A 135249-nucleotide genomic window follows, 5' to 3' on the forward strand; every position below is an offset into this window, starting at 1 on the left:
GTAATCTCTCATGATCCCAAATTTGCTGTTATAATTCTATTACTGCGGGACTCAGTAGTACTTTAAAAACGTAAACTAATTTATTCGACTATAGGGAGGGCATACTAAGGAAAGAATAGTTAGCTGCCTTCCTTTTTCCGCCGACAAACGCATTCTAATACAAGAAATCAAAGAAGAAAATGAAAGTAAAAAGCCAAGAGTATTCTACCCACGAGGAACTCGCCAGCAAAGTAGAGAAGAAAGAGCACAAAAAAACCAAACAAAAGCGCGTGCATATCTAATTACGCAAAAAGTTTTAGAACCATGTCTCGATCGATCGTATATTATTACACATAGCGAGTGAGAGGTCGATAGGGATTCAGGTTTGGGATGTGATTTCAGAACAGAAATGGTACCAAGTTGGATATATTTTTTTTGTTTTTTGTTTAGAAATACTTCTTTTATCTTCATCGGTTTTTTCTTTTGGCCACAAGTTACGACATGCTGTTTTTGTTTTTCTTTTCGAATGATCAAGTTGTTTCTAATGGAGGAAAACGGATCGGGAGAGAGGGGAAAACACCGAAACCAATAACACAAAGACAAGGAAAGGTAGTGTTAGTTTTTAACTACCAACCCAACAATGTTTACAGTTGTTAACGAAGCCAGCAATTAGCACGTGTGGTAGATAGATCCTTCTATGTACGACATATACATCAACCCTCGAGATGAAGAAAAGGACTTGCTGAGGCCGAGGAGGAGCTGAGCGCTGGATACGGTCTAGCGCTCGAATTGAAAAGTACGCAACATCAGGTGTATGACAATATGTTGCCATGGTACATTTATATTTATACATAAACGGAAAAAGGAGGGATGGAGTTGGGGTAAGGATATTACAATTGCCAAGAAATATTTTTTATATAATAAGAATAGCAATAGATGGAAAGCCACCTAGAAGTCCAGTGTCGCATTCAAAGAACACGGAGGGGAAGGAGACATATAGGAGAGAGCTGCTGCTGGAATAGAGAAACGAATCGGGATCTCGAAGGATCGATTTTTGAATATTATACATGAGATGAAAAATCGTGTATGTCAGGTTTGTTTTGTTTTTTTTTTGTTTTATTTTGAAACCTTTTCTTTCGTCCTTGCCTCGTTGATTAAAAAAAAAAACGAAAGAAACCAAAGCCAAACTAAAGAGTAAAAAAAAAGGAATTTCTCTTTATTACTTGCTTTTTCTATATTTGATGGCCATCTAGTGGCAGTAGATCATGTGAAGAGCTCCGGTGCCGTATCGAACCGTCTCGGTCTTGCGGCCGTTGTTGTTGGCGTGGCCGACGCTAGAGGACGGACAAGTCCCGTCGTGAGCGCAGCGGCACTTTGGGTTGACCAGGAATGTGGTGGCCGTCTCCGTGATCACCTTGCACGCCTCGCTCCCGCCGCAAGTCTTGAGCTGGATTACATAAGAAGAACAGACCAATCAATGACAATCAAATAACAATGGCAAATCTGCTCATTCGCCGCTTCTTTTACCATCCTAATTGATGTTTACGTTTATACATTTCCGAAAATGTATAAACCGAAAAAGAAATACACTCGACTGCACTCCAAATCAGTGGCACAATAAATTGCTAGTTGGCCCTCTAATTCATCAAGAACTGACGCTATTGACACAATCGGAACGTAATTAAAATAAGAAGATTTCGTTCATTGTTCTGCCCTAGATTTTTTCCCCTTTCACTCTGTTTTTTTTTTTCGGTCGTTGCTATATATAGCTCTATTGGACTTTGGCCTGTTTGAGCATTTTGTGAAAACACAGTTGAATTGCCGCTCGAAGGCTAAGCAGGATATTCCGGCGCGGACCCTTGATTGTTGACTGTATACACATACGGAGAAGGGGGGGGGGGTGCAGAATGCGCAATATCCGCCAACTAATGCGACTATATACAAACGTTAGTTTAGCGAGACCTATTCATCTTCGTCTCCCCCTCATCCCTTGTACGACGTCGGGCATCGTCAAAACTCTTTACGTCTAAGTTTTGTGATTGAAAGAGATAAAAGAGATACTCTTTTGGAACATCTGGTTCAGAAGTGGGAGAAATAAAGGCTTTTGCGTTTTCGCTTGTCGCACATAATGTAATAACCCTATCGACGCAAAATGAAGCCAAAACTAACGAATCCCAGCTACAATTAGATTATATCAACAGCTTTCTTTTACACATGCAACTGCTCTACTATGATTGGCTTCGACGGAGGACGGACCGATCCGGACGAGCACATTTTCTTTGACATTGAAGCACAGACTGTGGCATGGTAGATTGCTTGTACATTCTATGCAATCTCGGTTACCCAGTAAGACTGTGGTGCCATTCCCTGTAGGAAGGCATCGCTTTATGCGATCCCAATCATCCTACGGGCGAAAAAGAATATAAGAAAAAAAACCAAAAGTCGAGTTTGGTAAATAATGACGTCAAATTCGCTTTTGCGAAATGTCGTAGATGCAATACATCCAGCAATCAATCAGCATTAGGCGATAGCAAAACCTTTGGGTCTATCACGAGAAAATAAAAGATGTAAAACATATAGGCTCCAAATCGCCATGGCGATTTACAGTCCCGAAGGACGTTGACTTTAAAACGGAACTGTCATCTCCGTCCCCGTAAAACGACAGAAACTGGGTTCAAATAAGACATGCCCACACAAAAGACTAAAATGCATATCTTTCTTTTCGTTTCTACTTTGCTATATAACAAGAAGATTGGCCTTGTTTCTTAAGGATCTCTTCTTTTGCTTGGGCATGCGGTGGCGAACATTTTCCTAGATGTAATGCGAGTGCTCATCGGTAATACTGATTCATCCTGCTGCTTTCTTATTATCATATCTATGGGCATTATTATACACAAGCGCATTATAATGCATTTTCGATCAACTGTTAATCGAACACTGGCATCCTCCGCCATTCCCTGGGCCAATGACTTTGTGATATGGAAGAATGTCATTAGGCATTCGAATCAACATCTGCAGACTATTGAATATCTTATAACCACCATACAAAAGCCCTGCACGCGTTATTATCAAGAACACTATTTCTTCGTTCGAACGTACGATAAAAGCTCTAGTGTTTGTGTGTCCGTAGGAGAATTAATTAATTCCGAGTGACGCGTCTTGAACGTTACACCGGGTGTTTATCGCACTTCCCTTTTATGGTATCCGATAACCATGGCAATGCGATTAACACGAGCAACACATATCAACACGGGATAAAATGCCGATACGAGCCAAGTGTTCGAAGTATGCTGTGCTTACGTTACAAAGCGTATGTGTTAAACGATCACTGATTGTGCGCATCTGCCTATCTGAAACCTAACTCTAATTAAGTTAAAGGGCTCTATTTAACTGAAATTTGTTTCCCGTTTTACCATATAATGTTGTTTCCCACATTCAAACCGAGGATTGCGCAGTTACCGGGGATGCGAAAAAAAAAAAAAATTGAATTGAAACCTTGATGATTAATGAGAGCCTTTTCATCGCGACAGGCTCATCAAGGAAACCATAGATGTTGAAGCAAAAGAGTAATAGAAGCGCCTGCTGTAAATAAACCAAATGGATGCCGTGGTGCGAACGACGGAAAGCACTAAAAAAAGCAGCGTGAATGACGACAATCAAAGGCTTCTAGTGCCACCGTTGTGATGCTGCCTATCTGAATGGTTTTCCAGCTTTTGTTTTTTTATGTGTATCCATGTACACTTTGCACGAATATTCTAGAGTGAGATATAATTCCAATTCATATTTACCGGGTTGCAGACGTAGGTGGTTGACATGGACTCGGTGTCGTCGTCGACGTCGTCGAACTGGCTGTCGACGAGGTCGTAGTTGGCACTTTGACCAGGACAAATGCAGTGATTGACGTCGTTGAGGGACAACATCCTTCCCGTCGATTTGGACATGAGGCTCACCGTCGTGTAGGCCGTCATTCCCCGTTGGCAGGTGCGCAGCGCCGGAGCCTTACGGCAATACTGCTCATTGATTTCCGAGGTCGATTTCAGACGAGACGAAATAGAAAGGAAAAAGACAAATCAGACAGAGAAACGAACGGTAAAATCAGTCGAGCGTTATATTTTAAGGACATCGTTGAATGGTGTACTCAGATAATAGGTTTTCCAACTAAAGACTCTTTTCCGTGATAGGTTACAAGTTGTCGTTGACGAATACGTGGGTTGTCAAGGTATATGCTACTGTCTACACAGATAGGTATACTTAAAGATAAACATCCTGTTAAAGCACCTCTTCAACGAGAGTGGCTCTCTTTTTTTTTTTTTATCTTGGCTTTTAGTTCTTGACAACGCCGTTTGTTTGTTTTCGTATGCAATCTGCGGTTCTCCTATCGGCCGAAAAGTGTTCCGAAGTCGAACAACTTATGATCTCATGTGGTTTGCTATTACAAAGCGCGACCACCTCATCCGCATCATTCAATTCTTCCGGCGGGCTAGATCAATCCTGTTTTCCACACGCAGTCATGCCATAAATTACCATACTGCCATCGTATCAAAATGCAACAGCTCGATACACTTGAATAAGGTGCCAACAGAATCGCCGACTACGCGCGATGAATATTTTGCTATACATTTTTCTTGATCCATTTACATAATAACGAAAACAGGCTTATTTCGCAAAATTCTACTGGCGTAAGGTAAGGTCTACATTACACAATTGCAGACAAGTTACATAATCATAATTGCTTAGTGGTTTTCAAGAAGCTTCTAGTTTGCCGAGGCTGGCGAGCGCTTAAAAAAAATGAGTGTATTTAGCTTGTGGGGATTGTTGATGCCCGTTCCAGCTAAAGACGACAATGAGTAGCCTTGGATAAAAACCTCTGAGCAACCTAACAAATTTTATGCGCAACTGACAACCTAGCCCAGCAGTACAACATATTTTTCTCGGAATATCACCCAACAAATGTGTGTGATTATTTACAAGGATGGAAGGGCGCCTGGATGAGTTGCTACGGCAACAAAAGAAATAACACATGTCGTATATCATAAAGGAAGAGCGTGGAAGAGGAAGAAACATGTGAATGCTGACGCATTTTGCCACGTCGAAGACAAGAAGAATGACGATACATGAAAAAAAAACATTACCTTATACTGGTCTGATCCTTGTGTGATTGAATGTCCGTCTTCGCTGTCCCAGAGCAGCGGACAGCGGTTGAGGCCCGGACAGGAGCACAGCGGTTGCGTGTTGATTCCTCTAGCGTTGGCTTGCAGGTAAGCGCATATCGTGTTGCCGGCACAGACGGGCAGCTTGCTTTCCTGTTGATCGCAACACGAAAACTGTATTATCGCCAAAGTTGGAAATAAAAATTTCTCATTTAAAAGGGTAAATTCGATGCAAATCACCTCTGGCAATGGCTGGAAAATATCGTTGATTTCATTGCCGTCGACGTTGCTGCCAGTCAATCTTCCCATAGCGGCTGATGACATGACGAGACCCGTCAAAACTAAGAAGGCGGCTCGTACCAATGAAACGTACATGTCGTGTGCTAGTTTGATTCTTCTTTTTCTTGGTGGTTCCAGCAGCTTACGTTGAGGATACAGGCTCTTCGCTAGGGCCAAATAGTTTCCGTTTATGGAGTGGAATAGAATAACAAGACATCACATATTGTGCTGCATGTTCTTACTACACAACAACCAGATTGGCGTAGTCATTTCAAGACGAAATGTGTCGATCCGTCTAGATAGTCATACAGCCAAAGCTATTTCGCTTGACATGCATTTCGCTGTGCGCTACATAAACGTTGTAACCGTTGCGCCTAACAAGATAATTCGATTGGCTCTGGGTATTTTACATTTTGAAGGAAAGTTCGTGAAAAAAGAGGACGGTCTGATATCCAGGCTAGACATATCGTACACTCTTTTATCTTTTGTCGTCAAAATTTCATCCGTGTGTGCCTCGTCAGTTTTATATATACATTGTTTGCCTTTGAAGAAGAAAGAAGACAATCGAGATGACTAATGAGATTCGAGTTGCCACGGCGATCAATTGCTTTTCGCCAGCCTGATGCTTCCCAGCACACACGTGATGTAAAGACAAATGAAACCTCGTACAATAGCGCATATATAAATAGAGCGGGAGCACCTGTACGAAACTCGGAAGGAAGCGCTACGTTAATGTCAAAGGAGTACCTCTAACAGTTGTGTATATCTATGCTGGTATATTCTTACATGGTGCTTGCGCGTGTTGCTGATCATTCAGCAATATCCTATGCCATCGCAATCGATGGGCAACTCACCCAACATTAGGTTTTAGTATAGGCGGCATCAGGAAATAGACAGCGTTCCGAAAGACTCTCCGAAGTTGAAGAGTGAGTTTCAAAAATCAAAGATCTAAACGAGCGACGGATAATCAATTTCTGAAAAGGAGATAGACGGCTCTCATGGCTGGAATGAGAAATGTGACAACGACATTCTGATGGATACTTCAAGTTGCCCGTATATCGAATTGAGTGTGTGTCATATCAAGATCAAAACCCCTCCGCCTTTTCTTTCCTTTTTTTCTATGACGTTTGGGTTGAACTGTAAGTCCTTTCTGTCTAACCGTGTATACCCAAAGAAAAATCATTCTGAGATGATGGGACGCCACTAAAAGGCCAAGATCGACGCTGTTCAGTGAAAAGAGAAAATGACGTTCGCCTGATGGTGAGAGAGTAAAAGCAATGCCAAAAGCTAGTGGCACCTATACGTTTCTGTATCCGATTGATCTCTTTTCATTGTCACCAAGCAGCTATAAAGAAGAGGGTTTTTTTCTTTTGTTGAAGAGCTAGCTTCAAAGAAATGACAGTTCACTTTCCTTGTCACCCACAGTAACTTTGCCATTTGAACATTTCTGCTGTAGACATCCTTAATGCGATTTCTCCGATAATTGAATCGACGACAACTGGCAGACGGTGATCGCAAAAAATCAATCTATTTTATTAGAGTAAATCTAACGCTTGAGAGGTGTCGCCTTCTGAGACATAGTGAAACTGCTAAGCTTAAGTCTAGGGACGTGATATAATCAAACAATTTCATTCCGTAAATACTGTATACACAACGTTCGTCATTGTTTTCTAAAGCCATGCGTTATACAAGATATAGTTACCTGCGCTCTTGAATAGTTTCCTGCTGACAAAGCGGATGTCAACAGCTGCCGACAGCTCGTTGATTTCTTTCCGACGTCGGGCGAACAGACAAAAGGATGAAAAGGCAAAAGGAAATAGTTGAACAAGTAAGCGGAAGAAGATAAGAACAGTTGGGTTCTGCGTTTAGATGCCTGGTAGTGATGGCACACGCTCAGCACCGGTCGAGATGAAGTAGGAAACAAGAGTTGCTTGTCCAGCGACAGACTGGGTTTTTATAGAGCAGACGTGCGCGTGGGAGGGCATAGAGAACTTGCTCGGCGGCGGCATCCAGCCCCTCGAAGCCGCGGTGTCAGCAAGACGTGGCAAAGGGGGCGCGACTTTGTTCTGCCTTCCTTCGCTAGTTGTTACAGTGCGGGACAACGGGCTCTCTGGCGCATGTTATCGTAGAATACATCGAAAAATAAAAACCGTATGATGTGCATTGAAACCATTCGACCAGCATCTGGGTATTATAATGAACTGATTCAACAAGGCCTATTAAAAAAAATAGCGAACATGAAAAAACAAAAGAAGGCGAAAGATTTCCGCTATAGTCGGAAAGAGTGTGTTAACCTTTATGCTCGTTGAATCCACGCAGGCTTACGTAAAGGCCCATAAACCCAAAAACGATGGAGTTCTGACAACGGATGACAGCTCTTGTGTATTTTTCTTTATTCAAGCTTGTGTCTCTTTGATTCCATGCCATTCGATGTCCGTCGTTCAACGTGTAACTAGAACACTCTTTCGTATCTTTTATTCATATGTCCTTTTTTATATATCCTTTAATCACCCAAGGTCCATATACTGGTCTTATCATGACGGGCCATATATAAACGTCATCGTTCGGACTGGGATCAACGCAAAGGTTAGACGTGATCGAGTAGGCACCTTTTATTTTCATCCAAACATTGTTTTCCGTGTAGTGTAGTGTAACTGTGTTACATGTGTTAGCATCAAATGAGAGTTGATGGAGGGGATAGTGAATGGTACGTAAACAAGTGCTCATCCAGATTTGCAACTGCTCATGAGCAACCAACTTCTGTTAAATGCGGATGTTTTCACAATTGTAAGAAGAATTCGGTTGAGTACCTTTCCAAGAAGAGGCCTAAATCGGACTGACGTCAGAGTTGGAAAACATGATTTTACGTGAAAGTAATGTTTACGTTACCTACCGACCCAATTACTGTTTGTATGTGTCCCTTTTCGTTTAAGTAACGAGTAGCAGTGTTAGGGATTAATAAATGGACCGTGCGTACACTTCTTGCCCCAATCGAGTCCTCGTTATCGCCTCGTTCCAAGCTCTTCTCTTTACCTTGGCCTTCGTTCTTTGCACTCGCATTTCTTGCACATCCTGTTCACTTCCTTTTCCTTCCTCTACAGCTGGATTAGAAAAAGTACTACTTCGCGATAAGAACCCATCCAAAAGCACTAGTTCCGGTAAGTTGAAAATAGCTTTTCTCACTATTCCATCCAATTGTTTGCAACACCTTTGTGCTTGTGATCGACTAAATTTTTCCGCCCGCTTCATTTTCAGTGCAGCAGGGGGGTAAAATATCAAGGAAGATAAATTGGAAATTTTGTATCAAGATTGAGTGGTGTGCGAATAACGTGAAAGGATATTGAAGAACATGCGATGCAAAGATTGAATCCATTTTGGTTTATGTGTGCGTGTATACGTCCTCTACGCCCATACCTTATGCCGATACACCTATGCCGATACTGAGAAGATCTTAGGATATAATAGGTCCATTGTATGCCGAAGAAAGTACAACGTATTGGGGATCCGCGTCTAGTCCACGTATCAGTAGTCTGCGCTACACACAGGCCATACAACCTTACACATCAAACCTGTATGTATTGATGGTGTACGTGCGTATAAGGGTTGTCTTTTTATGATTGTAACTATAGGCTGTCGCGACGTGTAAGATGAAATACTTGACAGATGTGTCGGACGCAGCAGGACGAGTTAGAAACTTTGGCCGAATCAGAGGGAACGTGCCCAAATTTTGTGAAGAATCATATAGAACTTAAGAAGGTTCATGTCTTGTCTAACAGTTGCGTTAAACCGTTTACTGATGCAGAAATGCATACTTGCCAAAACTTGCATGGCCATAACGTTTCAGCTTCGCAACGTTCTCGTCCAAGTGTAACATTCTGAAGTGTGTAGACAAAATGTGTAGATGAGTTTTTCGGTAACTTGAAATCCCGGTAGGAAGGTGAATGTAGTATCGAACAAGCTGACTTCACAGATATTTTACACATAGACAAGTGTGAAACACTCTTTCTTCACACGAAGATAAGTGCTTTACACGAACGAAAGGTTAAGTTATCGAAGAAGAGTAGCCTTTTCCGTCTTAAGTATACGTTTTTGTTTTAGCTTTTTTAAAGCCGTAAAGCTAGTTTTAACTTTTCCTTTTCAATCGCAAGCGCCTGTTGGAATTTCAGCAAAACGAAACAGAAATAAAGGAATAAAACAACAAAAAATTGTTTTGCTTTATGCCTTTTTCTGCCAGATAAAAATTTGGTCAAGGGGAAGATCCTTTTTGTTTTCTAATTACACCTCATAAATGGGGTGCGGGACGAGTTCCTATATGATGCGAAACAGTAAGAGCATTCCAAGTTTGCATACCATTGTATGTTTTGTACGTCAAGTTCTTCCCAGTTTCACGTCGGTTTAATTTGTTCTCCAGCTTATATATTAAGAATTCTTTAATCAGAATCCTCGCATATGACAGAATTCATATGTGCCCAATCGTTTTCGCATTAAGGCAACTAGTGACTGTTACATATATAGCTTTGTTGATATCTGTACTTTATATCCCTAGCGTCAATAATTGCGCAGTGCCAAAGAAAAAAATGTATCTTCTCCTTTGAATTGAATTTGTGCGTATCCAGCACACGGGTTATTTCTCCGCTTGAAATCCGAGCGATGCGTAGCCCAGTGTATATATGCAACAAATCAACAAGCTCATTCATGCGCTTGGAGACCTTCTGTCAATACGGAACCGTCTATAAGATCCCAAAGTAGTTGCATCCTTTAAAAAAAAAGGAGACACTGAGGACCAGGAATATCAATTTGGGAATTCAACAACGTTTAGGTAACACTGACAGATGCATACTACACGCCTACAACACACTTTCCGGCTTTTAAAGTAAAGTAGATCTACTCGAAATACTTAACGACCCGTTTGACAAGCTAAGAGACATAAAATGTTTTAACTGCTTACAAATACATGAAATTTTTATGGCTCTACTATTCTTTCCCTTGACATTTGGCAGGTGCTTTTGGCCTACGTTTATCCAAAAGTGCACTCTGGGGGGCTATTTACCAGCCAGAAGAAGTGACGAGAAACTTGTCACCGTGGGTATTTGGCCAAAAATGAGGGACGTCCTGAGACGTCCTTTCATCATTTCCTATCTGTCGTCGCTGTGGCCTATTGACATCCTTCTATTTCTATCCTCCCCCATGTACTAAGAGGAATGACCGAACGAAACTGAATGAATGAGGCTGAATGAATGGGCTCGTCCAGGGATCTCCTTTCCAATCGACTTTATACTCCCACGCAGTACGGCCTCGACTGTTCCAAAAACTGTGTACGTGTGTATTAGAGCTTAGGGTGTGCTGTCTCATCAGAAAACAACTATAAGATAAACAAACCCCAAACTGAATCGTCCACAGACTGCAAGCTAGGCCTATCGATCGAGTAAATAGCACAAGAGATAATGCACAAGCTGTTTGTGCTTTACTTCGAAAAGTGCTTAAATATTTATTGTATTCCTTTAGCCTCTTTGCTCGTAGACGTTTCCTCGTTTGTTCGTTAAGTTGCATTCAATAACCTCTGATTCGGAAATCCTAGTAATATTATTGTAATCGGAGATTCCGTTAACTATAGTGTATTCGAGCTTTTGATGGGCGTTACTCTAGTCCCCATTTTCTCGTGTAAGATATTTCAACGTACGGGAGCTGGGGGGGTGTTAAGAGGTAGCCGTAATCAATGGGTTCAGTTGACTGTATACGTAGTAGCGCCTCTTGACGTCAAATAGGCTTCAATAAATCTAAGGATATTGAAAATGGAACCTGAACGAAAATCAAGTTATCTATCGCATACACTCCTTGCAACAGAATGGCTCTAGACAAATAATTAAGGAGCAGTCTTTTCAAACTATTTTTGCCGACCTACGTCTATATTACAAACCCAAGTCTATTTCGACAATTTCTCGCTGTTTATTGCTTTCGGCGTTGCTAAACAATACGTTAAAATTAGTTTTACATGACTGATGTTTGTTATGGTTACCCTAAATGTACGAAAGAGCTTGAGGTTTTGTTTCTAACAACGCAAAAGTGCAAGTCAATTATCCGCACAGGCATACAGTTGACCTCACATTTGTTGGCTAGTACAATGAACTAGGGAAACAGCGATGAATCGGCACAGTGGAACTCATTTTTTATCGAAAAGCAGCACTTGATTGTTTTAGTCAAATGATTACGCCAAGCAAATTTAAGTTGCATAAAATCTTGTATTAAAAGGGAAGCATGCACCCTCGTTCAGCTGTTTAACTGCGCATTCGGGCCATTACCTTATCCAAGTTTGTCATATTTATGTATTATGGCAAAAGATAGATTCTAGGACGCGATGGTTCATCTGGCGTGCCATTTTTCGTTATCAGAACATAAGGCGTATAGGAATAGCGACCTTGAGTTCACGTCAAGGAAATGGTATCTTGATGAGTGATTCAGGTGTTCATTTATAGGCTATTGGCAGTTCATAATGATTCATTGTACTCTGCAAGAGTTGACGTTGCGGTTCCGAAAGCGCACAGAAAACACCCATTCATACAGCACAAACAAACAATTGGACGAACGGCAGACATGTTCGCTTGGGGAAATCCCGGTCTTGGATGTCTTTTAAAATAAACTCATGGTTCACAATCTCAATCATGAATAGAGCTCTGTCCCGCTTTGGTCAGGTTACTGCCTTTCGGCTGTGGGGCGGATTGACGGGTTACGTATTTTATTTGCCCCGTGAGGTTACAATCGGACTGCCCAACGGCGGTACACAATCCGATTATAAGCGACGAATTTTTTATGATATGGATATATTCTTCAAGGAACTAGTTCAATACACAATAAACAATTATTTTGTTTTACTGTTTATTTTGAAAGCAATTAGTGTTAGTAAACCTCCACCAACCAAATACCAATCGTGATACCGATCTAAGTACCCGGTGCAAAGTGAAACTATAAGCAATACTGCTTGGCGGGGAAATAAGGTAAGGAAAAAGGTATAAAGGCATACATTTGTGCAAGCACACAAATCACAATCGTCATCAAGGAGTGAAGTTAGCGAATGCCGATTAGGCAATACTCAACCGTACCATCTTTGTTTTGTTTGCTAATCCTCATGGGCGGGAATCTCGGGGTTGGGCGGCGATCCTCGGTGCCCAGTGGTCCTCTTCGGTGGTGCTGTGGGTCCTCCTAAATGCATTTTAAAAAAAAGGCACAATATGGTTAACTACTTAAGATATAAAGATATATTTGAAAACCCTTCGTGATGGTCTAGTGGCTCCGCCGGCGATCTTCGACGTCCAGTCATCCTCTTCGTTGGTGATCTGGACCCTCCTACACCCCTGAAAGAAAACATGGTTAGACGCTTAAAAAAGAAAAATTAATACCTGGCGAGCCTTGGCGATCCTTGGCGATGCTCTCGTTGCTCCTGTGGCGATCCTCGGAGCAGTGATCCTCCTCGGTGGTGCAGTGGGCCCTCCTAAATACATTTTAAAAAATACAAGAATTAATAAGAAATACATTGTTAAAAGAAATAATGAAGAACATGTTAAAATCAATACCTTAGAGTCCAGGGCGACGGTTCAGCGCTCCTCGAAGTCCAGTGGTCCTTTTCTATGGGGCTGTGGGCCCTCCTAAATACAAAAAAATAAATAAATAAATAAAGAAGTGCAAAAAAAATAATAATAATTAAAAATTGCATGGTTAGACAGTAACGTTACATTTGTAACAGTTATTATCAATTGTATTGTTAACATCAATACCTTATGGTACAGGGCGACGATCCAGAGATCCTTGGTGTCCGTGGTCCTCTTAGATGGTGCTGGGGGCTCTCCTAAATACAGTAAAAAAATATGGTTAGACAATTGAATTTTTATTAAATATACCTTAGACTCCGTAGCGACGATCTAGTGTCGCTGGCGGCGATTCTCGGTGTCCACTCGTCCTCCTCGCTAGTGCTGTGGGCCCTTCTAAATACATTTTTAAAAAAAACTTGGTTAGACACTTAAAATAAAAAACATGTACCTTAAAATCCTTGGCGATGATCTTGGTAGCTCCGACAGCGATCCTTCGGTGTCCACTGTCCTCTTCGGCCCTCGGAGATTGCCCTCCCCCTGATCGCACGAAAACGAGAAAGCAAAAAATAATAGCATTTGAGCAATTATGTATAGTTACAACTTTCAACTTAACTCTAACAGGCATCAAACACAGATATTAACACAAAGTATCAGTAAAAAAAAATTCAATAGTCAGGAGGCCATTTGGAATAATTGGGATTTGAAGTTATGGGTAGACGTATGGGTGGGGGGGGGGGGGGGCAAATTGCTTATTTTAAAAAGCAGATGTGAAAGCATAGAATCCATTGCATAAAAATGGTTAGCGAGTGGCGAATGCAGGCAAAATAACCCAATAATTTAGGAAAATGTCCGAGGCAGTGGTGTGCAAAAGAAATGGGTGAGATGGATTACGTCGTTACTTAAAGTAGATTTTGCCTTAATTTTAACTAGACTTACTTATTCTTAACCTTAATTTTAACTAGACTTACTTATTCATAACTTTAATTTTAACTTAGACTTACTTACCCTTAACTTAATCTACGTTTTTCTGTTCTATCTAGGCAAATATTAGGACCCAGCAGAATACGGCTTGGCATATGCAACTAAACTAAACACGGGCAGTGGCAAGGTCAGGTGCTGATGCATTTTTTGGTGCATGATTGGTGTATCCATAAGTAATGAAAGGTATCTAGCTTGTAAACGAAACTTTAATCCATGTGCGAAAGGATGAATCAGTTTAACGGCATCAAGACCGACAAATCTACAGTAGTGCATATTGTGCAGGTGAGTGAACTACTGAGCTGGACAGGGCAAAAATGGGTTTTGATTCTCCATGCTGAATTGCCCAAGGTTATTCATGTATTCTAGGTCACTGCACGAGATCGTGTCAATCGAGGGGGAATGGCAATATCCCCGAGCTTACGACGAAAACAAAAATGTATTTTGAAAATTACGTTCCTCTACCCTAAACTTTCCAGAACGTGGAACACGTCTGGGTGTATATAAGACAGTAGCCAACTACTATTCACAGTCAGGCAAGGAACTTCCATTGCAACTGAGCAGTTGTCACAACGCCCTAGCTGGACGCTTTGTTTGTCAGGTATGTCGATTTTCGCTTTCTTTTGCTTCGCTTGTATTGTTTTAGCAATAGGTATACGTATTTCTACTTCGTAGAGAAAAGGTCTAAGTCTATGTAAACAAAGTATCCTACATTCTAAACATTGACAGTCTATCCTTTTCTTTAGGGTTTTACCAACACCATAAGTGTGGCTGATTTCCCTCGGTCTCTTTATTTCATGCAGCTGAGGGAACGCATACACCATCAATTGTCGGTAAGACTGCATTAGGCTAATACTTGACGATTGATATGTAACACTGAATTTTAGGAACGCTTAAATTAAGGAGAACTAAAATTAGTCAGTCCTGCCAGTAAAACTGTGTAACTGTACCAAGGCACCTGCCAATTGCATTCACTAACATTTTACTTACGATGTTTTTGGTGTAAGATTACATAATGACAGTGGCAGCAGTTCAATCAGGTGAGCATCTGCTCAGTTGAATAAGTAAATCTGTCGTTTCAAAGTATTCCACCTAGAAATTGAATCGTTATCTGTTTGTCCTACAGTTTTCTTCGGTGCTGAAGTTTTCTAAGTGATTATCGTGGAGCTTTCCCCTCATCATTGACCGTGCCTTAGCGCATAGCCAATCGATTGAATGAAGCTCGGTTGTAGTGGTATAATTGGTTTTTATCAACTTTGTATTAATTAAAACGGTTTTCAAAGAAATCGTGATAATCATCCAAATTGGTTTCAGATCTCTAGGCTGAACCTAACCTTCTGGACCCGACCCAACGGCAAAATACAGCCCAGATGAAAACCCAATCACTCGTTCTTCCAGGCGGGGCGGACTCACAATGATGTGGCAGCGCTGTGGTATTTTCATCGTGATTTCCCGCGTCGTTTTGCTGTTTGCCTTCTACACCGTTTAAACTACGTTTTAAAGTCAGGCTGCAATGTGAACGTTGGGCGTCGTATTTATGGCTGGCCTAGAATTGCGCACAAGAGAAAAATGACGTTAGCAGCGCTCCAAGCGGCTGTTCATGTAAGCCAAGCAACAGAGCCTTGGGGGAACGCGCCGATGACGCTGTCAACCTCTATTTTTTATAACCCAGTAACACGCCTTGTAAACAGGTTGTGGAATACCATTGTACGGGCCCTGTTTGTCTAGGACGCTGTTGCATTTGTTTTCTAAAGTTTTTTTCCCACAGGGCGGAAAAATGGCGTCCATAGAGAGACTCGGATACGTCACTTTGGCTCCATAATAAACTCGGAACAAGCACAGATTCTTGGGCAGGCGGTTCTATTTGTTCTCAACTTAATCCCGAAGTGTTGAAGAATATCCAAGAATGCTTTGTCGAACTGCAAACGCAAGTCAAACTCAAATTTCTGCTATCCTTCTTCCAGTTCTCAAGGAGGAATTTAGAAGAGGTCAGTGTCCCTTCATTTAAGTTTGAATTTGTGCTTCAGGTTCTTGTTTTGGGATTTCATGCCTTATTAAAACTTCATACATTTATTCATGTTTTAGTGGAAAACAGAATTAGAAGAAATACTGGAGGTGGCTGTTGTTGATGGTGATCCTTGGGTGGCGATGGTGGCTGAAATCCTCAAAACATACCCGGCCACTGGAGCCCTCAACATGGAAATTGGTTCTGCCACAGATGAGTACACTAGAAAAATATTCAACGATCTGGCAAATGATCTTCGAAAACTTGGTAATTCGAGAAAACCTGTTCCTAAATTATCTTACTCATTTTAACCTTATTGTGTTTTCTTGAACATGATTTTTAGTGAAAAAACATGGAGAAACTGGAATGCTTCCTTTGGAATGCCCATACTTGAACAAAACAGCGCTGTTCACTGTGGTTGGTCAACAGGTAATATACATTGCGTTTCGCGCCAAAAATGAAAATTATTTTAACGTTTTTCCTGTGGTAAATTTTTTGTTTTAGTCTCATCCAATTAAACATTTTACGCTTAAGAGGAAACCAAAGTCAGCGGCGCTCCGTGCCGAACTGTTACAGAAATCCACAGATGCCCAAAATAACTTGAAAAAGAATCCTGCCCCTACAGTTCCACTACGTTCACGAGGAATTCCACGGAAAATGACTGACACAACTCCGTTGAAAGGAATTCCTAGCCGACATATAGGAGGATTCGCATCGCCACTTTCCCGGGCGGGATCTACGCCCACTAGCGTTGGTGCATTAGGCTCATCTCCATCCGCTGGCCCAAACCGTCCGTCCCCCCGAACTCTAGCTGGCAGGAAAGATGGTGGCATCAAACTGCTCGATATCACCGAGCAGCCAATCGGATTTGCCCAAGCCAAAAAGCGAAAGCGACAACAAGGTAACGTTCACGCTAACAGATTTTTTCTGATTTTATTGCGAATGCTTTATTTATATATATCTTTATTTTCGTCTTTGAAGAGTTGGAAGCTGCACAGAAAGCAGCCACTGAGTCACAGGCTACTCCCCCGAATCCATCACAGCCTTTATCAGGTGAAGAATCCGAGACAGGAAGTGTCACGGAAACTCCCGAGAAAGTTACCCCGACACCGGATTATGCGGCTGGCCTACTCCCAAGCAATCCGCCACCCACGCCGGCAACCCCTGTCACACCTTTGGCCTCCACGTCCATCCCTCCTCTTACACCTTTGAAAGAGCCGCCTCGAATGGCAGCCGTACGCCCTCCGGCTGCCCCGTCAATCAGCTCTTTACCTTCAGGTTCGCTTGCTTCACCTGCTCAAGTAGTCAGGCTTGTCACAAGCCAACCACCGGCTGCGACATCAGCTGCCGCGACCGTGCCCACCGTTTACCGATTAGTCCAACCTGCAGCTACTGCTGGACAACCTATTGCAACAACGACGTCGAGTAATCAACCGGCAGCTCCACCAAAGAAGAGCGTAGCATTAATGCTCACGGTTAGTTTGATTTTTATTTCTGTTTGTGTTGATTGAATGACAAACCCTTTTTTTTTTCAATAGCGTGAGCAAATGCAGGAAGCCCAAGAAATGTTCAAAAACGCCAACAAAGTCACGCGGCCAGAAAAAGCTCTGATTCTGGGTTTCATGGCAGGTTCTCGAGGTATGAATGTAGTAGGATGTGCAGTAGTTTAAACGATGTGGCTAATTGTTTTTATTCGTTTTTCTAGAAAATCCTTGTCCTCATCTCGGAAATATCGTCACCATCAAATTGAGCGAGGACGAAGAGATTGTAACGGCTAGTGATGGCATTACCACCACCAGAGTCGTCGAGACGCATTTCCAGATGAACTACGCCGCCGGTGAATGGAAGCGCATTAAAAAGATGAGGAAAATGGAAGACACACCTGCCTCAGTCGCTACGGTCTTAGCAACGGCGACGGGCTAGTTTGGAACGGTTTTCGTCTTAGTAGTCGAAGGGACTTGATCTTCTGTAAATAGCAGGATGAATGTTACAACGCAGACGCGAGTATTGAAGAGTGCGGAAGAAAAAGTAGGCCTATTATTTCCCCTTTTCCCACCTATGTTGTTGCGACTGTGGGGCGCGAAGTTTCCTTAATATGTCGGTGCCAAAGTCAATTCAACGTTTCCTCCTCCACCCCAATTCTATTTTGCACATTATTTTCTCTTCTGTATGAAATTAGTCCCATCCCAATCTTCCCTGTTTCACTTCTTCTTCCACTCTCTTCGTGTGCCCGTGGTCCGCATCTCACGAACCAAGCTGAAGCCTTAAAGGCGTTCGTACTATTCAGTATCTCAGCATTTGAAAATTGTTCATTTTTCAAAGTACAGTTTTTTGTAGTTCTCATACACACAGATTCATATGCATACATGTTCATATCACTCAAAGCGAATAAAAACCGCGATACTCTTTGTTAAGAAAACGTATGTGTATTAGAGTCAATTGAATCTTGTCGTTTAGCAGATCTACTACATACTATATATATTCGCCAGTAGTTAAAAAAAATTATAGGTGTCTTCATTAGAAAGCTTAACTGACGTATTTAACGGTAACAATTGTATCTAGGGTATCAGGGGCGTGCAAGAAGGGTCTTGTTCCATCAGATGCAACAAACTGATTCACTTGGCATTCAAACAGGACGGTATAGTCTAGTAGGTCGATGCAGATTTGCTAGTGAATGACAAACGGGTTAATTGGAAAGTTACATCTTCCACGAAATGTATGTAATAAATAATTGCCAGTTACCCTAGTGAGTTCGTTGGCATTGGTTGTGAAAACACCCGCGAAGCCTTTCCGTTTGGCCAGTGAAAGGATTTCTTCTTCCATCTTCTGGATGAGATAAACATTCTCTACTGGAGTGATTGTCTCTGCCGTTGCCATCATAAAGCTATGAATCAACAAGTTTTTTCGCTTTTCAAAGTGTTTCGCTATAACCGGACCCTCGATAGACTCGAGAAATTCAAGAATATATGCCAAACGGCTAGTTTTTAGTTCGACAACTGGTTCGTCAAAAAGATCGAAATTGAGTGTCACGGCTACGATGTTTCCACTATTATCTTTGATGGCAAAGCTAAAAAGAGAACCTTTCAGAAAGGAGTGTTATGGTGAAGTTTAATTTGGTTTAACCTCAACCCAGCTGCTACCAACGGCTCCCAGAGCTCTTCCATGAAGATTTCGTGGTCCTGGCGAGTGACGCCAATCAACAGATCAAGCTCTGATTTCTCCGAGAAGCAACGGCTGACAATCCTAACATGAAATCAATTTCTTTACGTTTCGTGCCACAAGCTTCATTATTTTAATGACGGTAAGTACCTGATAACTTCTTCCTTGACTGACGTATCGAGCGTTTCCACTATGTAACCAGAAAGTCGATGACATGTGTGTGTTTTTGTTATCAGATGTCGTTGCGAAAGTTCTGGAACTAGCTCTTTTAGCTGAGAGGCTGCTAGGAATTCGGTTAAATCTGCCATGATGTAATGGTATGAGGTCACATGAAACGATTACGTAATCATGTTCTCCGTAACTATTGGTTACCTATGTGAAAGCCTTGATCTTTTAGCTTGGTGACCACATTGACAGCATTGAGGGAATTGCCTCCAATTTCGAAAAAATTGTCCGAAAGTTGAACAAGTCTACCAAATGAACTGCCGACTATCGAATGGACTGTCTTCAAAAGGGCTCTCTCTTCGCGACTGAATTCATTTCCCTCCCATATTTTTAAATTATTAGTTCTGCCTGTGTTACACGCAAAGAGCCATTATCACAGTTTTTGCTATTAGATCAAGACTAAAAGTCTGTTTACCATTTTGTTTGTGGAGTTGATCAGCGTAGATGTGCATGAGTTTCTGACGATCGACTTTACCGTTGACGAGCAATGGTATCTCGTCGATTACCACAAGCTAAAAAATCGAACAGCAACAGTTGACTGAAATCGAAGAAAAATCTCATGAACGGGAAAATTACCTTTGGCATCATATAAGATAAAAGCTTGTCTTTCACTCGCTCTTTGATTGTTTCAACGGTGGTTCCTTTTTGGATGGGTATCACAAAAGCCACGATTTCCTTTTGAGGAAGACAACAAACATAATTAGCTTGGCAAAAACTGTTGATGCCGAAAGTCAAAAGATTCCACTATGACAGACCTGCTCAGGTTCTCCAGGTTTGTAACTAAGAACAACACACGTCGAGACCAGTTTGCTACCTTCAATGGCAGCATTAATTTCACTCAGATCAACACGGTGGCCTCGGATTTTGACTTGCGAATCAGCGCGCCCGAAATAGTAAAGTTGGCCATTGATGATCTTGCCGTAGTCACCCGTTCGAAACATTACGTCGTAACCTTTCAAAGAGTTAGTTATTTTAAAATGATTTTTTCAAGAAGTAACTATTTAAACCCAATGAAGACCTGGAGTGCTGTCAACTTGATTTTTCACGAAACGTTCCATTTCCCGGTTTCTGACGTAACCCGAACACAGGTGACTTCCAGCAACGTAGAGCTCTCCAATTTCGCCGTCATCTACAAGCTCTTTTGAGGCGTCCAACAGGTATATGGCACAGTTATCCATGGGTTTACCTATTGTCACCGGTTTCATACCGTTCAGTGTTAGTCAAATTGGGTCTTCTGTATTCGGACTATAACTATACTCGTACCAATAGGAATCTTTTCCTCAATCAAAGAGGCTAGCACATCTTCGCGGGATCTGAAAGTGGCATAGGTGACGTCACCCATTAATTCAGTGCTGCCGTAATAATTGGAAATAACTGTGCCGGCCGGAAAACAATCGTAGAATTCGAGAAGTAGCTCGCCAGTGAGAATTTCTCCTGAACAAACCCACGTCTTGAGATGTTGAAGAGGATAATATCCATTATCGGTAAGTGGCAAAGACAAGTCCGTCGTTCGGGTACGAGATTTCAAAAGGGTTAGCATCGCTTTGAGAAGCGATGGGACTAAGACGAGGCGCGTTATTTTGCATTGATCCAGGAGATCGATGAAACGCTGTGCGTCCTGAATGACGGGCTTGGACACGACCTCAACTGGTTGCCCGATCAATAAGGGAGCCCAAATTTCAGCGATGGAGTCAACGAACGTAAGAGCCGTTTTGAAACAGCCCACCTCTGTGGAATGGAAAGGAAAAGTGCGCCACTGCCAATTGAGTCGGTGGAGTATTGTTGCGTGCTCCAGACGGACGCCTTTGGGAACTCCCGTCGATCCCGAAGTGTAAAGCACAGCTGCCAAAACATTTCGTACTCGTGGAGCAGTTTCATTTCCTCTTGTCTCTGCGTTGAATACGATATATGCTTCACTGCTCTCCTTGTTTTCGAGATCAAAGACGGGCATGTTGAGCCCAACAACGACGGAAGCAAAAGCCGTTGCTCGCAGAATGGATCCGGCGGTGAGCAGTAAAATAGGTTGGGCATCTCGAAGGATATGGGAGACTCTATCAGCTGGGAATGTCGGGTCGAGCGGCAGGTAAGCGGCGCCAATTTTGAAAATGGCCAACAAACTAACAATTAGCTCGATATCAGGAAACAGGTTGACCGCCACGATCTTGTCACCATCCGGCTGCGGCAGTAATTCAATAATACGCGCCAATCGCTCTGCCAGTTCCGTTGCTTTAGTGTTCAGCTCGGCAAAGGTGATGGCCTGTCCGCTGTCACGCAATGCTTCGCGCATAGCTAGTTTTGGATTGTCTGACAGAGCTTTGTTCAGGACTGCGTCCAACGTCAAACACTCTCCACCTTCACAGCGGATTGCCTGGCTTTCTCCGCGAAGAAATGATCGTCCGTCCATCTCGCCAGTTTTGGTTAGAATGACTTCAATTTCACTGCGATCGCGTCTTGTTAAATACGGAAACCGGTTGAGCACATTCGCCTCTGGCAAATATACTGTAGCTGAAAGAAATAAAAATTGCAAGCCGAATGTTCCGACAGAGACAGTATCTAAACTTTTTCTGTGTTAAACGACCTCTACCTTGCCTTTCAGTGCGCAATATTCCGCGCTCTCTTTATTATTGATTTCATCATTAGTTTTTCCTTCACCAGGTTTTCCATTGGTAAACTCTTATTTACCTTGGCTCTCTTTTGTTGTTTTATTTTCTTCCTGTTTTAGATTTTTCAGCGTCAGTGCTATGGGGCTTTATTTCATACTCGACCTCGTCCAAAAGATAAGAGGCGTCATCAGAACAATGGTGTTGCATTTGTAGTAATCAAGAAAGATTATGATTTGTTATTTTGCTCCATTTGCTCTGTTACTTACAGGTTAGCTAGAGAGCCAACATTAAATCCCTTCAACTCCTTTCACAGTGTGAGACATTGCGCCATAAATCCAATGACAGAAAGCGATCAGAAATCGCCTTCCGGTGATGCGGTAAGCAAGGTCCGTGAAAAGCATAACAAAATTGCACACGCATAGTATGAAATTTGGGCTGCGCGCAGGTGAGAATTCGTCACGGTTTCTATACTTCCATCGGCTCACTCCCATGTCGATACCAGCATTGGTAGCCGCAATTATAGTATTATAAAAACCAGCTCGTAGCTAGCACACAAAGCTTTAGTATGTTTATTTACAGCAGTAAAAGAATACTGGAATAGGAAAAGAAATACATTAATTCCTAGTATCGTCAAGAGTCATAAGTGAAACTACCTTTATGATAATGACAAAACCGCAACCTGAATGTGTATATCAGTACAAAACTTCCCTCTGCACGCACGCTTTCACGCTACAATTGTTTTTAATTTTCCCTGATAATCAAAACAGCCATTTTGCACTGAAAACTAACCGTGGAGAACTGATGATTCATTTTGGAGGCTAAGTTTAGAAGGCAATTACCTTGTTTTGTCTAACCGCATAAGTCGTTGCTTTCAATGTTACTGCTGAATTTTTCGCAGACCCATAGGAAAACTACACATCAAATCGTTATTGGTTCATGTAGATTGCTTGTTAAATGGTTCTATTTTATTTATTCGTTTCTAAGGAAGAGGCAATTAAGGAAAAAAGAGTCTTAAGGAAGTTTGGGTTTCAGTTTCTTTATATAAAATCTATTTTTGAATTCCATGGTCGTTTGCATAATCGCAGAATAAAAAAGACGGGCACAGAACAGATTTGTTCAGCTCAATCTCATTTTCTACGACACCTGTGGGTTGGAGATCACTTCAGTTACAGTAGACTACACTTCCCTCTTTCAAATATAGCCCATGAATTACGTAACATGAATGCAGGATTTCACTGCTAGCAAAAGGTCAATCAACTCAACTCTCTCCCTTTTCTGCATATCTTTAGCTTGTTTTTTTTGCGAAGCAATCGGAGTACAATGAACGAAACCACTGCCGGAGAAAAGTTTTAGTGGGTGCTTTGTAACTTTTTTCCAAAACCTCACGAGGGGCGAAACTCGCTTATGGTAGCATTGCGAGAAGATCGACCACTACTACTTTTACCTGCCCGCTTTGTTTGTACATGTGGTACTACACATCGCAATCTTTGCCAAAGAAAAGGAAAAATCGAGCTGCACTTACACCTTTTTTGTGTACACATCGACCCACATTGATGGCGCTGAAGAACAAAACCAACCCACACCAAAACGAAAGCACGCGAGTGTTCCAGAAACGATATACATTCTAATTGGGAACCCTGACCTGTTGCTGATCACTGGAACAAGGTAAAGAAATTTTCTGAATACGAGACAGATGGTAAAAATAATATAGCTACAATAATGCGCAAACGCCAAGAATGGATGTGTTGGCTTACACAACAATTCGTGAATGGCATGAGGGAACCTTCCTTCTTTAGGTTTTTTATTTCATAATAGCCTACTCTTTTTCAGTCAAACGTGGCAATTATGTTTGCTGACAAACTGGTCATTCAGCACACGTCCTTCAAAAATTTTGAATGAGTCAAGGATTCGTTTATGGTGCCACATCAAGTAATTCTTTAAATCTTTTAGATTGGCACATCACGAGTCTTTCTCGCTGAAACAATGCAAAAATTGGCAGTGTTTTGCATTGTTTAGTCTACTTCTGCTGTATGTATTTTCATTTCCTTTCTTTTTATTAACACGCGAGTCACCTTGAATAGCAATTTTCAATGGCTGAATGCATTAAAAAGATTCAGCTTTTGTTTTGCTGCCAGTAAAGGTTGTTCCGCGAAAAGGCAATGAGTCTCTCTGTCATGTTGCTGGGCGTTTATTTTTCCTTTGAATGTTCTAGATTTGCATACCACGGGTTTTTCCCGTTCAAACAATCCAAAATAGGCAATATTTTGCACTTTTTTTTATTTCTGCTGTATTTCCTTTTTCGTCTTCTTCATTAGAAGGCGAACTTCACCTGAACAATAACCTGCGATGCTGAATCCGTTAAGAAGATTCAGCTTTTGTTTTTTTTGCCATCAAATCTTGTTCCACAAACAGACGATGCGTCTCTCGGTTATTTTTATGGGCGTCTATGTTTTCATTTCACATCACCAATTTGAGGTGATGCCAACGGTTAAAACTTGTTGAAGGTTGGGCTTCCATCCGCTTCTACTCATTCCACGTTCTAGTATAAAGAGGCGACCTTCATTTATTTATTTGCTATTTATTTTTTTACGACAGGAAAAACTAAAGCTGTGCTCAGTCATCCGACAACCATTTTTACTCATGAGCGGTCACCGTTTTTTTCTGTATTATTTTAGTTTATCCCGTATTAGACTTCACCCTGCTACAACAAGGTAACCAAACTGTATGGCAAGCCCGCAGCATTTTAAAATTTTTCTTTTTTCAAAGTACAGCTTCATGTGGTTCCCGTCATGACACACAGAATCAAATGAGTACATGTTCTTATTATTTAAAGCGAACGCAAACGGTAATACGCTTTGCTTTAAAAAACGTTTGCTGTATTAGAGTCAATTATGTTGTCGTTTGGCAGTTCTACTAGGCTCACCAGGAGTTTTCAAAATATTATAACTGGATTCACTGGAAAGTTTAATGGATGTATTTAACTGTAACAGTTGAATACTGGGTATCAGGAGCGTGCAAGAAGGGTCTTGTTCCATCAGATGCGACGAACTGATTCACTTGGCATTCGAACAGGACGGTATAGTCCAGGAGATCGTCGCAGATTTGCTGGTGAATGACAAGGCGAGTTAGTTTGGGCTGCAGCATTTTCGATCAAAGGTATAAAATGATCAGTTTTTGGCAGTTACCCTCGTGAGTTCGTTAGTGTTGGTTGTGAAAACACCCACGAAGCCTTTCCGTTTGGCCAGTGCCAGAATTTCTTCTTCCGTTTTCTGAATGAGTTTGACATTTTCTAGTGCACTGAATGTCTCTGCCGTTGCCATCATAAAACTATGGATCAATAAGTTGTTTCGCTTTTCAAAGTGTTTCTCTCTGACAGGAGCCTCAATCGACTCGAGAAATTCAAAGACGTATGCCAAACGGCGGGCTTTTGGTTCAACCACTGGCTCATCAAAAAGATCGAAATTTAGTGCCACGGCGCCGACGTTTCCACTCTCATCCTTGAGGACAAAGCTAATAACGAAACAATAGTCGGACAACAGTAGTGCACTGAAATTTAATCATGTTTTAACCTCAACTCAGCTGCCACCAACGGCTCCCAGAGCTCTTCCATGAAGATTTCGTAATCCTCGCGAGTGACGCCAGTCAACAGTTCAAGCTCTGCTTTCTCCGAGAAGCTATGGCTAATAATCCTAACATCAAATCGATTTCACTAAGCTATGCTCGACACGTTGAAAAGTTTGTAGATGTTTGTAGCTGGGGCTAGTACCTAATGACGTCTTCCTTTACTGATGCATCAAGCATTTCTACTACGTGATCGTAAAGTTGAGGACATGTGTGCGTCTTTGATCCCGGCTTTGCGGGCAAAAGTTCTGGAACTAGATCTCGTAGTTGGGAGGCTCCTAGGAATTCGGTTAAATCTGCCGTGATGTAATGGTATGAGGTTGCGTGAAACGTTTACGTAACCAAGTTCTCAGTAGCTATTGATTACCTATGTGAAAGCCTTGATCTTTTAGCTTGGTGACCACATTGACAGCATTGAGGGAATTGCCTCCAATTTCAAAAAAATTGTCCGAAAGTTGAACAAGTTTACCAGATGAAGTGCCGATTATCGAATGGATTGTCTTTAAAAGGGCTCGTTCTTCACGACTGAATTCATTGCTGTCCCATATCGTTGAATAATTTGTTGTGCCTATGTAACATGCAAAAATCCATAATCATTGTTTGTTTTAGATTGCAATCAGAAGTTCTGTGTACCCTTTTGTTGGTGGAGTTGATCAGCGTAGATTTGCATGAGTTTCTGACGATCAACTTTACCGTTGACGAGTAACGGTAGCTCGTCAATCACCACGAACTAAGGATTGAACGCCGATAGAAGACTGAAATTAAAGGAGAACTTCATGAACAAGAGAATTACCTTTGGCATCATGTAAGATAAGAGCTTATCCTTCATCCGCTCTTTGATTATTTCAACAGTGGTTTCTTTCTGCACAGGTATTATGAAAGCCACGATTTCCTTTTGCGGAGGACAATAAAGATGGTAAATTTCGCAAAAGCTGTTAGTGTTGAAAGTTAAATTGCTATATTATAACAAACCTGCTCAGGTTCACCGGCTTTGTAACTAAGGACGACGCATGCTGAGACTAATTTGTTCCATTCGATGGCAGCGTTGATTTCACTCAGATCAACGCGATGGCCTCGAATTTTGACTTGCGAATCAGCACGACCGAAATAGTAAAGTTGGCCGTTGATGATCCTACCGTAATCGCCCGTTCGAAACATGACGCCATAACCTTCCGCGAAGCATATTACCATTTAAGTTATTTTTCAAAGTCTCATTTAATCTTTTAAACCCAATGCATACCTGGTGTGTTGTCAACGTGATTTTTCAAGAAACGTTCCATTTCTCGGTTTCTCACGTAACCCGAACACAGGTGACTTCCAGCAACGTAGAGCTCTCCAATCTCACCTTCATTCACGAGCTCTTTTGACGAGTCTAACAGGTATATGGCACAGTTATCCATGGGTTTACCTGTTGTCATAATTTCATAGCGCTCAGCATAAATTTAACTGGAGCTTACATTCTGAAAATATTCTGCTATTACCAATAGGAATCTTATCATCAATGAAGGAAGCAAGCACATCTTCTCGCGATCTGAAAGTCGCGTAGGTAACGTCACCCATTAATTCAGTGCTGCCGTAATAGTTGGAAATAACTGTCCCGGAAGGAAAACAATCGTAGAATTCAAGAAGTAGCTCGCCAGTGAGGATCTCTCCTGAACAAACCCACATCTTGAGATGCTGAAGAGGATAATGTTCATCGTCGGCAAGTGGCAAAGATGCGTCCGTCATTTGGACACGAGATTTCAAAAGGGTTAGCATCGCTTTGAGAAGAGATGGGACTAAGACGAGGCGTGTTATTTTGGATCGATCCAAGAGATCGATGAAACGCTGTGCGTCCTGAATGACGGGCTTGGACACGACCTCAACGGGTTGCCCGATCAATAAGGGTGCCCAAATCTCAGCCATGGAGTCAACGAAAGTAAGAGCCGTTTTGAAACAGCCCACCTCTGTGGAATGGAAAGGAAAAGTGCGCCATTGCCAATTGAGTCGGTGGAGTATTGTTGAGTGCTCCAGACGGACGCCTTTGGGAACTCCCGTCGATCCCGAAGTGTAAAGCACAGCTGCCAAAACATTTCGTACACGTGGAGCAGTTTCATTTCCCTTTGTCTCTTCGTTGAAAGTGCTGGACGCTTCACTGCCCTTTTTGTTTTCGAGATCAAAGACTGTCACGTTGAGCTCAACAACGACGGATGCAAATGCCGTGGCTTGCAGGATGGATCCGGTGGTGAGTAGTAAAATAGGTTGGGCATCTTGAAGGATGTGTGAGACTCTATCAGCTGGGAATGTTGGATCGAGTGGCAAATAAGCGGCGCCAATTTTGAAAATGGCCAGCAAGCTAACAATTAGCTCGATATCAGGAAACAGGTTGACCGCCACGATCTTGTCACCTTCTGGTGGGGGTAGTGATTCAACAGCTCGCGCTAACCGCTCAGCCAACTGCGTTGCTTTTCTGTTCAACTCGGCAAAGGTGATGACCATCCCGTTGTGATGCAGTGCTTCACGCTCGCCTAGTTCTGGATTCTCTGACAGAGCTTTATTCAAGACTGCGTCCAACGTGAAACACTCGCCATCATCACTGAGGTTTGGATGGCTTTCACCGCGAAGAAAGGATCGTCCTTCCATGTCGCCGGTTCTCACTAGACTGACACGGAGTTCCATGCAATCGCGTCACGTTAAATAAGAAACCGGTTGAGCTCTTTCGCCGCTGGCAAACAGTGATGGAAGAGATAAAATAGCTCGACCGGAATAAATGAAGGAAGCGGTTGGCATTGTTGCTGTCGGCCGTGTAATTTGAGTTCCGTCTCCTCTTTTTGACAAGCTTTGGTAACTGGTTGCTTGTCACTTTAAATTGAAAAAGCGCTACCAGTATGCAAGCGTCCACCGCTTTCTGCATTATGAATGTAATCTCCACGCATAGGGAGGAAATAAATAATTACTCCTTCCCTGCAGACGTTCGGAGATTGAAACAGAATCATTGGGCGAGCATCCGCTGTTTCCGGACATCGGCCAATGACGTTTTCAATCTTTCACTTCCTTTTGCTGGTTGACGTTTATGATTCATGGGATGGAACAAAAATATAGCAAGCCAAACTTACCGACAGAACCATTTTACGATCTCAGTTATCTTCTATGTGTTTGTTTTTGCACTTTTCATCCTAGTCTGGGTTCAATCAGCGATGGTGGAAAATTGCTTAAATCTTTTATTATTAGGTTCTACGGTGAAGTCAGTTGCCCGTCAAAATCAGTTTAATCCAACCAGTGAATGGTATTCAGCTTCATTGATAATTTTTATGGTAGAAATTTCGTGGGTATTTACGACTTTTTGTGGCAACATTGCCTTAAAAATGATCACCTATCCTTCACATTTACCTGTGTCCTTGGGCATTACCTGTACGTGGAATTTTAGAGTAGTGGAAAGGAAAATGTGTAAAGAAAGGTCGTTCCTGTCGTTTTTCCTGGAAGCACAAAATAGTATTCTGCCCCATCCTTTTCTCATTATCTCAACATCAGTTTTTCTATGTATTTCAGTTCAGTCAGAAATTGCAATTGTGCAAAGAAGGTTACGGAAGTTATTTAGTCTGCCGTAGGTACAAGTATGATTATTGTGTTAGTTCAAACAGGTTTCAGTGAGACAATCCAACGTTATCTCAGGCATCTTGTGCTCTTTATTGAATTATTTTCATTTCCACGTTTTTCACCTTGCGCAAAAGATTGCTTTTGATTATCAAAGGCTATTCTGAGATTTGGCCGGCACAACTTTGATAATATTTCAGCGTCAATGATTCTGGATGTGTATATATGTGTGTGTGTGTGTGTCGGATTCAGCGTACACTCATTGAGTTGGTAATACTGTGGTATATTATAATTCTTTGTAGCATTCTAAATGAAATTAAGTACATAGTAATCAAATAGAATATGTTAATTGCGCCAGTTTGACGCGATTGATTGCGATCAGACATCAAATGATGCATTATCTCGTCTTTTGCATTATTCTGTCCCAATAAATGTCAGATGTTATTTGAAAACAATTAAGACTTTTTCGACTTTGTAGATGGATTTCCGCGATTGCGTTGGCAGGTACGATGGTGTTCCAGATATGTGGTTGTACGTATATAGTTGGTCTCTTCTTTTCAGAGTTCCATTTGTTGCTATAAATCAACTAATCATGTCAAAGATATTTGACCCCAATTGTGATTAATTGAGAATCCGGTGCGTGGGAGAAGGGCTTCGTCTCGTCCGACGCTACAAATTGGTTCACTTGGTACTCCCTAAAAGCAGCGGATTGGGCATTAGTAACAAAATCAAGTAAAAATCGTTTCATTGTAATTACCCAAGGATTTCATAGTCCAAAACGTCGTTACAAATTTGCTGGAATTTCAATTATGTCGATTAATTATGAAGTTTGGCGTACGAAGAATAATTTTTTTGGTTATACTTGCGTTAGGGGACTCGAATTGGAGGTAAAGATGCATTGGAAACCGTTGGACTTGGCGAGCGCCAAGGTTTCTCTTTCGACGCATTGAACCAGCGCCACATTCTCGGCCGGAGTGAGCAGGGCGCTGTCAGTGACGACCTTTTTTTTCGGTAGTTTAAGGCAAAACAAAATGAAACTGGCGTCTTTTAAAAGGTACCATCAAGCATTTCATGTTTTTTTTTCTATTCGTGTCTAAAATCGATGAATGCTGATTTCATTATGTACATGTAGCGAATTACCAGAAAATTTTGTAGAACGTGGCCCTTTTTTCCATTCACCAGAGCCTCCCTGTTTTTACAATTCGTAATATATAGGACATTACTAACTAAATTAAATAACTATTAATTTGATAAAAATGAAGCGCTATTTACAGGAACGCTATACACCGGTGGGCCAGAGCTGCAGTCATCACGCTCAACACCTGGTATGAGACATATAAATACGGATCCACCTCATGCACTTTGTACACACTATAGAACACCGTCCAAGGTCAAGAACGTCTTGCTCTACAACACGGGCGTTCAAGGGCGGTCTGATTTTGGCTACTGTACACATCGAGCATAAGCTGGCAACCGGCGGAACTTGTGGACGGAACTATGGAACGCGCGTGTCGGCCCGGTTGATTGGCGCATTGCCCACTTGGCAAAGCCGTTGATGTTGTTGGCCACATCGTGTTCGTTCTTGCAGTGCAGCAGCACTTTTTTGTTTATAAATATTCGGCTGGACAGGGGAACGTGGCCCAGAAAACTGTGACCACCAGCAGGAAAAAAGCCGAAGATCGTGTGTTGATTCTTACTACCAAGGATGCCTTATGACCTTACACACTTGCAACGTGATGTTATCGCTTGGTTATTGACAATGTTTTGATGGACTTACCTAGCGGGACCTTTGGCGTGCTCAAGCACTTCGAAAACATAGTCCAACGCCTTTGCCCTAGGATTGAGCTTGGGTACGTCGTACGCGTCACAATTCATTCCACAAGCAACTGTCTGTCCTTGGAGGTTTTTAACTGTAAAACTGTTGTCAATGTCAGAGTTAAGGATGATTCCTTATTTTATTTTATGAACTATTAAGGAAACATTTGGTAGTAAATTGCACCTTAGGTTTGCATCCAAAAAATGGTCCCAGACGTCGTCAAGGAGAGGCTCGTAGTCTTCGTATTTGACGCCGGTTAGTAATTCCAGATCCCCCTTTTGTGAAAAACATTCACACGTGATGCTAGAGATTGTGAAAACACGGTAAAATTCAAATTTCAGTAGTAAAATATCTATAGATATAATGACAATTTTGCAAACCGTTTGACTTCCTCTTTGACGAATGGATTTAACATTTCAATCTTGTAGTCGTTGACAGGCTGCTGCTGTGGCTGCTTCCCGCAAGTTGGCGAAAATTCCCGGCATTTGGATGAAGCTTCCATCTTTATGACAACCTGGTGGAGATTATCGGCCTCGAGGAAATCAACGAGGTCTGTAAAAGCATATAGCGTTAAGTGAGCTTATTTAAGAGCAGCTTTATCGTTAATAGCGATAACATTTCTATTCACACTTTATGCAGTTGCGCTTCGTTACCTAGATAGAATCCTTGATCTCTGAGTTTCGTAACGACTGTAACAGCGTTAAGAGAATTTCCACCGACGTAGAAGTAGTTGTCCGTTAAGGCCAATGGTTTGTGAAGCGATCCGCCCAGTACAGACAAAACTGTTTTTAAAAGGGCACTGGCTACGTTTCGTTCTCTTTCATCCAACCGGTTCAGCTCATTCTCATTCCACCTGCAAATGATAGGCTTACCTTTATTTGATTTTCAAAAAGAAATAGAAAAAGAAAAGAAATTCATTAATCTTCGATGTCACAGCATTGAATGTATTATTTCAGATTACTTTTGAAATTCTTGGCGTAGTCTCTGAGTAAGAGTTGTCGATCGATCTTGCCGTTGACTAGTAGAGGGATTTCACCAACGACGACAACCTTATCATCAACACACTCGATCAGTTAACAATAGACGTGATTGGTGTCAGTAGATAATTTAGCGTACCCTCGGCATGGCGTAGGAGACCAGTTTTTTCTTTAAACATTGATGAATCGACAAAGGATTCGTGTTTGTCACAACAAACGCGATGATTTCCTATTGAGAATGTTAAATCGTTAACTATCTTCGTTACTTTAAGATGCTCAGGAAACAAGGAAACCTGTTCTGGCTGTCCAGGTTTGTAGCACAGGACAACACCCTTGATCACTTGTTCCAACTGAAGGACGGCAGCATTGATCTCCGTGAGATCTACTCGATGTCCGCGGACCTTTATTTGCGAGTCTGCCCGACCCTCGTAATAAAGTTGACCGTTGACAATCCGACCATAGTCACCCGTCCGGTACATTATTTCATATCCTAATTTGTATTACGTGTTTTTTTAAATTATCAGGTATTTAGCGCAACTCTGCAGGTAATGGCTCAAATGAGACTAACCTTTCCTCTCTTCGGTGGAGTTGGCGATAAACGATGTTGTGTTGACCGTCTTGGTTCCATTGATGTAGCCATCAGCTACGTGCGCACCCGAAACAAATACTTCGCCAATCTGGCCGCTTTCCACTGGTTCTCCAAATGGATTGAGGATGTAAATAGCACAATTATCCAATGCTGATCCTGTGTTATTCATTAATAATATTAAGCTGTTGAAGGATTCTTTAATTTTTAATAATTGGTTGTTGCTAATAATAGTTGATGCTACCTAGTGGGATCCGATTGTCGACCGTTAAACTGTCCACATCTTCTTCGTTGCGAAACGTGACGCTGGTCACGTCCCCCATCACCTCTGTACTGCCGTAGAAGTTGCAAACTGGGCCGTTCAATAGTTGAAAGAATTGGCGAAGTAGCTGGGGTGGCAACACTTCCCCCGAACAGACCCAAAGCCGCAGCTGTTGCAGGGGAGGTTTTGCTGATTTATTGTCCCTCCCAAGGTAATCAAGAATAGCGGACAGAAGTGAAGGAACTAACACGAGCCGTGTTACACAATGGGATTCAAGGGTTGTGACAAAGACCTCAGGATTCTGAGTGATAATCTTTGGAACAATGACGACTGGCACACCTTTGAGCAACGGCGCCCATATCTCAGCGATCGAATCGACGAAAGTTAGGGCTGTTTTAAAACAGCAAACTTCTCTCGATAGGAAAGGAAAGTTACGCCACTGCCAATTCAAGCGATAATATATATTTCGATGGGTCAGTCGGACTCCTTTCGGCGTTCCAGTGCTACCGGATGTGTACAACACCACGGCCAAATCCTGGCGTCTTGCTGGTAAATCAAGTTGTTGACATTGCTGTTCGTTGTGTTCATCGCGATCGTAACGATAAACGGACAAATCTTGAAAGAGATTACTAAAATGAACCTCGTTTAGTACAGCAGTGGAAGAGATGAGCAACGCGGGCTTAGCGTCGTCGAGGATGTGTGCCACTCTGTTTGATGGAAAAGCAGGATCAAATGGAAGGTAAGCGGCACCGAGCTTGAAGATGGCCAGAAGTGAAACAATCAACTCGGTGCTTGGTGGTAAACAGACGGCGATAATCCAATCGTCTTGACAAGTTCTCCTGTCAACTGGGCTGATGGTCCACAATTTTTGAGCCAACGCCGTAGCTCTTTGTTCCAGCTGGCCGAATGTGATGGGCAGTTGGTTCCGACAGACTGAAAGTATGAGCGCTGGACGATCTTGGATAGTGTCAGTGGACAACTCGGTCGTCGTTAGCAAGCGCTGCCACACTTGAGCAATGCCAAAGGGCTGGCAAAGTTCGTATTCGCATCCGGCCAGCACCGATTTGTTGTTGCCATCCGCTTCCATACCTTCCATCATGACTTGGCGATGCTGTAGATTTTGAAAAACACCGCACCTGCAGAGAGATGCACGACGACTGCGGTCTTGCAAGGGCCCGGCCAGTTGAGCGAGAACTGCGGCAGTCTAGGACGCGGATACCTTCTTGGCCAGAAAACAAGATTGCTTGACATTCTGCCAAAAACACTGAATGCGTGATCCTTTTGCCCACCGATCTAATAGCTAGTAGTATAAATATAACGCACGAGGCAGTGTAAATACGATGCCACACGGCACAAAAGAGAACTGCCGCTACCAATGGTTGTCCATGATTCCAAATCACAAATTCAAAAGAACGCAATGATAAAAATACTAATTTTGGCAAGCAAAGTAAACATTTTTTTTCTCTTTTCTTTTCTAGACCTATACCTTATTTTAAGTTGTTTTTATGCTGAATAATTTGGTACCCTATTTATACCTTTGGCGCTCACGAAAACGGCGCATGTATAGCATTTGTTTATCCTCAGGTAACAAATATTGTTCTGACGTGTCAATTTCAAAAACGTGACTTAAACTCCTTTCTGAAAATCCATTGATAGAATTATTGGAACCAAACTACATGCTTTCGTGATTGAGACGCCAGTGACCCAGCGCAGATTTGGATGCATCATACGTGCAGTGTACATTCGACAACGGGCTTCTATCGTGAGTAAATTCAAATATTTTTATATTTTTTGTTGTGGAAATACTTCCTAAGAATTACTCAATGGTGCAGTTATTTAGAAATTATTTGCGCAAGTTTTCGTCGAGTTGCCAAATAGTTTGTCGCTATAAAAACAGTTCTGCCATAAGAAAATTCCGTAGTGAGTGGATACGTTTGTTTACTAACTGCCTACGTGTTTCTAACTATACATTGGCCATCCAACCTATTTTTGAATCAGTATAGTACAGATTTTTTCCAACCAAGTGGGAGAATGTATAGCGTGTAGAATCTAGAAAGAAAAAAAAAACGATCGCCAATTGTCTAGCTGCATGACTAACCCATTTTGCCACACTGTCCTTTCAAGCGTTGGAGTAAAAAACGTTACTGTACCGCTTACTTATTCAGCGCTAATCAAAAGGACAGGTACGGTGCGATAACGGTACATTTCCTCTCTAAAGCCCCAATAGGCTTTCATACTTTTCACTTTCCATACTGTTCCCTTTCCATACAGTTTGCTAGTTGATATCAGGTCGAGCGGGTGTAGGTCCCATGGTGTAATGGTTAGCACTTCAGACTCTGAATCTGGCAATCCGAGTTCAAATCTCGGTGGGACCTCATTTTCTCAGGTATATTAAACCTCCGCATAATTTGTAATGAAACATTTTTTTTTGGTTTAATTCATTGATGATACATTGAAGACCACATTGGGAGACCCGCATCAATGGGATTGACGGCCATAGCCTTGCCCAGATCCCCCCTTCAGATTGCAAGCTATGCACGTAATCATAACGGAGCGTAAATCTGCCCTCATGGCCAATACCATTTATTACAGTTGCTTTTTGACGTCCTTAGCCCAATTCAATGCGGGCCACTGTTGAATGGCCACAGTGGATTGTCTCATATCAAATCACACAGTAATTGCAAAAAATGTTTGAAAAGTTCTTTTATACAAATGCAGATTGACGTAAAGGACAAATTACGCACAGCTATATCAATGAGCCAGGAGTTTTAAGCTACTGCTGTTGAAGAGTTTTCCAGATAGGCAGTACCAGTAGCAGGTAATTACAGGCTGGAGTTTTTCTGCCACCCTTACGACAAGAAAACTAGACGATCAACATAAAGAAAGATAACCACAATTGCCAAAGATAATGTACGTGATAAAGTTCAAAGTGACGAAGAGACTGATGATTATGGGATGAAAACCAATAAGTACTTCCGGACTAGACAGTTTGTCCGGAACCCATAGACATGAGCCAATGTATACGAGAAAAACAGAAGTAACGTGCGGCCACCAAGCTCCGTGGACATGTTCGTAGTAATTCGATCGACGGGCTTGCTAAAAAGGAAATACTGGGCCCGATATATAATAGGAAATTAGTGCAGCCCTAAGCTATGTATTTATATTGAGAGTGAGGCGTGGGGCGAGGCTTGGTATATCACACTTGTTGCCCCCATGCCCAGGCTTCCCAATCCTCCCTTTGAGCTGTTGCTAACTTGCTACTGTATACTTGTCGATCCATTTGAGGCGATTAAGCCATAGCAACGTACTGCCCTCTCCCACTTTTCCCCTCTCCTCGTATTGGACATCGCTGATCTGGTCTTGTATATAAAAGGCCCCGGATGGATCCAGTGGAGCATAACAGTTTCGTCTTCTCTCCGCAGACGGACGCAGATGGGCCGCTTTCAGTCATTGCAACTCCATCGAAGAAGAAACAATTTAGTTTTCTATAGCGCTGGATATTCTTGTAAGGTAATTATTATTTATACGGATTTTAATTGAATTTTTGCTAACTCTAATTCAAATACTTCACTTTGTATGGTGCTGATAAGTTATCTCTTTTACGCAATAAGATGAATATATTTTGCACGCATCGATTAAGACGATATGTACTTTTGACAGGAAAAAAAGATTCCTACCCCGTTCCTAAGTACTCGTGCCGCAGGAGAGATTATCAGTCTGCAAGTTCCTCCTGCTGCTCAAGTTCTTAAACAATGGTTATGGAAAAACCGTCGCATTTAAACTTCAGTAAGTTAACCTTTTCAAACGATCTTTCCTTATTCATTGAGTATTGCGCAAGTTGACATCACCCAAGAAAAGGATATCCTCATTTACTTCTGTGATTCCATTGCTTGAAGCAATTTCCTTCTTCCTGCTTGGAACTAATTGGAAGAATGTGACCGGATAACTTGTTTCCGCAGAGCATTGCAACAGGCCATTTAGTTTATTACTGTATTAAACAATCCTCACCGCGTTCGCCCCTTCCAGAGTATTTTGCGTTCTATTATCTAGATCGGTACTGCACATGTGTTAGTTAATAATCATTGGACAGCAATCTGCGATCACGGTTTGAGGAACATACTTAGAACACCCCAGAGAACTAACATAACCATCATGGCATTGTTTGTGCTGATTGTCGTCGAAGCTGAAGACATCTTTTGATTCTTCAACCATGTGATGACTTCAGAGTAGTGCTGTTCGACCCATTGCACGTTGGATTGCGCCAATTCCAAACCCTGATTGACTGTCTTGGAAGACCCCAAAACATCGAGGTGATCATCACGTATTTTAGTTAGCTGTTCAAAAATGTAAATCGTTCTAATGAAATTGTTTCACGAATTCAAACTGTAAATACAATGGGTAATTTCATAATTTACCTCAGCTAATTGTTCGTTAGTGTTGACGCGGTCGCAGAGGGAACGAAACAATCCTGGCATGCTTGATCCACCAAATCCAACATAACCACTGAAACTGCATAAGGTATTTAAAAGGCTTTAACATCTATATTATTCATATCCACAATCTAGCACATGAAATGTTCTTGTGAAGCTACTTACTAAGCATTGACTTCATCCCAACGCGTGGCCAGGAAATCGAGAGCCACTCCATGGCCAACTGGGTTGGCTGCGATGCTGCTAAATAACGTATTGGCATCTTGTAAGCGGATTCCCGAATTTTCATTAATCATCATCTCCAACATATGGTAAATGATGTCAGTTTCTTTCGTGCAGGTCATAGCTTTGAGTAAATCAATTTTTTCATTGGCCAGAGTTGAAGCGAGGTATTTTTGGTAGCCGAAATTCCATTCGGGATCACTGCCATTGGCGATGGCAGAGCAAGATATCAGTCTCAGTAAATTCGGTGAAATATCACTAAAGATAATATGTTAATAGTAAAGGATTGTGGCTAGGAAATACTTCAGATAATTAATCCTTACTTTTCAGTGATAACACTTGTCATCCATGAAGCATAGACTTGGTTCGCATGTTGTACGCAATCGTTTATCTCGAGTTTGGTGCAAGCCCAATGAATTGCGTGCGTGCGTGTATAGATGAGTAAATGAGTGTCGCGGGCGTCCTCATCGAATCCTACGTATTGGTATAGAGGGATCACTAAATCACTCATGTAATCCTATATCACACACGAAACATTATTAGTATTTAATGTCATTTAACTTATCATAACAGTAACCCACGTCGGCTTACCTTCCATTCGTTGAAATCTGGATAACCATAAAGCATTATGTCAATAAAGTCAAGAGCGTTGGTAGCTGCTGTCCAAGGTGCATAATCACGTTCCAGCGCAAGGTATTTAGTTAAATCTAATGCTTTATCATACGGGACGATATTGGCCCGAGCAATAGTTAACGTGTCGTCCAATAACTGTGCTCGATTTTTAGCTGAAATCATCGTGTGGTCTGTGGCCAGTTGCTGGAGAATCAAACCGTAGTTAGTGTCGTCATAAGACACTCGATAGTATCCTGAAATTAAATGATACAAATGACATAAACGCTTGCGTTTAACGAGCTCAAGAAAACCGAAATCAGTTCATACCGACTTGGCCAACATTGAAAAGGACCCATTCATCGTCTGTGACAGAGAGATCGGGTAATATGATGCTATCCTCCTTGTCGGATATCCAAATTGATTTTTGGGGTTGGCTAAAGTCAGCGGTGAAGGTTAATGGAACCCACCAACGATAAACGATCGATTCGGTTGAATTAGTGCTTTTCCGCAACAGGAAACGACTCTGTCGTGGCCGTTAAAGGGTTCAAAAGAGACTTAATCAACTCTATAATTATACGTCAATGTCAACAGTTTGCTGCTACCTGAGAGATTGTACCGCCTGAAGTTCCACCGTAATTTCTCGTAACGGTAATTAAAGGATAGCCCATTTTATTAGTCCACGGGTCCATGATTGTTTTCACAGTTGCAGGTAGGACCAAACCATCAATTTCGATTTGTTCTTGAACAGCTCGCCAAAGGTCATCTTGTACGGCATTGGCATAAGCTCTTCAAGAAAGGAATATTGAAAAATCATTAGCGAAAGTACAAATCTTGAGATAAAACACAAGCGAAGTTTACCGACTATGAAGGTAGCGCGTCATTGAGCGTCGGAAGGTTTCCGGCCCCAAAAAATTGGCCATCATTCGAACAATAGAAGCGCCTGCAACCAATAAGGAAAGGTTTGTAATAATTTTTACATAATGCTAATTACAAACATGACGGGTTTCAGTCGTAACTCACCTTTGTCGTAGACTACGACATCAAACAGCGTATTCAACGAAGCTGAATTGTTCACATCAAAATCTAAAGGACGTGAAGATTCCAAACTGTCGACTCGGAAAACGGACTGCAAGGTCGCTACACCAAACTGTTCGTCCATTTGGAAACCAGGTTCAACCTTGGTAAGCAAAATAGTTATAACACGTAAAGGGAAGATATCAGAAGTATTTCCTACCGAATCCGTTCCAATATATTGCACGTAGCGAGCGAATCCTTCCTTGAGCCAGACTAAACTCCACCAGTCGTGTGTCACTAGATTGCCGAACCACATATGCCCCAATTCGTGACCAGTGACTTCAGCCACTCTTTGTTTCGCTACTTCAGATGATCTTTGTTCATCAATAAGAAGATCAGCTTCCCTAATAAGTCAGATTCAGTATTTCAAATAGTTACAAGTTCCCTATTAAGTTATGGAATATGACTTGAATCTCCTACCTGAAATTTATGTGCCCCCAGTTTTCCATTGCACCTATCGAAAACAAAAAAGACACATAACGCATACGGAATTTTTATCCAGTAGACGGTACATACCGGCAGCAAAGTCGGGAATGGCCGCTATGTCGACTTTCGGTAGTGGATAGTCAATTTGTGTGAAGTATTCAAAATATTTCAATATCCGAGGTGCAATGTTTCCAGCATATCTTTAAAAGAAAGTCAGACATAGCTGCGAAACAATTAATATAACTTACTATTACGTGGTTAAATTGGTGAGACTAGGTCGCGTCCAGATGGTAAATGGGACTCTGTTGAGCTCTGATTCAGAAGGAACGCCAGTGAATTCCGAAACCATCATTCCAACCAAGTACGAAGACATTTTCACTGTTGTTTGATAGTAATCCCAAACGTAGTCCGCCATTCCTTGTCTGTGTCAACATTAGACTAGTTTAGCACATGTCAGTTTATGATAAATGTGTTCTCTACCAACATGGGTTCGGTTTTGATCTTGGGCATGTTACTATTTGATGACATGGAGAGTTTGCGACCAAGTTTAATGGTGAACACAGCTTTCATGTTGGGTTCGTCAAAACACGGAAACGAACGTCGCGCATCGGGAGCGGAAAACTGCGTGACGGCCAGGTACCTTGGGCATCCGAATTGCATTGATTAGTGTTATTCATTTCCCATGAATTCTGCACAGCAGTTACTTAGTTTCTCCGTTTTCCTCGTAAGTTGATCGATAAAACCCACGTAGTTCGTCGTTGAGCACCGCCACAAAATTCATGGAGATCTTGTACTGTCTACCAGAAATCAATTGACTGTCTAGTTCGATGGTAATTATCTGTCGATCATTTTCAACAATTAAACTCGTCACTCCTATAGATTCTTGTGAGGCTAAATCACTAATCTAAGACAACAAGCCGTTATCATTAAAATTTCTATGTAAATTGCTATAACAGTTCCAGTACCGTTATTGAAGATTCATCGATGCTGATCTCGGCACTATTCATCGATATGGCCGACGTAGTTTCAATGCAGTCAACGACAATCTCTACAAATCCAGGAGTAGTAAAATTGCCTTCCTCGATGATGGGAAGAAGCTGGATGTTGTAAGAGACGGGAAGAACGTTCTTAGGTAGACGCATGCCATCCTCATCCGTTATAATTGTGCACCACGTTTGACAGACACTCAACATGGTGATAGCGACGAATACGAGTGAACCCATCCGGAAGGGAGACATTTTATTCTGTGACAGCATAAAGCTTCCGCCCAAGTAAAAGAAAAAGCGGAGAAACCTAAGTTAACAGTGATACAGGAAGACATACTCTTGTTCGGGTCTTACTTCGTAATCAGCAATATTCCAATTGTCTTTCCGTTGCAAATCCACAATAAGAGATTTTCAGGAATAGCGCCCTTACAGGTTAGTAAGTGAACACAAATAAAAGGTAATCATAAATTTAAAACATGTGTAAAAAGAATTATATACTTAAAGATTGGAGCCGTAGCCGTTGTAACACATCCGCCATAAGAAAGAGCTATTTCTTTTGTATGCGTATAATCTCACAGTAAACAGGCTAGCAAAGCTATTTGATAACATAATGTTTGCGCTCTGAGAGTAAAGTAAACTTATGAGAGATAAGATTACTGACAAAGAAAAGAAAACAAAAACGCCAGTAGGGATCAGTTTAGGATCGCGACGATTCTTTGATGTCTCTTTTCTACGTTTCTTTATCGCGTCCTCACCTGTCTGACGAGAAACTTAAGGGTAATGGTAAGAAAATGATTCAAACAAAAGCGGATCGAAGTGATCCGCCCCTTTCACATACGCAGACCCAGCTGTTTTTTTAGTGTCTCTTCCTTTCTTCTCAGAATCGCAGAGAAACGTCGTAACATTTAGTGTCGCTTGTTCTCTTGAACAAGCACGTCTCACTTGAAAAACTCTGTGCTGTGATTTCCATCTATATGAAATGTCACACTTTTCTCCAATCAACATGTCTACTCTTTTTCTGGTTAGTGTGTATTGATTTTTCCTTAATTGCAAGTGTAGAAATGTTCAGCATTTAACTACTAGAATAGAAAATTGCGTTTGCATTTTATCAGCGTATAGGGTAAGGCTACTTGGGGTCTTACGGCATGAATTGTTGTATTGCAGCCAAATGAAATCATTTCAACTGATATTTACACTTAAGATGTTGAATGAAGGAAACAGTTGATACAAAGCTCAGCCAATTATTGAATCCCAATAGAAAAGTTTCCAGTCCAGCAGCGTTGGTGGTATGAATGAAAACAAAACAATAATTGTTCACATGGGTATAGTTAGAAAAGGTAAAGACAATTTATTTGAAGATGAAGGTTCAATTTATGGAGGATGGCCAACAAGCAAATTAATCTCTATTTAGTAGGAAAAAGTGCCTATGTGTTATAACAAATTGATTATATTTTTATTTGAAAAAAAAAAAATTCAAAAATTAAACAATTAGAGGTGTCTACCAGGCCTACACTTCAAAAAGGAGAGGGGAAAAAAATTCAGGCAGTGATAAGGAGCTTAATAAATCTACCAGTGGTACAACGATTTCTTTATGTCTTCTCTCATACCCATCGTTGTCTTGGCATTGTATTTTTACCGAATAAAGTGTCATTCAATTCCCCGGTTTTCAACTGTAATTTTTAAAGGGAAATATATTTCTTTTTTTTTTAATTATTATTTCTTTCCGTCAGTTTGTATGTGTGTCAGTTGTCATCAAAGCCAAAAATTGCCTCACGGCGAAGAAGGCGACGACCTATTTACCGGGTCCCTTGTCGTTACCGGCAGGTCGGAACTGTTGTGGCGAACAGCCGGCACAAAATCCAGGAGCTCCTGGTGGGCCAGCAGGTCCAATCATTCCTCTTGGTCCTGTTAAAATTTTACAATTAGAGTTTAATGTTTGATAACTCATAAGTGTGGCATAATGAAACGTTTCAAACATCCAATGATTCGAATTCTTCTATGAGAAATTTACCTGGTTTGCCGGAATCACCACGTTCTCCAGCTCGGCCCGCAACGCCTACACCGGGAGGTCCAGGAGGTCCTTGGATGCCAGCTGGTCCCATAGGTCCTTCCATACCGATTCCTCCTGGTCCACGCTCACCCTTAGAGCCGACGTCTCCCTTAGGTCCTTCAGGTCCTGGTGGGCCTGGAATGCCCGGCAGACCGGTCAAGCCGCGTTCGCCTGGCGGACCAACCTTGCCCGTCTCGCCTGGTAAAGTTGATGAACAAATAATGTTACACACAACCTTAAGGTTTGTTTCAAGCCCCATGAAGCCCCCCAAAACTGAAGCAGAAGCATTGGAGAACACAAATTCGACAGAACAGACCAGCATTCCAAATAAAGCAAAACATTAAAGCAGGTACCTGTATGGCCAATTCTTCCTGGCGGACCAGGCCTTCCGGGTCTTCCACGACCAGGCAGACCGGGTGGACCTTGAAGTCCATTTACCAGTTCTTCCATGTGGTCTGTGAGAACAAGCATGAACAGGCAACAGTTGCAAAAATCATGCACGTGCAAACATTCCGTTACAAGATAGCATTTTCACTAAAATTCTGATCACATCGCCATTCGTTATAGGTATTTTTGCCCAAGAGATGGGGGAACAAAACAAACATGCTGCATCAGCGCGGATTCGCGTGCAGATTGAAATGTTCGTATCAAACCTGTGGCTCCTTGTAAACCAGGTTGTCCAGGACGTCCCGGTCTTCCACGACCGGGCAAGCCAGGTGGACCAACCAATCTGGCTGTTAACTCTGTAAGTTGATCTGAGGATCGACGTTTGAGGATGGAAAAGTTTAAAGTCGGCATAATTATTCGTAGAACAATCAACATTAACACTTTCAAATCACCCATTTACGTTATATAGTTTCTGGACGGAACGATTACGAATGGGCAAAATAGCATATAATAACTTACCGCGAAGAACCGATGCGCAGATATCTCTCAAATCGGATTCGGAGTAAGTTTTTCCCTGGGAAAATGACGAAACAAGTTAATTGGTCCTTAACAACAAAACATTAATCATTAAAACTTAGTAAGGTAAATGAAAAATCATTACAGGAGGTCCGGGGAGGCCAGGCAATCCTGCGAATCCGCGCGGTCCTACGGGCCCTTGTCTACCAGTAGGTCCTTCAGCTCCCGGTGTTCCAGGCAAACCAGTGGCACCTTCAGGTCCACGTTCACCATCCGCTCCTCTTTCTCCAGGCTTTACACGTTTTATATTTAACAGTTCAAAAATTAGAAATCAGTAGCTGAAAAATGTGGTAACCCTCTGCATCAATCCTACCAAACCAGGATTTCCAGGAAGACCAGGTTGGCCGGTAGCGCCAGTTGCACCAGCACCATCGTTTCTTATCAGATTAGTGGGAATGACACCAGCATCTCCAGGAGGTCCGGGAGGTCCTGGTGGACCTGGTGGGCCAGGTTTGCCGACAAAGCCAGGCAATCCAGCTACTCCAGGAGGTCCAATAGGACCAGGCAAACCGTTCGGGCCTGGTGGGCCGCGAATTCCTTCAGTACCAGGTAAACCATTCTCTCCGCGATCTCCCTTAGGTCCAGGACGTCCAATCAATCCTTGAGCACCGGGTCTGCCATCGAAGCCCTGTTCATCATTCCACAAAAGGTTAACGGCTATATTAATAAACAGCAAGAGCTTGTGATCTTACGCGAGGGCCATCAGGTCCTCGAGGTCCGCTTTCTCCTTTCTCTCCTCGTTGGCCCTACGGAGACAAACATTTCGTTCATGTTCACAAAAATTAACCAAAATGTTGAAGGGCTACGAACTGGCTCTCCATCGGTTCCTTGTTTGCCTTCATGACCCTTCGGTCCCAACAAGCCAGGGCTTCCGGTTGGTCCAGCTGGACCGATTTCGCCTCGTTCTCCTCGCGGTCCTGTTTCACCACGGCTACCAGGTCCTCCTGGCAATCCTTGAGGTCCAACTTCTCCGGGTGTGCCAGGAGGGCCCATAGGACCGGCAGGACCAGTATTGCCAGGCTCACCTCGTCTGCCAACTTCTCCAGTTGGGCCAGTCAGACCCATCGGTCCCTAATAGTACCGCAGAGTTATTATGTTATTGTTGTTCTATGGCATTGTTCTTAACATACCGGAGCTCCGGCTGAACCTGGAGGACCCTGTAGGCCAACAGCGCCAGGTTGTCCCGGCTCTCCTTTGCTACCGGGCAAGCCTGGTTTTCCTGCCGGTCCAGTTTCACCGCGAGTACCGTCATTACCGGGTAGACCAGCTGGTCCACGATCACCTTTTTCTCCAGCAACTCCGCGTTCTCCCAAGTCTCCTCTTTCACCTCGGTTACCCCTCTCACCCTGAGGTCCCGGCATGCCCGGCTCTCCGGGATTACCAGCAGGTCCTGGAGGACCAGGCACCGTTTGACCACCTGTACCGGATGTTGCCGGACCTGGTGGTCCTGGAACACCGGGTGCACCTGGAGGTCCTCTTACACCAGCCGTTCCTCTGTCACCGCGATCTCCTTTAGGACCTCGTTCTCCAGGAGTACCGTCCTTTCCTGACGTTCCTGGGGGTCCTATTTCTCCAGTGAAACCACGCTGTCCTTGCGCACCTTCGGGACCTGGAGGTCCAACGAAACCTCTCTCACCCGGCGCTCCTTGCAAACCTTGTGGTCCTGTTACTTTGGTAATATCTCCTGGAGGCCCTGGAGGTCCTCGAGGACCTGGTGAACCCATTTGACCTGTTGGTCCGGAATCTCCTCTATCGCCTTTCGGTCCAACTTGACCAGGGGGCCCCTGTTGTAAACAAACGCACGTCAGCCAATTGTCGATGCAAATTGAAATGAAATTCATCATTTACCGTGTCTCCTCGAGAGCCGGGAATTCCGGATTCTCCTCTTGGTCCAGCAATACCAGGATTACCCGGCAAACCTTCCTTTCCGGTTTCTCCTGGCACTCCTCGCAAACCCTTTTATTGAAAAACGTAAGATAATGCCCAAGTTTTCTTTAGTGGAGGGGAGTTACCATATCTCCTTTAGTGCCAGGCTCTCCACGAAGACCTTGAGGTCCTGGTAAACCTTGTATTCCACGCTCTCCGGATAGACCGCGGGGACCAGGTGGACCCTGAACAAAAAATCGGGACCTCTTAAAGAAATCTACGCTACGCAATGCAAAAAAGTATAAGTACATCTGTTCCGTTTCGTCCTGCTACTCCTGGCGGACATGTCTGTTCGCAAGCGGGCTGAATTTGCTCCCTGGGTGGAGGTGGTGGCTGTCAAAACAGATGGATTAAGTTAAGCGTAATGGCATTCAACGTATGCAAAATAGTGATTTGTATTACCGGCAATTCTTCACATGTTTCACGCTCAGGACGTGCGGGATCGCAGCTCATCACCATCCACTGAAGTTCGATCTGAAAGATGAAATAGTTCAACAGTGAACAACATCAAGTGAATGCAATAAGGAACCGCTTGGAATCTCAAATGTTGCTTTATACTGACGTACCGGAACAGTTCGTTTAGTGCCGGCCACTTTGGAAATGGCGATCTCTCCGTTGACGTCGATAGGTCCGCGGATGTCGAGCGGAAGTTCTTCGCTGAACTCGCAGTCGACGTAGAGGACGACGCGTTCTCGATGCACCCCAAAGTGAACTTTGTGCCATTCTTTATCAAAGACCTAGAATCATGATTGCAATCCACATTACTAACCGACAAGTATCAGGTAAATTTCATTCATTTATTACCTGGGCTTTGCGGAAGACGAGCGTTTGCAGCTTACCGCTAAAGTCGTTAATGCCGAACTCGATGGTATTCTTGCGCGGATTGAGGGTAACCTGGAACTGTGGGCGTTGACGCAGATCACTGATGCGAATAATGTTCCATGCTGTCTTCGGTGGTTTTCGCGTTCGGAAAGTGCAGATGAACGAGAACTGCTGCGGAAGGCCTTGAGGGAAAATGTTTCTGTGATTGGAAATCACCGCGATGAGTTATGCACACGATTGATCAAAAAATTTCATTAGATGGTAACAAGACCTCGTCGGAACGACCAAATCGGCTTCCTTCTCCAAGCGATAGGCAGTTTGCAAGCGACTGGAACCGCGCACCTTGGTGACGCCAGGGTACTTGGTCTCGAGAACGTCTAACCGGAACTGGCGGATGAAATCAAAGGCTTGAAGATCGTCCTCGCCCGGGCGATAGTCGGAGCAAGGCCCATTAAAGTCCACATCTCCTGCTCCAGGAGCTGATAACAATTCAAAAACGAATCATTTTTTTTTTCTTGTTTTCTGTAGAGCTTAAAAATTTAATCGATTACCTGGACGAGTGAAAACGGAAACATCGCCGCGGTTTGGCGACGAATCTATTGCAATGGCGATTGAAAAAAAAACAAAAAAACATTGATTTATTTTTTTTAAAGGCGCCTGCGATTTCCATCGAAACAAAATTCAGTAAGAAAATATTTAAATGTTTATAAGATGAGGCGACATTGTGGCCGTCAAACTAGGTCAGGGCGATTTGTGAGCCGGACTTAAAACAGTCGTTCGTTTCAGACGATATCTGGTATACATTTGGTTTTTCTTTTTTCTAAATTTCTCTTTTTTTTTTCTTTCTCTTCGTGGCAGCAGTCGCTGGCCGGATAGAAGGATACGGATAAAGAGATAGCAAAGGTCGCCAGCCACATGTTATTCCTTCGCCTCTGTGTGGATTCCAGCTCAAAGCAGACCAACTTCAAACCAGTGATTCAAATTCGAAACTCTGGTTTTCTCTTTGATCAACCATCTTTTTCTAGTTTTAGTGACATGTTTGAAACGAAATGATTGCCAGAAAAAAAAACACTTGGTAGAAGAAGAAAAGCAGAAAAGTGGAGACCAACTAGTAAAAAAAAAAGAAATCAAAGTGTAACAAACCCTCAGCGTCGATTTCGTCGTATTCAGAATTGCCAAGTGCGTCCAAGTCGTCAGTCAATTCTTCATCTTCGTCAAACTCACTTTCACCACTCTCTAGATTAGAACCATCACCGCTGTTAGTATTTCGGTAAATATTTTTCATAAAACATTCTTATTTCAAGAAAAAAAAAAATGAGTCTCTTTAAACACCGTTCCGTTTTTGGGTATTCAAGAAATGGATCATGAGAACGTCATCGACGCGTGTTTATAGTAACGGCCTTCACCCTCTTCAGAGTTCGCAGGTCAGTGGAAAAAAAACACACACACATACAAAACAGAAAAAAAAGTAGAAGCAAAAATATAACATAGAGCTCTTGTGAACATATGAACTAATGAGATCGCCAGACTTGATGGGTCTGCCTAACCCAAATAAGAAATCCACGCTCAATAACATACAGCACTCTTGTAGCCAACCAAAGTGCTGTGTATGCTCGTAAATCTCTGCCCGATGAGATTGTCAAGCAAACAGACTAGCTGGGCTAAAGTGCAGATGGTGAAAAAAAAAATCGCGTTCTTAATGGAAAATTTTGATCAACCAAAAAAAAAAAAAAAAAACAGTACAAAAGAACCGTGTCCTTTATAGCCCGGATGAAACGAAAATTCTGTGAGTAGATAAGGGTTAAGTGAAGTGGAAAGGATCCGTGATATCCGTCACAGAGGCAGATCTAAAGATATCAGGCATTTGCATAAATTCCTTTTACCTTGACGTTTAAGTCGCTGCTGACGGGCTTCAGTGGTTCCCCAAAGCTGGAGAGCCAGCAGCAATCCGAACAACAGAAGCTGACTGACTACCTTTCTCCTTTTCCTGCAGAAAAAAAAATGCAAAGGAATTTTTTTGATCTAATAGAATCAACATTTTGCCAAAAAATGTCCAAGCGAGACCTTGTCGAGGGAAAAAAAGTACCCGAGAAATAAATTAGATAGCCACCTTGCATTCGCCTGTCACGATAGCCATCTCCTTTAATACAAGTTATAGCATTCATCCTGTTTTACACAACACCACCCGTCACCTTTTTGACTTGTTGCAATGGAACAGAGAAAAGCAACAGACCAGTTTATTCACAACATTCCTCTTTTGCTGTAGCAGGCTATCGCACGTGACTAACCGAACCTGACTGCGAGAGAGATAATGTATGTATATGTAGCCGTCATGACTGGTAAAGTTTATTTCGGCCGGTTTCATCAGCATACGATCCCCTTCCTACACCCCACACCCTCCCCCATCTCGTCCAAATGACCGTACCCATTTTCATAAAATATCGCATTTATCTTCTTTCAAATTCCATGACAGAAGGAAAGGGCAACTATTGTTCGTGAGATAGTTTTAAATCAGATTATTGGTGAATATTCTTTTCTAAATGGAATGAAACATGATTGTTGATCATGATTTTAAATGCAGTTGACAGAAAGGTATGTTCAGCCATAAAGGAAGAGTGATCTGATCAACAGCTACCCCCTCTTCAAGCTGCGCATGTTAATGCTACGGGTACTCTTATGAATAATTAAATCACAGTAGATTTTTGTGTTTTTGTGGCCGTGGTGATATCCTCCGCCTTCATGTCACACGCGCCAGCAAATAAAAAAAGAGAAAATCAAATGGCTGTTACGATCTTTGGGCTCTCACTTTGGAACCCACCGCATCAAAGTCCTTCCTATACAGATTGATCGCAATCATCTCTTGACGTAAAGCCAATTGTTTACTCACGAAGCTGTCGCTATGTGTTGGTCGGAGACTGTCCGCTGATTATACGAAGATTCGCATTCCTACATTGCAGAAGAGTTAGTTTCGAATGATTACCTGGTGGATAGGACGGTAATAACCATCCTCACGACGATGTGTTTATTCCTTTCAGGCGAATGGAACGCAGCAGTTGGGCATGGAAATGTTGGCGAAATGAGTAAGTTGTGAGCGGCGTAGAGCTTAGGGCGCGCGCTCTCACTCACGACACTATCTCTAGTTCATCGATGTTGGCGGTGCGTGTTGGCTGTTCTTTCTTTCTCCCTCTGTATATTTTTTTCTTCAAGATGTTGAACTAAAGTCACGAACGAGAGCCTCGACGGGAAGAAACTGCTTGACGCGATCCACTGGCCCTGACTGCAGCTGGCCGATGTCTTGAAGTGAACTCCTTGGTTGAAAAACCCCCACTCTGTGCTGGTGTAACCCAACGGCCTGACACCAACTTGAGACTGCCCCTCTCTTCTCCATCGACTCCCCTATCATCCGCTCAGCTCGTCATTTTCCTCCCACCCTTCCTCTAGCTCCTTCTCGCCTCAATAACATTTTCGTTTTTTCGTCTTCTTCTTCTTCTTCTCTTCTTCATCATCTTCATCTTCATCTTCAAGTTAGCCCAGTTTCATCTGTTTTTATTCCCCTTGTATTTATTTACTGAAATAGAAGACTGTATAGTCGAGAACTGATGCTGTACTGTAGGCATCAGCAGCGTGCGTGTTTCCATCTTGTTGTGCATTCACATCCGATCCAGTTATACATAGCAGCTAGCGTCAATGAGTTGTTGCGTTAGACAGCTTCAAAAAGGAAAGAGAGAAAAGGGAAAGAAAGAGAAGAAAACGGTCAAATAGTGGATTAGATCTGGTGTAGACGGTGTCGGTTTTCACAAGTGGTTTAACATTCGCGTCTTAATGCGATGACCAACTCCGACCATGCTGGACGTTTCGTGTTTTTGCTATCGACAACTTGCACGGATGTTTTCTCGTCCTTCGCCCACCAGCCCTCGAGATTGATCATAATCAGTTTCCATCTTCATCAGGAAAATCAATTAGAGGGCTTGCTCTTTTATGATATCACGTCATCGTCCTCCACTTTCAGATAATAGGCTGGGTCTAGCGTTCAAAGCTGACGTTCATCTCAAGCTGTTGCTTTGCCTGCTCGGCATCGAAGCTTGTGCCCGGCTAGCAATATACACGCAGTCATACAAATAATCTATCTGCGTGGTTCGATTGAAATTTTTGAGCGTGATCGTTTGAATATCTCAACGAGCCATGTTCTCCCTTGTTTTCTCTCTTTTGTTTCCGCCGTCCTGATTCAGCACAATCGTGCGGCGTGGTTTCACAGAAAACATGTCGAAAACAAACTTTAACCATCCGGTCATGTTGTGACTGCTTGTGCCTTTAGAAAGAGTTAGTCTTATGTAAACTTTTGGATGAAAGATGTCGAGAGAATGAAAGAGAACAGAACGAAGGAGAGACATCGGGGAATCTTAGACGCTGCTATCGGCATCAACGGTCGCGCGGGAGTAGGCGGACAGAGCCGGCAGAGAGAGAGAGAGCGGGCGGGAAACATCACGGCATCCAGGCGCCAGTAACGAGTCCCTTATCATTTTAAAGTATCAATATGTCATACCATACATGGCCCCTCGAAAAGGTCATGTTAACCGGTTCCTTTCATGTTTTTTAATCATGAGAGAGACTTCTTCGATTTTCTTGCGTTGCTGGCAGCTTTCATTTCCACTCCGATGGCGCTCTTCCTTGTACTATTTGATATGTTTCTTTTTCTTGAGGCATTAGTTCAGACAAGACGATTGTCATCCGACAAGTGCCGCAAACACTTCCGAAAATCATGTTTTCTTAATTAAGTGTTTGATGCATAGTTGTTTTATTTGTCGATAGATGGCGAAAAAGTTGTTTACTTCAATTTGCGTTTCAAAGACGAATACCAGATGAATTCAAAAGCGTGGTGGAAAATACATTGAAAACCAATGGCTGGCGTTAAGCTAATGGGTCATAGTTCTGATGATGATTTTAAGGGTTGCTCACCTCCTTTAAGCCAAAAACTTGTAAAAAGAAATCAAAAAATTCCAAACGGTCACATTTTAGCATCATTGAAATGGAGAAATACTGCAGTTGTCCAGAAAATGACAGGTTGTAGACATGATACTAATTCTTAACATTTGTTTTCTCTTTTAAATAAAAATAGTATAATTCAATGCTTGTCATTCTGTATTAGAGAGTATCAAGGTTTTATTTTCTTCTGATCTTGGCATTGTTGATTTCCATCCATCTGGAGACTGTGCAGTGATTTACATTTCTGCAGCTGAAATGATTGAAGGTCTTTTATATAAGAAACGGCTAGCTGGACTTAAAGCAGTAAATTTTCTCGTGATTTTGGTTTTTTGATCACCATTTCTTAAGGACACCTGTATAATTTCGTTATTGTTAATAGGTCAAAGGAATCCGAAAGGTCATTGTGGCTGAAAGAACTTACCTGTCATTACAACAATTCTCCTCCCTTCAGCAGTTTGCAGTTCTAGAACTTGAATTAGATCTTATTCCAGTCACGGAAAATGGTCTTCATAGCCTCTTAGTACAAATGGTATAATGTAAAACATATAAACTGATATATGTTTTATTACAGCTTATTCTGCTTATGAACTTCAGGTATCTGCTGAAAATAAAATATCAAAAAATCCATTCCTGCAGCCTTTAAAAATTCCAGATGAAGAGCTGTCAGCCCATGTATCAATTGCTTTAAAAAATATTCCAAAAATTGGGGAAAAGAAAATTATGATGCTGGTGGAGAGATTTGGTTCATTGCATAACATTGCAATAGCTTCAGTTGAAGATTTGTCATCTTTGCTTGGTGCTTCACCTGCACAACTAGTATGGGACTATTTTAACAAATGAAGTGACATTGTCAGTCCTTCCAATCATCATCGTCGTCAAGTACTATTATTCCAATTGATTATTCCAGAGTGTGTATTTATTTTCATATGCATAATTTCCAATTCTTAAAATCTAGTATCCATAAAAGAACAATTATTTGGAATCACTTTTACGTCGTCGACAGAAATAAGTATGTATTTTGCTTATTGGAAAAATGTTTAAGAAACTAAAAAGTTTTTTTTTCTTTTTTTAAATTCATGAATAGCAAATTATCGGAGGTTCGACCGATCAATTTACAACAAATCAAGGTGCAGGTCATCTCCCAAAAACGTTAAACTTATTTTTTTTTTTGCACAGATACAGGTGTGGCTAGAATATACGTAGTTCAATATTGGGTTCAAAATTGGACGTGAAGATACAATTATGAGCTATCGGCATCTGAACATAGATAACCACGAAAAAGGTCTAAAAAAAATGCCGCACTGTTACACGAACAAAATCGCTTTGACGTCGCGTTGCAATTGGGTATGTACCGTATATATATAGAATAATATTGAATCTTCTACGACAGCCTGCGATTTGCGAGTCGAGTGTCGGGAAATATCAGTTTTCATCAACCGAGCCATTCTTCCCGTTGACGGGTGGCATTTCATTGGCCATGGATGAGACTACACGTGTAACAAAAAGATTCAAGTCATTTTGGCGTTTGTTAGCAGTTTCGATAACCTCTTCGTGATTGGCTTCGCCTTGTGCGTCATAATCTGTGATACATTCGTTTGTGATAAGACTGAACGCAAAAACAGTCATTCCGCAGTGTCGCGCCACCATCACCTCTGGAACCGTGCTCATCCCTAAAACAGAATGTGATAATACGTGACATTTTCTAAAGTGAACTTCGTGGGAACGAAAACATACCGACTGCATCGACGCCCAACATGCGCAGAAGTCTCAGTTCCGCAACTGTTTCATAAGCCGGTCCTCCCAACATGACGTAAACGCCTTCACGTATATATTGATCAATACCAATATCTTTGGCTACCTGTTTAGCCATTTGACGGAGGCGTTGGTCATAAGAATTATTCATGGCCGGGAAACGCGGTCCAAATCTGTCGAACCATATAAAGAAAAGTATTTATTTCCTGCTTTCATTCTCATGGTCTTTACCGATTGTGGCAACTACCAACCTTTCGTCGTTGCGACCTTTTAAAGGACTATCTCCGGCAAATCCTTGCATATTAATGTGGTCCTTGAGTAGCATGATATCGCCAACGTTATATGCTGGGTTAAGTCCACCAGCCGCATTCGTTACGATGATATGCGACACGCCCGTTAGTTTCATCACCCTGACTGGCATTGCACACTACAGAAACGGAAGAAACTTGTTGATTATGGGAAGAACCAAAACCTTGGCCTATAATTAAATGACCTTCCACAAGGCATATCCTTCGTAGCAGTGGAACCTTCCTTGCATGCAAATGACGGGCACATCTTCTAGTAACCCTATTACCATGCGACCAGCATGCCCCGGAACAGTCGACGCAGGAAAATTGGGAATCTCTTCATATGGGAAAACATCCTTTTCTTTTAGTAATTCCGCTAGACCACCTTGAGGATTCCATACATAGCAAGATTATAGTAGCTTGACTTGATGGAGCCAAGAAAAACTAAATGGATTACCAAGTCCAGAGCCGCAGATGATTCCAATTCGTGGACGATGTTTTGTCCGTTCCAGTAGAAAGCGGGAACTCTGTTCGATGACCTCGTATGTGTACCTGTTTTTGAACCAGTTTAACGGTTGGACGATGAGATCCCATCACTAAAGTACAGCTGTCAAATTTCATGCAAGTCAGTGGAATATTAGGATGTTAGTAGGTTTCAGGTTCCACTTACGGATGGGGATCGCCGGGAAAAACGAATTCGAGCACTTCGCGGCCGCCACCGGACGCATGAGCCGTGATAGGAGTCGGCGGCGGGACACTTCCCGTTTCGAAATTGCAGCCCGGAGAGGTAGGCAGATAGAAAAAGGACAAAGACGAGAAAGCGACCAAAAGCCAAAAAACAACATGCATGCGCTGGTTAGAACCTTTCTCCGAAACAAAATTCAAAACATTATACGGACAGAACCGGTTTTGCTCGCCATGAAGAACTTAACCGTTATAAGCTATGAAGTAGCCTTGAGAAACAATTTCGTAGTGCGTCGGAGGCTTGACTTGCGGGCATGTTTTGCTTTTACCTTCGTAAAAAAGTTAAATATAGCAAATTTTGCTTTGGGCTGCAACTCAAAAAGGAAATTGTAAGTTGTAAACCCACAACCTTAGTTAGTTGGCATTATTCTAAAATACATTCAGGGTGGTACAGCTAGTCCACGATAAGCTTATACGATATCCCTCAAGACCTGAACAAGATATCTACGATATCAAATTACGAGTTGATCGACGGAGCATCACGTGCTCGAGGTTGAGAAAAATGTAACCTTTTCTTTCCAGAATCCACCGATTTGCGACTACGACAGCAGATTGACAAAAATTTCATGGAAACCTGGCCCTGCATGGTATACTTCAGCATTAGCACAAGATAGCCTCTGGGCAGCGTTGTTTGTTTCCAGCTTTCACTCAAACTGCAAAAGAAGCTAAGCTCCCCTCCACCGAAGGCAAACCATATGGCTAAAAAAGATTGAAATTCGGCGAATTTTTGGCATGCATAAACCCCAACGAAAAAAAGAAACACGGTTGTCACCGTTTTTAAAAGGTAAATCGACCTTGAAGTTGTTAGTAGAAAACTGATGTTTAGATGTTAGCCAGCAGATGAATTAAAACGAAAAAAAAAAAGAACTTACGGTCTGTCGATATCGGGAAGAGGATGTTTCATCAACGGTTCAACGTAATGGCCATTAGTATTGATGCTACCGTTGGTAAGAGGGACCGTTTCTCGGCTTCTTTCTGGCGCCATAATTCACTTGATTTGTTTTTAATCAAAACTTTAGAAAAATTCAAAAAATATCGATGTTAGGATTCCGCAACTAATAGTGAAGTGACTAGAGAGTTTTGGTTGCCAAGCTTTATATAAGGCTGTTTGCGGGAGGCTCTGGGGTAACAAAACACGCTCGATGGCCCCCTTCTTCCCCAAGGCCAACGAACATTGCATGGTTCGACCAGAATTGGCTTCGGATTGGTGGGCACGAGTCGACACACCTCCTGTTTCTCTATTTCGCTTTCAACAATCGAAAAGACGCAAAACAAAACTTACGTGCTATTTATCACGAAACTGTGCCTTTGGCGGGAACAACTGTGAGGAATGTTTTTGCGGATGTCGTTTTTCACGAATTTAATCAGGGCGAAAAGCCCATGACATCATCGGGAAAGATCAATAACACGTGCTGAATTGTCATAGAGTTCATCAGCCATGAAAAGGAGCTGCTCATAGTATAGGATTTAAAGATCGCGCACTTCCTCGTCATCGGAGACCGATACCAATTATTAACAAAACGTATTTTGCACCAACGGTTGTGAAACAGAATTAGGACAAAATTTCAGAGGAAAAAAATAACATAGATCGAAGCAAGGCTCCACCCTTCATATGTGATTTCCGTGCAAACTGGAATATCTGTTGTAGGTACGCCCTTGAAAACCATCCATCAAGGTATTCATTATGAGGAACATTCAAGGTCAATACAGGAGATTATAATTTTTTCTGATTTAGAGGATTTTACCTTAAAGCGTCATCTTTTACTAGCTGACCTGCTATGACCTTTAAGGGATACAGTGAATCCTTAATGGCGAACAGGAATTACTGGGTAATACATTCGTCTCTCGAAAGCAGACATTACGGTCCTTATTTCGTTTCTTTTAAGTCATCCTTGTTACAAAATAATGCTTAATGCTTATTTTACGAAAGTAATATGAAAAACTACAGTGAAACATTCTGTTCACATGGGCGGCAGGTGTACCAAAACGTTGTTAAATGGTAAATATACTTGTAAAAATGAGCTACTTACCCCTCGGAACTGCAGAATGACATCTCGAAACTCGTCCTTCAAAGGGTAAAGATTTTTGTTTCGCTGTCTCTTAAGGAATGAGCAGGTAAAGGAATTAGATCCCTAAACTCTTTCCGACCTGTGTTCCTTCGTCTGCAAAAATGTACCAGAAAGAAAGATGGCCACCACCATGATCGTTATTTGAGGACCTGCGCACCGGTTTTTTTATCTGTTCTGTAAAAGATTGTGTAGTTTACTATTTAAGAAAGAATCCGATTAATTCATAATTTAATTGATCGATATAGCTGGATATAAATGGACAAATACCCCAAAACAAATTGATTTACAAGTAAACAAATACCAACATATGTTTAACGGGTTAAGTATCATTTCCTTCTGGCAAACTATATAAGTCGATATCAAATTCTGCATTCCCAGCTTTTTCCCTTGCAAATAGCTTCTAATACCTTAAAGTCGATATCAAATTCTGCATTCCCAGCTTTTTCCCTTGCAAATAGCTTCTAATACCACTTCAGTTCAATCCGAACTTCCGCTTTTTATATAATATAAGAATGGTTATTTTTCTTTACCATTGTTATATACCTGAGATTTGAACCACATCGTATGTTTTCATGGTGTAGTTGGTTATCACATCAGTCTAACACACTGAAGGTCTCCAGTTCGAACCTGGATGAAAACAGATATTTTTTTCTTAATTCAAATTCTTTTAGGAATGTTCATATGTCTTTTATTAGATATAAAATTTTAGTAACGTTGATAAATTCACTAGATGTGAATTGTGAATTTTCTGATTTTATATAAATATATGTATAAAACTCGTCGTATGTGGCATTACTGCATGATCCTTTGCGTCATTTGTGTTAGCAATTATTTTCTTCTGCTATCGCCACTAACCAGTGGCTTTAGGATTTGCTCTTGACTTTGTATGTTATTGCTGAATATTAATATTAATTTATTATAAATAACTTACAACATTTCACCAATAGTCTGTGCCAGGTATGAAAAGCTTCAAGCAGTTTTATGTATCTAGGATACATCGTTCAACCACGTTTACCATTCAGAGTATCTAGTCATGAGCTCCAATGTTTTTCGGAAAGTTACCTTGTTGTTAAATAAATGGCCACTGGATCTATCCAAAAAAGGACGGTAAATTGATTCACGATACAAAATATGGAAAATTTTCTTGTACCAACAATGTTTCTTTACAATTGTAGTGATATTGGAGAACACATAAGACAAAAAGTTGCCATCAGTTTTCCTCAAGGCGAGACTTCTAAGGTTGATGTACAAGAATGGACAAATTTTGTGGAGCACCTTGGCAATATTGCAAACAACAAATCTTTAACAAACCACCCAAGAATGCTGAAATCATCTGCAACTGGTTTGAGTGTTGAAGAATGCAAAGAAATTGTATCAACAGACTTCATATCATATGTTGGAAGACATGAACGCTTAAGGCCTGTCAATCCCAATAAGGTAGATTAAAATGTATTGTCGCAGAAGATGTGCATAATTTTCCATTTGTTCATAATTAGTCAACATATTAAAAATATATGGTAATAAAAGAATTCAATTAATGCAGAAAGAAATTCTTGAGATGGAACCAGAACACTACCGTCATGTGGCGACGATTGACCAACATTATAAGAATAACTAATGATTTGGGAGAATTATAGATACTGGTCACCGAATTGGTGCTACCTTTTTTCTGTGAACAAGTATAGGGAAGATTATTCCAGTTTTAGCATGTGCACCAATTAGGCTTTGCTAGCCTTCAGATAACCGTTAACACCTTCCGCCGTCAAGAATAATGTTCAAATCTATTTTTTCAAGTTAGTGGTTTGTCTTTTATAAAAAGATAGGTCAACCTTAGAAGACAATGTCAAAGGTAAAGAGATGGTGTTTCTTTTGCATGAGCTTTAGGTTGGGCAACCTATTGTGAGAGATAACTTGGATTAAGTTGAAGAGCTGCACATCCATTAAAAAAACATAGTTTTCATGCGAAGCGCTTTTAGTACCCTAGGAAATACAAATAGTCGACAGAGACAGGTTTGAAAGCAGCAACCGGGTGGCTTTTCTTTTACAGCCAAACCATCTGTAACTATGTAACTAATCGGGCTACTTACCCCGATAGAAACCTGACGGGGCACTGGGCTAAAAACAGGCAAGCCCTTACCTTACCTTATCTACAGCCCCGTAAATGATGAATTCAGGATGAATCACCAAGTTTTTTTCCTTCACACCCCGTCGGCTTTTAATCGGGGTGTGGAAACGCGGAGCCAACTCTGATTGCATAAAGCGATCGAGGGTAATCGATTACAGCCGTAAAATCGAAATGCATACCCCTATTGTAAACTTCAACTGTTCCTCTCTCTACTACGCTTACTCTGATTTCTATTCGAATTCCTAACCCGAAACTTGGTCATGGTTCAAACAAGGTTTTTTCCCGTCCCACTCCTCTAACGAAGTACACACCGATCGTCTATGATTGGGGTTTTTCCTAGTGGGGCAGGAACCCGATTATAGACATCGGGGCTTAGAAACCCGTTTTGGCCCGATTGGCTTTTCTTAGCTTTTCGACAAGAAGAGGCTTCGGTACGTTCTTCCAAGTGGAGAAAATCTGCCGACTAACGTCAACGAAATTTCTGCACTTGCGTAGCGTGCAGTAGTAGACTTGAGTTTTGTATAATTTCATACGATTTGGTTGATACTGCTGGTAATTGAAAATGCCGGTTGAAAATCTGGAACATGAAGGACTTGCGAAAAACCCCAACCTAGAACTGGCTCAGTACAAATTCTACCTGACTCTTGATCAACACAAGAATGATGCCTCCGTAAAACAAAAGCTTATGGATGCAATTCGTGCGGACGGTAAATATTTCTTATTTCTAAACATTCTGAATTTATTTTAAATCTACAATGATGAAACAGACATGGCACCATTTTATGAAGAAGTTTGCAAAGACCTAAACTGGACTGTTGATGCTCCCCTGCTTAGTGGGATGAAAGAAAGAAATGAGGCTAAACTCAAAGCTTTAGATGCTGCCATTGAAGATGCAGAGCAAAATCTTGGTGAAATGGAAGTTAGAGAATCAAATTTGAAGAAGGCTGAATTCCTTTGCCGAATAGGGAACAAGGATGCAGCACTCTCTGCATTTCGCAAAACCTATGACAAAACAGTCTCTCTTGGTCATAGACTTGATATCATTTTTCATAACATTAGAATCGGGTTATTTTATGTAGACCATGACTTAGTGACCAGGAATATTGATCGTGCAAAGTCGCTCATTGAAGAAGGAGGTGATTGGGACAGGCGTAATAGACTCAAAGTTTATCAAGGACTCTATTCAATGGTTATCCGGGACTTTAAAGCAGCTTCTGGTTTCTTTCTGGACACTGTTTCAACTTTCACTTCTTATGAACTAATGGAATATTCTACCTTTGTTCGTTACACGGTTTATATGGGGATGATTGCGCTACCCAGGAACCAGCTACGCGACAAGGTATGTTTAATAGGTGTTTCTTGTTTATCATTTTGCGTGGATTAATATTTCAGGAGCTTTCAGATCGTTCGAGGCTCTGAGATCTTGGAAGTGTTGCACAGCCTTCCCGATGTCAAAGACTACTTGTTTTCTTTGTACAACTGCCACTACGCCGACTTTTTCATCAATTTGGCCAAAGTGGAGCAGCTTATGAGAGAAGATCGCTACCTCGCTGCTCATTACCGATACTACGTCAGAGAGATGCGAATTCAAGGTTACACCCAACTCCTCGAATCATACCGAAGCCTCACTTTGACCTACATGGCTCAAGCCTTTGGAGTTACCGAAGAATATATCGACAAGTAGTTCTTCAATTTCTGAATCTATTTCATTGGTAATTACTAATAACATTATTTTATATAAAAAGGGAACTTGCTCGCTTTATAGCTGCGGGTCGACTGCACTGTCGTATCGACAAAGTTGGTGGCATCGTTGAAACCAACCGTCCCGATTCGAAAAACTATCAATACCAATCAACCATCAAACAAGGAGACGTTTTGTTAAATCGCGTTCAAAAACTTTCGCGTGTTATTAATATTTGAACCGTATTTCCTTTTTCAAAGTATTCTTTTTGTAATGAGTGGAAATGCAAAATCCAGCATCCAATCTTTTTCTCTCCGATTGTTAGTGAAGTAAACCCATATATCGATATCTAAACTGACGATGAAAGGACTAATTTTATTGAGGTACGCAATTAAAAGGACAGACAGTTGGACCTTTTTTTTTTTATTTTTCCAAAAATCAAAACCAATATGCTTTGAAATTTATTTAGCGAAAATATCAAAACTGTACATGGATAAATGTTGGTACGTGCTCAATTTAATTTTAGCATACATTACCATATCTGATTATGATACACATTAAAATACTTCAGTTAAGATACTCAAGACTGTTAGAAATAAATGTGTGCTTTGAATTGAGGAGACACATAGGTTAAGGCAAACAATTGTTAACATCCATATCAACCTAATGGTAGTTCACAAAGCAAAGATATTTACTTTTTGAAAAAGTATGTGAGAAGGAGACTAGCATCACTTTTCTAGTGATCCAATAGAAGTATGGCATAGGTAGTAGATTGAATGACATATCACCCACAGAAATTGCAAAGAACATGGAAATAAACAGATTCAGCGCTAAAATTTGTTACGGTCTGAGAGTACAAAATTAAAGTCAAACAGCACACCACTTAGAACTGATTTGTAAGCATTATTTGACAACCACAATTTATATGTTCCATCACCTGTTCTTTAAGACCACAAACCTGTTGCCTCAACTTGACAACAACAGTTCCTAGCTCACTATTATCATTCTTTAAGATTTTCACTTTGTCCTCCAACTTTGCAATTCTTTCTAGTTTCCTTCTGCGACACTTAGATGCAGCAATTCTGTTTCTTTGCCTTTTTCTTTCCAATTTGATCCTCTCCTGATCTTCCATATCGATGGGAGACATGGGTGGAGAGCTACTGAGGGATGTACCACACCGAGGTTCTTCCTTAACAGGAATCTAAGAAATCCAAAGAATAAGCAATTAAATAAAGTTTCACTGTAAGCAGCAGGAAGAAAAATTATTGGCAACGAAACAAAAAGGTTGTCTAGCAAATGAAATAAATCGACTCCGTTTCATAACACAAGGTTTCATTTTTCTACAACTCATTGGTTCAAATGGCAAGCCTGACCCAGAGGAGCCAAATACGGGAAAAACACTAAATATGTAGCCGTTAATAGAATGTGGGTATCTGCTTTTGTTACCGATGTTTTAAGAAAGAAACCAGAGTTTAAAAAAAGGGGCATTGCATGATAACGTTGGCATGGTTACCTGATGCATAGTGGTGGGATAGGGAGACAAAGAGGTGGGCGGCCGGGTTGCGGCTGCACCGAAGGGCGCAGCCGTCTGGGCGTTGTTGGCGGTGCTGGAACCGGTTTCCAAAATCGAATGGGGGTTTGGTTGTTGCTGGCCAGCAGACAAGATCTGGACTTGCTGCTGCTGTTGGGCTCCAGCTTGGTGCAGCTCGGCCAAGGCATCGTCGAATCCCCTCACGTACATCTCTTGGTCTCGCGTAACGGCGCGTGGGTTGTTATTATTACTACTGCTGCTGCTGGTTGTGTTGGTACCGGTGCTGGTTGGAGTTGGGTAGACAAAACCGCCGGGCGTTGGTGTGGCAGACAAGAGACCATTTTGCTGCATAATCAACTTTTCTAGCTCGGGCGATGGCAACTTGAGCATATTCAAATCGGGAGATGAAAGAAGAACGTCGAATCTAGGTTTCTTCAGACGTGGACTATTCAGATCCAGAGTCAAACGCTTGCGAACTTCTTCTTTATTGTTGCTAGACGGGACGTAAGAACGCCCGTCATCGAAGAACGCCGTATCCATGTTGTTGACAATGCCAAATGAAGCGATGGTGACCTTGGAAGCCAGCTTTTATTAAAAAACAATACACAGGCAAACGATAGAAGTCTATGATGAACTGGAAGTAACAGTTGTTTGGCTAACGTCTTGTTCAGTCACAAACTCCGCAGCGAATGAGTCATTCTCTGCTAGTGGAATCGGATAGTAGGGCTAGTAGGGCACTAACAAATACAAAGAAAGTATTCCTGGAGATGACGAAAGTTAGCTCTCTAGTGATTGGCTGATGTTGACGTCAGCGGGGCGTGGTGTTTTGCCCTCGCACACTACCTGGAACACGACTCGCTAGAAACTGCCGGCCCGGTAGCTATTTGTAGATTGAGATCCCCGGCTCTTTTCTCGTTTTGCTATACTATAAATTTGGTAAAACTCGCCGTCGCAAATTTGTAAAATTCTTTTCAGGTAAACCAGTGGACTCCGATTGGCTTACACAAAAATAGCTGTTAATTTTCTACTTTCACAACTGAAATTTTGACGTTAGGCTCCGCTAGCATACAGACAAGAAAGGGCCTTAAACTATGGGGGAAAAAACGGACACTGTGACTAGCGCCTGCAACGAGCTAGACAGCTACAATACGAGAACAGCGTTGATGTACAAATCGGGTTACGGCCACATTGTCCGCATCAAACTGAACTGAATGGAAAATTCTGCTTTTTCCTAGCTTATTTACTGGCGATTTCTTTTTTAGCTGAAGCTTGCCTACATTTTTATCTTTAAATATTATTTAAAAATATCGACCGTTTTGTCGATCATCAAACGATAACTAGGTCAATTTGCGTTGATCAACCGTTAGGGGAGCAGACGTCGCAATCTTTTTGCTAAGTTTCAACATGTGTACGGTTTTCGTTCGTACTTTAGCACTTTCTCTAATCGGGCAATATTTAGTAAATTTCTTGCGTATAGCAACGTGTCAATTTGGGTTGTAATAAAGCTTCTCGAAAAAGATCTTGCAAAAGTTTTCCATTACTTGAGAACCATGCCAAAAAAGAGCAGTAATTCCAAGAGAGGCAGCTCCGCACACGCAAGTGCAGGACCAACTTCATCGAAATCTGCAAATCATCAAGGTAAACGCAAAGTTATTTGGATCGTATTTCGTTTTGTTGATGTGTCTAATTTTCCTTGCATAGTGAAATCATCTGGAAGAGGTAAAGGTGAGCCACTGATTGTCTCTGATGAGGATTCGCAGCCTGACACAGTCAGTGTTGTAAGCTCAGTATCCGATAATCGGAGTGTTTTGGAGGAGGGTAAGTTCCTGATGGTTAAGAAGCCTATATGTTTTTTTTGTTGTTGTTTTTTTATGGTTTTGTTGTTTTTTGTTTTGTTTTTGTTTTGTGGTTTTTTGGTTTTTGGTTTTTTGGTTTTTTGGTTTTTTCTCTACTGATATATTTTTTATTAGTTAAATGCTGTGTTTTTAATTAGCTGCCTTTTTCCTATTTAGGTGGGGAAACTGATGAAAGAACGCAAGTGGAAATCCTTGAAGACAAATTGAAGGAGTTTATTGATTTAACTACACAAAAGTCTTCACAGGGTCGTGTAAATTCCTTTAATGCTCTTTGCCAAGCATTTAGTGCCAAATACATGCCTGATTTTGTGGCTGGTCGGCGCATGACTCTTTTGGATTGTGCGGAGAGGGGTATGAAAAAAGGAAAAGGAGCAGAGCAGGAATCAGCTGCCAAACTTATGGCACTTCTATGTCTTCAACTGGGTTCAGTTGCTGATAGTGAGTCAATCTACAGGGACCACAAAACTTACCTCCTCTCTCTCATGGCTGATAAAAGTGCCAGCCCTGCTGCCCGCGCTCAGGTAAAATCTTAAGAAATATATGACTTAAGTTGTTTAGTTGTTTAAAATATTATGTACGAATTGCATAGGTCTGTTCTACGTTTGGCCTTTGTGCATTCCTGGCGGATTGCGACCTATCTGAAATAGTTCAAGTAATGATATCCCTCGAGGGCATTTTTAGCGCCAGTCTTCGGGCTCCCGAAAATACGGTTACTTCACCCGATGTACTTCGTCTTCATTCAGCCGCACTCAGCGCTTGGTCTCTATTACTAACTCTATTGCCTCCGCGGCATATTTACGATCTGAGTCAAACGTAATTATAGAAGAGACATATTTTTTTTAAAGTTCTTCGTATTTTGATATTTTTCATTTTTTTAGTCATATTCGACGTCTAGTTCAGCTGCTCGATTCAACCGACGTTGATTTGCGTATTGGGGCCGGAGAAGCTATCGCCCTCATCTACGAGGGAGCTCGAGTATTTGATGAAGATTTTGGCTTTGACATATCTACAGAAGAAGAAACAGATGACCTTGATGGCATCCAGCAAACGGATTCAACTTCACGCCATACATCTGAAATGGATGAGTTGTGTACTAAGCTAAGACAGTTGGCAACAGATTCACATAAATATCGAGCAAAAAAAGATAGAAAGCAACAGCGCTCGAGTTTCAGAGATATTTTGCATGCTATTGAGGTAACCAGTACTGTTTAGCAAGCCGATATTGACAAATGTGAATTATATTAAACATTGAATAGGAAAATGAGGCACCTGATGTCCGCATCAAGTTTGGCAAGGAAACACTTGATATAGACTCATGGGGATGCAAACACCAATATGATAGCTTCTGCCAGGTATGGTGACCTTCAAAATACTGTTTCATAGCTTCCCAATTGATAACCAATATTTTGTGGTTACAGTTACTGGGGTCAGGAATGAATTTACATTTGGCGCAAAATGATTTACTGCGGGAAATCTTCAATTTAGGAAATCCACTGTTGGACAACGCCTCCAACGTCGTCAAGATAAAGAAATTGGAACGCCATCATATGAATATGGCAGCATTCAAAGCCCGTTCGCTTACCCGAGGGAAAAATCGGGACAAACGAACAGCCGTTTTTTAGAACCTAAATCGGTTACCGTCGTGGTTGTTGGGAGTATCAAACCGGTTTTGCCTGAGATATATGCCGTTTTTGTTCATTCTCATCATGACATTGACATTTACTTTCAGTTATTTCTTGTTTAGTAAAATATCGTGTTTTTTTTCTGCTATTTTTCCCGACGAAAATGTTCGTAATGTTTCGGTGAAACTGCGTCAGGAATGGTTTGTAAAGTCATGATGCGTATCTTTGCCCTTTGACCACATGATCTATGTAATCGTTAAGCGATTTTTTTTCTCGCTTGCAAAACCAAATCTAGATAAGAAAGCTTTTTTAAACAGAAACTTTTATGCGAGAACTGATACTTCAAATCGATAGGCAGAGATATATTCTCAAACGCAAAAGTGTAAAACTAGGCTGTACGCCGTGACAATTAACATACTGTTGACGTTTAACGAACCTACTCTTTAGTGGAAATACAAGAATTCTAAAAGCGCTAAACGAGTCGATTAAAACGATAAAAACCTACGATTTATTCAACACTATATTATTAAAGGGAAAATGAATAGCTTACCTGCAATCAGCGATTAATACTGAGTGTATCCTGCAAATTTTATCGAATTCCATGAGACATGGTTTTTGGCCGATTTTGACGAAAGTGAGAAGGGCCTTCCCACTTTTTCAATTTTGGCAAAAATCTAGATTTCATTAAAAATACATCATTTTGATCCGCAATTAAACGAGGATCGCAAAAATGGGCTTTGTTTTGACGTGGGACCGGTAGTTTTTGAATGAAACGTAATAAACGGAAGAACTTATTGTTTTGGCGTACGGGCATTTTCGTTCCATTTATTTCGAAAACGACTAGTTTGATAATAAAATGTATTACATTATTTAAATCAGCATTCAATTCTGAGTACATCGCGCGGTTTTTATTGATTTCCAAGAGATTTTTGTTTTTGGCCGATTTTGACAAAAGTGAGAAGGCTATAGCCTTCCCACTTTTCCACTTTTTGAATAAAATATAGATTTCGTTAAAAGTGCCCCATTTCGATTGGAAATTAAACGAGGATCGCGAAAATCAATTTTATTTTCTCGTGGGGCTGATAGCTCCGGAGTTATTTGACTTTACAGTGGTTGCGGACTGAAAAATAAGCCCGACGAAATAAGCCCGACTTTTCAATATTTTTTTTTATTTAAAAAATACAGATATGGCATTAAAATGCGTTATGTTTTTTAAATCAACATTCAGTTGTGAACGTAATGCGTGGTTTTTATTGATTTCCAAGAGATTTTGGTTTTTGGCCGATTTTGACAAAAGTGAGAAGGCTATAGCCTTCCCATTTTTCCACTTTTTGACTAAAATCTAAATTTCGTTAAAAGTGTACCATTTCGATTGCAAATTAAACGAGGATCGCGAAAATCGATCTTTTTTTCTCGTGGGGCTAATAGCTCCAGAGTTATTCGATTTTAAAGTGGTTCTGGGATTTAAAAAATAAGCCCGACAAAATAAGCCCGACGCTTCCTATTTAAAAATTATATCATTAAAGTGAGATACCTATACTTGATTTAGATTAAAAATTTAATAAGGAATACGAAAATGAACTTTTTTTAAAGCAGAATTTATGGTTTGGTAAAAAACTTTGATGTGTCACGCTAGCGCTCTAGTGTACTGGCGCGCTAGTCAGTTCTTCGATTCGGCAGATTGCAACGTGCCAAAACAGCACATTTTTTTTAGTTTATTTCCAAAATGGCTGGTTTGACGAGAAAACCTCTAACATAATCGAACTCAGCTTTCAATTTTGGCTATGCCACGTGTTTTTTATCGAATTCCGAGAGACGTCGTTTTTTGCCGATTTTGACAAAACTGGCCTTCTCATTTTTTCATTTTCGGCTAAATTTAAAATTTGGCTTAAAATATATGATTTCGATGCAGAATTGAATGCTTATTACGAAAATTAATTTTTTTTTTTTCAATTGGTCTTGTGGTTAATTAAACGTACAAAACGAAAAAAGAAGAAAAGTCGGGCTTATCTAGTCGGGCTTATTTAGTCGGGCTTAAATTTTTTTCTGCATAAACCGGAACTTATGAGAATTCGCTGAATATCATAAAATATACTCAAAATTGAATGTTAATTCCGATAAAATTGTTATTTTTTCATTGAGTCGACCATTTTGGAAATACACTGAATATTTCTGCTGCGCTAGTGCTATAGCGTACTGGTGCGCTAGCATTGTGTCAAATGTTCGGTGTATTTAAAAAAGGATTGATCTAATGAAAAAATAGCAGTTTTCTCAGAATCAGCATTCAATTTTGAGTATATCCTGCGATATTCAATCAATGCCGATGAGTGTCAATTTTTGCACAAAGAATTTTTAAGCCCGACAAAATAAGCCGGGACTAAATAAGCCCGACATTTCAATATTTTTATTTTTATTTTTAAAAGTAAAGATATGGCATTAAATGCGTTACGTTTTTGAAATCAACGTACAGTTGGGAACGTAATGCGTGAATTTTATTGATTTCCAAGAGATTTTTGTTTTTGGCCGATTTTGACAAAAGTGAGAAGGCTATAGCCTTCCCACTTTTCCACTTTTTGACTAAAATCTAGATTTCGTTAAAAGTGCACCATTTCGATTAGAAATTAAACGAGGATCGCGAAAATCGATCTTATTTTCTCGTGGGGCTGATAGCTCCGGAGTTATTTGACTTTAAAGTGGTTGCGGGCTGAAAAATAAGCCCGACAAAATCAGCCCGATGAAATAAGCCCGACTTTTCAACATTTTTTTAGAGTTATTCTACTTTAAAGTGGTTGCGTTAAACCCACGTTGGTTGTTTACTGCGCTAAAAGCCTTTTTTTTAACTGCGTTGTATTTTAAAATCTTCATAACTTGAAATTTTATTTTGAATCAGCGTTTTATTGTGATTGTACTAGGTTAGGTATCATGTAAATTCCGGTCAAAATTTTAATCCCAATGTTTTTATACAAAAAGTTGGGCTTAAAAAATAAGCCCGATATTTCAATATTTTTATTTTATTTTAAAAAACACAGATATGGCTATGAAATGGATTACTTTTTTTAAATCAGACAGATTGCTAGGCATTTTCTAATGTAAAGAATAACCTTGTTACTTAATTCTATAGTACCAATCAGTATAAAAAAATAAAACAATCAATGCCAATGTGAAGAATAGCACACCAGAAATGTATTTGAGTTTAAGAGTATATTGCATGCATCATGGCTGTGAAATGGTGTGGAATGGATATTCTGCATCATAAGATAACAACTACATTACCAGTAATCAATTTATCTCAATTAAAATTAAACAACCCCATTTTGTTAATTTGATAACTGATGTCTAGTTTGGTAACCAACCATTAAGGTTTTTTTTTAATTGCCTTGATTAGACGTATAAAACCTGTATCCCATTGAAGCCACAAATGCTAGAGACATTGGAATGAGCCATGATGCCCAAGAGGCAGGCTTTGTTTCTTCATCCTTTTTAGCCCAGTTTGCTGGATTTTTTTCATTGACCTTTTTCGCCTCATTCTGAAACGTTTCAAAACTAAGAGTTTATGTCAAGCAAAAGATATAATAGTTTTGATACCTCTGGGAGGCTTCCTATCAGGTAGTCCTTTAGAAGCTCTCGAGCATCAGTGGAATGCCCTACATCTTCAAATGGTTCTGTTGCATCATTTCCAGCTTGTTCCATCAGAACTTCTTCACCCCCAGGATGCTGTGTTCATGCATACAATTAGATTAATAGTTTAATAAATGATCATTTTCACATTTACTTCTTCAAGAAACTTGGTCACGTTATACACATGACCGTGGATGGTTATCCATACGCCTGTTTTAGAATCCTTGTGCTTTCCGACTTCTTCTAACGTAATAATTTTTCCAGCCATTTAAACACTAAAATAAAACCAGTTTGCCAACAAAGGCTCACGTAACTAGACAGGGGCAATAACGGAAATATTCGGGAGAAGCTCCAACTCGAAACCCACCCGGTCTTATAACAAACCTTTTTAACAGCCGACGTAACAATCTTGCCTATCGATAAAACGCCATCTAGGTTCTACTTAAAGCATATTTATCATTCGAGCGGTTCAAGGTTGATTCGCTATCTAGCCCCCCTATTGTCATGTTGTAATGTCATTCATTCTTCAACTCCATTGAATGCTCGCCAGTTTCTATTTCTTCTAGCACATTAAGCGATTTAGTGTTCACGAAATTTTCAATAGCTAAACGGTTTTAAAAATATAAACCTTGTTCTGGGCTGAGGGCGACGCAAGCGCACCACAGGGCTATGCAGTATACTTTGAGTTGTGACAATTGTGGTGCCATTGCCACTGTAAAAGAATAGCTGGGTGGCGTCCATCTGTAGGAACGGTGTGCATTTGAATGATAAGCCATCTATAAGGTAAAAATAAATAACAATGCACAATCAAAATTGAATGCTGATTACGATTAAGTTATTGGTTTTTTTGTTAAATCAACCGATTCTTAAATAAAAGAAAACAAAGTGCCGTTATTGCCCCTTAGCTAAGCTGGGGAGCAAGAAAATTTACTTCTTATTTTTCACGAGATCAGAAGTTTAATAAAATAAACGAAAAACGATAAAAAGTTGGCGCGCTAGTACGGTACGTCGGATTCGTGAAGGACAATTTTCGATGTATTACAAAAACAGCTGCTTTAATGAGAAAACGAATAACTAATCCTGAACTCAGCGTATAATTTATAATGAAACATTTATTTTATTATACCAAGTGGTATGTTTTTTTTTCGCCAAACTGTTGTGCTTGAAAATAAGCCCGACAAAATAAGCCCGACTTTTCCATTAATTTTCTATTTTTCCAAAATCTTCAACTCTTGCAATGAACAGATGATGATGAACCACTATTTTCCAGTAACAAGCTGGTCATGGGTAATCTACACTAACTCGATTTCCTTAATCACTACCTTAATTTTCAACATGTTTACCAGCTGGCACAAGGAAAACTATTCCTCAATTACCAGATAACATTTTAAAATATATCGTAATGACGGAATTGGTCTTTACCTAAATTTAAATGAAGAATTACACAGGGAAACGAAAACACGGAATAAAGAGGCCGATTTCTTAGGTCTATAGGTCTTCCTTTTTTTAGGTTTACGTTTAGAACGCAAGAACGGGAAGAAAGTAACTGATCTTTTGTGTTTTGAGAAATTAACAACTCCAAAAAAAAAATGAAAAGAATGCGTATCTTGTTATAAACAGATGACATGCATGGCATTTAGAGTCAGATCTGCACAAGAATTTCTACTTAATAGTTTTTAACGGCTACTTAATTAAAGCGACGATAAATACCGCGAACGATTCTTTCACAAGGAGGTAAAAAATAAGAAGCAAGATCTTAGTTCTCTAGACATTTTTCATAACATTGTATTTATAATGATCAAAGTTGAAAAGTTCAAAGCGCCAAAGGAAAATTGTAATGTACATACTTCATACAACACGGTCGCCATGCCCAGTTAAAGTTGTTCAAATGATCATGTAGTCTGAGCATTTTCGTTCCTGTCAATCCTGTGATTGTAGTTGACCAGCCGGCGCCCCACCAAATACCTGTTGAGCATACAGTCGAATGAACATTTGTTATTTCATGATCCATGTTAAAGAATCCTACGTATACACTATACATATATATATATTTCTATTATTTTTTTTACGGAAACACGGAAATTAAGCTTTCATAAATGCGACAAGGATTATATACTTACTTATCATTCTTAATGTGCTCATAAAGTCTTTTGAATTGTTTCAATTGCCAGACTGAGAATACCATCAAAAGAATAACGACCAGAAATGATGGATATACTCTTCGAGCGATAAGAGCTCTAAGTTGTCGGCTAGGAACTGTAAAATAAAACATTTGCGAAAGGTAAAGAATTTAACCGTCTAGGTCACACTTAATGGCGTCCTTCACGATAAACGTACCAAAAAATGGGACGATCGAATGAGCTACGACGTACGGAAGGGCCAATGCCAAACCGAGAGTTACTATAGCAGGAATGGCAAGCTCGCATAGAACAAAGGTCAAATTCATTCTTCGAATTCCATCTTGATACAACTAGAGGAACATTAGATGTAATCAATAATAGCCTTAGATTACTGGAATAAACGGATACCTTCTCTAACGAATGTTTCAGCCACCAGTCTGGCGACATCATTGTCAAACCGCAAACTATTTTCGTATATAGAACACCAAGACTCCAGTCCTTTACGATTTTAACAAAAAAGGATTAGATAACCAGTAGGACGAATTATGTTCAAATACCACCTGGGACAGAGAAAAGATGGGTGATTGGTTGACGGCAACACGCAGTGGAACTACAACAACGAGATCTAACAGAAGCCCGAACATCAAGGGTATGACGCCCAATAAGAGAGAAAACGCCACACTGCACTTTAGTACCTAAAAATTAAGAATATTCTTCATAAAGTTTTCTTTTTATAAAAAAAACACTTTCTACTAACCAAAATGGTGTAGGACTTGATACGAACAAAAACATTTGACCATCCTCGAGGAACCAAATTAGAAAAAACGTGAATCCCGCGGAGAACCAGCCAGCAAAAATATAAACCGGTGAATGCCGTGTACAATTCGTGGTGAGGTCCAGCTCCATAAAACGTTTCCATTAACAGGCGCCCAATCCAAACTTAAGGACAGTAAGCAAAATTAATCCCTTACTTACCAGTACAATAAATATTAGATAAATACCAGGAAGGGTGAGAAAAATTGTGCTAGCAATTGACAAGCTAATGCACATGGTAAGAAGGAGGAGGAGAATCCTAATAAAAAAAACAGATGGTCGTAAATACGGTACGTAGCCAGCAGGACCCTCACGCTGGAGAAGGGCTTGGTGGGCGGCTCCTAATCCTCCGTTACGAAACGGTACTCCTCCAAAACGAATATTTCCATCTTGTGGAACAGCTGCAACAGCAGGTTCCGCTGGAGCCGCCGGTGCGTCAACTTGTTCATTATTAGGTTCATGGATTTGATTGTTATATTCCCCTTCTTCAACATTTTCACCGACTATTACTCCTTGGTTATTGTGATGAGCCTGTCCTCCTCCAGTCTACAAGAAGAAATTGTCGAATAAAATGTTTATAATAGTGCAACAAAATTTGTGCAATCCAAAGCAAGTAAAGTAAATTACCTCACTAGAGCTAGCCACATCTCCAAGCAAATATGAACGGAGGCCCAACAGCCAGGACACAGCTAGACACCACATTCTCAGTCCATAAAGTAACCACTGTCGAGCGTGATTTTGTTCCAACAAGCAAGGCATGATCACTTGCAACAACAACAACTCCAAAGAATATTCTGAGACTTGGGTGTCGCTTCAGTTTAAAGGGGAAAAGAAACATCAGATACGTCTATTATGCAAATATCTTTATGTGAACTTACGTCGAATTGACGATATAGTAGGGCAAAAAACTCGGCATGCCCCTCTGCAAAAGTCGAATTGGAACCCATAGCATCAAAAAGACAATTGTGCCGAAAATCACCAAAGAAGCAGCAAATTGTCTCAAATGTCGAACGATTGGGAGATGGATCATCTGGAGAAAACAAAAAATAAAGGCAAAGCTAATAAGTCGTTTGCTCACAAGCTTTACATATATATGATTCTTACCTCCTGAACTGGGTTGAAGTCTGGATCATTTAAATTACGAAGAAACCACAACACCCCAGGCCTTAAAACTTCACGTAGCAACAATACGAACGATGCAAAGTAAAATGCGCATAATATGCCCACTAACCAATGAAGAAACATCGACGTCCCAGGTGCTTGGCTGAAGTTGTGCAATCGGTCCTGAAGAGCGCGCATAAAGGAGAATTTATTACCTAACTTTCAGAATGCGTTATTTAAAAGCATTCAACAATTACTTTAAATGTTGCATCAACAAGGGGCAGGCTGCATATATCAAGCCACCAACCACAGACTATAGGAAAGACGCCGATTTCGGCTACAGTCAGTAGTGAGACCTTTACTACAACATAACAGAGCCCCAGTATACGTTTTGGCCTGAAAGGTTAATTCTTCGATAATTTAGGTGTTCATTCTTATTTTATTTATATTTAGTAGATTACCTTCGTAATCGAAGAAGAGAAGTGACGCCGTGAAGAAGAACTAGAAAAAGACCAATGACCACATAGCCACAAAGAGTTGTTAATAGGCCCTCGAAGTGACATGCCGAAACCCAATCTTTCATTTTGAAACCAACGATTGTAAAATGTCCAATGTGATAGGGGCAAAATGCTGTGCGCGAAGAGAACGTTTTAAAAATTAACAAATGTAAGTAATCAAGCTATGATCGGGCTTACCAAAAACGAGGATGAATAAAGTGTTAAGAGACGCAACCCAAAATACGTGTTCCAGGAACACCAGCGAGCCATCTAGACCAAGAAGACGTTCCCAGGTCAGTTCCTCTGCCCTATCCCATTCCATCAGGTTCCAGTTAACATCGTCTTGTGCTTGACCTTGGAGCTGCGCTTGCTGTGCAGCGTTATTAGGAGCTGGAATATTAGCTTCTCCTACGGCATCTGCATCTACATCCACTTGACCATTATTCTGTAGACGAACTTCCGCGTCAACTACAGGACCTTCGGGCGGTTGATCCATTTCGACATGTTCCTGAACGAGAAACACGATGATCGTTAAAAAAAATGTAATCGGACAAACTGGATCTGACAACGATACTTCATTCTGAATATCCTGTTCCAACCAATCAGGGCCACCTCCATGAAGAATCTGTTCTCTTAGCCAAACCAGTCCTATGAAAGCACACAAGGTGCACAGGACTACAACACACCCATGCAAAATATCTGTTGCCACATGTTCTCTACCAGAAAAGAATGGTTAGGACTGAAAAAAACTTGAACAATTACTAATAACTCACGATGACAACATATCCAAGGGAAGAGTTAAAACAGAGGAGACAGATCCTGTAAAGAGACAACGATAGATCCGGCAGGCTGTCAAAGGAACAATTCCTAGCCAGGCCATGGCAACAAGTGTGTAATGAAGCCAAAATCTAATGGCTCTAGCAAGGCTGGATACCAGGCCAGAAAGTATGTCTTTTAGAGGCAGTCTTTTAGGCATGTCTGGAGAGTAAACTGCAGAAACAAAAGAAAGATATATATCATAAGGCCACAGTCGAAATACCCAAATAATAATCCAAAATACTTACTTGGAGTGAAAGAAAATCTATGTGTGCACAGCTCACAATATTCTTTTCTAGAATACCGTAGCCATTGGACTAAACCTGTAACAGAAAATGCAAAGTAGAGCAAGCACGTCTACATTAACACTATTAATTAAGCTAAACTTACATTCTTGGTGGATGAACTTTATGCTACCAGTGCAAATACATGGATGAAACAGAGGCCTATCGATTGTTCCCTCACAGCGACAAACACGACAGATATCTTAAAGGAATATGGAAAATATCGCTCAATTTCATGAGAGGTGTCAAAAAATTGGTCATTGTAAAACTAACCTGATTGCAGAGATTCATCCATTTCTTCTACTTAGAGCATCACAGTCCTAGGGTGGAAAATCTTCGACGCAAGTAAGATACAATATTGCTGTTCTATTTGTGTTCTTAAAACATTTGCCCTACTGATCTTATTTAGAAAGGAAGTTGAGACGCACGAAAAACGTATTGCTCAGGTCAACAGCTGAGCTAAGACTGATGACCATTGGCGTAAACGAAAATTTCTGGATATTAATATTATCCTGGAGGATATCATGATAAATCAACGCGTAATTAAAAAGAAAAACATTTTAAAACTTAGTGGAGGTATCCGTCATTTTACCAATTTTTTGCATTTGATAATTATGGCAACGAAACAGTAACCTGGTATCGCTGCTATTTTATTTCTGCCGACATAGTCAATGCTGGCAAGCATAGATTGGTTAGCAAAGGATAAGAATAAATAGTGACCAAAATTTCAGCGCCACCTAACGTCTGACCATAGATAAAACACTTCTGAATACGCATTATACAATGCCATTGAATATGTGATCACACTTATGTAATTCGGATGTGCTTGATTAACAAATTTGTTAAGACTTTGTTTAAAGCTTGTTTAAACAATTGTTAAGTGTCAATCTAGCTTAAAAAACTCAAGTTACCATTTTCAGCTGTTGGAGGGCCAACAAGTTCAATGTATGGACGTAATAAAATAAAGGCCGTTGACGCAGAGGTGATCAGTCTATCAATACTTTTGTATGGTTGCCGTAGCTGGGATGCAATGTTGTAGCTGTGCCGTAGAGTTGCGGTAACAATAACAATAACTAATACTTGGAAGCAATAATGTTTTAAGTCTCGACCATTTCATGTTTTTGTGCCGGAATAGAAACTTGCCGTTCAAAAAATACCAGAAAAATAAAATTCAAAGATACAAATTGTTTTGAGCTCTTATAGTTAAGACATTGTTAAACACTACAAGCGGAAAATTTATTAGATTACAGTTTACGTTATTTTTTCCTTGATCTCAAAATTCTTAAGCTCACAAACAGGAAATAAAAGTAAGATAGAAGTCAAAAGTGTTTCGTGTGGGGTCTATAGCATGCGCCGATATTGAAAGAAGAATTGAGTAGTGGCTGCACTATCGTTTTCCACCAAAAATAAAAATGCGCTTTTTTTTTGAGTTTCGAAATTGATTTGAAGATTCTGGGATAACCAAATCGAGAGGTGTCTGTAATTTAAACTAGGGACATGGATTAAACCTTGCATGCGTTTTTCCCAGTCAAGCTGGGGAACCTCCAAGTTCATAAAAAATACTATAATAAAAAGGTTCATTTGTTTGTGATAGCCGTTAGATGATGGTAATTATTTGGCAGAAGAGGAATGGTGTTTACGGGCGTTGATTCAAAAACCATCGTTACCAGACATATGGGTGGCAGACGAACTTACTTGTGGTATAATCATAGCCTTAGTGAAACGTCAATCAGTATGAAAAGGCAGTAATATTGAGTTTAAAGGAAATCCATAAGGTAAGCAATCATAATTGCAAAAGAAAAATAAGTTTAGAAATTTGAAAGTTTAATGACCTAACATCTTTTCATCGTTGTTAGATTAGTGAACGGCAGAATGCTACCTGGAATCGGGATATTTATCAGTGCTGGCACAGTCATGAAAGTTTTGGTTCCATATTTACGAGCCAAAGGCTTCAAAGTGGATTCTGTTTGGGCCCAGACTCAAGAGGCAGCTAAAGATGCAGCAGAGGAACTTGAAATTCCTTTTTTTACAAGCAAGGTTGATGATGTGCTATTGAAAAGAGAAGTGGACTTGATTATTATCATGTGCCCACCAATCCTTCATGCCCAGATTGCTGTTAAAGCTCTTGGAATTGGCAAGCATGTTCTTTGTGACAAACCTGGAGGACTAACACAAAGTGAAACACTGAAAATGGTTCATGCAGCCCAATACTACCCATCACTCATCTCAGTAATGGCCTATAGCCTCAGATTTTTGCCTTCATTTCAGTACGTACGAAGTGTCATTAATGATAAACTTATTGGTGAAGTCAATTATTGTGACATTCATGTTCAGCTCGGATCACTCGTCAACCAAAAAAAGTATGTTACTGTAAATTTTAAAGAATCTAGAAAGGCAAATTGTATAACTCTTGTATCCAGTTACGACTGGACATGTGAAGAAGGAATGGGAGGAGGTGTGTTGACTATGATCGGCTCGCACGTTATCGACGTGGTGAGCGCAGTGATCCGACAGCGTGCTATACGTGTTCATGGCGTAACTCGAAGAGGACTTGCAGTTAAAGGAGAAGTGAGCATCCGCAGGATTACGAGTGACCGTTTTGCTGCATTTAACATGGAAATGAATGGCGGTGCACTAGTTGCGGTCACGCTAAATAGTCAAGAAGGCTTGCAAAACTTTGACATTAGCTTCTCGGTGACTGGTTCACAAGGTTTCATCACTTACCGCAGCGATCCGTCTGGTAAGATATCAAAGACACTAACAAATGATCAAAAATTAAGAATTTGCCAAATAGGCGGAACTGTGACCGGTCAAAGTAGGGTGGTCCCTACGGCAGAAATCTTCCATACAGACACTGACGAATTGTCATTTCTTCCCTCTTCAATCGTAAATAATGCGCCTATTCAACCTCATCAAAGGCCATATATTAATGGGCTTTTTCGCATGGTTTGTCTATTTTATTAGCATTTTCTCCTGTCAAATATTTATAATGAATCAACTATTTGGAACAGGTTTCAGCACTTAGAGATGCGTTTTCCCGCGTCGAAGATCGCAGTGGGTGGGTCAAAGAAGCTGTTTCTTCGGCCGCTACATTTGAAGACGGCCAATACGTTATGGCCGTCATCGAGGCCGTTAAAAGATCTGAAAAGAGGCGTGAATGGTCGGAAGTTTCCATTATTTATGAAGAACCTGATCCTAATCCGGTTTTGAGTGCCGCGGTCCGTAGGTCTACGATAGCCGCTGTTTAAAACCAATCACAGACTTCTGTTCATTCCAATATTTTAACTTTCAAAGATAAAAAGATGTGAAATTATGAAACGAACATGACCGTAGTTTGTTTTTATGACAACTTACCGCTTGACCTGCTCATGTTTACTCACAAATGTTTACTGTACAGCATACAATTAATTATTGTATTTCTATGAATAGAGATGACAAGTGTCTACTGCAAAATCGGATGATTAGCATTTTCGAAACGCGGCCAGTCAGTTGAAGAGCACTCAGAAAAATTTGCTATTCAACATTAACTGACCTCATACCGAAATTCTTCGTCCCATACGATACAAAAAGAACTTTCTAAACTCATTACTGCGGAAGCGATAGGAGCGTCTGCTGACCATTTGGCAGATAAACAACGTTACGGGATTTGGACAATTGGTACGCAATGTCTTCCCCAGCCTCTATTCGCCGAAGTTCGACTAAACCCTCACCGGCATCGCCAAACGCCTTGGCCAGGAGCGAAGCGGCTTGAGAATCACCTTCAGCCGAAATAACGGCGGCTTTCTTTTGTTGTTCAGCCTATAAGTACGAATAAGAATATAGTAAATTCACCATAACGTTTAAATTGGGCGTATCTGCGCTATTCATGTTCATTTAGTAAAAATAGTTTATTCATAATACAACTTACCTTTTCGACGAGGAATCTAGCTCGTTCAGCCTCTTGTTGTGCTACTTGTTTCAATTCAACAGCTTGAGTAAATTCTTTACCGAATGTAAGATGTGTCTGAACAAAAACAATGGTGAATGACAATATGTTATGGTGACAACAAATAACTTACAATAGAAATGTCATCCAAAATTAAACCAAACTGTCCGGCTCTCTCTGTAAGTGCTTCGCTAACTTTCTGTGACACTACCTCACGCTGAGTAATGAGTTCTCCAGCATCAAATTGGGCCTAGAAACATTCCAATTCATGAAAGTCTTCTGCCGAAAAAAAAAAAAAGAAAAAAAATTGCCATCTTACAACAACAGCTTTCAGAATTTCATTGGTGATGGAGGGAAGTACACGCTCATCATAATCAATTCCCAAAGTGCTGTATATATTGGGGAGAGCTGTTGGAACAGGTCTGAAGAGTACACGCAAGGTTATGTTTACATTCTGAAGATCTAAAAAAAAAAAAAAAAAGGTTTACATTTTACTGTGGTGGGATTTGGATTCATTATAAATATGATAATTTACCTTTGCTGCCAGTAATAACTGGTACATTTCTTGGCCTAGACCTGATATCATACATAATAGGCCTCTGTACCCAAGGAACAAAAAAATGTGTTCCCTCTCCTACAACTTCATTTCTGACACCAGAGAATCGATCAAAGATAACAGCTCTGTGACCTCCCTCAACTACAACCATAAAAGTGGAATATAAAAAAATGTGATGTTTCTAAAAATGCACTTTACCCACCATTATATAACGCAGAATTGACAACTCCGGCAGTTAATGCAACTCCAATACCAAGCTGGCTGATTCGGTTGAAAAATTGGGACGCCATTGTGCTTACGATTATTCAACTTGAAGCTTGCTCTGGAACGTACAAGAAAGGAAACAAATGTATTCTATATTGTGACTAAGTATGCATGATGTAATTTATTGTCAGCCATACTGGCTGATGTACAACCTTACATCTAAACTTTGACGTGAATTGTGGTTTTCTTTTACTCTAAATTAAATGCAGTGGATTACGCAACCTCAAGGTGCAAATATACAGTTCCCTACTAAAATTTTTTGTATTATCTTACCTACTAACTCTATGCAAAAGGTTCACAAGATGCCGACAACGTTCGCACGTGCAGAAGAGTTCTAGATTGTAAAACACGCTCTCTGGTGGTCAAGGATCTTAGCTTCAAAGCTAGCGGAACCTACGGAGCACTTTGAACACTAGGTTCTGCAACAAAAAATACTGTTTGACGTTTCAGCCGTTGTGTTGGTTTCCTTGTAATAAACATTGCCGTGAACGTGAAAACCGTGGCATTCTTCTGAGTTGCGTACAGGTGCATGCTCAATTTTCAAACTTTTGCTGACGCGGCAGGTTAAATTTTTCGTTGCGTATGCAGGTGGCCGTGTTTACGTGGCTATGGTATTGTGCACAACTACAAAAATTATCGCTGTACTATCGATGTATATATATTTTGAACGTACCTGAAACAAATCATTGACTGAAAGTGTTCTTCCAGTAACTGGAGAACGCGCTGTTTTTACCAAAAGCCTTTGGTTCATATAACACCAGTTTTAAGTACAACAGGGTTTGAACAGGTATAACATTTGTCCACCATAATTTTATCCTTAAACAAATTGTGAACAGTTTCACCACTTTTGTTATATTATCTTAAAACACTGCAGGAGCTGAGGAAAGATGAAAGATTTTGTTGTCACTGTGTTGGGGTCATTGGTCCTTGTTTGTGCTGTGGCTCAGTGGATTGCCTCCCGCACAAAGTCACAACTAGTTGCTTCACTCAACCCAGAATTTCAAAAGTTCCAAAGGATTTTCTTTGCACCCTATCTTTTGGCACTTTTCTCAGATTGGCTTCAAGGTCCTTATGTATATCGGCTCTACAGCCAATATGGATATGCTCCCAAAGAGATAGCCTTGCTGTAAGTACTTTTCACTTCCTGTAATTGAAAAAGAAGCATGATAATGTAGTATTTCATGTAGTATAGTTGTAAAATGGTTTTACTGTGTATAATGTGGCTTAATTCTGTCATTTTTTCCCCCTAAATAGGTACATTGTTGGATTTGCTGCAAGCTCTACCGTTGGTACTTTTACTGGCCCATTGGCCGATATGTTCGGTCGTAGACGTCTGTGTTTAGCCTTCTGTTTCATTTACACATTTTGTTGCCTCACCAAGATGAGTCCAAATTTTTGGTGGCTATTTACGGGTCGGCTGTTTGGTAAGTCGATTCGCTTAGGATCTTATGATGTGATTAAAAGGGGAGTATTTTTGAAACAGGTGGGGTTGCCACTTCCATTCTGTTTTCCACTTTTGAGGCGTGGTACGTCTGCGAACACACGGAGCGAAATGTGTTTCCCGCCGACTGGATATCTTCGACATTTTCGATTTCTACGTTCTGGAACGGGATATTAGCCATTCTGTCTGGTGTAGTTGCCGACTTTGGAGCTGATTGGTTGAATTTCGGTCCTGTAGCTCCGTTCATGACGGCCATTCCTTTCCTGGTTGCAAGCGCTATTTTAATTTCTCTGACTTGGCCTGAAAATCATGGTAATATTATAGCCAAGGCTGCAGTTGTTGTAATGTTCATTATTTCCTTGTTTACCGAAAACAGGCAGCCGCCAATTCGGTCTTGGTCGTTCCTTCGTCGAGGGCCTGCGGACGATATTCAATGACCCTGCCATATTTTTATTAGGGCTAGTGCAATCCATGTTTGAATCCATTATGTACATTTTTGTTTTCCTATGGACTCCAATACTTGATTCGACCCAATCCGCCGATGCCTGGCCTTTGGGGCTCGTATTTTCCTGTTTCATGGTTTGCATTATGATTGGATCTTCCATGAATACGCTTCTTCTGAATCGCAATATCCGTCCTTCTACGATCCTCTTACTCAGGTACTTGTACCGAATACCATCGTGATCTGCAACGGTTTAACTTTCTTCGTTTATTTAGCGTCGCCTGCTCTGCCATCTCCATGATAACGTGCGCTTGGTCTACAAATATGCAACATCGTTTGCCCGTTATCAGTTTTCTGGCATTCCTTTTATTGGAAATTTCAGTTGGTATGTACAGAACTTATTTTCCTTCGTATTATTTTGTGTAACCTTTTCCGAGTATTTTCTGCCAATAATTAGGTATGTACTTCCCAGCTATTGGCTATTTGCGCAGTCAAGTGATTCCAGAATCCCAAAGGGCTAGCATCAACAACGTTTTTAGAGTAAGCTAGCCCAGCTTGTTGTATAGTTTTTTATGTTTTAAAAATAATAATTATGTTGACACAGGTCCCACTCAATGTTATCACCTGTACAGTGCTGTACTGTCTGCACAAAAATGACGATTCCGGAGGAAACCACGCATCGGGAGGTGATCAGAACGCATTTCTTTTTAATGTCGTTCTTAGTTTAGTGGGTTTTGCGGCAGCCATGGCATTTAGTAAAAGATACGAAGAGAAGAGCAAGACCTCGGATGACGAGAAGAATGAGCCCCTGATATAATTTAAGTTTAAAAAACAAGTATTATTAGAGCTTAGATAGGGTATGGACACAATTTCAAACTGTACTGAAGGTTTCCTGAAGTTTTCTTTGTCTTAGTTCTTTTCACTTACTCCATCTGAAGGAGTCTCGACCCCGATACTCGTAATTTTCATCAAGTTATTTTTTTTTTCCTCATGACTCATTTTAATTGTATCCAAAACATCAAAATTCCCGAAAGGTGCTTCCGCCTAACCGAGCCAAAATATATGCATTACATGGTACGAATTGTTGCAATACTTATACACGTGACTAAAGAGATGTAAAACGTTGAACTTCTTTTTAAATATGGAAGACTGAGGAATGAACTATAAAATCATTACCTCCTTATTTTCGAGGGTCTTGTATTTATCGGAGTTACACAAAATACCACGTACGACAAAAGTGGTCAAATCATTTAGAAAGGCCTTCCAGGTGGACCTGGTGATAGAGGAAATTAGTACAACTTTCATGATTTTTGCAAAATGTTTACGAGATACCTCCTCTCATCATGCCAGGGGGAGGAGGACGCATTCCTGGTGGAGCGCCGGGAGGAGCACCACGGCCCATCATTCCCGGTGGCATTCCCATCATACCTGGAGGTGGTCCGCCCATCATGCCAGGTGGAGGAGCCATCCCCATTGGAGGCATGCCAGGACGAGCACCCATCGGAGGAGCAGGAACCTTAGAAACAGGCAAGTAAACAGATTCGTAAGTACAATACAATTTCATAACGCAATTAATATACCAAATTATGTACCTGAGGTCTCATTTGTGGTGGTGCTGATACTGCTGGCCCACCAGCCCCTCTGCCACCAGGAACCATCATTTGAGGTGCAGGTCCACCCACCCCTCTTACTGGACCTTGAAGTCCTGAAAAATAAGTTCATAAATTTATAAAGCGCAGCCAACAAAAAAAAGTAAGCTGTTTGGCATAGGTGACAAAGTAAACTATTTACCAGCAGGGGCACCCATAGGTGCATTGACAGGTACACCTCGTCCAGCAGCTCTGCCAACACCAGGTCCTGGAATGACACCTGGCATAGGCACTCTGGGCATACTCTCTTCTGTTGGAGGAGGACCCTCGACTGTCATTGACACAATATTCTCTCCTCTGAGCAAAACGAGACCAAGCACTCTCTTCTCTTCTCTTTCTGTGGCACCAACACCTGACTTGTTGAGTTTGGCTTTAATTTTACGGAATTCTTCACAGTCTCCAAGAATCAGATTCATGTGTTTGTCAAAAGCTACGAAGGAAAATGCCACTGCTCATCATCAACAATTTTTGAATAGTATACAAATTGACTACCTTTAAATGTCCCGATAAAGGTTCTCGAATCTTGCAGAGTCACTCTCACTCGATAGTTCAAATGCTGAACCATTTTGTTGTTTTTACTGATCGTCTAAAATACCGAGAAAGTGTTCGGGAATAATCACTTAATTTCAGGATAATACACACACAATTTTGATTTCTCATACAAAACGACATAGTAAATTTTAGATAAATGAAAACAGTGTACCATTTTGACGAGTTTTTGGGTCGGATGTACTTGGATAAACTTGTTATTCCAACTTTAGACCCCGGCTTCCCTCCTTCTTCTCGCAATTGTTTGGATCCCGCGATTCAAACAGACGCTTGCTTTACGTGTAGACTACGGTGGCTTGTTTTCGGTTAGAAAATGGTCATGCATCTGACAGATGGCGCTCAAATCTCCTCTGGCTCTAAAAAGTTTTTAAAATTATGATTTAGTGTTTAAGGCTGAACAAATCGAAACAGATTTTCATTTGAAAAAAAAAAAATAATATTAAGAATAAGCCGACGTTAAATTATATTGTTTTCTTTATTATTTTTATTGCATCGGAAAACGTTATTATATATGCCACTTGAACAAACGTAAATATTTTGGGAGAAAAAAGTTTGAATATGACGACTTAGCTTAGAAAACTATTTTGATTAGCATACTGAGCTTGTTGACACGAAAGCCTTTATATTACAGACGTCATACACATAGGGTTCTATTTTATTATAGCCTTCTCTTTACAGGTCCCTTTTTCATTTGGAAAAAGATGTCACACTGTTTTTACTATACGAGTTTTTTTTTCTCCATGTGAACTGTCGTTATTCGATCTGGAATTTTTCTAAAGCGTTCCAGGTCCAAACTCTTCAACACATTACTATTTCTGTTGCTATATTTTTGATATTTTCGACTCAACAACGTTTTCCAAAGCAAGGTCTTAAAGCAAATGCACGCGCGACACATTCATACAGTCTTCCATACTTTCATTACCTTGTCGTATAAAAATATTTTCTTCCTCATACATATTTATATCCTTATTGGCTATTATTGTTATTCTCAGAGAATTTCAGAGTAATTCTGGGTTTTACCTCCTCTCCGTTCCTTCTTAAACGGCCATCTGAAACGATTACTTATAGACTTCATACAAGTGGACAAGTCTAAACAGCTGAGAAAAGCGCTGGGAATCATTTGAAATTCAAGGGGACGCGCAAAGAACAAAAAAAAAAGGCAAAGATTTCACAAAATATATATGGCAAAAACATTTCATTTTGTTTTCCACCTCCTTTACTAGCTTAGAACTATATATTATACGTATGAACGTTTGTGTGTGTGAAAGAGTTATGATTCTATACTAGCCCCGATAGTAAAAGTCGGCCATTTCAGAAAAGATGCGCCGTCCCAAAACGTCGAACGTCTTTTTACGACATTTGCCGATTGGCACACACACACACACACGCATAGAGAAATCCATTCATTCTTCATATATACGGGCGATGGATGGGAGTATTGGAAACACATCCATCATCCTCGTTTTGTTTTTGTTTTTTTCCCAAGTTTTCCGTCTCTCGTCGAGAAACGTTTTTTTACGAATGAATAATTAAAGATTCGGCACACGTTAAAACCCCTAAAATGAAGAGGTGATTAAATCGTTGTTGAATTTCTGAACGATCTCGCCCTATGAGTCATTCATAACGAGATTCCGTGATTCCCGAACAATCTGTCATTAAAATAACGCAGTGTATAAGGCCATTTGAACAAAAAGAAGAGCCTTGAGTAATTCAATTGCATGCACCGTCGTTGGCAAGATGGGAAAAAAAACTAAATGGAATGATAATGCGGTCATTTACATGTTTTTGTGTCTATACCCACAAGTCCGTAAACAGCCAATTGCGAGCTGATTTGGTTTATGTTGATCCCGGTACTTCGTCAGAGAACTCCCGCCCATCTCCACCCACTTGTGATTTCACGTCCATATCAAGATAAAATAGTGGTGTACTAGATTATCATTCTTCTGCTGCTAAGAGGTTCTTTTTCTATTTGATCAATCGCTTCGATATGGAGAACGATACGCAACAATGTAATCATTGCCCTATGGGAGGATAGAAAACTTGGAAAAGTAACAAACGAAAACACAAGTCGAGACGATCGGTATTTCATGCTAATAATGAAAAGGTCACGCGACGAGCCGATAGCTTTATATCAATTCAAGCGTCATAAAATTCAAACAAGAGGCCATTTCGTGCAATATTTTCTCGAAAGTTTGGGTCACCGTGATGAATGAAGCTGTACGCTGCGTGTATACATCATCGTGTTGCATACACGCGCATTGAAATCAAGAAAAAGGAGAACGAATACAAGAGGGAGGACGTGTTCCTCTAAGAGAGGGCGGATCTCGCATTGGGTCCTTCCGATGCGCGCGTTCCATTCAAATCGTACATTTTTCATAGATCTCATATCATCGCTGGTGGGCTCCCCGCAACAGCATGTATAAACACAATGGCCGACTTTTTCTTTCTTCTTCTTCATCATCATTTTTTTTTCAGACAACCTTTTCGTCAATCCTTTTATGATTCAGACCGCGCGAGTCATTATCGCCTACTGACGGGATAACAAAAAAAAATAGGAGGTGTGCACGTACCATAAGGAATCGAATGCGCTAGAAAAGGAAGGAATAGAATAAAGAAAATTAACAGCAGAAAGAAACCAAAAGTCACGCAGCAGGTCCTATTTCAAGCAGTCGCAAAACAAAAAAGAAAAATCATAAAAATTTGTGGTGGATTGCGTTGTTTAACGAAGGAGGAAAAGGAGAATAACATTTGAAAGAGAAATGAAAGGAATCCCTTCTCAATTTCCTCGGGTTGATAACCCAGACGATGACGATCGGATAATTTTCTGATTATGTGACCTATGACTCGTCACATCATCACGGGACTTTAATTTCCATTTCCTATAGTCACCATATGGAGACACACCCAGGAAAACGAAAAATTCTTAACATTGGAGCGATATCAGTTTACTTTTTCCCCCTTTGTGTTGAAATGAAACTTGATATCTTTTACTATCCTTTACAGTCTAATGATGAACGGTGTATTAATCATGATTATAACTGTTAGTGCTGAGTTAAATAGATGAACAGGTAAAAATACTTTTCTAATTAGGGGAAAACCGATACGGTTCTTTCGCCATCGTAAGCGTTTGGCAACATATTTTTTTTGTTTACAAGGAAACACGTAACGCAATGTGTTTTTTAAATGTCTTCCGTTTTACCGTGTGCGTCCCACCATTGCGGGGTATGTCCTGTTGTTCCATGGTTGAACAATGTTTAAAAACTCCTCTTTTACGATAGCCATCTATGGCACCAGTAAATACATCAAAAGAGATCAGAAACTGAAAGAAAACTCGAAAAGAAATGGAAACATTTTTTTGAAATGATGAGACTCGGATTTATGGAGGCTGATCTTAACCTCCCAACAAGTCAAAACTATCTGATTATCTTCCTATTATGTACTGGAAGGCGTGTGTGTGTGTGTGTTCCATGCTCGTTTGCGTATAGTCCAGGGTCAGTATCGAATACTTTACGACTTGTTACGGTTCAATGGTTTGCGGTTAAGGTAAATCTTTCCCTTTCTCCGATTCGATGACGCTTCGCTTGTAGGGGTGGTTTGCGGTCAAGCAAATCTAACACTTTGCCTAGCATTGAATACCTCAAAAAAAGAAAGAGAAGGGGAAAAGAATAGATCACACAACTGTTATGGTGCCCTTGGGTATGAGGACAGAACATCCAAGAGAGTTACTGGAACGGTGGAAAAACGAGGACACAGATCAAAAGATCCTTTCCAGTTCAATGGTTTTAATGACCGCGTGTAGTTAGACCCAAGGACAAAACTATTGAAAGTATAGTGTACATCACACGAAAGAGAAGACAAGAGTTGGGAAACAAAGGAGTGAGTGAGTCAATACAAAGGAAGAGCCATCTGTAATTAAGCTCTAAATCCGGTATTAAATTGCTCGCTTTGATGTTTCTAATGTTATCAATAAGCGCTAGTGGATGGCGGCATGTGAAGATGGTAGAATTAATCGTGTCTTGACTCCACCAATCAACAATCGCAGCGATTTCATAAAGCGATTAACGAGGACTGTAAGTGCTGATTCAAAAACGACAAGGTTAATGTCATGAGGGACAAACGTGTGACGGGAGGCTATCAGATTGGTCACGATTTTGGAACAAAACCAATAGATCACAACCACACTGCTGGACTTATTTTGGGAGGTAGTCGGGGCAGCCCGTGAAAGATGATCGCTGCTGGTAAACAAACAAATGAACGTAGGAAAAAAAAATGGAGAACTGGACACGAACAAAAGATTTTATCCGGCAAGCTATACGAGACAAGCCAAGAATAGGAGAGGGTTGGTTTACTAAAAAATATATGTGTCGTGTTAGATTCGCGCAAGATATTGTTCGTTGTGGTGGAAATAAAAGGTCGTCGAGTTCACCCGTGTATTCTTCCGTTCTCCGTGCAAGTCGGAGGAGTTCTGTTGAATATACTTTCTCTACTATATTACATCTCTCTTTATTCTTCTGATTCCGTGTCCTCTTGTTCATAACTGCGTTCGGCTTGATTTACGGTTCGTTCTTTTCTTTTTTCTTGTTTAGTTGAGTCGTGCCGAGCACAAGATATCGATACACTACGTATTTATAATACCTGTGCATATATAAAGGAGAAAATCCCGGGGTTGGGCCGGTCCGCTCATAAATCACAAAAGTGGTGTTTGTATCTGTAACGTCTCTTTCTCCTTTTTTTTTCTCTTCTCCCCCTCCCTATTGTCGGGAATGACGTCACAGCAGCATTGGTTCTCTGCTGCTCGGCTGCAATTTTTTTTTTTCATAAAGCTCTGCATCGCCAGTTTTTGATTTACGGCCCACTTCTGTCTGGCGCGCATCCGCTCCGCATTAGCATATCAATTTGGTCATTTGATGATAGACGCAAAGGAGGAGGGAGAACAATAAAAAAATGGATGGAGAGAAAAATATATAACAACAAAACAGATAACGCTTCCCCCCTTTTATGTTCCAGTCTGTAGAAGTTTTCTATCCTTTTTTCTTTTTCTTCGCCATTTACCTATATAGGGGAGGGGGGGGGGGGATATATAGCTTCGCCATTTCCCATCCTCATCAGCCGATGTTTCCTCGTAAAAAAATCAACTTAACAAAAGCTTTACGTCGGCGAGCGTGAGCCCGAACGTGCGCGAAGTCACAGTTGATTTATTGAGGTTGCTAAGATAGTCCGACCGATATGTTGCTGTATATACTTCAGACACACAACTGACTTCTTATAAGCGCACATAAATATAGATATATAATTTCTTTTTCAGATTTTTGTTGTTGTTGTTGTTTTGGTTGTTATTTATCATATTTTTTTTTTTTTGCGTTGTTGGCTGAATTCTGTCCCGGCTCTTTAGTTTCATTGATTTATGTTTTATCAGCGACTAGAATCGCGGGCGGGTGCAGAAGGCATGGCAAGAGAAAGACGTAATACGAGAGGTGTTGTCTCTGACAAGATATAGCCAGCGATCTTCATCCACCAACCCTACAATTATCATGTTTGCACGCGGGAAATGATTATACGCATGCCTTGCTCTCCTCCGTCAGCCCCGTTTATTCGGCCAACACGACAAAGGTTTAAAACAGAAAGAAACAGAAAAATGGAATTGAAATTCATTTAGTAAATCGTAAATTTTTAGAAGAGGAGAAACAAGATGCAAAAAAACCCAATGTAATAATTATACGATGAAAAAGGCGAATAGCTTTTCAATGAACGAGATTGAATTCGACGTGTCGGGAGGTTGTGCGACGTTTGGTCAAAGACTTTGCCCACTAGCAGTGAAAGAAGGCGAGCTATATTATTCAAACTGTTGCAGCACTATCGACCGCCGTTAAATTTGATGTCGATTGAATTAAAGCGATATACAGAACGGCTTTTATGTCAGCCGTCAACCGGAAAAATATATTTATGCAGGCGCATCTCCTCAGCCATCTCAATGATGATCTCCGGTCACGTTTGCTCAATTCAAAAAAGCTTTAAAAAAATGATAATAAAATAGTGGAATAAAAAAAAAAGGAAAATGTCTGTGAAGGTATGTGTGTCCTCTTCTTCTTCTTCTTCTTCGACACATATAACCCAAACTCGTAAAAATGGTATTTAAGTATCCAACTGGTGTGCGTAGTCTATTCAGGAAAATAGAAAAATGAAAGAGAACAATACAACTGTTCTGGCACTGTCTCTCTGTTTTTAATCTCTGCCATGGCATTCTATAAAATTCATTTGAATTTCAATTGCCCTGTTCATCACCTGCAAATAAAAGGATCTGTTTAGGTATATACAATTCTTTTCAATATTTAGAAGCAAAACACACAGCTAAATAACAGTTATGTGCTCCGTTATGAATACCTCTGAACACAAATAGGTTAACTCAAGACTATGTTTACTTGAAGCTAATTATTTTACAACAAGTTTACATTTACATTGTCCTAAGGCCAATAACAGTTAGAGAAAGAAAAAAAGCAGACCAGACTGCCGACAGGATGAGAAATGAGGGTCTCATCATCCTATATACATATATAGCTATATGGATCCAACTATTTTTGTCAGCCCAAAATGAATGGAATTAAGGCTAAACTTTAAACTAAAACGTACGTGTATTTAGGCCTGTGGAAACTACTTTTGAGAATACGCCGTGTGCCTTTGTCCTTCCGAGCAAAATTTCTCCGTATAAGCTGTTAAAGTGTCTTTTCTTTTTTTCTTTTTTTTTAAGTTCTCTTTTGGGGTCATGTGCTGTACGATGATTTACGATCGTGTATACCTTTTTATACACATTTCCTTATTATGTTTTTGCCTCTCTCCAATTCGTCGGCGCGTATGATATTATTCTTCAACCATTTCTCACTTGCCAGCGACTGCCATGTCCGTTTCTTTTTCTTTCGCGACCTGGCGTGAACCCACCAGAAATATAATAACCGATCCCTTTTTTTTTTTTTTAAACATGAATTCCTCTTCAACAGATTTGTTTTTGTATTCAGAAACATTTTTTTTTTTTTGACAGGAAGTTGTTGATTTCCTGATCCAATTTCACTCGAACGAGTCGGGTCTAGTTCGACCTGGAATCGAACACATTGATGATTGACTCGCAGCTGTACAGGCAACTGTTTGATTTCATTTGTCTAGCCACTAAAAACTTGTTATTGTTTTCATTTCAGTCACGTTCCACTGAATTGAAGGATACTTGAAGTTGAAACAAAACAATGCAAAACTCTCACAAGAGCGTGTTGTATTTCCCCCTTGCAAAAATGAAAAAAAAAGAGGCGACATTGACGAGCAAATACCTGGATCTACCTGGATAATGTCAACAGAGCAACAGGGCGTGGAATGCCCCTAAAGTAAAAGTTAAAAAAAAGGGCAAGAAAAGCAAAAAAGAAAGGTTGAGGTCAATTTGCCATGTCTTCTATATATTTTAAGTCCGACTATGCGTCCCTTCTCCGTAGACATGTAAGGTCCTACGTTACTTCCCTTCTTATACCTGGCAAATCCTTGGGCTGATCTGGTTCAAATACTGGAAACAACATTTCCCCCCCTCGCTGATGATGTCCTGCATCGTGTACGGGGAAAAAAAAAATAGATAGAGAAAAGCCACTAGACGACCCCAAATGGAGTGGGGTCGAAAAGTCCCTCCATCCTTGGCCAGGAAAAAACAAGAAAAGAAACCGTAATTCGAGAGTTGGTGATGATGGCGCGCGCTAAGTCGTCCACTAAGAAGCATTTCTTTTCAAATTCCTATTGTCGTATTTACGAATGTTTGAAAGATGAAAAGAAAATCCATTATAGTTCTTTTGCTTTTTGTTCATGTGGTCGTTGGAGATGTATCTGTGTGAAGTGGAAGGACATCAAGAAGAGGGAGAACGAAAAAATAAATAAGAGAAAGGCCCCAATCATGAGAAGATCAGAAAACTAACGCGCGCGCGCTTCAACAGCTAACGGGAATTTTCGTGTCCTTCGTGATGTGTGCCTTGTTTCTTCTCGACCGAAGATGATGATGATGACTTTCTGCCATAAGCTCCTCTTCATCGCCTTGACTCTATTTCCCATTGCCTTCTACCTTTTCTTGTTTTCGCCAGGGACTTTTATTTATCTCACCTTCGACAAGCCAACAGTCGAACAGATCGAATATCACCATCTGCTCTAATCTCATTCATCAATGCAAGTTAATTTAATATTTTTTGAAAGGTATATTTTACCCACTGAAAAAATGAGAAACACCAATTTGGTCCACGAAAGCGGCCAAATTGATAAAGAAAAAGAAATACAGCATATGGAAATAATAAAAGAATCTCAGTCGTCCATCGAGAACGTGCGATGAAGCGGGAGCAGATGAAGAGTCGTTTCATTATTTCCTCTTTCGGGATGTTTTTTTTTTATTCTTCTGTCCGGCAGGCTTTTATCCCTATTCGTCTGTTTGAACAAGGTTTTTTTGGAAATGCGTTTTTCAGTGAATGTCGGCTCTAATGAATCGGGTTACAACATCTCAGAGTGTCAGTCCCACAAGTGTGTGGCAAATGGCAAGTCATTTTCTCGACGTTGTTCCGTTTTTTTTTTCTTTATCTTTAACATCGTTTCATGAATGATGTACTATATTAGCTCCAACACACAGCTAAGTGTCACAAGAGGGCCAATCGCTAGAGCAAAAGAAGGATGGAACTAATCGAGTCCAAGATGCATGGAGAAGATCTTTCCTAATCTCGAACTTTGAAAAAAAAAATAGATAGCGCTTAATAAGGCCGGCACCCTTGCGAAACTTGAAAAATAAAAATTCCTTCACGAAATCTGAGGGAGAACGATTGTGGAAGAAGGTTTTTGTGTTCTTCCCAAGTTTGGCGTGTGGGATGCCAAAGCACAACTAATTATAGCCTGGCGAATAACTGATATGATCTAAAGATAGAAAAAGAGATTTTGCTGTTGCTGTTGCTGCTCTGGGGAATGGACAAGTTGCACATACACACCACGACAGCCGGAACGAAGAAAAAAAAAAAAAATAACTTATTGTGTCTGTCCTTATTTCTTGTAGTTGTCGTTCATGTCGTTTTGGCCATGGTGGATGAGGAAAGATGCGAGAAATGTCGCAATGATGATTACCATTCGCTTACAAGAATGCCCTATTGTGTGACTCGCTCTGCTTGACGGGTTTTCTCTCTCCCTCTTTTTTTTTTTTATTATTACAAGAAATCTGACTGTACGGGATAAGCGGATGATGACACGCTGGAAAAATGGAGAGGATCGAGTGCGGGAGTGGTGACTAACACGCGCAATGCCAATATTTTTTTTTTGAAAAATTTCCTTTTGGCGCGCTTTGTTCACAATTCAAAAAAAAAAAAAAAAGAATCGTGTTTTATTCCCTGCCTCTCTCTTTTTTCGGTGTCGGACGCGCCACACACACATCACGTTCTATACATGGATGTTGCCGAGCACTGAGCAGCGTGTTGTTGTCATTGACATTATTCAAATGAGATGCGTTTGTTACACCAACGGAGGGTCACGGTTATGTGTGCTCCATGTGTGTCTCTGTCGGGTACATTCATAATAAGAAGCTGAGTATATATATTTTTTTTTTTCAGGGTGGTGGGAAAAGAAAGAGGTGCCCAAAAAAGCTGAACGCACGATTCATCAGCAAAACCAAGGCTTCGCGGCTGTGGGCTCCAACACTTTGAATACAAGAGAACGAGAGAGCAGGAGACTAGACGACGCGAGGACAAGACACAATAAGTTTAAAAAGATACAGAAAAGAGAAGTGTAAATAAGGCGTGCACTATGTGACTGTGTATGTCACCTATTATGGGTACATCTGCTGTCACCTTTTATACTGAACGTGATGTAGTATACTTGTCGTTTGAATATTATTCCCGACTAGTTTTATTTATTTTTTTTTTTTTCGATTTATGCCGCTTCTGATGTTTTGACTTGCTTGTCCTCTGTTATATCACGAAGCTGCACATTTACGATTATGAACCGGTTGGCTCGCAAAAGGAAAACATGCGAATAATTGATGGACCCACATTGGTGCGGTTCTCGCCAGTTTATACGCGATCATTTACGGCAATTAAAAATGAATCGAACTATGTAGGGCACGTTTCAAGGCTACGTGAATCCCGAAATATCTGCTGGTATATGTTCTTTTGCGGCCTTCTGACTCTTATTTATGGTCTAATTGAAACCACAAGAAGGGAAAAAAAGAAAGAAAGAATAAAAACCAGTTCTTAGTTCTTAAATAATATCGCCCGGAAGGTAACAATTTGACGCTTTCCTGTGTTACAAGCAATTCAACGTTACCTCATAAATAAAGAGCTACGGCCATACCACGCCGTAGTACGGAGTTTCTTGCTAATTTCTCACGTTACATTTATCTATTCGCTATTAAGATTCACACACCTTTCTGTTACTCCCCAACTATTCGAGGACGAAGTTCTGTAACAATCGAACTGCATGAAATGAAAACAATATCCTTAAAAACTAAGCCATAGATATCGTTTTTTTTTTGTATGTAGCTAGATGTGTTAAGATTACAGTGTTAAGTCACAGCCAGAAAGCAATTGACTTGTTTCTATCTTTAATTTTTTTTTTTTTCCTCTCGATTTGGTTTAGCCTTTCTTCGATTCTGCTGACATGATAAGCTGCTGGATGTGTGTTTGCCACGATACAGATCGGGCTAAGATTCTTTGTGCTCGAAAGAAAAAGGATAGAACTAGGAGGGATACACCCGAAAAATCCTTTTCTGAGCGTGGGCTAAACTCCGTCTGCATGTACACAGGTAGACACAATGGCACATAATGGAGAACCGTGCAAGACCGTGACTTGACACACCGCTTCAAGTCCTGCTGATGAAACGGCCAATTATACAAGTTACTCAAAAGGGCCCACACACACACAGATCGACAGAAGAGTTAGATGGGTGGAGATCACCGAGAAAATTCACGTATTTATTATTCACCAGAGTGTACATGAAAAAGTTGCGGTTCCTTCAAGTCGTCCCCCGATTACGTCGCTGTTCAACACCTCCCCGAACTGCCCAAAAAAGGACAACGATTCTAATTGAATTGAAAATCAATCCTCGCGTCTTTGAAAGGATTTCTCGTTTGAAGGCAGAAATAAAAGCGCGTCATTGTGGCACGTAGACACAACAATTGATACGCCATCGCCACTTCTCGTCATTAGACTCATGTTTGTGTGTGAAGATGTTGACGCATTCACGGGGGAAAAAAAATGCCGTTCACGACGCTAGAAATTTCACCGTTGACACACACGAGCAGAACACACGCTCGAACTATCGCGGCGCTGGCCGCCTTTAAACATTTCCTTTCAGCGACATTTCAATTTTAACCTGTTCTTATAGAACGACACCGCGATTTCTTATAGACACGTCCTGTATAATTACCAGTTCTTTTTTTTTTCTTCTTCTTCCAGTTCCATCCCATAGCGAGTCCCGGTGCTTGGTGATGACTCGGTGGATTCCGAAGAACGACACGCCAGTTTTTAATAGCGGATAACCCGTTACGGTATCTCACATGTAAAAGAAGGTTATACTCAAAGTTTCCCGCGTGTATCATTATCTCGGGCTCTGTGTATACCGACTTTGAAATGCTTCAAGAACAAATTGAATTGTTCCGAGTCATGTAGCCAAATGCGATAAGCTTTTTGAAATAGACACAGCGTCCAACCATTTTCAACAAATTTGTGTTCCATTCATTATAGATTTTTTTGTTTTGTTTTGTTTTGTTTCCATTTAAATGACTGGCGAGATGTTACACATGCGACGCTATAAAAAGGCGACATAGAATTCATTCTATATCCATAAACGCAGACGATACGACCGTAGGGGCCACAATAGTCAAATTGCGAAGTCATTGCGGTGCTGAGAAACGATGCGGGAATTCTCGGGAAAAGCAAAAAAAAAAAAACAAAAAAAAAACAAACTCAGTTATGGTGTTGCACGGTTGTTGTTGTCCTCTGATACGTGAAGCCGGTCGCCTAATATTGTATACATATACAATCGTACTATATGAATGTAACACAAGTCTAGGGCATTCACGATTGGCCATCGCGTTCGGCGTGCTCGATGCATTTAAACATTGCATTGCAATGGTTGCGCAGCTCGAGTGATTGATGCATCCAATCGATGATGGTATGGTAATGAGACCGAAAGGTGAGTCGGCCATACTTATTGAAGAGTTTTTTTTTTTTTTTTTTTTTTTCTTAGCTTGCGCTATATGGGCTGATTATTAGCTGTTGGCTGGCACTCTTGTGAAAACGTCTTTTCTCTCATAAAAGGAGCCGCTCGCTGTGTTGCCATGCGAACCTCATTCACTGCTCAAGTCAATAATTTTAATGGAATTCTCCTCTTTTTTTTTTTTCTAGCAGTCATCGCGCACCTTATTATTCCTTCATCTCGACAGAAAGAAAAAGATTTTTACCCATTGTTGCGAGGCGGCGGCGGCGGTGGTATACGAGCGCTAATTTTCTCAGTTGTTACATGTTTTAGATGAAATTTTTCTCGATCTATTCACTATCTTTCTCGTGTATTTTCTTTTTTTTAACTCCAATGTCGCCGAGTAATCGATCTTTGTTTTCTCGCCCAGTTGTTTGGCGGTACGGTGCAATTCTTTAGTAAAAAGAAAAACAAAAAAAAGAAAAAGTATTGAACGATGTTTCAGAAAAAAGACACACACACAAAAAGGAGATTGGGAAAAGGAATGTATCGCCGTGAAAGATGATCCATCAAAAGGGCTTTTAATATAGCTTACATAAATATATATATATATACATACGTGTGCGCGCATATGTGATACATAAATGCGTAACTCTCCGCCGCACGTATAGGAGCCCCATTAGATAAGATATTATGTACATTTATTTTGGCCCATCGGAAGAAAAAAAAAAAAAAATGAACGTCTTTAATCCGTCATTGTAAAGCGGCTCTCATTAGGCTCATCCATCATCGCTGATCGTCGAACCCGTTCGATGAAAGCGGACTGCATTTGCCTATTGTACATTTAAATCGGGATATACCACCACGTTATCTATAAGCATTCCATTAAAAAAAAAAAATAATAATAAAGGTGATATCGTTACCAGACAAAACGGTATACATTCCTAGTAGCTTTCCGTGTACAGCATATAAAAATGTTGCTAACATAAAAGTATGAAGGGCGAAATGTTGTTGACACTTGTTGATGGCCTGTCATCATTATCCGTTTTGCATCATGGTCAACAGCTGTTCGTCGCTACTCCCGTTTTCCGAATGTCCAGTTGACTGCTCCACTAGCTGCGTATGCTAATATGCCCCTCCTTATAGCTTATAGACAGACACCTGACGTGTCATCATAAAAAGACTGACAAACAAACAAACAAAAAAAAAACCGAAAAGAGAGAAAGGCCTTTTTTTCGCGCATATGGCTCTATAAGCAAAATTTTCAAAATGCTTAGCAGACATATTCTTTAAACAGCATTAGAAATGTTTTGCTTGCTCGCATCGCGCAGATTACAGAGAGAAGCGGTGGAAGCTCCGCCGTACGAGGCTATAGTTTTGCATGCTGCAATAAACTATAAGAAGCAGCAGCTAACATTTTAGAACCCGACGCGCGCGCCGCGGTGAAAGTCTTCTCCGTTTTTCTTCTCCTGCGTGATATTTATGTGCGGCCTTTTTATGTCGTCCACCTCATTTGTATACGGCACATTTCTACATCATCTACCAGCAGAGCAAAACATTTTTTTCTTTTCATTTTAATTTTTTTTTTCTCTTGGGTGAACGTTTTTACGGCTTCTCCAATTTTTTTTCTCTCTTTAAGAACCGACTTCATTTCAATTAAGCCAATTAGATGCTGGCCCGCTTTCAAGGGATAGGCAAAAACAGTTAACTACCCAGAAACAAAAAAAAAAAAAAAGAGTAGCTTTTATATAAGGTCTTCGGATTGAGCTCATCTCCGAAAAAGAAAGAATTGACCCATCTTTCTTTAATGTCCGTATAGCGTATAGAAATATATGTTCTAATATAAATGAATCTAAACTATATACCGAATTAAACTATTAAGACGCGTGGCTTCTTGTGTAATAATGAATGACTACTGTACAATCTACACTGAATAGATGCCCAAGAGGAACAATTGCTATCGAAAGGCAATGAACTCATCCGTTGCGATTTTCTTCTGAAAACAACTGTAGCACAACACAGGCAAACAAACGATCTAGATTACAGGTCTATATAAATTACTCTATTGTACGTTGAGCGTATGTTGAACGCTTCAATGCCCTACTGTTCAAGATCGACGCTCCCGAACTATGCAACCGTATGTATTACGTGAAAATAGTCGTGTACAAAGCTGTAAACGGCCATCCTTCTCGCCATTCTTTTCCATTTTTCAACCTTTGTGATATGTGGCCCCTCGTTTTCCATGTTGTTGTTCGTCAGAGGGATCGGCTCTTGTTGCATTGCTCAAGATCATCTCTATTATTGTACTGGTAAAGAGATTTATGAGCTTTTATGTTCCAGCCGGAGAAGGCCAGATAATAGTGATTGCCACCACCGCCCGCCGTCCACTGAGAAAATGACCAACAGTTTTTTTTATTTCAGAGTTGTTGAAGGGAAATGGAGCTCGACAACAAGAAATTAAGAAGGCAAAGAAGTGAGTTACAAACAGTTTAGCTTTGCCGAGAAGAAGGTAGAGTCGCTCTGCGGGCTCCGAATATGAAGTGCTAACATACCTGTATGCTAATGAGCCGCTTATATACGTAACCACCATCAGCATGCTTTTTTTATTATACTGTATACACCATTTTTACGGGAAGAATATATGCGGGATATGCTGACGTTCGCATGCAGCCATTCGCATTTAATCCTTTTACTTTTTTTTTTAAGTATATTGGTTCTAATTTTTCTTTCTTGACTTCTTCTTTTTAAGCGAACGCGTCGAGTTCCGCCGACGCTTTCATCATTTCGTGCAGCCTTAGTAACAGAACCAGCGGGCAGTATCGTCAGTTAACAATAACAAGAAAATGATTTCACACGTTCCCCCAAGGTCCGTTCGCTCCTTTAAAACGTTTCATTTCACACACACACACACACACACACACAAATAATTCTTTCTATTTCTTTAAATAGATTTAAAGGAACTAGATTAATGTCAGACGTCATATTTGAAACGGCGACAGGATGAAACATCGGTGCACGCACGACCTGGCCTGTTTTTTTTTTTTTCTTTCTCAAAAACTCCTGTTATAACAAAACGAATCTCTTTCAGAAAATGTGTTACATTTTATTTGTGTTTTTATTTTCTTGTTCTAAAGAGACACTTTTTAAAAGAACAAAAACGTATTCAACTTGCGAAATGGCGTAGGTAATCCGACAGGGCATCAGGTTATGAGATTCACGCGTGAAAATGGAAGTTAAAGCGGCGCGTATAAATCCAACGTCGGGACAACGGTGGGAGAGAATGGCGGTCGTGTTATTCTCAACGGAGACAAGATTTGACGATATGACAATTATTTATTTCTACCCTTTTCTTTCATCAAAGAACGCAAAAGAAAAAAAACAAAAACGCTGTAATATATAGAAGTGCGGGAACGGATGTGTCAACCGTAGGCTGGGTGCTTTAATTTCTTTTTTCCCAACCAACTAGAACGCCAGTGCATGAATATTCCGAGCCTTTTTATTCCGCAAAAGGTAGTAGAGCAGCACATAGAGACTTGGCACCTTGAAAGTTAGTCCTTGTACCTCTGTGTTTTTTTGAAAAATAAAATTCTGAGACGCTTCCTCCCGAAAAAAAAAACCCCTCCGTTTGCCGCTTGTTTGGCGCGCTTCCCACGTTCGTTAAACAGCGTGAAACGTAGCGAGGAAATGAGTCTGACCGCAAAGAGACCATCGCACTCTCTCTCTCGCTCTCTCCCGAAACTCTATTGGTGTGTATCTATGTGCTACACTACTCGGGAATTTTCCTTGATTGTTTCGAGGCTCATCTTGGTTTTTTTTTTTTTTTTTTTTTTTTTTATTTTAAATTTCCTACACCTTTTATCATTTTGTTTTTCTTTTATCCTCTCGTTCGTATTTTCATCTTCGCCACCATAAGAAATCGCAACAAGCGAGAAGAAGAACACAAATCTGCTCCCCCCCCCCCCCCAAAAAAAAAAAAAAAAAGAAAAAAGAAAAAGAGAACAGGTGGTGTTGAGCCAAGACGGATCGGTCCGGAACTGTACGCACAATGATAGACGCTGTTAGCGTCCTCCTATTCAAAAAGAAACATTTACATCTGTTCTATAAGAGGCCATCCGTGTGTGTGTATATTATCCTTCCTCCACACCCCGCTAACAGAAAGCAGTTGAGCAATTGAATTGTGTGTGCACCAACAGAGAGGGAATAAGGTGAATCATAACTCGTAATCTACGAGCCTACGCCTCTCCTTCACAATAACGAAAGGATGGAGGAGATATTGCGTCTGGAAAACTATTCCAGGAAAAAAACGAAAAAAGAAAAAAAAGGACAAGAGTCACGATTTCACTTTTCCAGGTCTCATCATCATCATCATCATCATTCGGGCACCGTGGTTGTTGCAATCTGCTCCGGTAAAATATATACGCTCTAAGCAAAACCGTTCGTAAAGGAAAAAACGACAAGAGAACAAAGAAAAATAAAATGGAAGTAGAAAAAAAAAAAAAAAGATGGATGGATGGGTTGGGATGTTTTCCGCCATTTCAACGTCGTACAATATTACTTTGCTGATATATAAGGTTTTTTTTGTTTTTTTTTAGGCTTAGCGTAGGCACGGCCATTGTCGACTATTTTTTTTTTGGGGGGGGGGGGGGGGGGGGGGGGGGGAATCGTTGACTTAACAAAAAAAAAAAAATGTTTCTTACCAAAACAAATCGCAGCAATCTTCTTGGGAGGCAGAAAAAAGAAAAAGATCTCTGACAAGGTTTTGTTGAATAGCAAACTAAAAATAATAAATAAATAAAAGGACAACCTATATATGGTCATAACGTTCGTACACGTTCACCTTCTTATTCATCCGTAGCCTAGATCCATCGGCTGAGAGAAAATCAGCCAACAATACACACTCGATTGGCTCTCGTTTCGTCAACAGCATAATCGATCACAACACTTTTGGCACTTGTTTCTTCAATTCAAAAAAACATTGGGGAAAACCGGACGAATTGGGAGTGATGGATGACTTTGGATCTGTGCCATCGAGTGTCAATACACAAATCGTTGAAAGTATCAAAAAAAAAAAAAGGACGTGTAAACTTTTGTACGAAACTCAACCGGCCATTGAATTTCAAATCTATCCTTCAGATTTGTGTTTTTCTTTTAGTAAGAAAAGGAACGGCAGAAGATCGTCGTCCTGTCGCCGAAACGAACCGTTTTCGTTTGTGAATGCCGCCAAACACGTTGAACGAAACCGAGTGGATATAAGACAGATATAAATAGCAAACGATGCGTACAGGATAATGAGCGGGAAAGGGAACTGATGGCGTGAAAGAGGAAGCCGAAAAAAAAAACAAAAAAAACAACAACCCGGCTAAAACGAGAAGCCGTGCACCATGTGTCCAATGCGTAGTATAGGTATGTATAGGTAGAGCCTTTTTGGTCTATGTGGCATACTTGATGTAACAGGTGAGCGGACCGGTCTTATTAAGAATACAAACTGGAAAGAAAGAACGAAATAAGAAGAAAGAGATATAAAAAAAAAAAAAAAAAAAAAAAAGAGCCCATACGTTTCACTAGTGGGGGTAATGATAATAAAAGCCATCAGCAGGAATCTCAACTATACGGCTTGGGCAGGGCCTACTTCATCCGTTTGGCTCTTCTTGCGCCACCTGCTATATAATTCGGCTGCTGGACTTTTGGAACGAAAGGGAGAAGACGTGGAAAAGTAAAAGAAAAAAAAAATTCAAGGGAAAAGAGATAAAAAAAAATGGTTTAAAAAGAAGTTCAGAAACAGCAGGTGCACAAGTAATGATTACTTTCTTCAATAATAAATGGAACTGAATTAAAATCATAGTCGTTTTTTTTTTCCGGAACGAATGAAAATTCCTATTTTTACTACACACTTCACCGAATTCCAATATCGATCAAATCAACAAGAAAAAAAAAATCGGGAGGGCTTCTTTCCCGATTTTTCTCAGCAACAACATAAACCAATGACCATAGACGGGGATATTCCTCCCGATTCCCAGCGGAGGTGACAGACCCTAACAGGTTTCGTGTTTTTTTTTTGTTTTTTTTCATTCTCTCAGAAAAAAGAGAGAGAAAAAAAATAAAGAACTTGTGATTGACATTTGTGATTATCTCTTACTCTATTTCCCTCTCCCTCCCTTTTTCCTACAGCGTCCAATCAAGTCCCGATATGCTCCAATCCGTCTGGGGTTTCGTCCGTTACCCCATTGATTTTCCGCTCGGGATGATGAGAAATGGCAGAGCGGCATTCTCAATTGCGATACATTTAAAGCAATTTCGGACAGCTAATCACATACATGAAGACTTCAAACCCTGGATAGTTGCATACAATAGACTCGCTGTGTAGAAAAAAAAAAAAAAATGCGTTGCTATTTTCTTCTTCTTCGGTATACATGCGATTCAAGAAGCGCCTTGAGAAGGCCAAACTTTCGTTCCCAGAAGCCAGTTAACAGCGGTAGCTAAGCAGCTTCCGCGCACCATCGGACAATCCCTGCAGCACCGTTTGCCTATAACTATTTACACACTATAACGTGTATTGTACAAAGTCCCCGCCGCGTGATTTCCTCCTCCTTTCAGCTCTTGTTATTTTTGTTCTTTCAACGGAAGCGACCGGAAGAATAAAAAAAAAAAAAAAAATGGGGGCTTCTTGTATAGCTATAACAATCGTTTATGGGTCTATTTTTTTCTTCGCATGAATTGCTTTCACTCTCTATCTCAACCATTTGTTGTTTTTTTGGGGGGGCTTTTGCTATGGATCGGTGCTCTTGGCTCTTCTAATTATCAAAACCGCAACGTTCGGTAGGGCAGAGTACATTTTGTTTTTCTTTCTTTAAAGCCGTGCACGGATTACACACGTACACAAAGAAGTGGACTGATTGCCTTACGCGGTACGTGCAGGTACGCGAAAACGGCATTGAAAATTGTCACGTAATTTTGCGCGAATGCGGGAAGGCGTATGAAAAACGACTATAAGTAGAGTCCCTTTTATTTATTTATTTTTTTTTTTTTGGTCAGATTCGAAGAACAATTGCTTCGATTGATGCCACGGGTATTTGCCCAGGGACCCCAACCAAGAATTTTGGAGGTCGAAACCTGTCTCGCTGTGCATCAAAAAAGGGAATGCGAAATAAAGATAGGATACAAAGCGCAATTTATACGTGAATTATTTCGCTTTATACAGACGGACTCTATCGAGGAAAAAAAAAAAAAAAAAAAAAGAAAATACAAGGCGAAAAGATTGTTGAATAGACTCTTGTTTGCCATCAATCGTCGACCAGTCGTTTGGCCCAAGTTGAAAGTATATCGACAGCGGGACAACACGACTGACGCAATCGGTTCGCATTTAAAATTTCATTCCCGTGCCTCGGTGGTGACCAAATCGCAAGTAAATAAACTTGGTTGATTATTCTTCCAGCGTCTCGCTAACGCACAGCGGAGAAACAAACAAATGTTTCGACGAACTTGAAAATCCAACGATATACAGTATATAAGACCATCCTTATTAGGTATGGCTGTAACAAAAACAAAGGAGCTAAACTCACACGATCGATGAGCGTCAACCCATCAATGACGGGGATACGTAATCGCCAAATAAGTGGATTCCGGGTTTATTTATACACCTCGAATTTGCCTTTTTTTTGCACTCGTTGGCGAGATGGTGGGGACCGGCGAGGAGAAAAAGAATCGATGGCATTCTAAAGAAAGCGGGAGAGAATAAATGCCGGTGATGTGCGTTTGTTTGGTGAAACAAGAAGTCACTTGCTTATCAGTCGTGTTCTTTTTACCATCCAAAAGAGGGTAGATATCGCAACAACTTGAACCTTTTATCATTTAAAATGTGCCATTGTCTCTCCAGATTGTCCGCTTTCGCCAATGATTCTTTCACGTCGCTTTACCCCTCGTGACGTGATCTGATTTTCATTTGCTTCGTATTTGCATAACAACAAACGAAAGTGGCTGCAAAAAGGAGAAAAACAAAATGCGGCGATTGAAATGGTGCCATCGGTGGCCAAGGTCTTCGTCCCGATGTTGGACAATGTCGGAGAGCGAATCCGACATTTTTCGCTGTATAAAAGCGAACGAAAAATAAAAACAAAACAAAAACGAAATGCAATAAACCTGGTTTTTCTGTGTTGAGAGGTCCTCTTCTTGCGCCGATCGCATTTTTAACGATGGGCGATTAAACATCGAGCGGGAGCATCTCAGCAGCAACTAACCTTCTCCTTTTCGTTTATATATATTTGTATCTAACGAGCGAGATGTACCGAAGAGAGCGCACAATCATAAATTGTGAAGGATGATGAGCCATGAAAGTCTCCTTTTGTTTTTCTCTCTCTCTTCTCCTTGTTGATAAGTTTTTTGTTTTGTTTTTCGTAAAAGAAAAAAAAGAGGATAACGAGGGGGAGAGAAGAATTTCGTGTAGGAGGGCGGGCAATGGAAAGAAACGGTCGAAATGAAAGTGTAGCAAAACCGTTTGTTTCTTTTTGCCCTTACACATCAGCATGCACTTGTTGGCCCGCTTCACCTACTTCAATTCTTCAAACGTACATGCAGAGGGTAAACTCGTTTTAAATAGATCACGCTCCATTCGTTCAGTCGGCTGGCGAAAATCACGAACGTTGTTTCCTTTTTTTTTTCCCAGGGCGCTGACACAAAACAAATTCAAATGGAGAAACAAAACAAAAAAAGTTGGGGAGGGAGGCAAAAAGTCATCATACGATCATCATCATTTTCGTTTGTTATTTTATTTTATTTTTTTTCTTCCGTTCATACCGTGGCCGAGATGATGTGTGGGTGGATTGAGGAGAAGAAACTAAGGGAAACAAAAAAAAAAAAAAAAAAAAAAAAAAAAAAACACACCCACATGAATGCAACGAAAAACTGAAACCTTTTAAAGCAGAAAAAAAAAAAAAAAATACTTTAAATGGTTTCATGTTGGAGAATATAAAATGTGAAAGCGCTGTTCCAGAGAGAGAGACCTTCGCAATAATAAGGAGATGAACCAGCCGGCCGCCGCGCATCTTATTATTATTTAATTTTTTTTTATTTTTTTGTGCTCTTCTTGTTTTTATTTTGCCTTGTTTTTTGTTTTTTTGTTTTTTTGTTTTTTTTTTAGAAAACAGCGGCCACGTTCTTGTCTTTTATTCATTTTTCACGCCCATCAAAGTCGATGATGATCATTCCTAGAGACCTGCTGCGTCGCGTCACAAACTAAAAGAAGAAATACAACGAGGGGAAAAAAAAAGGTTGGCGTCAATAAAACAAAGAAGAAGAAAGAAAAAGGCAAAAAACAAAACAGCAGCAAAAAAAAAAAAAAAATGTACCGAAAGAACAACCGAAAATAGTCTCATAATAATAATAATAGTAGCATAGTAATCTAATAGGAATGCAGAGGGATCAATGTCGTAACGGGGTCTTCATTGATTGACTGATTTATGAACGCGCGTTAACTTGCAATCATATAAATAAAAATCTTTAGTTTCTCTCTCAACAAGGAACCGCCGTTGCCAGACCTGTGCTGAGCTCCTGGGAATTTCAGCTTTTTTAAAAAGAAGGAAAAAATCCAGGGCGGCAAAAGACTGTCCACGGATATGCAAATAATGAGTCTCTCTCTCTCTCTCTCTCTCTCTCTCTCTCTCTCTCTCTGCGTCTGTAGCCGCAGTGTTGCAGACATCAGTGAACGTAAATGGGCGGTTCTTTATTGCGCATCTCGGATGTAATAATTGGAATGGAGAATAGAGAGGATGTTCTTTCGTCTTTCGGAGCCAAAAGGGCTTCCATATTATGCGCACATCCTCGAACAGTCTTTCTCTTTCCCTTTGCGTGCCAAATAGCTGGAAAAGAAATGAACCAGGACGACGGGAAACGGGGAAACAATGTAGCGAAGACACAGAAGTAACGACTTTTCAAATGTAAAGCCAGATGAACAGGCCAATGAAATATGGGTTGGATGAAGAAGATTAGACCGCCAGAATGTCTCACTTTCACTCGTCTTTCGTCCTCCTTCTCCTCCCCATCGCCCTCACCTTCACCTCGGACTCGTCTTATCCACATTGGAACGTCATCACAATCTTTGAAGAAGAAGAAGAAAAAAAAAACAAAAAAAAAAAACAGAGTAGAAGGGGACAAATAAGAAATATGAATAATAAGTTCACTGAGAGTTGCGCAATCCGTGACGCAATGTATGTGAACGACCCTTTTCACGCTGGAATATTCGACACGCTCTCGACGTCGCCAGTTCTTGACGTTTCAAATCGTCTTGGCCCATTAAAATAGTTGAAACCTTCTCCTCTTGTTATTTCTCAAGATCTTCAGTAGAGAGAAAGCCGAAACAAACCAAAAAAAAAACAAAATGTAGCTCATTTTCGCTCTGGAAATATAGTATCCCAAACGAAATGAAAGAGAGGCCGCTATATATATTTTTTTTTTTTTTATCTTGCCTTCCTTTCGCTTTTTGTGTGCTTTCCCACCACTGAGCAAAAACGAGTAAAAAAAAAAAAAAAAAACGGTCATTGGGTAAAAAAAAAAAAATCTGAAGGACGATGATGAAACTCGGCATATGACCGGCCAATTTATTGCGGCTACAAAAATTCCGATTTTTACGACGAGACGCGCGGAACAAAAGCAGCGAGAAGAGATACTTGTCGTCGTCCGTTTTTCTTCTTCTTCTCAACTGCACTGACTCATCCAACTACCGTATCAATAATCTTGATGGAACAAAAACAACAAAAAAAGATAAAACAATTTTTTTTTTTTTTTTTTTTTTCAAACTTCTGACGGTCCGCTCTCTCGCCTTGAAACATCTTCTCTCTCTTTACACACATTATGCATACAGACATACCTGTGGCGTGGCCCGATTGGCATGGAATCGGGACGCGCTCTTCTTCTTTCTTTTTTTTTTTTTTTTTTTCAAAAATTTCCTTTTTTTTTTTTTTTTTTCTTTCGTATTGCCGGTGCGGTTTTCGGCGGTTCATTCAAATGTCAAGCGCCCCCCATCTCTCTTTTCTTTTGAACGATTTGATGCTTTGACGGAGGCGTGGCCGCCTCTGGTTTTTTTTTTTTGCGGTCCCGCGGCGGCAGTAGCGTGTGTGGTGACGGTGCCCTAATTCATCGGCAGTGGATACTGTCATGGGCTGCTGGATTCTTCTCCTGTTTTAGGATGGAGAGAGACGGGGATACTGTGATATTCACGCGACTTGCCTGTCTTGACCGTTTGCATTTTTTTTTTTCAACGCATTTCGGCCGTTCGATGAACGCAACTTGCGAATCAAATGAGAAGCGCAGATTGGCGATGAAAGAAATTCAAATTCGAGAAGAGGAAACGAGTTGACGGTCTCACGTCAACAAATCGTTGAGCTGTGAAAAAGAAAAAAAAAAAAAAGGAAATGAAACATTGGCGGTGATCTACCATATACCAGCACATTCTTCCAGTTTCTCTACAAAAGAAACGGAACAATGTACAACCGCGCGTGAACACGAAAAAAGAAATAAGGAAGAATATATTTTTGAAAAAAATTAATGTGGTTGTGGCCTCTTTAACCTCCCCTCCTGTGATGTATTGTCTTTTTTCTCTTGGTGACACATTGTGCGCACCATCGGTTATACTATACACACTCTCTCCCTATTATGCATATGATAGGGTAGCCACCGCATAGGATATGGATCGGTACGCGTAACAATCATAAACGTACAAGTCGGAAAGAAAAGCGGATGAACGACGACTCAATTCCAAACCGAGCAAATGTTTTTTTTTTGTTGTTGTTGTTGTTTTGTTTTTTTTTCTCTTCAAAAGGGGGGAGTAGGAAAAATAACTGCGACTGTAGTAGAGTGGCACCCCATTGGTGCTATTGTCTCTCTTCACCCGCACAAAGAAAACGAGCCATTCTGCAGATGATGAGCACATCCAACATAAGAAAGAAAGTTCTTGTTTTGTTCTTTCTTTCTCATTCACTCGTTGTTTTGTTTCGTCTGGTTATTTATTCGTTTTTCTGTGTTCTCGTATCTTCTTTTATTCTTTATTTTGTCTTGTTTGGTTTCGTTCCTTTCTTCTTCTTTTTTTTTTTTTATCGTCTTATTTATTTATTTTTTTTTCTGAAGCTCTTATTTCACCACTTGTTTATTTATTTCACATTTCCAACCGAGCGGAGGCAGAATAAAGAAAAGAAAAATGACTGCATTATTACGACTTGGGACTCGTCGTCAAAACGAGCCATCGTCAAACTCAGTTGAAATGAAGATAGTAAAGTAGAGTAAAGTAGGTCTTTTCTCTCTCTCTCTCTCTCTCTCTTAAATGTATATCTATGTTGCTTTAGTTCTTAATTGCCGCCGTCGTGCTCCTGCTGCTGGAACACAGAACCCGAAGGGTGTGCAGACTTTGGTCTACAGCGCGGGCCGTTTTTTTTTTTTTTTTTTTTGTACAAAAAAAAACAAAAGAAAAAGACATAATAAGAGAAGCAGCAGCATGCCAGCAAAACGAGGGGGGGTATATAGACGTTCCGTTGGTCCATTCGTTCAACAAAAAAGCATTAAAAAAAAAAAAATGAAAACAACAGATGGTAGAAGTGTCCAACAGGGTCCAAGTATTCGGCAATACAAATAGAATCAGATGATTTGTGGTCGGCACTCAATCATTCGGTCTCCTTGAGCGGCGATCCAGCAGCACACATACAACTGCTCTATGGATATATATATACTAGTAAGCCATGCGTATAGTAAGAAAGACATTTTATCTCTCAAGACGCCATCTCGTACACCTGCAAAACAAAAACAAAGCCAAAAAAAAACAAAAAAAAAAAACAACTCACATCTATCCGTGCGTTTCATTTGTTTAAATAGGCGACATAGCAGAAATGGCATTGAAACAAAATCTTGAAGAGGCCACCTACATACAGGTAGGAATAACCTATTTCGTTTCTTAGTGTATATATATACTGTATAGGATGTATATTTCCACATCAATTATGATTTCGAAAAAAATAAATGCAACAGCGAGAAAAAAGAATGTTGCAATGTCACCTCGTCGAGAACGTGAGAAACACCTCACCTATTGATGAGATATGGAAGAGAGCGATAGACGCAACAATTGTAACACCTTTTTATATTCTTCCATCGCTTGCTGAGGAGGAGGGTTTGAGGGCAACGGCGGAAAAGGACGGACGTTTACCGTAACAGAGCACAAAGTCCTCTAAAAAAAAAAAAAAAAAAAAAAATTCTGGGAGAAGAAGAATGAAGGTGTTAGCGGGTGGGAACTTGCTTGCGAGACGACTGTTGGAAGAAGGGGAGAAAGAAAACATGTGACGAAGCCACAATAGGGCCATAAATCCAGCATAAGATGGTGATTACATTTTTTGTCTGTCTCTTATTTGCCTTTTTAGCTTTTTCTACTATCCCCCCCCCCCCCCCCCGTCCATTATCCCAAAGCCCGGAGAAAATGTCGAGCAGACTTCCATTATATCAATTTTTGAGAGGGGGGTAGCTATAGAGGCTTTACTGGAACAACAAAAATCCCGAGTGATGCCTCAATATCATCCATTGAAATATGCGCGTTCTAAGTAGAAAATACGGGGGGGGGGGGGGGGGGGGGGGGGCTTGTTTCTGTAGGGACACGTAACACACTATCGAAGACGCACTAAAAAAAAGAAGCTCTTCAGCAAAGGATGACCTCATTTTCCGCTTGGCTACAAGAAGAAGAAGAAGCCTCTTTTCATCTTTCATTGATGTGTGTACGTCTGCCTTTCTATTTTTCTTTCTTCTTCACAGCAATGTGTGGTTATATCAGTGGGAAAGATGAGTGGCATCACACGTTTCAAAATAACAGAATAAAAAAAATAAAAAATAAAAGCTGGCAGTTTTGGCCCCAGCTACTGGCTGACACTTGGAAAGAATCAAAAACATGAAGTTGATGCAAGAAGAGCACGTCGAAAAAGAAATGCAAAGAGAAAATCTAGTCCAAAGAAAAAAAGAAAAAAAGTTATGTCTTTTTGAAGGTAAAACGAGAACAAGGGTGTCATACCTGTACCTCTTCTTTTTGCCCAGGTAAACATAGAGATAGCTTGAAAAGATGAGCTTTTGTGTGTCTGTTAAAAGACTGTCCAAAAGGGAGAGGTGGAGCTCAGTCATACAACTAAAAAAAAAAATAAATAAATAAAATAAATAGAGGCAGGTTAAGTTGGGCCACACGCAAAGATGCTGTATAAGCTATGTTTACACAAACGATTGATGCTCTCTCTCTATGTCGAAGAATGTATTATTGTGTCCAATAGCCAGAGAAACTCGTTTTCCCTTTTTTTTTCTCTCTCTCTCTCTCTCTTTCAGCTTCGCACTGGACGCTTTACTTCTGGTTGGTCATCGCCCCAATTCATAAAAAAAAAAAAAACGACTACACACACACATCTCTGACGTGATTGTAGACGTTATGGTCTAACTAAAAGTAGAAAAAAAAAATAGTAAGAAGAAAGTATACAATAGCAGGTTCGTTGAATGGTAGTTATTGCCAACAACCATAACAAGACCATTTTTTTTTTTCAATTATCCTTGTATTAGTACGTCCAGTGTGTGTATAGGCAATGGAGTGTACGTGTTTTCTTGGTTTTTAACGTGGCGGGATATGCATTTGAAGAATTCGTTCCACGCAAAACTTTTATTTTTTTTAAAAAGGAAGGAAATAATAATAATAATAATAATAAGCGAAAAGGGCAGAAAAATGTATAATATACACCCAGCCAAAATGAAATGGATATTTTGGATGGTGGGGTCATTCTCGTAAAGTTAAAAAAAAAAGAAAAGAAAAAGGAACACAAGAAAACAATCGAAAGAGTCGCCATCAACACACAGTCCATTTGTGCTCACACAATTTTCGTTGGCTGAGAAATTCGTTTTTTTTTTGTGTGTGTGTGTGTGTGTGTGTGTGTGTGTCTACGTCCCTCACGAAAATTTGGTGTGTTTTCTGTTTAAACTTTTGCGTTCGTTTTTTTATTGTCATGGGAATGGTCTCTTGCCTTTTTCATTCTTTTACCTCATCGGTTTTTTTGTTGTTGTTGCCTGGACGATGGCGAACGGAATTACCGAACGATCCTCAGCCAACGAGCACCTGTTTTTTCAAAGGCTGTGGTCTTCCTCATCAGCTCACGCACGTTGCATTATCGGCCGATGATACTGGGAAAGACACACACACACACACACACACAAAAGCCAATCGGTTATTTGAATATGTTTTTTTTTGTTTTTTTCAAATGCCTTTTCTAAAATGCTTTCGTTAACACACACAATTGTGGAACGACCATACGTCCGTACAGATTTCATTTTCTTACGTTCAAAAAGAAGAGGAAAAGTTAATTGTGTGCAGCTCGCAAAAAGAAAAAAAGAAAAGACGATGGTTTTCAGTTGTTTGGTTTTTTATGGCACGTTCGATGTTTGTTGGCTCTGGACATTATGCAATAGGTTTCTCTCTTCTTCTCTATATGCTGACCGATGATTCTCGCGCGTCTTGCCCCACCATTTCGACAGGTTATATTGTTGATGATGGCCCTTCTTTTCTTATTCCAGTTTTCACCTCTTTTATCGGCCATCCCTGTCCAACGCCCGTCTTATGTGCCCGTTATATGGCCCAGCGTGTTTTTTTTTTTTTTTTTTTTTTTTTACAATAGCCATTCAGATATTGGTCGAGTACAATTTTGAAAAAAAAAAAAAACCTTGCGCATATGAAAATTGATTGGCTTTGAATTTTGTTTTGAAATTTTCAACTCTGACTTGTTTCTCTCGTGGTCAGTTCGTTCGGCGTTGTGTTTACGGACCCAACGAGCAGAACATTTCTTGACTTTGATGATGGTTATTTATTATTCCTTTTTTGTTTTTTTTCTTTTTCAGAGATTAGAAGACCGAGTTTTAGTTTATAAAAAAAAAAACGAGAAGGGAAAACTCGAAGAACAGAAAAAAAAGAGCTAAAAGCGAAAAGATAAAGATCCATTCGATGTTTCTCGGATGGCCTGATTTATCCCGAACGACGAAAAGGAAGGGGGGGGGGGGGAGAAAGGGAGAGAAATATAGTCTGATATCACCCCCCTGCATCTTTGAAAAGAAAGACCTAAAAAGAAACCACCTAGGCTGTTCGAGAAAAAAAAAAAAAAAAAGGCCAACGATAGAAAAGATGGGGGGGAGGGATGTGTTGGACCCAAATAAAGAATTGAGAAAAGATGACGGTGTTAGAAGAGATGAAAAAAAAAAAAAAACCTGCGACGACGGACGACGACGATGGGGAGAAAAGAGTTACATTCATCCGATTTACGAGACGGGGTTCCCTCCTTTCATGCTATTTTACCTGTAGAGAACCCGTTCGTTCAAGTCTCTTCCCCCCTCCTCTATCATTTCCACCCCCCTCTTTAAAAACTCTATTCACTCGTCCTATAACTTGCAGGGGGGTAAAACTGTTGGAAGGGCTAGGAAAAAAAAAAAAAAAGAAATATGCACGCAAGTTATTTTTTTATAGCGGCATTATATACAACATGTGCGCGGTACATCTCCATCAGGTGTTCCGGGGGGGGTTCTTTTGATGTAACCTTGATATCTTCTCGGATGACGGTCACTTGAATTGGATTTCATGTCTCATCTTCCAGGTAAAAAGAGAATCTAAGTGCTTCTTTATCGCTACGTCGGTGAGTTCTCATCACGTGGGGCTATTTTTTTTTTCTTCAAAAAAAATTCGCATTTCCCTTTTTTCTTAGCGCAAAGTGCCAAAAAAAAAAAAAAATGATGGAATGAACTTGCGGGTAAGCGCTGGATAAGCTTTGGGGGGGGGGGGGATGTATTTTTTTTTGTTATGAAAGGGAAAAATCTTTTTCTGTTTTGCTTTTCTTTTTCTTGGTAAAGCGCGGAATGAATTGGAATTGAATGAGAGATAAGGACCGAAGGACTGCGGGTGTAGGAAGGCTACGGAAATCAAATCGAAGGTCAGTTGATTGGAACTTGAGATACATAAGACGACATTAGAATTTTTTTTTTTGGGGGAAGAAAAAAAAAAAGGGTTTGGGGTAGAAAAATCCAGGTGGGGTAAAGGGGAAGGGTTTTCTTTTTTCGTATATAACACATATATATACGTTAACATTAGAAAGAAAAACACAATAACAACAAGCGCAGGCAGAATCCGGCCGCGATCCTTTGCTGGTTGGGAGGGGGTTGAAACATCGTACAAGGAAGGGTTTGAAATTTTTGTGTGTGTTCAAAAATATTTTTGGGAAAAAAAAAAGGGGTTCCCATCAGGTTTTGAGTTCTCTTATCACGAAGCTTTGCTTATTTATTATTAACATTTTTTTTTTGTTTTATTTTCAGGGGGGTACAGAACACGTCTAGTAATTCTCAGGAAACAAGTCCAGGGTTTGGCCTGCTGCAACAGGCTCTTGGGTGTAGGGGGAGAGGGGGATGGCCCAGTTTTGTTATATATATATATATTTTTTTTTCCTACCCTCACCACCCGAAAAGCCGTATTATAAGCACGTGGATGACCTTCGTCCAGTTCTTATGCATAGCTGCGTTTAGTCGTAAGGGGCGTCTAGGCCTATATAGTGCTGATACGCTGCACTGGTTCATGCATGTCTGTTGCGTATGTGGCCGTGAAAAGAGGGGAGCAAGGGGCGGAGGTCCCTATCAAGGATAGTAGGAATGTTACTTTCTTAGCACACGGCCACCCCCCCCCCCCTTTTTTTTTTCCTTCTCCAGACCCGCAATATTTTAAAAATGTTTCAAAAACATTTGGTCGATAAAAATCCTTCAAATTTTTCGATTTTTCTCGGGAAAAATGAAAACGAAAAAAAAAAGGTTTAAAAAAAATAATAACCTCCTTGAAAAAAAAAAAAAAAGAAGAAATTTGTTTTACAGAGGTTCCTGGAATTCCCAGCCATCACCCCCATCGCTCTCTTTCCCTTTACGTGTATTAGCATCGATTGTGTAGAGTATGTGTTCATTTCAAAACCTCCGGGGCTCTAGATTCTTTTTTTTTTTTTGTTTTCTTTTTCAATGTTTGATGTATTTTAATGACGTCGTTATTGTAAATCACCGAGTGGCAGGTAAAACAGTTTTGGAAGAAGATTGGGGGGGTTAAAAGCTAAAAACGAGAGAGAGAGAGAGAGAGAAAGAGGCAACTAGCAAATGGGTTTTTGATCCAGAACCGGGGCACACCCATCAACCCACCTCCGCACACACTCGTTTTTATTATTATTTTCTAGAAGAGAATTAAAAAAAGGGAAAAAAAAAAAAAAAAAAAAAAGAGTTAAAACATTCTTTTGTGAACGCATACGTGGAGACCCTTTTTCAAAAATGCGTGATCTACATAGCATCACGAATGTTATAAGAAAAAGTGTCGATCGCTTTTCGTTGTACGCATTTCCGTGTCTAGGTAATAACTATATAAGTCTCCTCCATCGCTCTATCTGATTTCATTGTTATTCTTCTTCTCTCTCTTTTCTCCATTTTTTTTTTTATTTTTTTGCCGACAGGATGAAAAGGACGCGAAAATGCACGTTAATTCACACATCGCAATAAAATGCGATAATAACGTTATAATATCGGAATGGCGGGGGTGTTGTTATACTCCATTACGAAAGAAAAAATTCGAACTGCAAAAGCAGAGAAAAAAAAAAAAAGGTGAGAGAAAACTCTGAAATTTCGTTATTTGCGGATTTTAAAAAGAAAAGCGTACACGGCACATATTCACGAAATCGATTTTTCGCAGATGTCATTTCACATCTATACAAAAAAAAAAAATAAAATAAAATAAAATAAGAAAAGAAGAAACGTGTCGGACGTGATTGATCCTGCTTGGCGAATACCTGTTTTTCAACAACAAAAAAATGTTATATGCTATTAGAAAAAAGAAAAAAACCCGCAATCCGTGACTCCTCTCCACTGTCGTTCTACAGGTAACACACGCAAGTGGAGGGCGAGGAATCACAAGAAGTGGGAGGGTGGGAGGGGTATACAGGTAAGGCACCTTCCTCTTTGTGGGAGAGATGGGAGGGACGAAGACGAGTCTCACAGGTAAAGAAGAGAGAGAGAGAGAGAGAGAGAGAGAGAGAGAGAGAGAGAAAAAAAAGGGAAAAACACACGGGCGAGTGTGAGCCCCTCTGGTGAGGTGCGGATGCTCTGCTTTCTCACATTCTGCTCTCAGGTTTGGTGCTAAGCGGATGCCCCCCTTCATTGCTCTCATAACTCCAGCGACGCACAGACACACGCGTAATTTTCTGGGGGCAAAATTTTTCGCATCAAAAACATTTTCGTATCAATTTTTGTTTGCATTGCATTGCCCGCACACGTCCGACTGTCATCGTTTGTTTTCAATTGCTGATCGTTTGGCAGCTTGTTGTGATTTTTACGATCGAACCGTTCAGTCTTGATTTCAAGAAACCTGTGTGATCAGTGCTGCAAACTCAGAGGACATTGTTGCCATTCCAGTAGAACTTAACCAAAACTGGGAGAAGAGGAAGAAAGTGCCGACTATTCCTGTTTTCGGATGACTGTCGTCGTTGTCTTCAATTAATTCCTGCAAAAAAAGAAAACTTGTTATCGCTACGTTGATTGAGAACCTGCGTCTCAATTGTTTTTTTTTTTTTTCCAACGCTATCGCGTCGGCGTCTTCACATCCGTGCACGGTAAGACCACACAGTTTAATCTTTCACATTTCCGCAGTGATTTTTAATTCATTATTATCTGCTCCCCCCAATTATCTCGTGATGACGTTGAGATTTTCGTGTCATAACGGGTCGCAATGGGAGGACTGTGCGCTTGAAATTCGTATTCCGGGCACGGATTGGATGATTTTAAAGTGGACAAATCAGGTCCGACAAGCTAGTAAAACTAACGTGCCAAACAGAATAGACAATCATCTGAAATCCAATTGAAAAACAGAGCACGAACTTCATTTTTGTTTTTGAAGTATCATGCGGCAATCGTACGAGCGCTGAAAGAGAATAACGTAGTTCTAATTGTATCACAATGAAAACACGCACAAAGAAATGAAGATAAAACAAATCACTTGTAAATACGGAACTAGGAAAGAAACAAAAAAAAAACATAACCACAAATCCGCGAGAAAACGCAACATGTGCGATTGCATAAAGCCAACCATCCGATGCGTCGTCCCGTGCGTTCAAATTCCCTTTTTTCATTACGTTAGAACAAAAATAGAGTAGCGCACTTAATTCATGTCTTTATTAGCTCTATTTTTTTTTTTTTGGGGGGGGGGGGGGGGGTGAGGGGAGGGGAAAAAAACCATTCAATGGCTTTATACGTAATTATAATGCGCACATTTTTCGTGTGAAAAAAACAAACAAACAAAACAAACAAATTCAAGTCAGAGAGAGGTCGTTAAGCTCGTTGACCTGGACTATGTGTACATTTGCACTTTTTTATGACAATATGTTTGGTCTACCATTAGTCGAAAACCATCAATAGTTTTTTGTGTGCGATGAGGTCAGAGTGTAACCGCTCTATTCTCCCTCTTTTTTTCTCTTTCTGTGGGGTTCTATTATGATCGACTCCAAAAAAAAAAAAAAAGGATGAAAGAAGCCGAGCAATCCACCACATTCTAAGTGCACAGGGTGACAGTACATTTATGCATTGCATAGAAAGTTTATGGGGTATACTCTCTTTCGCAGGGCTGTAAGTACTATAGTAAAAAATAAAAAATAAAAAAATGCCTGTAATATACAGGTAAAGCGAGAGTCGGATGAAGGAATGAAGGCAGTTCATCCATCCATCCGCATCGCCGGGGAAACAAACAAGACTTTGCGTGAATACTTTCACTCTTCTTTAATGCTCGAAGACGACTCTCTTTTTTTTTCTTTTTTTTTCAAAGCTCTTCTGCGATTTAAAAAAAACACCTGTAATATATTTCCCTTATTTCTGTGTGCTGGCTCTTCTTAACGGTTGTGTGGTGGCATCGTTAACGGAAGTTGGAATATCTATTAGCTTTAATAGAAAAGACGCGAGCGAGAGGAGGGAGGGAGGGAGGAAGAGCGGCGAATAAGAACGACAAAATACCTTTGACGGTGCTGCGCACCGTTGACGATTACACGGCGATCTAGAGCGGAACTGGGTGCCTCTCTCTCTCTCTTTATCGTACACGTACGTGCGTTACGTCGAGAGTGTGTCTCTCTTTCTTTCTCTATCAGAGTGTAAGATATGGCAGGCGCACGGCACTGAGTTAAAAAAAAAATTCGAAAACCTACTAAAGCGCTAGACCGTGTTTCCTCTTCCATACGTTTGTAGAGTCGTTGTTCGCTGTTGTTGCGTGTAGTTTAACGGGGGAGGTCCCTCGTTCCCGAGATATAGCACCTTTCAGAGTTTTGAGGATACGCTGCCATTACGGGCGAAGGCGTTAAAGTCTATAAGAGATGGAAAGTTTTGCAGAAAAAAAAAATATGTATGTATAAAATCTCTTTTATCCGCTTGGTCAGTCGTCATCGCATATTTTTAATTTGTTTTTTTTTGTTTTTTATTTTTCCATTTTTGGTGTTTTTATTTCTTCTTCTTGGTGCCCTTATGTTAGCCACCTTAAAGAAGCGAATCCAATCAACCGTGGGGGCTTGGCGTTGATTGAATCCATTTCTAGTCGAGTCCGCCCATTAAAAATGTAAACTAGTAAAAAGAAAAAGAAAAAGGAAAGCAACAAAAAAAGACTAAGACAAAGACTTTGACATTTAACGCGGTTTCTTTCGCTTTCAATCCGTTCGTTTGCCACGATCGTTATATTATGTACTGCTGTATATATATACTGTTACGATGTCTGCCTTGAGTGTCTCTACTGGACCGCCAAAAAAAAATATATTAACAACGAGCTTTAAAAAAAAAACCCATTTCTTTAGCCACCGAAATGGGTTGGCCACGATAAATCACATCACAAATATTTTTTAACCCCCCCCCCCCCCTCTTTTTACTCAAAACCTGAAGAAGAACCGGTTATGGTTTCGACCCCCTTCGCCATATATCTTTCTCGATTTTTTCCTCGCATCAAAAAACACGTAGAAACAAGTGAATAACGCGCAGAGAACAAAAGGATAGGCAAACCTCTTTTTCTTTCTCTTTTTTTTTTTTTTATTGCAAGGAAAACGGGCGTGCAATACTTGGCCCAACAGAAATATATATCTGCAATAAACCTAAATAGAGTTCTATACATCGCTGTTTTTTTTTTCTTTTTCGCTCTTCAATCCGCTGGCGGAGTAGACCCCTTTCGGTCATCAAAGTCGCCAGTGTTAGACCGTCTTTTTTTGCTTTTTTGCAGGGTCTTTTGAATAGAAGAAGACGATGTCTCTAGTTCAGTTGGCCAACCCTTAAAAAAAAAAAAATAATAATAAAAGGGCCTTTTTTTTTTCTTTTAAATTCCCGACAAGAAGAGAAAGTGACGATGTTTGCGCTCCAGCGCTTTTGCTCTATCACTATGTGTTATAAGCCCATTGCTGGAATAAATATGGCATACATCTAGAACGCTTTCCTTGGTCGTCAAAGATTTCGAATCTCGCCTTGCAGGGGATTAACGAAAAGGAATTCGATCCGATTTATCTAGGAAAGGGAGAAAAAAAAATGTCTATCAACATCGTTTCGTTTTATTTGAGTGTCATCGTTTGTGAAGATTTATAGATGATCATTTTAGACTGAACAAACTGTTTGACTTTCTTTTTCTTTTTTTTTTTTTGCTTAATTACCTTTTTCCTTTTTTTTTTTTTTCTATAGAGATGAATCAAAAGTGCAAGGTGTGCGGCGAACCGGCGGCCGGGTTCCACTTCGGCGCCTTTACCTGCGAAGGATGCAAAGTAAGTCCGCGTTTACTCCATTTCACCTCCACTGTTCTTGATTTATGTGCACAATTCACGGCTGCGATGTTACATATTCTCCTGCCTCTAGTCGTAAAGCAGTTACATTTTAGAAAGCGACTTTTTATTTTAATGTCTTTCAAATTCGATATAAGTTTCGATCAACTTGTTGCTAAAAGCTATTATCTGTCTCGTTACTCGAATGTTTTAAATAAAAATCTTGTGGTTTAAAAAAATACCCAACCAGAGACTTCCGTCATCTAGCGGGCCCACATGGATTGCCGTAGAAAACAACGAAAAATTCTTTTATACATTAAGTTTCGGTACATTTCGTTTAACCGAACACATCCGCCGTGTGTGAGGCTGTCAGATGTCGTGAAATCGTTCCGGCTTTTTTTTCTTCCAATCCCGTTTCTTTCTTCTTCTTCTTTCAAAATCTTTCCATGTAATACACACGGCATTTCACGTAGTAGCTACAGAATACACAATAAATATACAAGCCATCCACTGTATTTAAAAAGAAAAGAGAGAGAAAAAAAAAGCCGACTATCTAAGCACACAATCTGTCGACTGGAAGATAGTGGAACCGTTTCTCAAGTCCATTACATCTTGCGGCTAACAGTACATCCTTTTTTTTCTTTTTTTCTTAAATCTTGAAAGGGCAAAACAAAACAAAAAAAGGGTTCTTTTCACGAGGTATGCTCTCATTTCAGTCTTAATCGCCTTTAACAGTTGTATCGCTTAAATACGTCGGCAGAAAATGATGCAACTTCTTTCAACCAATTTTTGTTCTATAGCCTCGCTTTTTTTTTCTTCGTCAGTAGAGCGCGTTTTTCAAAAACATTATTTGCCAATGTCTCCTTGAAAAAGCCAGAGCCCCTTTTCTCTCTCTCTTATTCTAATCATCACTATATCAAACGACGTAATTATCCAACACATTCCTACATCTACGAGCCGCCCATCAAACTTTCTAAAAAAAAAAATAGCAAATATGAAAAGGCCATAGTCATTTCCGGCATTAACTAGTTAATGTAACAAACAAAAATGTAAAACGATCAGATCTTGCTATCGCCTTTTTTTTTTTTTCTTGTTATACCAACGATAAGAAACGTCCCCTATTTAATCATTTGAGTAACAAATTTAATTTATATTTTATTTTCTCATTAGTCGTTTTTCGGCCGGACGTACAGCAATGTGTCGGCGATCGGCGAGTGCAAGAACGGCGGCATGTGTGTCATCAACAAGAAGAACCGGACGTCGTGCAAAGCCTGCCGACTGCGCAAGTGCCTCCTGGTGGGCATGTCCAAGAGCGGCTCCCGCTACGGCCGCCGCTCCAACTGGTTCAAAATCCATTGCCTCCTTCAGGAGCAGACTGGAATGGACGCGCCGCTGGGAAGCGCCGGACTGGGCGGTAGCGGCAACCACCCGGATTTGAGCATGTTTAAACGCCATCACGCCATGGCGGTGGGTAGCGGAAGTCCCGGAGGTTGCAACAGTTCCGACACCACGGGCGACAAGGAGAAATCGGGACACAACAACAATAACAACAACATGTCGTCATCGTCGTCGGTTGTATCCGGCCGGAGCGACTCTCCTATGGATGACAACGACGATTGCGCTGCGTCGAAAGAAAATTTGCGGATGCTACTCACCGGAAGCCCTTCGGAATCGTTCAACCTTTTCCACCACCATCACAGCAATCACAAGCGGAAGAATTCGACATCACCCACAAGAGGCGGAGGGCTTTTAGCCATTGCCGGATTGCCTTTCGGAGGCCATCATCAAACACCGTCATCACCTTTAACTGTCGCCGATCCCGTCCGGACGAGTAGCCCGAAACTGTCGGCTGAATCGAGCGGACGTCGATCTCTGGTCTATCCGAGTAGTCATTTCTTGTATCCGCTCATTGCCCGCCAACATCATCCGTACCGATCGTCGGTCGAATTCCGGAGATCTGGAAGCCCGTCATCTATTCCGAGTCCCGTTGATTCTCTACCTGAACAGGACGGACCGATTGATTTGTCTTGTAAAGCGTCGTCTTCTTCGTCTTCGTCATCGCCTTTCGGACAACACCAGTCCATGTGCCACATCCGGGCGGAAATCCTCACCGAATTGGATGACGAAGAAGAGGATCTTCATCATTTAATGACGAGCGAAACGGGAGCTCCGCTCGATCTCACCACCAAAGGTTGAGATTTGTTTATCAACCAAGCGTTCATTTTTTGTTTTGCCTAGGCCTCTCTCTCTATACTATATGTATTATAAAAAGAAAGCTAAAATTGTTTGTGTGTCTTCCAAACAAGTTTCAATCCGTTTCACTTCAACGTATTGTTCACGAAAAAAAAAAGTGCCAAAAAAAAAAAAAGGAGAAAGAGTTGATTTTATACAAGAAAAAGGGCATAATGGGCTGTTGGCGTGAGCCTGTGATTTGTTGTTCTGATTTCCGGAGGAATAGAAAAGTAAATGGCAGCACGTTCACGTCTAATGGTTGAATGTACCGGTTGTGTCTACTGAGAGACGGGGGCGATTAAATTTGCATTACAATGGGGGTCGGTATTTGCATGAAGGCGAGCAGCCAGTTGCCATTAACTGCTCTTCTTCTACATTTTTCTTCTGTACGTTTTTGATCGTTTGCCTCATTCCCCCCCCCCCCCCCTTCTCGTGAATACCTTGAATACCTACGTTCAACAACATCCACTTGTTCCTCTTCATTGCATATCTACCCTCTTTTTGGAGGGGACTTTTGGAAAACAAAAAAAAAAACAAAAATTGTAGACGCCGTTTTACTTTGACAGAGTCTTCCAAATGATTTTCGTTCGTTGTTTTCATTATGATCGACATACGAGCTGCAGGTCAGAGATTAATCTCTCTTCCTTCTCCTCCTTCTTCATTCCTCCCCTGTACATATTGAAAATCCTTCACAAAATAATAGTTATAATAATATAATATACACACCGGTACAAAAATACAAGAAAATAGCCAGCAACTCCCAAATGGCTAAAAGGCAAAACGCCCACGCCCCGTCTTCTGCGGCGGGGCGGTTTCGGTGAGTTGAGACGATAAATTTCACAGATATAAAAATTAAAAATAAAATTAAGAAAAAAAAAAAAAATGAAGAGTAAAAAGTTTGCATTTGGCGTGAGTTCCCATCTGTCCACCTTTTTATGTATAAATATTTCACATTTATTATAACCCCATCTCCCCCCCCCTCCACCCAAGAAAACTCTATTGTTTCCCTAAAAAATGTGTTCTTCTCGCGTGTTTGAGTGTTTCCAAACTTTTATTCCATCTAGTAATAAAAAAAAAATTAAAATCAAATACAGAGGAACAATAAAAAGAGAATTTACAACAGCAACACAAATTGTTTCTAAACCAATAGACACAAATGAGTGTCTCTATTTTCATTTTTTGTTTTTTTGTTTTTAAAGGGAGATATCCTCATCTACTGCACAAGGTAAATCATCTAATAAATTACCTTTGCTCTCTCTATGGCTCTGTCCACTTTATCTCTTTAACAATAGGGGCTACTATTGATGCTCTCATGTTCCGAGTGGGTTATCCTAAAAGAATAATGTCTCGCATTGTGTACCGTCTGCAATGTTGTGCGCAATGATCAGCTTTTGGCGTGTGAGGTCACCTATAGGACGATCCGGCACATTTTGCTATATCCCACTCTGCCCCCTCCACCTTTTTTTTTTAATGCTGTTACGGACGGATAACCTAGACACTCTGTTGGGGGTAAATATAGTTTAAAAAAAAAGGGAAAAGAAACAAAAAAAAAAAAAAATTGGGCTCCCCGTAAGGCATACACACGGGCCAAATGACGTAGAAAAATAAAAGAAGATGGAGTGTAATATGGAGCGTCCCCCTTATAGTGTTGTATACCTATGTGTCGGTTACGTTTACCTACCCCCTCTTTCGCACCCCCTGCCCTTCCTTGGGAAGAAAAAAATATCGCGCGGGCCCGTTCCATAACGTCACATAAATTCAACGAAAAAGAAAAGTCAGACAGCTTTCAAAAGTGCAAGAGGCCCCCCGAAATTTTTGTTTTTTTGGCATTACAAAAAAATTTTTTTTTTATTTTTAGGAGGGGGGAGAAGAAAATGGAAGGAAGAGAGAGGAAAAAAAAACGATCGTGAATCCCTGCTGTTTTATGGGCCTTTTTTTTTTCCTCCCCCCATTTTTTACCTATTTATGTAATATATATACATGCAGTGTATATACGTAAGCGTACTTGCGGCAGCCGTACGAAATATAGTGAATTATCGTAACGCTCCTCCGTGGAGAAATACGTCATCCATCACGGGCCAAGATTGGGTGACTTTTCTTTTCTAACACGGAATTATTTATCGTTTTCTTTTTTCTTTTCTTTCTTTCTTTTTTTAAATATCCGTTTTCTTGTATGTACAAATGCTAACCTTCACCGCTACGCCAATTACAAGCGCCATTTTTTCCCGGGTACCTCATTTTTGCACCTGTACCTGGCAAAAAAAAAAGTGTGTTGTCCACTTCATGATATTCTTTTCCTTTTCTCATTAAATTTTGTTTCAATACGGTGAAAAAGGCTGACCTGATTGTAATCATTTCTCTCTCTGTGTGGGCCCACACAATCATATCCTTGTATCTAAGGCAGAAAAGAAATGATTACATTTTTTTGTTTCGCTAAAGGGACTCATCATCGCCATTGGCTTCTTCACGACGATTACCTAGCGAACGGCACTTGCACGCGCACTTGATGCAAATGGCGGGGTAGAGAGAGACGAGGATGTTGTATTGGTTAAGGTAGTCGTCTGCGAACCGGACGACGAGATGATTATAGACCACTAGTTCATTATCGGTAGTATATAACATTCTTTTTTTTTGTTTTGTTTCTTCGTTTAAAACACAGAGAGATCCAAGACTCCTCCTCTTTTCTTCTTCTTGAAAAATGTAGTATAGAAATTGAGCCCGAAAGCGTTGACGTGCCACGCATCAAACAAGCACCAGAGGGAAAAGAAAAAATCCCTAACGTTTAATTTTTTTCTTTTCTTTTTCTTTTCCTCCCGCTTGTGTCTAGTGTAGTAAGCGATGTATATTTTGGTTGGCTGCTTATGTAATTGGGGTTAATGGCGTAGCAGCATGAACGCTAAAAGAAAAACACATTTGCTGCCCCCACCGAGTTTTCCATGCGGATGAAACGCATAAACGACGTGCCAGCAGTTTTTTCTTTCTTTCTTTTTTTTTCGTTTTACAACGGAACGTCACAGCAGCAACTGTGTTATCTCTGATTCAAATCAACAAAAGAATATATCCTATGATTTTTTTTTTCTTACGTTTTTTTCATGACGATGGCAGCCGCTCGTCGTCTACACGGCAAAGTGGCGTGAGCGATTCCAATCAAGATACAAACAATTAACGATCGACCAGCCGCCATCATCCATTTTGCCTTCCTGATTTTTGGTCTTCTTCTTCTTCTTTCGGGTGTGTGTATACATAAGGCGGCGGGCCGCTTCGAAGAGTTCGATCAGAATCTCACTTATGGCCAGCCGTTACTCCCGACGCCTGTTTCTCTCTCTTTTTTTCTTCCCCCCCTTGTGAATGTGAAGCCTCGTTAGATATAGTTTTTGTTGGTCTGGATTGCGCTATGTCTATGGTACTCATACAGTTGTTTTCTCGCTTGGCCCTGATCGAAATCAGTGTGTGGCCGACTTCCATATTTCTCTCCCTTCTGACGTCGTTGTTGTTGCTCTTCTTGGTAACTCTTTCTTTAACAGGTTGATAAAATATGCTGATGAGTACGCGGCTGCTTAGAACATTTTTGTCTTCCTGTTGCTTCACGAAAAGTCAGGCTAATGATTCTCAGCGGGGTCTTCTTTTCGTTTCTCCAGATATTCTACAGATACTGCAACACTCTCTTTCGCTGCTGTCGGCCTCGTTTTCAAAACAAAAAAGAATACGTAATTCTGCCAACCGATGCAGAAAGTTGTTATTTTCAAATGGTTCAAGACTGCTGTCTTGGCTGCCAGCGCAACTATGTATTAATCAATAAAATACGTACAGTCTTTACTCCTTCTAGTTTCAGTGGCTTGAGAATATAGGTAACACGAAAAGCAGACAAGTCGAGCTTAGTTGCATTTTATATGTATATGTATTTTCATTCGTTTTATTATTACTATGTTTTCTTTTCTTCCCAAACAAAATGGAAAGAAACGAAAAAAAAATTGAAGACAGAGAGTGTGTTATTGGAGCGTTTGGAGCATTCCGACGGACATTGATAATTTACCGCTTCCATAAATCATTCCATTTCTTTTTTTTTTTTTTTTTTTTTTAAAGCTCAAACATTTTTTTTTTTTTCTCTACTTGAGACTTTTCTCAGAATATTATATCCGAGCCATGATTTATGTCGCCAATTAAGATCTCTGGTATCATCAGGATAGAAAGGCCAATGGATTGTATATACGTTTTATGTGTGTGTGTGTGTGTGTGTGTGTGTGTGTGTGTGTGTGTGTGTCGTCTGCGGGAGAAAAGGAAATCGGGGCGGGAGAAACAAGAAACGAAGGACAGATGGGAAAAAACGCATTCGATGTAAATACATAAACGGGGCCCTCAATTATGTACACGAATTTTGTGACGGGTTTTGTAATGTATATCTATCGCTGCATCGTATATACACACGTTTGCACACACAGAGTCGGACGAATCGAAAATATGTAGTTAAAAAAAAGGAAGGCGGTACCGGATCTCTTTAGATTGGCCGATTAAATAATTTCTTATCATCAAGGTCGTTCCCTTAATTTCTCTCATTCCTAAGCTTCCGTTTTGGTATTTATTTTTATTTGAAAATTGTTGTTATGTATGTCGATTGTTTGACAAGTCATGTTTCTATGATAAACTTCCCTTTTTTCCGATGTCCTTGTCAAGATTGACCGACTAATTGCGTCGGCTTCATTTAACAAGAAAAAACAAAAAGGAATAGATATAGGAAAGCGATCACGACTGCTTGTGAGGTAATATTGGTAGTCGTTTGGAGATTGTCGTTAGGGTGTACTATAGTACCATTAAAACAATGGTATATTGACTTTGAACTGCAACAACTCAAAAACTATAAATCCCACGAAAAAACAAAGTCAATTTCTTCGATTCCCGTTAAATATTGCACATAAATCTTGTGCATTTATAGCTATATCTTAATTTTTTGGCCAAATAATGAAAAACTCGGGCTTAATTTGTCGGGCTTAGTTTGTCGGGCTTATTTTTTTTTTTTCGAGTAGATGACATCTCACGCTAAAGACTCATAGACCTCCAGTAAGACTTAATATTATATGTTTAGAAATTAAAGCCATCGGCTTTGAATTTTGCCTATATAGCTTGTAAGGAAAAAAAAAAGAGGATGAAAGAAGGGAGGAATTTTCGCGGCTCTCGACATGCCCGACCGCCATCATTTGCCGACTGGAATTCTTCTTTTTTTTTCAATTTTTACGAGCATTTTTTCTTTCCGTTTCGCAGAGAGCCCACCATGAAACATCGTCCTATATATAAATACATAAAGATTTTGATATAATAAATATAATAATAAAAAAAAAATGAAGCCGATTTTTCTTCTTCTTCTTTTTTTTTTATTTAGCCCTTCTATTGACCGCTGCTGGGCAAAGCTGGAAAGACACTAAATAAAAAGGAAGATAAAAAAAAAAGCTACAATTTTGAGCATATCAAAAGACACTGGCTGTGGGCCACCTTTTGATGTTGCAGAGTGGCAGCAGAATTTTTTTTTTATTTGGCTGGAACCGAAAAAATTCACCGTTCAGCCATCGGTTGTACCGTGCGGAATCATCATCATTATCGTTCGGTATGTAACGGCTGCTCCTCTTTTCTTTTTATTGGAGATGTGGAGCATCATCTACTTTCTTTCCTGCAGGCCATCTTCGTCTACACACTCGCTTCTTTTTTTTTTTAATAGTCTGTATTATATGTGTGTGCTCTACCTATGTTCCTTGTACAGGTAAGGTCCTCTACCTTCTTTTGAATCATTAGTCGGTTCGGTTCACTCGCCCCACACCGTTTCACGTAGTTATTATCAGTTGTATGGCTCTCCTTCTGTCTCTTTTTATGCATATTGCATCATTTGAGTTCTCTGCATCAGAGGGCCGGTGGCCATTTGCTTCTCGTCTATATGCCCCCCTTTTTTTTTTTCCTCTTTTACGATCTTGCGAACCGCTCGACTTCGTTAGTCGTATGCCATCGCGTGCTAATAGAATGGGAAGATATTTAAACGAAGCGGGGAGATGTTTAATTTCTTGCCCTTGGGTGATTGAACGCTCTTTGATGAATGAAATGCTGATATCGAGGTGTTAGCTCAAATGCATTTAGTCGTGCGACGTACGTGAGATCGACAGCTGTGAGTTTTGACTTCTCTAAACGATCCGTGTCATAAAACGACGAGAATTCCTTTTCGTTTCAAATTGGTTTCATTAAAAATTGCTTCTCACTTCAAATTGTTCTTCCTCATTTCATTTTCTAGGGAATGCATAAGGCACAACACGATCCGCGTTTATAAATTTGAATATTGCGTACAGGTGTGTATTTTCTACACATTTGCAATTGAAAATTGAACGAGGAACACGAAAATGGGCTTCGTTTTCACGTGGAACTGATTACCGTTTACCTGAGATATACAGTAGCTTTAACACTGAGATGCAGCACAATAGTTTATGAAATATTATTTAAAATAGTTCATAAATGGACGTCTTGACGAGGAAATGAACCAGTTATTCGAAATAAACATTGGATTTTGAGTATGACTTTTGATTTTGGGCGAATTGCAAAAAGTCGAGTTTAAAAAAATAAGCCCGACAATTGATTTTTTTTTTTTTTTTTACGTAGTTATGGCTTTAAAACGAGTTACATTTTAGAACTCAGCGTTCAATTGTGAATGTAACGCGTGGTTTTTATTTATTTCCGATGGATTTTGGTTTTTAGTCGATTTTGACAAAAGTGGGAAGGCTATAGCCTTCCCACTTTTTCATTTTTGGCTAAAATCTAAATTTCGTTAAAAATACATCGTTTCGATTGGAAATCACACAAGGATCACGAAAATCGACGTTATTTTCTCGTGGGACTGATAGTTTCAAAGTTATTGGACTTTTAAGTGGATGCGGGGCTTGAAAAATAAACCCTACAAAATAAGCCCGACATTTCAATAATTTGTTTTTATTTTTAAAAACACAGACATTTCATTAAAATGCGTTATGTTTTTGAATTCTACGTTTAGTTGTGAATATAGTACGTGGTTTTTATAGATTTTCAAGAGATTTTGGTTTTTGGCTGATTTTGACAAAAGTTAGAAGGCTATAGCCTTCCCACTTTTTCATTTTTGGCTAAAATTTAGATATCGTTAAAAATGCATCGTTTCGATTCAAAATTAAACGAGGATCACGAAAACGAGCTTCATTTTGACGTGAGACTTACGTTCTTTGAATTAAAGGCTTCTTTCCTTTGTTTTTATGTTGTTTTTCCTTAGACAGGTTTTACCCCACGGTGTTTGTTACGCCCTTCAACATCTATCTGTTGCACATTTTCTGCGTAACAGGTCCAGAGGACTGTTGCATTATGTTCTTGTTTTTTCCGATAAAAAAAAAATTATCAGGTAAATAATGATAGAACTTGACAACGATTGCCAATCAGCGCTCCGGTATTTTTCGCAACATCGAATTAATGAAAATACGTTCACCAGACACGTACGACAAACGCATTCCGATTAAGGCAGCGTATAATAAACACGAAACTTGTTTACGTATCCCGCGCTACAAAAATAAAAAATGTTCCTAAAATAGTGCAAAATACCACAAACAAGTTTTTTTTTGTTTTGACTGGCCACGTTCGCTGTTGCGTATAGACAACCGGCCGGTGTGTTGAGATTCCAAGACAATCAACGACCGCCACCTGCGGATCACAACAATATCTTTTAATAGCATTTCCCGAAAATTTTATTGAAGCATTCCAAGTGTGTCTCCCCACCCAGCTATAATCACGGTGGGTTCTTCCGTCATCAGCGAGAAAAGAAACAAAACGAAAAAAAAGATTCACGCAGTTCGAACCGAATGGGAAGTGAATGTAGCGAAAAAAACTGCGCTTGCGTCAAATCTATTTTTGTTGTCACAAATCGCACGAGTTCAATCGGATCTTACCGACTCGATAGCAACTGCCGACGCGCTCGAACATCTGCGTTTTATGTGGGTAGCTGAAAACGAGTTATGTAAAAAGCACTGGAACGAAACAAAAACAGGATTTTCGTGGCGTCGGCTATTTTAGTTTTTCCTGTGTGTAAACCTTGTGCGAAATGTTTTGCTTTCTCAAGCCGCGCTTGAAACTTCTGTCTCGTTTTCTTAGTTCGATTTGTTGTACATTCATTTAATCGCGCACATTTTCAATTGAGTTTTCTTTTTCGGCGTACATCGAATGCCGTCCGTCTTTAACCCATCTGTTTGGAATGCCATTGCGCGTTTGAATGGATCAAAACGATGTTGGGAAAAAGCCATGCACACACACTAGATCAAATGCTCTGTAAACATCGATAGACCTTTTTTTTTGGAAATCTTCTTCCACTCAATAACTCTAAATGAATTTTTTTTCCCTTTTATCCATTTTTTTTTTTGATCGGCTCTTCGTAGCATTGATACAAATCATTTTCTGATTGTAAGCTTACTGTAGATATTTATAGAACGGACAGCCGAAAGGGGCCCAGCTCTATGAAACAGCATCGTTCTATTTATCGATGATATTTATGGAACCTCTTCTTTTATTGAGTCTCTGTATGCACACAGAGAGATTTCAATGCTAGTAAACGTACACCGATTTGTTGTACAAGAACTAAATAATAAATAATAATCATAACAAAAAAAAAAAAGAAAAGGATAGGTGCTATTGGCCCTTCTTTTTGGTGTCCATTGAAAGCGGCTATTGGGAAAAGCAAAGTGTTGCTTTCTGATGGCGGAGGTGAGTTGTGTTGCCCTTCATTCCACTCAGTTGAACTTGTTGCAGTGACCCTTTTTTTTATTTTTCATGCCGGCTGTTGCGGCAGCACCCACCGTTCTATAAACTATAATCATTCAAATGCAGTCAATAAATTTCGTTGTATGTTTAAAAAATTACACAAATCTAGTAAGGCATAAGCTTCTCTTGACCCGAAAAAAAGAAGAACAGGAAGACGGAAAAAAAAGAGAGGGATCGTCTTCCTTTTTTTGGGGGGGGGGAGTCGTTCCATGATATTACAAGATACCATTTTATCCAGTTTATACAAGGAATGGTGGTTGTGTCACACAGTGAAAACATTGGACATTTCTTTTTCGTTCTATAACAAATCCCCCCTTTCGTCCAACCCCTCATTTTTGAATAGTTTTCACGGTGTCTCGATTTCCCAGTGTGGCATAAAAACGTGTATAGATCTTAGGAGGGGCAACTTTTATTTGACTCAGACGCCATTTTGATGCTCCCAACTCGTCCACTCGCTGACGATTGTGTCTCTTTATTTATATCCATTTTGTGTGTGTGTGTGTGTGTATGTGTGTACGTGTGTATGTTTTTTCTTCATTCCCTTTTACGAAAGTCGTGTGCTGCAGCTCGTCATGGAACGCAGAGTAATATACTAGATGCATCAAGGCGATCGTAAAACGTGAAAATATGTTCGGTCGTAACTTCTTTCAGTCTGTGGGTTCTACAGCAGTTCAAGTATTCGATCCAGCAACTCGAATTGGGGGATTTCAAAAAAATTGGAAGAGGGGGAAGCAAACGAAGGGAGTCGTCGAATTGCTGGCCAACTCAAAAAAAAAAAAAAAAAAAAAAGACGATCGTGTCCTTGTTGTCGCTTGCCCAGTCTCAATGGCATTCTTTCGTCAGTGTATATCTATACTATAAATAGAAAAGAAGATCTAGAGGATAGCCGAGCACAAACAGCTGAGAATCCTGAGACATCCGCACACACCAAGGTGTAGCTATGGGCTATATAATAGAAGGTAGGAGGTGACGGTAAAGGGAGGATTGGGCGAAATGCAAGTCGTTAAAATTGTGTGGCTTTTATTCTCTTCTTCTTCCTTTTTTTTTTGAAAATAATCATAATAATGATAACGGAGCTCACCCGGACCGAAACTGGATGGCTCGTACGCGCATCAATAGAAGATCATTAGTCAAACGGTGGGGGGAATATGAAGAAGGAGAACAAGAAAATAAAAAGAAGAAGAAAAGCCAAACATTTTTTTTTTTTTTTATAACACACACACACAGATACAAAAAAGGCCACGCATCCAAATGGTTTGGAATCTATTTATACGTCGCTGCTCCAGTGACAATTTGCTACAGAAAAAAATGTCGACCATCAACTCGCTTATCTATTTCTTTTTCTCAATGCACAGGAATCTGCCATTAAAACACAATAGGTCAAAAGCCATATAAATGATTCCCTTATACAGACACACACAGACACACACACACGATACACGTACTGATTGATGCGCATTTATCTGCGGCGAACTGCTGGACTTGGGAGGATTTGTAGCACGGGAGGGTTTCGATGGAAGAATGGCAACCAAACAGATTGGTCCGATGTTAGGGGAAGGTCCAATATGGCAAACTGTATCGAACTTGCACACATGAAAAGCACATTATTTGTTCTTTTTTATTTCTTCCCCTTGCCGGTGTTTTTCTTTCTCGTTCGCCCCTATTTTTAGAAATGAGACAGCAATAAAATTGTGACAGCGTGCTGCCTTTTGGTACACTGTTGTTGTTTTTGTTTGTTCAAGTTTTTTTTTTTTCTCTTCAATTTTTAGTGTCCTGTAAACTTCCCCAAAATAGGAAATAAAGGTCATCCGGTCACAGAGTCATATCCGGATATTTGGGGACCGAAAAAAAGAAAAGATTAGACACAAACACAGACGCACAAAAAGCGGATATCATATTTCATCTTCTCCCTTCACAGTTACCTTTATATAAAAGGTATCATTTACCCTGTACGAAACTGCACCTTTGTTGATTATTTTTGGCCACTTTTTTTCTGTTATTTTGCGCACTGTGTTTCTCCGTTGAATCGCCTTAGTAATCTACTGAAATAAAAACAAGAGCGAAGGACACAATGTTTCTTCTTGCGTATAGAAAAAAATTCCTTGTTGTCTGGTCTTATTATTCTTTTGTTTTTACGATTGTTTGTCCCACCACTTGCATTCGTTTTTATCGTCTCCTTCTCTCCTCCCTCATTCTTCCTTAAGTGCTTCTAATTGGACCGGTCTTCAACAAGCCCTAGTTATATTTCTACTACTTACCTTGTTGATGAAATGGCCACTATGAAAATGGGTTCGTAACAAGTTTTGACGAGCCCACTAGAGGCACTGCTCTCTTCTCTTTCAAATAACGTCTACACACACACAAAAAGACTATGTAGTTTTTCTTTGTGTTATATAGGACTTTAAATATATTACGCCGTTGTCGCCCCTCAATATTAAAGTGTTATTTTCTTTTAATTGACCAGCAAGCACAGAGCCCGAACTATAACGACCAATAGTGGCCGGGGTCTTACATTTAATTGTTGTCCGTTTCTATCTAAACACTACTCGTTAACTCGATTGGGTTCTTACCAGTTCGCCGGGCCAACATTAACTGGCTGGACCGCTAACATTTCTTTTTTATTCTTAGTGCAATATCGCAGCAGCAATGAGAGCGATTTAAGTAAAATAGAATAACTCGATGACGGTTCACGCTGAAGTCCTTTCTCTTCGCGTAAAATACAAACATTCTTTTTCAAATTGGATTGTCTTTTCGTGTTGTTTTTTTTATAGTCCTGTTTAGCCTTAATAATGGGAGCTTATATGTCCTTTACACACCGTCCGTATAGACGGACCTTAAAAAAGGAAAGAAAGAAACTGTGGATAGAAATGATTCGGTTAACTGATGAAGGAACGAGGCAGCCAAAAGGCTTTTTAGCGTGTGGGGGTTATTTAGAAAGACAATTTTAGATATATAAGAGGCATGTTAAGCAGAGATGAGGAGCGCGTGCGTTAATAAACAGATAAAAGTGAAACGGTCAGCGCAACGAGGCGCACACACTAAAGAAGAAAAGGGAAGGAATAAAAAAAACACAGGTAAGACATGCACTTCTGTACGTTTAAAAAAAAAAAGAGGCAAACAAGAGCTGTCTTTTTTTTTTTTTCTTTCTGTGTCTTCAATAAAAGTCTTACTCTGTAATTAGGACAGAGCGCTAGAACCCCCCCCCCCCCCCCCCCCCACTTTTTTTTTTCTTTCTCGGATGTCATGCGGCTGATATAGCAGAAAATAAGAAGAGAGCCGCCCAGGTGGTGGTTCGAGCACGGCAAAAAAGCGGTGGCCAGAAAGGCTAAAACATTGAGCATATAGAGTCACCTTCTCTACCCCCTGAAGGTATGATAATCACGCTCTCGTCATAATGACATTGCTCATTTCGTTCCCTCATCACAACCGAACGGACCAGCTTCTTCTTGTTCGCAGAGTGAACAAGCCTTTTCTACACGTTTTGTATTGTACAAGGCACGCGGCTGCCCCCTTTTTTTCTTTCATTTCACTTGAATTTTTGTTTTGTTTGCGTATGAGGAAAAATAAAAAGGGACTTTTTTTTTTGTTATTTTCTCATCCTATTTTTATTGTAAAAGAAAAAAGGGGGAAATCGAAAAAGCCGGTTCGTACTAGTATTTGTCTAAAACTAACGGGCTTTATGTATCGTATCGTTTTTGTGAGCTTTTCAAAATGAGAGTTTGTTGGGTTCGTATAATCTAGACTTGTGAAGGTGCTCTTCGTCTCCGGCACGTTTCAGCCTGGTGGCTGAGCCGATGACAAGTGCTGAGCACATCTCCAAGTAGCGATGACCTGGTTATCAAAAAATACTAACAAGAATTTACTGACCAGTGGGAAGAAAAAATAATAGGAAATGATTGGGCAGAATTTATTAAGACCATACCAGTTTACAAGGAAAACAAATGCATCATCATTATCGTTGGAAAACGAATCAGCTGCTACTGTTTGATTCCACGTCGTTTCTTTTCGACACATTGATTGATTTCGTTTATATCTAAAAAAGAAAAGAAACAAGGAAGGCTGCGATTAATCCACAACATGCCCAGCCCACTGATCAAACATTGACTTATGTTTGCCTCTTCGTTTTTACCTAACGAAAAAAAAAGCTACACATTTTTTATTCACACCGGTTTTCTTCCATCTCCGTGAAAGATTCAAAGCTCTTTTTTTAATTCCTGGTAAAAAAAAAAAAAAAAAATATCGACGCCGACGTCACTTTAATGATCGATGGAGTTTTTACGCACTTTTTACGCGGTGGTCACCATCAGCCGCGAGCCGAGTTTAACCATTTTTTTTTTTTAGCTGATAAGCTGCCGGTTGCGATTGATCGACTCGTTGGCTCACTTTTGTGAACGGCTTTTGCTTTGATATCCAGTGGTTATATTTTTTTTTACCGACCGAGATCATGCACCTAAAAAAAAAAAGAAAGAAGAATAGCGGTATCAATAATAAAAGGACATGCCCAAAGAATAGAACCCCCCCCCCCCTCCCCAGTACATTTAATATAAATTTTCTCTCTCTCTTTTTTTTTTATTGATCAATATCAGATGTTTAGGGCGGTATTCTTTACGGAAGGAATTTATTTTACGGGTAAAAAAAAAAATAATAAAAAGGCAATCCGTACGAATGCCAGTCATCATTTTTCGGACCGATCAGTCCGATGATTATCCGTGAGAAGAAGAAGAAGCTGCTGAATATTGTCTGCATTTCGGGTCACAGCCGGCAATACGCACCCTTCTTGTTGACCGACGATTTCAACTGTGTTGTCTGTTACATCTCTCCCCTCTCCCTATAATCAATGAAAATGAAAATGAAAAAAATGGTATATAACATTCGCGCTGTGTCAGATCTGGTTCGTCACGTCCGACTGGCAGCCGCTAAAAAGTCAACCGTGATCCATCAAAACCTCAGAAAAGTGTCGTCGCCATCTTTTTTTTATATTTATATACGTTCCCTATTTTCTTCTCTTTCCATCCTAGGAAAAAAAATAAAAGGTGCGGATGTCTGTGTGTACACACACGAAACTTGTGTACACATTCATTGACAGCGTGGGCCGATCTTTTCCTTCTCTTTCTCAATCGAAATACCACGGCTATATATATACTTACCGGACATGTTTAAGAGTCTATACGTGTGCGTATGTGATTCCATAGTGGAATTGGATGCTCTGGCCCAATCCATCATGAAGCAAAAGGGAGCGACGTGGCAGATCGTCGTGGAACCCGGATTCCCTAAAAAGGTAGATATAGGTGAAACACACGCACGCAGTTTTGAATTCTTTTTTTTTTTTTTTTTCACATGGTAGATGGGGAAAACCTTCATACAAACAGACAGAGAGTGAGAGCATAAATAGTTTCCCCCTTTTTAATGTCTGTCGTCTTTAAAAAAAGAAAAAAAAAAGGGAATTCCGGCGTTTATTCTTTCACCCTCCGGTGGCACACTCACTTTCGTTTTGGATGTCGTGTTTAAAAATTGGTGGGAATCCAGTGGAATGCATATGACAGTTCAGCTGTCGCTATTAAATATAAAAGCAAATATAAATGAGAAGCTAAGACATGACGATTGGCGAACGGAGATATTAAAGCACGAAATTGAATAGAATCAAAGTCAACACAGTTCTCTACCCTGCGATCACTGTCTTAAATGATGATGATTAAGAAACAAATTTCATAGAAAAGAGAAAAGGAATGCGCGTTTTCTATTTACAAAAACACAGTTTACACACTCACGAAAGAAGCTTGATGAATGACTGGGTCGCTAACCGACACGGTTTCTCTCTTTCCTCTGCTTACGATGCCATTGCAGCATCGCAAAGAAGGTGACAAACTGACAATGAAACCGATTTCCAAGTTCTAAAAAAAAAAAAAGGAGGGCATTGATAAATGATGGCAGACACGAGACGATGGAGGACCAAGATCGCGCACGGATCCAACTCGCATTTATAAAAATACATCCACGTCGACTGTGTTACATTATTCGTAATGTTCAGCCTCGTCTGGTACATGAATGTGCATTGTATGAATTGCTACTTTTTTTTTTTTTTCAAACTGTAAATAGCTGCTGGCCTCTGTTATAATCTATTCGGTAAAAAATGTGATGGACAAGCGTGATGGACGCCGACCTTAGCAAGTCAAGCGAAAGAGTGTGAGAAAGGC

General features: G+C 40.4%; 19 protein-coding genes and 1 non-coding gene across 30 annotated transcripts; 8 read left to right on the forward strand and 12 right to left on the reverse strand.

Annotated features, from left to right (window-relative positions):
• Nucleotides 1–306: 306 nt before the first annotated feature.
• Nucleotides 307–7347, reverse strand: LOC130697532 (U-scoloptoxin(11)-Sm5a-like). Of its 2 annotated transcripts, none has more exons than XM_057520442.2 (5): nt 7111–7347; nt 5370–5570; nt 5112–5282; nt 3768–3989; nt 307–1426 (listed from the first exon to the last, which is right to left on the reverse strand). In XM_057520442.2, the coding sequence occupies exons 2-5, from the start codon at nt 5502–5504 to the stop codon at nt 1229–1231; spliced, it is 726 nt and encodes a 241-aa protein (XP_057376425.1). In that variant the 5' UTR covers nt 5505–5570; nt 7111–7347; the 3' UTR covers nt 307–1228. The 2 variants fall into 2 exon arrangements, with proteins under 2 accessions (XP_057376425.1, XP_057376424.1); XM_057520441.2 differs by having other exon boundaries at nt 5370–5575.
• Nucleotides 7348–15678: 8331 nt separating this feature from the next.
• Nucleotides 15679–18337, forward strand: LOC130697515 (negative elongation factor A-like). Its single transcript, XM_057520422.2, has 7 exons — nt 15679–15957; nt 16055–16241; nt 16318–16403; nt 16479–16875; nt 16956–17449; nt 17513–17612; nt 17680–18337. Exons 2-7 carry the CDS (start codon nt 16118–16120, stop codon nt 17895–17897), a joined length of 1419 nt encoding a protein of 472 aa, XP_057376405.2. The 5' UTR covers nt 15679–15957; nt 16055–16117; the 3' UTR covers nt 17898–18337.
• A 129-nt stretch (nt 18338–18466) lies between these two features.
• LOC130697501 (beta-alanyl-bioamine nonribosomal peptide synthetase ebony-like) lies at nt 18467–21812 on the reverse strand. 2 transcript variants are annotated; one of them, XM_059494647.1, is made up of 10 exons: nt 20622–21812; nt 20377–20544; nt 20114–20310; nt 19935–20033; nt 19774–19870; nt 19506–19706; nt 19275–19434; nt 19098–19217; nt 18717–19041; nt 18467–18641 (listed from the first exon to the last, which is right to left on the reverse strand). In XM_059494647.1, the coding sequence occupies exons 1-10, from the start codon at nt 21760–21762 to the stop codon at nt 18501–18503; spliced, it is 2649 nt and encodes an 882-aa protein (XP_059350630.1). In that variant the 5' UTR covers nt 21763–21812; the 3' UTR covers nt 18467–18500. The 2 variants fall into 2 exon arrangements, with proteins under 2 accessions (XP_059350630.1, XP_057376385.1); XM_057520402.2 differs by having other exon boundaries at nt 19284–19434; nt 20622–21792.
• A 3100-nt stretch (nt 21813–24912) lies between these two features.
• On the reverse strand, nt 24913–28243 carry LOC130697499 (beta-alanyl-bioamine nonribosomal peptide synthetase ebony-like). The gene is made up of 10 exons (XM_057520400.2): nt 27064–28243; nt 26823–26990; nt 26555–26751; nt 26376–26474; nt 26216–26312; nt 25950–26150; nt 25728–25878; nt 25531–25650; nt 25147–25471; nt 24913–25066 (listed from the first exon to the last, which is right to left on the reverse strand). The coding sequence occupies exons 1-10, from the start codon at nt 28238–28240 to the stop codon at nt 24926–24928; spliced, it is 2676 nt and encodes an 891-aa protein (XP_057376383.1). The 5' UTR covers nt 28241–28243; the 3' UTR covers nt 24913–24925.
• A 1179-nt stretch (nt 28244–29422) lies between these two features.
• Nucleotides 29423–33965, reverse strand: LOC130697500 (beta-alanyl-bioamine nonribosomal peptide synthetase ebony-like). The gene is made up of 13 exons (XM_057520401.2): nt 32779–33965; nt 32517–32693; nt 32242–32438; nt 32088–32177; nt 31933–32020; nt 31625–31843; nt 31352–31523; nt 31155–31274; nt 30933–31073; nt 30296–30344; nt 30018–30155; nt 29913–29950; nt 29423–29850 (listed from the first exon to the last, which is right to left on the reverse strand). The coding sequence occupies exons 1-13, from the start codon at nt 33893–33895 to the stop codon at nt 29751–29753; spliced, it is 2646 nt and encodes an 881-aa protein (XP_057376384.1). The 5' UTR covers nt 33896–33965; the 3' UTR covers nt 29423–29750.
• A 1134-nt stretch (nt 33966–35099) lies between these two features.
• Nucleotides 35100–35171, forward strand: Trnaq-cug (transfer RNA glutamine (anticodon CUG)). The gene has a single exon. It is a non-coding gene; the product is annotated as a tRNA-Gln (tRNA).
• A 1601-nt stretch (nt 35172–36772) lies between these two features.
• Nucleotides 36773–40820, reverse strand: LOC130697497 (aminopeptidase N-like). The gene is made up of 16 exons (XM_057520397.1): nt 40526–40820; nt 40265–40464; nt 40045–40200; nt 39815–39982; nt 39651–39760; nt 39555–39588; nt 39295–39478; nt 39081–39237; nt 38919–39000; nt 38663–38846; nt 38388–38583; nt 38040–38314; nt 37772–37965; nt 37392–37706; nt 37212–37305; nt 36773–37130 (listed from the first exon to the last, which is right to left on the reverse strand). The coding sequence occupies exons 1-16, from the start codon at nt 40814–40816 to the stop codon at nt 36897–36899; spliced, it is 2874 nt and encodes a 957-aa protein (XP_057376380.1). The 5' UTR covers nt 40817–40820; the 3' UTR covers nt 36773–36896.
• Nucleotides 40821–41684: 864 nt separating this feature from the next.
• On the reverse strand, nt 41685–49671 carry LOC130697494 (collagen alpha-1(XXII) chain-like). Of its 3 annotated transcripts, none has more exons than XM_059494555.1 (20): nt 49288–49671; nt 48191–48294; nt 47451–47543; nt 46859–46903; nt 46579–46786; nt 46290–46506; nt 46052–46222; nt 45888–45959; nt 45735–45818; nt 45572–45670; nt 45408–45515; nt 44690–45343; nt 44370–44630; nt 44252–44305; nt 43873–44187; nt 43645–43791; nt 43503–43557; nt 42950–43051; nt 42558–42794; nt 41685–42451 (listed from the first exon to the last, which is right to left on the reverse strand). In XM_059494555.1, the coding sequence occupies exons 1-20, from the start codon at nt 49311–49313 to the stop codon at nt 42339–42341; spliced, it is 3165 nt and encodes a 1054-aa protein (XP_059350538.1). In that variant the 5' UTR covers nt 49314–49671; the 3' UTR covers nt 41685–42338. The 3 variants fall into 3 exon arrangements, with proteins under 3 accessions (XP_059350538.1, XP_057376377.1, XP_057376378.1); XM_057520394.2 differs by lacking the exon at nt 42950–43051 and adding an exon at nt 43250–43351 and having other exon boundaries at nt 49288–49670; XM_057520395.2 differs by lacking the exons at nt 42950–43051; nt 47451–47543 and adding an exon at nt 43250–43351 and having other exon boundaries at nt 49288–49670.
• A 1476-nt stretch (nt 49672–51147) lies between these two features.
• Nucleotides 51148–52608, forward strand: LOC130697535 (Fanconi anemia core complex-associated protein 24-like). Its single transcript, XM_057520444.2, has 6 exons — nt 51148–51368; nt 51454–51593; nt 51670–51819; nt 51885–52169; nt 52246–52299; nt 52375–52608. Exons 1-4 carry the CDS (start codon nt 51206–51208, stop codon nt 52128–52130), a joined length of 699 nt encoding a protein of 232 aa, XP_057376427.1. The 5' UTR covers nt 51148–51205; the 3' UTR covers nt 52131–52169; nt 52246–52299; nt 52375–52608.
• A 20-nt stretch (nt 52609–52628) lies between these two features.
• On the reverse strand, nt 52629–56162 carry LOC130697523 (purine nucleoside phosphorylase-like). 3 transcript variants are annotated; one of them, XM_057520432.2, is made up of 7 exons: nt 56104–56162; nt 54000–54086; nt 53787–53881; nt 53536–53714; nt 53294–53469; nt 53025–53215; nt 52629–52960 (listed from the first exon to the last, which is right to left on the reverse strand). In XM_057520432.2, the coding sequence occupies exons 1-7, from the start codon at nt 56124–56126 to the stop codon at nt 52713–52715; spliced, it is 999 nt and encodes a 332-aa protein (XP_057376415.1). In that variant the 5' UTR covers nt 56127–56162; the 3' UTR covers nt 52629–52712. The 3 variants fall into 3 exon arrangements, with proteins under 3 accessions (XP_057376415.1, XP_057376413.1, XP_057376414.1); XM_057520430.2 differs by lacking the exon at nt 56104–56162 and adding an exon at nt 54946–55198; XM_057520431.2 differs by lacking the exons at nt 54000–54086; nt 56104–56162 and adding an exon at nt 54946–55167.
• A 2540-nt stretch (nt 56163–58702) lies between these two features.
• Nucleotides 58703–60306, forward strand: LOC130697521 (26S proteasome non-ATPase regulatory subunit 6-like). Its single transcript, XM_057520428.2, has 4 exons — nt 58703–58974; nt 59035–59606; nt 59670–59947; nt 60013–60306. The coding sequence occupies exons 1-4, from the start codon at nt 58830–58832 to the stop codon at nt 60185–60187; spliced, it is 1170 nt and encodes a 389-aa protein (XP_057376411.1). The 5' UTR covers nt 58703–58829; the 3' UTR covers nt 60188–60306.
• Nucleotides 60307–60396: 90 nt separating this feature from the next.
• On the reverse strand, nt 60397–62193 carry LOC130697528 (transcription factor Jun-like). Its single transcript, XM_057520437.2, has 2 exons — nt 61462–62193; nt 60397–61149 (listed from the first exon to the last, which is right to left on the reverse strand). Exons 1-2 carry the CDS (start codon nt 62017–62019, stop codon nt 60832–60834), a joined length of 876 nt encoding a protein of 291 aa, XP_057376420.1. The 5' UTR covers nt 62020–62193; the 3' UTR covers nt 60397–60831.
• Nucleotides 62194–62812: 619 nt separating this feature from the next.
• Nucleotides 62813–65039, forward strand: LOC130697514 (interferon-related developmental regulator 2-like). 2 transcript variants are annotated; one of them, XM_057520421.2, is made up of 7 exons: nt 62817–63117; nt 63181–63297; nt 63492–63856; nt 63925–64148; nt 64214–64529; nt 64592–64687; nt 64754–65039. In XM_057520421.2, the coding sequence occupies exons 1-7, from the start codon at nt 63030–63032 to the stop codon at nt 64955–64957; spliced, it is 1410 nt and encodes a 469-aa protein (XP_057376404.1). In that variant the 5' UTR covers nt 62817–63029; the 3' UTR covers nt 64958–65039. The 2 variants fall into 2 exon arrangements, with proteins under 2 accessions (XP_059350539.1, XP_057376404.1); XM_059494556.1 differs by having other exon boundaries at nt 62813–63297.
• A 3104-nt stretch (nt 65040–68143) lies between these two features.
• On the reverse strand, nt 68144–68997 carry LOC130697537 (cytochrome b5-like). The gene is made up of 3 exons (XM_057520447.2): nt 68730–68997; nt 68543–68671; nt 68144–68484 (listed from the first exon to the last, which is right to left on the reverse strand). Exons 1-3 carry the CDS (start codon nt 68841–68843, stop codon nt 68326–68328), a joined length of 402 nt encoding a protein of 133 aa, XP_057376430.1. The 5' UTR covers nt 68844–68997; the 3' UTR covers nt 68144–68325.
• A 1349-nt stretch (nt 68998–70346) lies between these two features.
• Nucleotides 70347–74700, reverse strand: LOC130697498 (E3 ubiquitin-protein ligase MARCHF6-like). Of its 2 annotated transcripts, XM_059494288.1 has the most exons (18): nt 74480–74699; nt 74313–74408; nt 74171–74245; nt 73880–74096; nt 73681–73822; nt 73305–73614; nt 73071–73239; nt 72867–73005; nt 72613–72792; nt 72387–72538; nt 72136–72319; nt 71697–72054; nt 71453–71634; nt 71256–71390; nt 71104–71193; nt 70913–71045; nt 70696–70831; nt 70347–70540 (listed from the first exon to the last, which is right to left on the reverse strand). In XM_059494288.1, exons 1-18 carry the CDS (start codon nt 74499–74501, stop codon nt 70468–70470), a joined length of 2793 nt encoding a protein of 930 aa, XP_059350271.1. In that variant the 5' UTR covers nt 74502–74699; the 3' UTR covers nt 70347–70467. The 2 variants fall into 2 exon arrangements, with proteins under 2 accessions (XP_059350271.1, XP_059350270.1); XM_059494287.1 differs by having other exon boundaries at nt 73305–73822; nt 74480–74700.
• Nucleotides 74701–75822: 1122 nt separating this feature from the next.
• LOC130697519 (glucose-fructose oxidoreductase domain-containing protein 2-like) lies at nt 75823–77625 on the forward strand. 3 transcript variants are annotated; one of them, XM_057520425.2, is made up of 5 exons: nt 75823–75981; nt 76063–76566; nt 76627–76946; nt 77001–77152; nt 77218–77624. In XM_057520425.2, exons 2-5 carry the CDS (start codon nt 76079–76081, stop codon nt 77452–77454), a joined length of 1197 nt encoding a protein of 398 aa, XP_057376408.1. In that variant the 5' UTR covers nt 75823–75981; nt 76063–76078; the 3' UTR covers nt 77455–77624. The 3 variants fall into 3 exon arrangements, with proteins under 3 accessions (XP_057376408.1, XP_057376407.1, XP_057376409.1); XM_057520424.2 differs by having other exon boundaries at nt 75857–75981; nt 76068–76566; XM_057520426.2 differs by having other exon boundaries at nt 75860–75981; nt 76078–76566; nt 77218–77625.
• An 81-nt stretch (nt 77626–77706) lies between these two features.
• LOC130697531 (protein l(2)37Cc-like) lies at nt 77707–79344 on the reverse strand. The gene is made up of 7 exons (XM_057520440.1): nt 79225–79344; nt 78890–79009; nt 78667–78828; nt 78451–78593; nt 78265–78381; nt 78114–78209; nt 77707–78004 (listed from the first exon to the last, which is right to left on the reverse strand). The coding sequence occupies exons 2-7, from the start codon at nt 78975–78977 to the stop codon at nt 77792–77794; spliced, it is 819 nt and encodes a 272-aa protein (XP_057376423.1). The 5' UTR covers nt 78978–79009; nt 79225–79344; the 3' UTR covers nt 77707–77791.
• Nucleotides 79345–79529: 185 nt separating this feature from the next.
• On the forward strand, nt 79530–81669 carry LOC130697525 (molybdate-anion transporter-like). Its single transcript, XM_057520433.2, has 8 exons — nt 79530–79738; nt 79826–80077; nt 80206–80375; nt 80435–80704; nt 80769–81051; nt 81110–81219; nt 81292–81374; nt 81439–81669. The coding sequence occupies exons 2-8, from the start codon at nt 79839–79841 to the stop codon at nt 81649–81651; spliced, it is 1368 nt and encodes a 455-aa protein (XP_057376416.2). The 5' UTR covers nt 79530–79738; nt 79826–79838; the 3' UTR covers nt 81652–81669.
• A 331-nt stretch (nt 81670–82000) lies between these two features.
• LOC130697534 (small nuclear ribonucleoprotein-associated protein B-like) lies at nt 82001–83348 on the reverse strand. The gene is made up of 6 exons (XM_057520443.2): nt 83187–83348; nt 82976–83069; nt 82626–82913; nt 82427–82539; nt 82167–82350; nt 82001–82107 (listed from the first exon to the last, which is right to left on the reverse strand). Exons 1-6 carry the CDS (start codon nt 83187–83189, stop codon nt 82085–82087), a joined length of 705 nt encoding a protein of 234 aa, XP_057376426.1. The 5' UTR covers nt 83190–83348; the 3' UTR covers nt 82001–82084.
• A 31030-nt stretch (nt 83349–114378) lies between these two features.
• On the forward strand, nt 114379–121003 carry LOC130697522 (protein embryonic gonad-like). Its single transcript, XM_057520429.2, has 3 exons — nt 114379–114868; nt 117950–118027; nt 119195–121003. Exons 2-3 carry the CDS (start codon nt 117950–117952, stop codon nt 120218–120220), a joined length of 1104 nt encoding a protein of 367 aa, XP_057376412.1. The 5' UTR covers nt 114379–114868; the 3' UTR covers nt 120221–121003.
• Nucleotides 121004–135249: the final 14246 nt, after the last annotated feature.

Source organism: Daphnia carinata, chromosome 3, assembly GCF_022539665.2.
Source record: "Daphnia carinata strain CSIRO-1 chromosome 3, CSIRO_AGI_Dcar_HiC_V3, whole genome shotgun sequence".
Taxonomy (NCBI): Eukaryota; Metazoa; Arthropoda; class Branchiopoda; order Diplostraca; family Daphniidae; genus Daphnia; species Daphnia carinata.

Coding starts and splice junctions, on each gene's coding strand:
- LOC130697532 (XM_057520442.2), bottom strand. CDS start 5,504: ATGTACGTTTCATTGGTACGAGCCGCCTTCTTAGTTTTGACGGGTCTC. Junction 3,990..5,111: donor AAGGATCAGACCAGTATAAG/GTAATGTTTTTT, acceptor ATCAATGAGCAG/TATTGCCGTAAGGCTCCGGC. Junction 1,427..3,767: donor CCACCTACGTCTGCAACCCG/GTAAATATGAAT, acceptor TATGTAATCCAG/CTCAAGACTTGCGGCGGGAG.
- LOC130697515 (XM_057520422.2), top strand. CDS start 16,118: ATGGTGGCTGAAATCCTCAAAACATACCCGGCCACTGGAGCCCTCAAC. Junction 16,876..16,955: donor AAAGCGAAAGCGACAACAAG/GTAACGTTCACG, acceptor TCGTCTTTGAAG/AGTTGGAAGCTGCACAGAAA. Junction 17,450..17,512: donor GCGTAGCATTAATGCTCACG/GTTAGTTTGATT, acceptor TTTTTTCAATAG/CGTGAGCAAATGCAGGAAGC.
- LOC130697501 (XM_059494647.1), bottom strand. CDS start 21,762: ATGGACGGACGATCATTTCTTCGCGGAGAAAGCCAGGCAATCCGCTGT. Junction 19,871..19,934: donor TATCTTATATGATGCCAAAG/GTAATTTTCCCG, acceptor TCGATTTTTTAG/CTTGTGGTAATCGACGAGAT. Junction 19,435..19,505: donor AGATCAAGGCTTTCACATAG/GTAACCAATAGT, acceptor ACATCATGGCAG/ATTTAACCGAATTCCTAGCA.
- LOC130697499 (XM_057520400.2), bottom strand. CDS start 28,240: ATGGAACTCCGTGTCAGTCTAGTGAGAACCGGCGACATGGAAGGACGA. Junction 26,151..26,215: donor TCAACTCCACCAACAAAAGG/GTACACAGAACT, acceptor CATGTTACATAG/GCACAACAAATTATTCAACG. Junction 25,067..25,146: donor ACACTAACGAACTCACGAGG/GTAACTGCCAAA, acceptor GTCATTCACCAG/CAAATCTGCGACGATCTCCT.
- LOC130697500 (XM_057520401.2), bottom strand. CDS start 33,895: ATGATGGAAGGTATGGAAGCGGATGGCAACAACAAATCGGTGCTGGCC. Junction 32,439..32,516: donor CTCCACCGAAGAGAGGAAAG/GTTAGTCTCATT, acceptor AATACAAATTAG/GATATGAAATAATGTACCGG. Junction 30,345..30,932: donor CACGCCAAAGGTCCCGCTAG/GTAAGTCCATCA, acceptor TTGTAAAAACAG/GGAGGCTCTGGTGAATGGAA.
- LOC130697497 (XM_057520397.1), bottom strand. CDS start 40,816: ATGCTGTCACAGAATAAAATGTCTCCCTTCCGGATGGGTTCACTCGTA. Junction 39,238..39,294: donor AATATATTGGAACGGATTCG/GTAGGAAATACT, acceptor TTGCTTACCAAG/GTTGAACCTGGTTTCCAAAT. Junction 38,584..38,662: donor CAGGCGGTACAATCTCTCAG/GTAGCAGCAAAC, acceptor CGGCCACGACAG/AGTCGTTTCCTGTTGCGGAA.
- LOC130697494 (XM_059494555.1), bottom strand. CDS start 49,313: ATGGTTATTACCGTCCTATCCACCAG. Junction 45,819..45,887: donor AAACATGTGAAGAATTGCCG/GTAATACAAATC, acceptor CTGTTTTGACAG/CCACCACCTCCACCCAGGGA. Junction 44,306..44,369: donor AAGGAACCGATGGAGAGCCA/GTTCGTAGCCCT, acceptor TTGTCTCCGTAG/GGCCAACGAGGAGAGAAAGG.
- LOC130697535 (XM_057520444.2), top strand. CDS start 51,206: ATGGCTGGCGTTAAGCTAATGGGTCATAGTTCTGATGATGATTTTAAG. Junction 51,369..51,453: donor AGTTGTCCAGAAAATGACAG/GTTGTAGACATG, acceptor ATTCTGTATTAG/AGAGTATCAAGGTTTTATTT. Junction 51,820..51,884: donor ATAGCCTCTTAGTACAAATG/GTATAATGTAAA, acceptor TATGAACTTCAG/GTATCTGCTGAAAATAAAAT.
- LOC130697523 (XM_057520430.2), bottom strand. CDS start 55,058: ATGGCGCCAGAAAGAAGCCGAGAAACGGTCCCTCTTACCAACGGTAGC. Junction 53,882..53,999: donor TTTCCCGGCGATCCCCATCC/GTAAGTGGAACC, acceptor GTTCAAAAACAG/GTACACATACGAGGTCATCG. Junction 53,470..53,535: donor AAGGATATGCCTTGTGGAAG/GTCATTTAATTA, acceptor CCGTTTCTGTAG/TGTGCAATGCCAGTCAGGGT.
- LOC130697521 (XM_057520428.2), top strand. CDS start 58,830: ATGCCGGTTGAAAATCTGGAACATGAAGGACTTGCGAAAAACCCCAAC. Junction 58,975..59,034: donor GGATGCAATTCGTGCGGACG/GTAAATATTTCT, acceptor ATGATGAAACAG/ACATGGCACCATTTTATGAA. Junction 59,607..59,669: donor GGAACCAGCTACGCGACAAG/GTATGTTTAATA, acceptor AGGAGCTTTCAG/ATCGTTCGAGGCTCTGAGAT.
- LOC130697528 (XM_057520437.2), bottom strand. CDS start 62,019: ATGGATACGGCGTTCTTCGATGACGGGCGTTCTTACGTCCCGTCTAGC. Junction 61,150..61,461: donor ATCCCACCACTATGCATCAG/GTAACCATGCCA, acceptor TGGATTTCTTAG/ATTCCTGTTAAGGAAGAACC.
- LOC130697514 (XM_059494556.1), top strand. CDS start 63,030: ATGCCAAAAAAGAGCAGTAATTCCAAGAGAGGCAGCTCCGCACACGCA. Junction 63,857..63,924: donor GCCCTGCTGCCCGCGCTCAG/GTAAAATCTTAA, acceptor CGAATTGCATAG/GTCTGTTCTACGTTTGGCCT. Junction 64,530..64,591: donor ATATTTTGCATGCTATTGAG/GTAACCAGTACT, acceptor AACATTGAATAG/GAAAATGAGGCACCTGATGT.
- LOC130697537 (XM_057520447.2), bottom strand. CDS start 68,843: ATGGCTGGAAAAATTATTACGTTAGAAGAAGTCGGAAAGCACAAGGAT. Junction 68,672..68,729: donor TGACCAAGTTTCTTGAAGAA/GTAAATGTGAAA, acceptor GCATGAACACAG/CATCCTGGGGGTGAAGAAGT. Junction 68,485..68,542: donor TGATAGGAAGCCTCCCAGAG/GTATCAAAACTA, acceptor GAAACGTTTCAG/AATGAGGCGAAAAAGGTCAA.
- LOC130697498 (XM_059494287.1), bottom strand. CDS start 74,501: ATGGATGAATCTCTGCAATCAG. Junction 74,246..74,312: donor AAAGTTCATCCACCAAGAAT/GTAAGTTTAGCT, acceptor TTTCTGTTACAG/GTTTAGTCCAATGGCTACGG. Junction 74,097..74,170: donor TAGATTTTCTTTCACTCCAA/GTAAGTATTTTG, acceptor TTGTTTCTGCAG/TTTACTCTCCAGACATGCCT.
- LOC130697519 (XM_057520425.2), top strand. CDS start 76,079: ATGCTACCTGGAATCGGGATATTTATCAGTGCTGGCACAGTCATGAAA. Junction 76,567..76,626: donor TCACTCGTCAACCAAAAAAA/GTATGTTACTGT, acceptor TCTTGTATCCAG/TTACGACTGGACATGTGAAG. Junction 76,947..77,000: donor TTACCGCAGCGATCCGTCTG/GTAAGATATCAA, acceptor TTTGCCAAATAG/GCGGAACTGTGACCGGTCAA.
- LOC130697531 (XM_057520440.1), bottom strand. CDS start 78,977: ATGGCGTCCCAATTTTTCAACCGAATCAGCCAGCTTGGTATTGGAGTT. Junction 78,829..78,889: donor CAATTCTGCGTTATATAATG/GTGGGTAAAGTG, acceptor TTATGGTTGTAG/TTGAGGGAGGTCACAGAGCT. Junction 78,594..78,666: donor AGTTATTACTGGCAGCAAAG/GTAAATTATCAT, acceptor TTTTTTTTTTAG/ATCTTCAGAATGTAAACATA.
- LOC130697525 (XM_057520433.2), top strand. CDS start 79,839: ATGAAAGATTTTGTTGTCACTGTGTTGGGGTCATTGGTCCTTGTTTGT. Junction 80,705..80,768: donor GACTTGGCCTGAAAATCATG/GTAATATTATAG, acceptor TACCGAAAACAG/GCAGCCGCCAATTCGGTCTT. Junction 81,220..81,291: donor TTTATTGGAAATTTCAGTTG/GTATGTACAGAA, acceptor GCCAATAATTAG/GTATGTACTTCCCAGCTATT.
- LOC130697534 (XM_057520443.2), bottom strand. Junction 82,351..82,426: donor CACCACAAATGAGACCTCAG/GTACATAATTTG, acceptor CCTGTTTCTAAG/GTTCCTGCTCCTCCGATGGG. Junction 82,108..82,166: donor CCCTGGCATGATGAGAGGAG/GTATCTCGTAAA, acceptor CTCTATCACCAG/GTCCACCTGGAAGGCCTTTC.
- LOC130697522 (XM_057520429.2), top strand. CDS start 117,950: ATGAATCAAAAGTGCAAGGTGTGCGGCGAACCGGCGGCCGGGTTCCAC. Junction 118,028..119,194: donor TTACCTGCGAAGGATGCAAA/GTAAGTCCGCGT, acceptor TTTTCTCATTAG/TCGTTTTTCGGCCGGACGTA.